General features: G+C 43.7%; 2 protein-coding genes and 1 non-coding gene across 8 annotated transcripts; 1 reads left to right on the plus strand and 2 right to left on the minus strand.

Annotated features, from left to right (window-relative positions):
- The first annotated feature begins 52,970 nt into the window (after window positions 1-52,970).
- TRNAT-UGU lies at window positions 52,971-53,043 on the plus strand. Its single transcript has one exon. It is a non-coding gene; the product is annotated as a tRNA-Thr (tRNA).
- Window positions 53,044-56,956: 3,913 nt separating this feature from the next.
- On the minus strand, window positions 56,957-79,487 carry HHIPL2 (HHIP like 2). The gene is made up of 9 exons (XM_030302649.1): window positions 79,097-79,487; window positions 75,480-76,132; window positions 74,291-74,434; window positions 71,412-71,743; window positions 70,495-70,621; window positions 64,638-64,783; window positions 60,629-60,710; window positions 58,733-58,815; window positions 56,957-57,567 (listed from the first exon to the last, which is right to left on the minus strand). The coding sequence occupies exons 1-9, from the start codon at window positions 79,397-79,399 to the stop codon at window positions 57,203-57,205; spliced, it is 2,235 nt and encodes a 744-aa protein (XP_030158509.1). The 5' UTR covers window positions 79,400-79,487; the 3' UTR covers window positions 56,957-57,202.
- Window positions 79,488-82,850: 3,363 nt separating this feature from the next.
- On the minus strand, window positions 82,851-121,430 carry TAF1A (TATA-box binding protein associated factor, RNA polymerase I subunit A). Of its 6 annotated transcripts, none has more exons than XM_030302644.1 (11): window positions 121,351-121,430; window positions 119,843-119,975; window positions 115,015-115,184; window positions 110,305-110,418; window positions 104,212-104,410; window positions 100,698-100,828; window positions 99,222-99,380; window positions 95,811-95,877; window positions 94,873-94,996; window positions 93,419-93,573; window positions 82,851-82,978 (listed from the first exon to the last, which is right to left on the minus strand). In XM_030302644.1, the coding sequence occupies exons 2-11, from the start codon at window positions 119,961-119,963 to the stop codon at window positions 82,941-82,943; spliced, it is 1,278 nt and encodes a 425-aa protein (XP_030158504.1). In that variant the 5' UTR covers window positions 119,964-119,975; window positions 121,351-121,430; the 3' UTR covers window positions 82,851-82,940. The 6 variants fall into 6 exon arrangements, with proteins under 6 accessions (XP_030158504.1, XP_030158502.1, XP_030158506.1 ...); XM_030302642.1 differs by lacking the exon at window positions 82,851-82,978 and adding an exon at window positions 89,788-90,051; XM_030302646.1 differs by lacking the exons at window positions 82,851-82,978; window positions 121,351-121,430 and adding exons at window positions 89,788-90,051; window positions 117,802-117,842 and having other exon boundaries at window positions 119,843-119,905.
- Between the last annotated feature and the right edge of the window lie 12,777 nt (window positions 121,431-134,207).

The raw sequence follows: 134,207 nt of genomic DNA on the forward strand, positions 1-134,207 counted from the left end.
CCCAGCCTTACTTGCTTGTCTTACTTCCAAGCCAGAGGGACCCTAGTGACAGCTCATGTTGTTTCTACCATCATAAAGCCCAAGCCACCAGTGCTGCCACCACAGGCTAAGAGGCACCCACGGGTATGAACTGACCATGGAAGGCTGGATGACAACCCAAAATTGTGAGGGAGTTGGTGTCCATGGAGATTTTGACTAACGACAGAGAGATGAGAGGCAAAAGCCAGCAAATAAATTGTTCCCTCTTCTTTCTCTATGACATGCAGAGAACTGTTCCTTGCATTCTCTCTGGAGATGGTCCACATGACCGAACAACCACCTGGCTTCCCGCAAAGCTGTAATCAGCGTGGCCATGCATCATCTTGCATTTGTTCTCCCTTCTCGACTCGCTTCTTTTGCCTCCTTGTTGTCTTCTTAGGACTGTACCCCCAGTAAAGTGTTACTATGTAAGATTTTGTTTGGGGCTCTTTTTTCATGGGAATTCAGATGAAATAACAAATGGCCTTCTTCCCGTGACCCCCAAATGGGACTTTTAACATCTCTTATTTATGGTACTTGTTTCGTTCTGCTTTGTGTTAAAGCTATTTTTGCTGAACCCATCCACACCAACTGCTATGTACTTTATATGAAGTAGGCACTCAAATACTTTAATTAAGTGGAACTGAATTTTTCTCACTGGATTCAACTCAATAAATAAAACATTCCAATGATCAAAATACAGTTGTCCCATTGTACCTCCAAAACTCTACTCCAAGTCCTACTTTTCCTGTAAATATTGACACAAAACAGCTTTGTGCTCCATTGTCCTCACTACAAATAGAAATATGAACATTTGCATCAAATCCATGAGAATGCAGAAAGGTAGAAAAAATAGGTGACTAACAATAATTAGATAATATTTCTTTTTTTAATTTTTTTAATGTTTATTTTTTTTTAGAGAGAGAGAAAGAGAGAGAGAGAGAGTGAGCGAGCATGCGTGGGGGAGGGGCAGAAAGAGATAGAAGGAGACATGGAATCCCAAAGCAGATTGTAGGCTCCTAGCTGGGAAGCCTGATGCGGGGCTCAAACTCACGAAGAGCAAGACCATGACCTGAGCAGAAGTCGGATGCTTAACCGACTGAGCCATCCAAGTGTCCCATATAATTAGATAATATTTCTAAATCCTTAATAGTAGAGTTACCACTCCCCTGCCGCCATCATGACAACTTACTCCTGCCGCCTATCTGGAAAGAAGACTTCTAGGACTTTTCAAATTCATCATGTTCCCATAAGTCACAGTGGCATTAACTAAATCTGCTTAGACTCATAATCTATTACTACAATGATAACACAGGAGAAAATAATATAAAACACAATGCATTATTGATGCACTCTGTAATGAATGCCCATTCAGTAATTGCATTCTTTCCTATTAAAAATATGGGAAGGTATATGTTGTACGAATTAAAATGTTTGTTAAAAACTATAAAAATAAATGTGAGGATTTTCTGATTCAAATGCATTGTGGGGATGCATGTAATGCAGTGTTGGGAATATTACCCAAGGATACTTACAAGCATCATTACCCTAATATAAGTAGTGATTCCCTAGCTGTTTTTATCTACTTTCCATAACCCCCTTCCCATGCCTCCATCAAACCCGGCTTGTGGCCCACCCTCAGCAGAGGATCCCTTTCTAACAGCCAGAGGCTGAGAACATGACAAAGTGAGTAATGACAAGATCAGGGTCTCAAAGGATAAACACAGGGAAGGTTTCTTAAGTGATGCCCATCGGGGGTATAGCTCAGTGGTAGAGCATTTGACTGCAAAGTGCTGCCCATGGCCATGCAGGAAGGAGTGTGGATAGAACCATGGCAAGAGGACAGCTGATGGGCAACAGCCCAACTCCCTTGAACTCACACTTTGGGGCCTCACAGCCCCACCAGAGGAGGAGGCGATCTCCATGCAGAAAGGATTCAGTATTCACAATGGCCACAAATCAATCCTAAACAGTTCACCCCCCCCCCCGAAACATAAGTGCTCCGAGGATTCAGATCTCCCATCCAGACATTATCTCCACCCAGGTGGCCATCTTGTGGCTTCTTTTGCCCTCTGAGTATGGTTCACTTTCATGTGTTTTCTGGAATAATTATTCTGCAAACAGGACAGCATGTGATACAAAGCCCTGGGACTCTGAGAATGGATGGAGGCAGGTATGAGGAGACAGGCTCTGAGAAGGGAAGTTTCGGTTATATGAGAAAATGAAGTACTTTTCTTATTAACAGAGAAACAGGACTTTTGCAAGTTTCCTTTGCAAGTTTTCCTTGCAAGTTTTTCAAACTGACACCTTCTACCATTTACCACTAGTAATGTTATCTCCCTAGGCTCAAAAAAGCAAGAGTAAAAGGTAATTCCCCATCCTCTGCGCGAATGTCTCTCGAAACAAGGCTGTGCAGGAGACACTGACAACCTGGACCCTGTGAATGGAGATGGACAGGACGAGGAGGAACCTGGAAGATCTGTTCTATCAAGAACAGTTCAAGGGTCTCAAGTACTGTTGTAGATTGAACTGTGTGGCCCACAAAAGATATGATGAAGTCCCAACCTCCCGTCCCTCACAATGGAAACTTATTTGGAAATAGGGCCGTTGTACTGGAGTAGGTTGGGTACTTAATCCAACTGGTGTCCAACTATGACTGGTGTCTTTACAGGACAAAGAAAGAGACACAGAGGGAAGATGCCCAGATAAAGACCCAGCGATGCAGCGAGAGCGCCATGTGCAAATGGAAGCAAAGACTAGTGATGCAGCTATAAGCCGGGGAACTCCAAGGCTTTCGTGCCATCCCAGAAGCGAGGACAGAAGCATGAAACAAACCCTCCATCGGATTCCTCAGATGGCACCAACGCTGCCGATGCCTGGATTTCAGACTTCCGGATTCCACAGCTACATAAGAACAGATCTGCGTGGTTTTAAGCCACCCAGTTTACAGTGCTTTGTTGCAGCAACTCTAGAAAACCAACAGAGGCGCTGATTACGGGAGTGTTGTCTCCCCACGTGAGAAGGGATGCTACATCCAACAGGGCACACATGGCTTCTGCGTGGGCCAGTAAGGAGAAACAGGACCCCCAGCTGCAAGAAACATAAAGGAAACGTGCAACAGAGCTGTCCTTCTAACTGAGGGTGAACCACCCAGAAGTCCATGAGAAGTTTCACTGTATTTTGACAGTTCTTACAGAATCTGGATGACTTCTTACAAGGAGGATGGCTGAGGGGGGTTCATGAGTAAGGAGATCTTTTCACCTCTAAGATGTTTTTCTAATACTGTGGGGTCTTCCCAGGTATGGTTTGCCACTGTCCCCCACCCTGATCCCCTGAGGAGAGTCCTGGGGACAGGTGAGCGATCTGAAAACTGGTACCTATACGGCCTTGAGGTGCTTGTGTATTACGGATATTTGCTAACGTGTGTGCCTTTCTTACTTGGCTCCACCATGCTGGCAGTGGAAAGGGTATGCATGCATTTCCCAAGCATACACCAGTTTATTTTGATGGGAAAATGTCGGAATATGCTGCGAGTGATGGGAGGTGGCAGCTGGTTCGCAGATAGACACTCAAGTTTCAAAAAGAACAAAGAAAAATGTCTGCATCAGGACACAGCAGAGCAAGGGCTCTAATTCCTACAGGACACTGGTTAGTCCACGGTTAGAGCACTTATTATGTCTTCCTCTAACAACTGCCTAAAACCAGTCGAGACAATTCTTGGCACTTTTTTGGCTGTTCTTCCCAACTTTGAAAGAAAATGTTGTTTGCATTCCTTCAAAGTCTAAGCGGTGAGGAAGAGTAATGTGTCTCACAATTAATGAGTTACACTGAAACGCTGAGAAGAACTCTTATGTGAGCTCCAAGTCCAATAGACCGGGGAGGTCTTGTAAATGAAATTGCTATTCAGCAGACATATGCCCTTGGCAGAGTCCCTATCTGAGGAAAGTCAGTGGGAAAAAAAGAAAACAAGGAAAACCAATTACTGCAGTTTGTACACCAAGAAGAGCTACATTCGGTCCACGAGGAGACAATTCCTGGGTATAAATGAAAAAATGACACTTAAGTGGTTGCACCACCGTTTTTACAGATGACTTTTCACAAGAATCAAAGGGCAGAGGATGCGAAGAAGCAAGAGGCAAAGGGAATACGGTGACAGGCAGATAATTCCAGATAATTCTCTGGCTTGGGTTACTCTGCCCCATAACAGCTGTAGTAACACGGACTCTCCCGTTGACGGGAGAGAGACCTTGCTAATGATTAATTAAACCAGGTGACTGTAGTCTGTTTCCACCCCACGTGGGTACACCACAACTCAGTTATGACAACAGCCACTTAGACTTATCACCAGGCTGTACAGGTTTAAGGGTTCAGCCTCCACAAGACTACCTACCCCTTCTTCAACTTCCAGCCTCAAGATCTAGGGGTCCTTAGTCCACCCGCATGTCTGACAAACTGGTTACAAAATGGGGGGTTCCCACGATCCCCTTAGGTGCAACAATTCAGAATCAGTCAGAACTTGGGAAAGTGCTAACTTACAATTACAGGCTATCGTGAAGGATCCACACAGGGCAGGGTCTGGGAGGGAGTGCCAAGTTTCCATGTGGAAGCAGGCACACCACCCTCCCAGCACATCCATGTTCACCAACCGGGAAGCTCTCCTGAGCTTCAGCGTGCAGAGTTTCCATTGACATTTCATTACACAGGCATGGCTGATTAAATCATTACACAGGCATGACTGATTAAATCGTTGACCAAATGACTGAACTCAATCCCTAGCTCCTTCCTTTCCTCAAAGGGTGAGTTGACCCAAAGTTCCAACCTCCTAATCACATGTTTGGTTTTCTAGTGACCCCCATCTTGAAGCTACCTAGAGGCTCTCCATGATCCACCTTGTTGGAATAACAGAGACATTCCAAGGGTTTTTGAAGCTTTGTACTGGGAACCAGGGACAAATACCAGATACATTCTTTATTATACCACACTCCATTATTCCTCCATCTGATGTAAACATTTTGAAAACGTAGTCCACTTGACCTCCACATCTTCTCCATTACTAAGATACAAAACAGCTGCCATCTGTAGTAGGGAAGGGGAAAGGGCTAGGCAGAATCATTGAGCCTGGGCTCCGTTATCACCTCTTACTTAGGCTCAACCAAGGACAGATCTAGAAGTGAATCCCTGAAGTTTTTCTATTTATAGACGTATGGTGCTGGCAGAACCCACAGGGAAGCAGTTATTCCTCTTTATTAATAACTGTAAAACTAATAACAGCTGACATTTACTGAATATTCATTATGTGCTAGGCATCATCCTTAGCACCTCATATGTATTTAATCATTCAACCCTCTCAACAATCTTACGAGATGTTAACCCATCTCCTCTTGATGGACATATTTAGATTGCTTCCAATGTTTTTCTTAACCAAACAACATTACAATGAAAAACCAAGGGCAATCTCCAATGTTTGAGGAGCATGAACCAAAACTCCACTCATTTTTTTTTAATTTATTTGAATTCAAGTTAGTTCACATACAGTGTAGTATTGGTTTCAGGAGTAGAACCCAGTGATTCGTCACTTACGTATAACACCCAGTGCTCATCCCAACAAGTGCCCAACCATAAGAGACTCTTAAATACAGAGAACAAACTGAAAGTTGTTGAAGGGGAGGTGGGTGGGGGGAAGGGTTAAATGGGTGGTGGGCATTAGGAGGGCACTTGTTAGGATGTCCACTCATTTATTATATCCTCATTTTATAAATGAAGAAAACCAAAACACAGACAAATGAGGAGAATGGTTAAATTTTCAAAAATATAGGAAGACATAAAATTACAAGTTAACATCTCCCTCTCCCTCCAGGCTTCAGGCTGTACATTAGAATTAATGACTATTAAGATTTTCATGTGAATCCTTCCTTATTTTAAGAATAACATTTCAGAGTATTTTATTCATCATTAAGGATATTAAGATAGATGATGATGAATGATGATAGATATTTTCTTTATAAAAACTGGGTGTTATATGATGATTTTTTCTTTATAAAAACTGGGTGCTATATGAATCACTGGGTCCTACTCCTGAAACCAAGACTAATGGCATGTTAACTAACTTGAATTTAAATAAATAATTTTTAAATGGAATCATAGTAAAATATATATCCCCTTTTTATTTAACTCTATTAATTGGAAATCTCTCCATGTCAACAATACAAATTTACTTTATTCTTTGTAATGACATATAATAATTTATTTAACCCACCCCCTCTCGACATTTAGAATGCTTTCAATTTTGTCTTAATAAAGCTACATTACAATGACAGACAAGGGTAAACCCCAGGGTTTGACTATCACAAACCAGCATCCCATTTACTCCTAATGTCTCACCCAAGGATGTGGTAGAATCACAGACACCTTCACAATATTGACCATGAGATAGGGTTAGAGGCCCTAGCAGTATTTTAAGGATGCTATGCAAGAAGCATCTTGGATCTGTGTTTCTGCCCGGAGCAAGGACGCAGACTCCAATCAGGTAGCTGTCCCTACCACAAAAAAAAAAAAAAAAGAAAAAAAAAAAAGTAGGAGATAAACCTTTGTAATACTACAGGACAGCAGAGAACACATGCAAATAGTGTTTGCAACATGCAAGCAGTTGACCAAAACACAGAATGCTTAAATTGGAGTAAAACCCAAAACCTAACGTGGACTTTATAGGAAGGGAGGAGCATCCCTTAGAGCAAAGGGTAGGTGTTCCAATGTCAGAATCCATTGCAACTCTGCCTTTTAGCAGTAATCTGGTCTGAACATTAGCTTCATTGTCTGATGTCTAAAAGGCAGGAAGGAATAATAATTTGCAACACACACAAGAATAATCCACATGACAATATTTCATCAAATACTATGAAATACCATCTAGTCATATTTTCTTTTTTTTTAATTTTTTTTAACGTTTATTCATTTTTGAGACAGAGAGAGACAGAGCATGAATGGGGGAAGGTCAGAGAGAGGGGGAGACACAGAATCTGAAACAGGCTCCAGGCTCCGAGCTGTCAGCACAGAGCCGGACGCGGGGCTCGAACTCACGGACCGCGAGATCGTGACCTGAGCCGGGGTGGGACGCCCAACCGACTGAGCCACCCAGGCGCCCCTATATTTTCCAAAAGCCCCTCACACGTGCTCACGTAGCCAGAGATATTTGGACCGTCTTGTCTACGCGACACTTCATTCAAGCACCTCACACCTGCAGCCTGGCTCATCCTCTAATGGAGGGTGAGGTGAGGCAACATCATCCCCACTTTACAGATGGGAAAAGCAGCGCAAAGTAGAGAAGTATGTGAAGGACATGCGGAGATAATGATAGTTGAAGACACTTGACACAGAAAACCACAATACTGCCAGCTGCCAGCTCAGGGCTCTTCCTAGCTATTTACAAGCTTGTTTCTAAGGTACCGTGGGCGTCAGCACGCAGTGGAATGCCCCGTTCTACCACCTCCGGTCTGGACTAAAAGATGTAGCAAAATGTACCGCCGTTATCATCATCATGCACCCGTTCTTTGTGTTATCTATTTCCCCTGTCTCCTGGGGCAGCTTAAAACACCGTTTTCATGCCACTATCATTCACTATGGACACAGGGTCTATGGATTGTGGAGCCACAGCGGAGCAGGCTGACGGACGGTGGTCCTACGTTCTTGCCCCTCCTGGCCAGGGTAGCTCATGGCTCTCTGGGAACCACACCCAAAGCAGCAGGAACCACGCTCCGCGTCAGAACGGATGAAGCCCCGTCACCATAATGCAGGGCATGACCGAAGGATGCTGCTGTGTGTTAACAGGCTGGATCCCCTCTCCGGAAAGGCTGAAGACCGGGGTCAGGAGGTGAAAAGATCAATAATGCTGGATGGTTCCCAGGCACTTAGGATGGTGATTAATCAGCCTTAGAAAGCACTTTAGCGGGACCCTTGCAGTGTTACTCTATGCGCTTTCGACGCAGAATGGCAGAGCAGCAAAAACACAGACTCAGACTTCCGAGAGCGGCTTTCTAGACCAAGTCCCGCAACCTTGCAGCTGTTGAGACACCAGGCAAGTCTCTTCACTTCTCCGGGCCATAGTTTACTTGTCCGCAAAACGGGGATAAAAGATGTCTGACCCGCCTCTAAGGCTGGTGAGACAATGAAGCAAGATCACTCACGTGACAGTGTTTTGTGAACTTGGAGGTAGGATGCCGAGGTGGTTTCGGTGACACATCGATGTGACGATCGGTTGCTCCTTCCCAGACAGCACATTCCTCATTACCACGTTCGTTTTCAGTGAACAGGTTAACCATGAGGAGAACTTTGTGAAACACATTTACTCCTCACAGGACTTTCTTCTCTATAGACGAGACTGTGGTTGGTCACCGGCCCACAGTACACTCTCACGGTGGGAAGAAACTGATTTCCGGAATTCCCCATGTTTACAACACCCAGTCAAGAAGCAACGAGAAGTCTGACGCCATGTCCACTTAGCTAAAGGTCAACATCCGTGAACAACTAGTAAGTTCAGGCGTCTATCTGTGTACCTCTTTCCCAAGCTAAATTTTCAATTAAAAAGACTTGTCATCAGAACCGCCAGCTTTGAAACGAGGTTTGTAAAAGCCTGACTCCCTGGCTTGATACGCAATATTCTGCAAATTTAAATGCAATCTGCAGAACTGAAAGTATACTTTTATTTCCTGAAGTCTATAAAGAAGATGAATACCCTTGTTCTAGGAACTAGTTATAGGCACTATGAATTTTCTGATCATTCTTCCCTCAACAGAGATAGTAAACCCAAGGCATTAATGCAACTCTGTCTCTCCTCTGTCAGAGTAGAGCTTTGGAGGACAGGTGCCAGTTGGTCCCAGTTGGCCAGTTCCCGGGCCCAGGGTGGAGCCCGGAGAAAGCAGGAGAGATCAGTGGTGAGGTGAGTGAGTAAATGCAGAGGCTTCAACCTGCCGGAGAGCCAGTTCCAGGCTGAAAATGGATGTCAAGCCGGGCTGCCAATCCTGAAACTTCCGACAGCAATGGAATAAACGCAACAGGCCAAAAAGTGAGGTCAATCATGAGGATAAATCCCAGTGTCGATACCTGTGAGCGCATCTTGAAAACTGCCAGCATACGGGATGCCTGGGTGGTTCGGTCCGTTAAGTGTCAGACTTCAGCTCAGGTCATGATCTCATGGTTCATGAGTTAGGGGCCCTGCATGGGGCTCTGTGCTGACAGCTCAGAGCCTGGAGCCTGCTTCCAATTCTGTGTCTCCTCCTCTCTCTGCCCCTCCCCTGCTCGTGCTCTGTCTCTCTCTGTCTCCCAATAATAAAATAAATGTTTAAAAAATATTTTTTTAAAAAGAAAAAAACTTCCAGCATTTATTTGCCAATATGAGCCAGGTTGGCTTAAGTTAATTAAGATCATGTAATACTTCATAAAGCCCATATACAAAAGAACCACAGCTAATGTCATCCTCAATGGGGAAAAACTGACAGCCTTTTCCTTATGTTCCTTATGTTCCTTATGGTCAGGAACAAGACAAGGATGTCCACTCTCACCGTTGTTATTTAACATGGTGCTAGAAGTCTCAGCCTCAGCGATCAGACAACAAAAAGAAATAAAAGGCATCCATGTCAGCAAGGAAGAAATCAAACTTTCGCTATTTGTAGACGACATGATACTCTATGCAGAAAACCCAAAAGACCCCACCATAAAATTGTTAAAACTAATACATGAATTCAGCAAAGTCGCAGGATATAAAATCAGTGTACAGAAATCAGTTGCATTTCTATACACCGATAATGAAGCAGCAGCAGAAGAAATCAAGGAATCGATCCCATTTGCAATTTCACCAAAAACAATTAGATACCTAGGAATAAACCTAACTAAAGAAGCAAAAGATATATACTCTGAAAACTATAGAACACTTATAAGAGAAATCAAACAGGCTGCAAAGAAGTGAAAAAGCACTCCATGCTTATGGGTTGGAAGAACAAACATTGTTAAAACATCTATACTACCCAAAGCAATCTACACATTTAATGCAATCTCCATCAAAATACCACCAGCATTTTTCACAGAGCTAGAACAAACAATCCTACAACTTGTGTGGAACCACAAAAGACCCCAAAGAGCCAAAGCAATCCTGAAAAAGAAAACCAAAGCTGGAGGCATCTCGGTTCCACAATTCAAGCTATATTATAAAGCTGTAGTCATCAGGACAGTATTGTACTTGCACAAAAAGACACATAGATCAATAGAACAGAATAGAAAACCCAGAAATGGAACCACAACTATATGGTCAACTAATCTTCGACAAAGCAGGAAAGAATATCCAGTGGGAAAAAGACAATCTCTTCAACAAATGGTGTTGGGAAAACTGGACAGCAACATGCAGAAGAATGAAACTGGACCACTTTCTTACACCATATGCAAAAACAAATTCAAAATGGACGAAAGAACTAAATGTGAGACAGTAAACCATCAAAATCCTAGAGGAGAACACAGGCAGCAACCTCTTTGAGCTCAGCTGAAGCAACTTCTTACTAGACATGTCGCCAAAGGGAAGGGAAACAAAAGCAAAAATGGACTATTAACTTCATCAAGATAAAAGCTTCTTCATAGAAAAGGAAACAATCAACAAAACCAAAAAGCAGCCTACAGAATGGGAGAAGATATGTGCAAATGATATATTTGATAAACGGTTGGTATCCAAAATCTGTAAAGAAGTTAGCAAACTCAACATCTGAAAAAACAAATAATCCAGTTAAGAAATGGGCAGAAAAGACAGATACCATATGTTTTCACTCTTTTTTTTTTTTTAACGTTTATTTATTTTTGAGACAGAGAGAGACAGAATACGAATGGGGGAGGGACAGAGAGAGAGGGAGACACAGAATCGGAAGCAGGCTCCAGGCTCTGAGCTGTCAGCCCAGAGCCCGACGCGGGGCTCGAACTCACAGACCGCGCGAGATCATGGCCTGAGCTGAAGTCGGACGCTTAACCGACCGAGCCACCCAGGCGCCCCCATATGTTTTCACTCTTATGTGGATCCCGAGAAACTTAACAGAAGTCCATGGGGGAGGAGAAGGAAAAAAAAAAAAGAGGTTAGAGAGGGAGAGAGCCAAAACATAAAAGACTCTTAAAAACTGAAAACAAACTGAGGGTTGATGGGAGGGTGGGAGGGAGGGGTGGGTGGGTGATGGGTATTGAGGAGGGCACATTTTGGGATGAGCACTGGGTGTTGTATGGAAACCAATTTGACAATAAATTTCATTAAAAAAAAAACTGAGGGTTGATGGGGGCTGGGAGGGAGGGGAGGGCGGGTGATGGGTATGGAGGAGGGCACATTTTGGGGTGAGCACTGGGTGTTGTATGGAAACCAATTTGACAATAAATTTCATATTAAAAAAAAAAAGAAAAAGAAATGGGCAGAAGACATGAATAAACACTTTTACAAAGAAGACATCCAGATGGCTAACAGACACATGAAAAGATGCTCAGCATCACTTACCATCAGGGAAATACAAATCAAAACCATAATGAGATACCACCTCACACCTGTCAGAATGACTAAAATTAACAACTCAGAAACAACAGATGTTGGCGAGGATGCAGAGAAATGGGAACTCTCTTGCACTGTTGACAGGAATGCAAACTGGTGCAGCCACTCTGGAGAACAGTATGGAGGTTTCTCAAAAGGTTACAAAATAGAGCTGCCCTATGATTGCACTGATTGCACTAACAGGTATTTATCCAAAGGCTACAAAAACACAGGTTCAAAGGTGCACATGCCCCCCAATGTTTATAGCAGCATTATCAACAATAGCCAAGCTACGGAGAGAGCCCAAATGTCCATCAAATGACGAATGGAGAAAGAAGATGTGTTCCATAAATACAATGGATTATTATTCAGTCATCAAAAAGAATGAAATCTTGCCATTTGCAACATGTGGATGAAACTAGAGTGTATTATAGTAATGAAATAAGTCAATCGAAGAAAGACAACTACCACATGATTTCACTCATATGTGGAATTTAAGAAACAAAATAGATGAACATAATGGGGTGGGGGAGAGGGAAACAAACCATGAGAGACCCTTAAAGATAGAGAAAAAACTGAGGGTTGATGGAGGGAGATGAGGGGGGGGATGGGCCAGATAGGTAATGGGTACTAAGGAGGGCAGTGCTTTGATGAGCACAGGGTGTTCCATGTAAGTGATGAATCACTGAATTCTACTCTTGAAACCAATATTGCACTATACGTTAACTAACAAGAATTTAAATAAAAATTTGAAGAAAAAAGAAAGACAATGTAATGCTTTCCTAGTTGCATAGCTCCAGAAATATGCTCATCTAAATATTTTTAAATGCCCCGAGTACCTGGGTGGCTCAATCAGTTGAGCCTTCAACTTCGGTTCAGGTCATGATCTCAGGGTTTGTGAGTTCGGGCCCCAGTTCAGGCTCTGTGCTGACAACTCAGAGCCTGGAGCCTGCTTGAGTTTCTGTGTCTCCCTCTTTCTCTGCCCCTCCCCTGCTCGAACTCTGTCTCTCCCTCTCTCTCAAAAATAAATAAACATTAAAAAAAATTAATGAAATAAAAAATAAGTAAACATTTTTTAAAATATTTTTAAATGCTTTGTTTAAGATGTGCAGCTCTATTCTTTAATATAGCATCAAAATGTATGATTTGGAACTAGCAATTATCTAATCGACCTCCCTGCCTGCAGCCCGGCTTCCTTCATTCATTCCAAGCAGATGAAGGTCCATCCTCGGTATTCCCAGGAAGGCAAACCCACAGCTTTCCCAGGTAACTTTCTTCAAAATTTAACTGTGTTTACGGAAAGAAACTCCCCCTCTGCGTTTGTGCTCCTCTCTTCTAAAATCACCAAGCCAACGTTCACTTTACCTCCTATAGTCTGCCTCAGTCCCTGCTGTATTTTCCTAATGCCCCTTTCTCATGTAGCTCTTCTAATACACCAACTTCACTTTCTTATTTCCAGGGACATCAAAAAAGAGATTATACACTTAGAAAATGCATTTGCCAGAAGCTATGTAAATGGTCAAGTCTAAACTTGACTTAATTTATTTATCAGGCAGGAAGACAGCAGCTTCCTGGCACCTTGCTCAGGACAGGTGCACAGTTAAAACAGAAAGGGGCACTGTCCTCAGTCCAGCTGGACCCAAGCCATGGCATCAACCAGGAAGGTGAACAATGGAGCCCTTCAAGACCTGTGACACACGGATCTCACAAAGAAGCTCGGCACTGAACCTACCTTTCCACCAGGTCATCCTTCTTATGCCAACCACTCAGATGATGCACCTTCTAGGTGTCCTGCTCAAAGAAGGAGCTGGGGACGTGGCCAAGAGAGAAACTATCTTCCCTTTGACAAATGGATCACAGCAGCATTTGTACACAGCCGCAAGGTTTGGGTTATTTCTCTAAGTCAGCTTAAGAAAATCCCTCTGGCGCTAGAATGCTTCTAGACTGTGTATTTAGAGGAAGGAAGCTGCTGCCAGCCTCCCAGTTGCCTTCCCGTCTCCCTGACCTCCCCCCCCCCCCCCCACACACACACACGAAGGTCTCTGACAAATGCGTACTGGCCTCTGGAGGAAGTTTGATCCTGTCTGCAGAACTGCAAAGGTGCCATTTGCATCTTTGAATTATTTTATCAAGGCAAGAATTGGTTGAGTGTAGCATACACACATAAAATATCCCTTGCAAGCACCTTCTCTATGGTACAGACTGTGCAGATTCATTTACTGAACAGACCACTAATAGAAGTAGTAATATCAGAAGCAGGAGCAATAGGACTTCCAGCTGATAGCTACCACTTATGAGCTGCCTCCTATGTATTGCATACTTTCTGAGCACTCCAGAAATGTGTGGAATTTCCCAATTCTCACATCCACCCTTTGACTTCAGTTTTTGCTGCTGCTTCTACTGATGCTGAAATGGAGGCGCAGAGAGGCTTGGGTACGTGCTCAAGGGTGCGCTGCTCACCAGCAGTGTGACGGAGTCGGGATGCAGAACGAGCTCCATTTCGGTCCAAAGCCTGGGCTCTTCACACTGTGCCCCATCCGACCCCTCCTCACAGCGAGAGCAGGGTGGAAAAGAGAACACAGGTTCCAAGTCCAACGTGTCAGGTAGCTAAATCTCCTTAGATACGATTGATGACCCAAGGTACTTGGTTGAAATAGAGTTGGTTTCTTTTCTGAATTTCTTTTTTCCTTGCAGACGTTTTGGCTCTCTTCTCTAAGCACTTTCACCTTTTGTTGATCTATATTTAGCATGTGAACATTCGCACAGAGTAGTAATGCCCTCTCATTTGCATGTTACGAAGGTACAAGTCAAAAGGCTCTTGGGTATATTATGTCTTCCATTGTTTGTTCTCTGCTTTGCCACCTCCATGTCTTTCTTTTCCCCTTTTTTCCCAATGCAGCCGTGCAGCATAAATCATGCACTTGTTCCGTAATTGAAAATTAATCTGCAGACAGAGGGTTAAGTCTTAGTGAATGTCAGGAGGACAGGTCCTCAGGAACACTTCATCTCCTTCCTTTCCCATACGTTATGAATGTGATGGTGTGAATTGTAGCCCCCAGAAGTCTGAGTTAAGAAAAAAAAATTTTTTAATTAAAAATCACAAAATAAGGGCTACTGTAAGTGGAGAAGATTACCACGCTATAGACTATGTTATTTAATGATAGACTCTGCATCTCCAGATTATCTTTCATTTTATGAAGCTAAACACTTTAAAAAATACTGATCTATTTGGGAGGGAGCCAAGATGGCGGAACAGCATGGAAGTTTTTTGTGGGTCGCGCATCCATGAAATTCAGCCAGGCCAACACTAAACCATCCTGCACACCTAGAAAACTGATCTGAGGATTAACACAACAACCTGCACAACTTGAACCACAGAATTCAGCAGGTACGCAGTGCAGAGAGGTGAACTTGGGGAAAGAGAAGCCAGAGGGCAGGGAGCTGCTTTTGCGTGTGGAGAGAGGATGGAAACCAGGGGTAGAATACAGGAAAAGCACCCCTCCCCAAAAGCAGCTGGAGAGAAAGTGGAAAATTGGAAACGGCCGCAGGGACTGAACTAACTAAGAAAGGAGAAAGGAGTGGGTTTAAACTCCATTAAGACTGTAAACAAGGGGAGCAAAGAGTCAGCAACTCCGCAGCTCGATACCTGGAGGTGCTCTGATGGGAAGGGCGAATCCCCAGGAGCAGAGTGGAGTCTGGGGGTCTTCAGGCCACAAGGGGAGAGGCGGTTCCCCCGCTGGGAGGACATTTGGTAGAGCCTGTGAGGCTACCTGAGCCCAGCAGACCCCAGAGAACAGCCACATTCGCTGGTGCTGGAACAAGGTCATTAAGGGTGAAGCCTGGTGCCAGATGTGTGTTGTGATTTTCCATAATCCCTGAAATGCTGCTGCTACACTGTCTCGTGAACTTTTTCTGGGGCAGGCTGGCACCTGGCTGCAATCTCTAGGCTTCGGCCGCAGCCCGGTCCCGGGAACTTTTCTGGGTGCGGCCGGCATTCGGCCATTGCTCAGTGAGACCCTCCGCAGAGGGGCGGAATGGGTCAAAGCCGCAGTCCCTCAGAAGTAAGGAGCCGGGGAAAACAGCCGCATCTGAGACAAAACTCAGGAGGGAGGTACTACCTGGGGCTTGGTCACAGACAGGGTAAAAGCTGTCCACAGAGTGGACAAAAGCTGAAAACAGGATGGGTGCGTGATTGCTGATTGGAGAGGAAAGATTTCCCATACTAAAGACTGGGCAGCTAAGTGACGCCATTTTCACTGCTCCTACGCACATGCATACGCACCTATGAGAGCCAGAACAATCCACCCGGCTGAGCTAAGCAGCGCCATCTAGTGGAGAACGGAGTCATTACACTAAGCCCCACCCAACTGAGCCAACCTCTCGCTCTTCAAGAACACAATTCTCACCACCTGCTTAGGTTATGGACTATAAAGCACTTCATAGTTTGACTTCTAGGGGAAAATGAAGTAATTTCAGTCATATTTCAGTCTGTTAGCAGGTCCATCTATTCAATTTTCTTTCTTTTTTATTTTTTCTTTTTCATTTCTTTTCTTTTTCTTGAATACAGAAAGAGAAAAAATTCATTTTTATTTTCAATTTTATTAAAAATATTTTTCTTTAATTGTTTTTTACTATATTTTTTAGTTTTGTGTAATTTTTTTCAAATTCTATTTTACTTCCCTCATTTCATTTTAGTCTACTTCAGTGTATTCACTTGTTCAAATTTTCAACTGATTTCCTTTTTTTTTTCTTTTTTTCCCTCCCTTTTTTCTCTCATCTATCAAACCACTTTCAACACCCAGAACAAAACACACCTAGGACCTAGCATCATTTATTCGATTTTGTGTGTGCGTGTTTTTTTAATTTTTTAATTTTAATATTTTTTTAATTTTAATTTGTTCTACCTCATTAATTCCTTTTCTCCCTTCAAAATGATGAAACGAAGGAATTCATCCCAAAAAAAGAGCAGGAAGAAACAACAGCCAGGGACTTAACCAACACAGATACAAGCAAGATGTCTGAAACAGAATTTAGAATCACGATAATAAGAATACTACCTGGAGTCGAAAATAGATTAGAATCCCATTATGCAGAGATAAAAGAAGTAAAAACTAGTCGAGATGAAATAAAAAATGCTATAACTGAGCTGCAATCACAGATGGATGCCGCGACAGCAAGGATGGATGAGGCAGAACAGAGAATCAGTGATATAGAGGACAAACTTATGGAGAATAATGAAGCAGAAAAAAAGAGGAAGATTAAGGCAAAAGAGCATGATTTAAGAATTAGAGAAATCAGTGACTCATTAAAAAGGATCAACATCAGAATCATAGGGATCCCAGAAGAGGAAGAGAGAGAAATAGGGGTAAAAGGGTTATGTGAGCAAATCATAGCGGAAAAGTTTCCTAACCTGGGGAAAGGCACAGACATCAAAATCCAGGAAGCACAGAGGACCCCCATTAGATTCAACAAAAACCGACCATCAACAAGGCCACAAGTATTTTGTGAACAAATTCACAAAATACTCAGGCAAGGAGAGAATCTTGAAAGCAGCAAGGGAAAAAAAGTCCTTAACCTACAAGGGAAGACAGATCAAGTTTGCAGCAGACTTATCCACAGAAACTTGGCAGGCCAGAAAGGAGTGGCAGGATATATTCAATGTGCTGAATCAGAAAAATATGCAGCCAAGAGTTCTTTATCCAGCAGGGCTGTCATTCAAAATAGAAGGAGAGATAAAAAGTTTCCCAAACAAAAATTAAAGGAGTTTGTGACCACTAAACCAGCCCTGCAAGAAATTTTAAGGGGGACTCTCTGAGGGGAGAAAAGGTGAAAAAATAAATAAATAAATAAATAAATAAATAAATAAATAAATAAATACCAAAAGCAACAAAGGCTAGAAAGGACCAGAGAACACCACCAGAAACTCCAACTCTACAAGCAACATAATGGCAATAAATTCAAATCTTTCAGTACTCACTCTAAATGTCAATGGACTCAATGCTTCAATCAAAAGACATAGGGTAACAGAACGGATAAGAAAACAAGATCCATCCATATGCTGTTTACAAGAGACCCAATTTAGACCTAAAGACACCTTCAGATTGAAAATAAGGGGATGGAGAACCATCTATCGTACTAATGGTTCAACAAAATAAAGCTGGAGTAGCCATACTTATATCAGACAATCTAGACTTTAAAATAAAGACTGTATCAAGAGATGCAGAAGGGCATTATATCGTAATCAAGGGTCTATCCACCAAGAAGACCTAACAATTGTAAACATTTATGCGCCAAATGTGGAAGTACCCAAATATATAAATCAATTAATCACAAACATAAAGAAACTCATCAATAGTAATACCATAATAGTAGGAGACTTCAACACCCCACTCACAGCAATGGACAGATCATCTCATCAAAAAATCAACAAGGAAACAATGGCTTTGAATGACACACTGGACCAGATGGACTTAACAGATATATATTCAGAACATTTCATCCTAAAGCAGAATATACATTCTTCTCCAGTGCACATGGAACGTTCTCCAGAATACACCACATACTGGGACACAAATCAGCCCTCAGCAAGTACAAAAAGATCGAGATCATACTGTGCATATTTTCAGACCACAATGCTATGAAACCCAAAATCAACCCCAAGAAAAAATGTGGAAAGGTAACAAATACTTGGAGACTTAAGAACATCCTACTAAAGAATGAATGGGCTAACCAAGAAGTTAAAGAGGAAATTAAAAAGTATATGGAAGCCAATGAAAATGATAACACCACAACCCAAAACCTCTGGGACACAGCAAAGGTGGTCATAAGAGGAAAGTATAGGGGCGCCTGGGTGGCGCAGTCGGTTAAGCGTCCGACTTCAGCCAGGTCACGATCTCGCGGTCCGTGAGTTCGAGCCCCGCGTCGGGCTCTGGGCTGATGGCTCAGAGCCTGGAGCCTGTTTCCGATTCTGTGTCTCCCTCTCTCTCTGCCCCTCCCCCGTTCATGCTCTGTCTCTCTCTGTCCCAAAAATAAATAAACGTTGAAAAAAAAATTTAAAAAAAGAGGAAAGTATATAGCAATCCAGCCCTTCCTAAAGAATGAAGAAAGATCTCAGGTATACAACCTAACCTTACACCTTAAAGAGCTGGGAAAAGAACAGCAAATAAAGCCCAAAACCAGCAGAAGATAGGAAATAATAAAGATTAGAGCAGAAATTAATGCTATCAAAAAAAAAAATACACAGTAGAACAGATCAATGAAACTAGAAGCTGGTTCTTGAAAGAATTAACAAAATTGATAAACCACTAGCCAGTTTGATCAAAAAGAAAAAGGAAAGAACCCAAATAAAGAAAATCAAGAATTAAAGAGGAGAGATCACAATCAACACAGCAGAAATAAAATAATAAGAGAATATTATGAGCAATTATATGCCAATAAAATGGGCAATCTGGAAAAAAATGGACAAATTCCTAGAAACATATACACTACCAAAACTGAAACAGGAAGAAATAAAAAATTTGAACAGACCTATAACCAGTAAGGAAATCAATTAGTAATCAAAAATCTCCCAAAAACAAGAGTCCAGTGCCAGATGGCTTTCCAGGGGAATTCTACCAAACATTTAAGGAAAAGTTAACACCTATTCTCTTGAAGCTGTTCCAAAAAATAGAAATGGAAGGAAAACTTCCAAACTCATTCTGTGAAGCCAGCATTACCTTGATTCCAAAACCAGACAGAGACCCCACTAAAAAGGAAAACTATAGACCATTTCTCTGATGAACATGGATGCAAAAATCCTCAACAAGATATTAGCCAGCCAGATCCAACAATACATTAAAAAAAAATTTTCACCACGACCAAGTAGAATTTATAACTGGGATGCAGGGCTGGTTAAATATCCGCAAAACAATTAATGTGATTCATCACATCAATAAAAGAAAGGACAAGAACCATATGATCCTCTCAATAGATGCAGAGGAATCATTTGACAAAATACAATATCCTTTCTTGATAAAAACCCTCAAGAAAGTAGGGATAGAAGGATCATACCTCGAGATCATAAAAGCCATATATGAACAATCCAACGTGAATATCATCCTCAATGGGGAAAAACTAAGAGCTTTCCCCCTAAGGTCAGGAACAAGACAGGGATGTCCACTCTCACCACTGTTATTCAACATAGTATTGGAAGTCTTAGCCTCTGCAATCAGACAACACAAAGAAATAAAAGGCATCCAAATCAGCTAGGAGGAGGTCAAACTTTCACTCTTCTCAGATGACATGATACTCTATATAAAAACCCTAAAGATTCCACCAAAAAACTGCTAGAAATGATTCCATGAATTCAGCAAAGTTGCAGGATATAAAATCAATGCACAGAAATCAGTCGCATTCCTATACACCAACAGTGAAGCAACAGAAAGAGAAATCAAAGAATCAATCCCATTTACAATTGCACCAAAAACCATAAAATACCTAGGAATATATCTAACCAAAGAGGTGAAAAATATATACGTTGAAAACTATAGAAAGCTTATGAAAGAAATTGAAGAAGACACAAAACAATGGAAAAAGATTTCATGCTCCTGGATAGGAAGAACAAATATTGTTAAAATGTCAATACTACCCAAAGCAATCTACATATTCAATACAATCCCTATCAAAATAACACCAGCATTCTTCACAGAGCTAGAAAAAATAATCCTAAAATGTGTATGGAACCAGAAAAGACCCCAAATAGCCAAAGCAATCTTGAAAATGAAAACCAAAGCAGGAGGCATCACAATCCTGGACTTCAAGCTATACTACAAAGCTGTAATCATCAAGACAGCATGATACTGGCACAAGAACAGACACTCAGATCACCGGAACAAAATAAAGAACCCAGAAATGGACCCACAAACGTATGGCCAACTAATCTTTGACAAAGCAGGAAAGAATATCCAATGGAATAAAGACAGTCTCTTCAACAAGTGGCACCGGGAAAACTGGACAGTGCCATGCAGAATAATGAACCTGGACCACTTTCTTATACCATAAACAAAAATAAACTCAAAATGGATGAAAGACCTCAATGTAAGACAGGAAGCCATCAAAATCCTCGAGGAGAAAGCAGGCAAAAATCTCTTTGATATTGGCCGCAGCAACTTCTTACTCAATATGTCTCTGGAGGCAAGGGAAACAAAAGCAAAAATGAACTACTAGGACCTCATTAAAATAAAGTGCTTCTGCACAGTGAAGGAAACAATCAGCAAAACTGAAAGGCAACCAACAGATAGGAGAAGATATTTGCAAATGACATGTCAGATAAAGGGTTAGTATCCAAAATCTATAAAGAACTTACCAAACTCAACACCCAAAAAATAAATAAATAATCCAGTGAAGAAATGGGCAAAAGACATGAATAGACACTTCTCCAAAGAAGACATCCAGATGGCCAACTGACACATGAAAAAATGCTCCACATCACTCATCACCAGGGAAATACAAATCAAAACCACAATGAGATACCATCTCACACCTGTCAGAATGGCTAACATTAACAATTCAGGCAACAACAGATGTTGGCAAGGATGTGGAGAAAGAGGATCTCTTTTGCATTGATGGTGGGAATGCAAAGTGGTGCGGCCACTCTTGAAAACAGTATGGAGGCTCCTCAAAAAACTAAAAATAGAACTACCCTACGACCCAGCAATTGCACTACTAGGTATTTATCCAAGGGATACAAGTGTGCTGTTTTGAAGGGACACATGCACCCCAATGTTTATAGCAGCACTATCAACAATAGCCAAAGTATGGAAAGAGCCCAAATGTCCATCGATGGATGATGGATAAAGAAGATGTGGTATATATATAATATATATATAATATATATATACTGTGTGTGTGTGTATATATATATATATATATATATATATATAATCTATACACACATACACACACAACATATATACCATTGCTGAGTATTACTCAGCAATCAAAAAAGAATGAAATCTTGCCATTTGCAACTACATGGATGGAAGTGGAGGGTATTATGCTAAGTGAAATTAGAGAAAGACAAATATCATATGACTTCACTCATGTGAGGACTTTAAGAGACAAAACAGATGAACATAAGGGAAGGGAAACAAAAATAATATAAAAACAGGGAGGGGAAAAAACATAAGAGACTCATAAATATGGAGAACAAACTGAGGGTTACGGGAATGGTTGTGGGAGGGGGGATGGGCTAAATGGGTAAGGGGCACTGAGGAATCTACTCCTGAAATCACTGTTGCACTATATGCTAACTAATTTGGATGTAAATTTTTAAAAAAATAAAATTAAAAAAATATATCGATCTATTTAACATTCTACTTCCCTCTACCTGGAACAGCCCTACCCTTTTTCCTGCCTTAATTCTCCCTCCCTTAGCTAACCTCATTCATTTCAGGGGGCTAGTGTAACTATCACTTCCCCCAGAAGTCCATCAGCTCTCCAGGTCTGGGTTGGGAGACCCTCTTATGAGTCCCCAAAGCACTGTATACTTCCCACATCATAGCTCTTTGAGGCCCCATTCATGGTCCTTCCCATTCCTACTTCCACCTAAATCCTAGGAGATAAGCACATCCATGCAGATAAACCACCCATCTGATAATCCCAACAATGTGATCTTGAAGTTCATGGATCTCCCTAACTCTACTCAGTTACTGCCCTGCATTTGGATAACCCATCCTCACAACGCTCTCGGTTTTGTCATCACCCAAAAATCTTAAACTCCAATATTCTACTCTCTGGCCATATTTGCCTACCTTTTCAGTTTTTGCACTTCCTTATTCCATCCATTTTGCTTGATTTCTGGCCTCACAGAATGTTCCAGTTTCTTGGCTTCCCCATTTTTTTTCAACAAGCAATGCTTTTTCTTCCCTGCCAATCCCACACCCTCAGACAGGTTATCTGAACTCTTCTGTCTGCTAACCTTGATTACCTTACATCTCTCGGTCTCTTCCCATGTTGCTCAGGAAAATCCCAACCTTGAATCAATGCTCCAGTCTCCCTTCTCCATCCCTATACCCACCCATCAGCTGCACACTGCTGACAAAAACCAGGATGTCCTCAGAGTTGTCTCCACTACATATTCATGGCTTCAAAATTTATTTGAGCCTCTAGCACCATGCATCAAACCTTTGACTTGTTCTTGGTCAGCACCCTTTTACATTCTCCACAGTAATTATTCCAAGTGTTTACCATTCTGTTTGTATCCCTTAAGTTTCTTCCTTTCCGTGGATGATCTTCCCTCATATTTCATCAATGAAACTGAGATTATAAAATGGAATCTCCCTCATCTTTGTGCATGCCTATGTATTAATTTATTTACATCCATATCAGTTTGGATACCTTCCCTCCAACCTCAGAAGATGTGGTATCATTCCTCTCATTAATTGTCAACCTTTCACCTGGGACCTTTCTCCTACCTCCCCGAGCACTGTCTCCTCCATAAGTTACTCCCATGCTCTCTTTCTTCCATGGAGAGCATGAAAGAAACACAGGCATCATCCCAGCCTTCCAATAATGTAAAATCTGCTAGGAGAAACAAGATTAAGGGACACTGGGCCAAATAATAAAGCAGATGGGTAAAATCCTGAACCTAATATAGGTTCTCATGAATCTACCCAATCATAAAATGCCAATACTGGGAGAGATCACAAGGTCATCTGGTACACCTGTCCAAGGCAGGCATCCAACTAAATGGACCAAGAAAGACAGTTGTCTCACTCTCCATTAAAAACCTCCAGGGACTGAAACTCCAACAAGTTTCCACCCCAAATTGGCAGTTATACTGTCTTTAAGAGCATTCAGAAGGGATATATTTTGATGGTGAGCCAACCCTTTCAATTTTCTCCTATTTTATAAAATGCCTCATTCAAAAAGACCACAAGGCAATCAACTAAAATTACTTTCTGGAAATGAATAATGTGAAACTCTGGGAAAGTACAGTCAGCCTCAGAACTATCAGAGTTACAATAGATCAATTTCTTTTTGGAGGATTTAATGGCCTTTGGAAGATAACATAAAAGAGTGGGGTGACCTTTGCCTGGTAGCTGAGGGTAATCTGAGCATTTCTGGACACACACACGCGTACACACACACACACATACACACACACACACACACACACACACACACACACACACACACACTTATTGCCCCAAACAGAATCTCTGATGTCCCTCCGTCCCTCAGCTTTTTCATTTCTCCCTAGGAAACTCAGTCTGAAGCCTTGAAATTTGCCTGGCCTGCTCGGTGGAAGTCATCCAAACCTATCCAGTGACTGACAGAAGCTTTGCAACAAGGGCATAACCCTGGACAGTCAGCCAAACCTAATGCAGGAATCACTAGGCTGATGCTTTCCATTGGCTATGGAGCAACTCCCTTTTCCTGTAACCTACAGCATCACAAATATCCACAGACAGACCCTGGAGCTGCAGAGTAAAGACCACTGCTCAGAGGCAGCCAGAATCCCCCAAAGAAGATTCCTTCCAATGAATGTGAGACCTTCTGTAATAGTCATTAGCAGAATAGAGCCATGTTCTACTGTTCCTACTTATAAATGTTTTCCTATAATATAGCCAAACTTTATGTCCAAGATATATATCTTCCAGATTTTCCACTCCAAGATATACATCCCCCAGATATTTCTTCTTGGAAGAATTTAGTCACTGAAATATATGAAGGCTTCAAGCTATTAGAAAACAGTGCAGTAGTTTATTATAAAGAACAAGGAACCAAATTAAGGACAGGACTGAGAACCTAGACCTGTCTCTACCACTAATGGTATGATGATGAGCAAGCCCAAGTCATCTGTAACCATGACCACAAAATAGAGAAAAATTAGAGAACTAGGGACACAGCCTAGTTCTATATTATACACACACACACACACACACACACACACATACATACATATGTGTGTGTTATATGGCATTATTAATGTTGCATATTTATAAAATAGACTTTATTTTTAATAAAAAATCTTAATGACAGTGTATTCATTTCAAGTCATCAGCTCCTCCCATCAATTTGAGAAACATCATGGCATGGAAGAAAACGGTACTATGTGGGGAGTCATTTCACCTCATTTCAGAGAGAAATCCAAGGCCCAGAAAAGCTAAGTGACTTATCCAAGATCTCATAGCTTTTAAATGGCTGGGTCCAGGGGCGCCTGGGTGGCGCAGTCGGTTAAGCGTCCGACTTCAGCCAGGTCACGATCTCGCGCTCCGCGAGTTCGAGCCCCGCGTCAGGCTCTGGGCTGATGGCTCAGAGCCTGGAGCCTGCTTCCGATTCTGTGTTTCCCTCTCTCTCTGCCCCTCCCCTGTTCATGCTCTGTCTCTCTCTGTCCCAAAAATAAATAAACATTGAAAAAAAAAAAATTTAAATGGCTGGGTCCAAATTCCAGCTCAGGTCTTCTGATTCAAATAAGGTTCATTCTCTATAAAAGTAAAATGCTACAGGCTCTTCATAGCTTATCAGTCGACTTTCTAGCTATTGTCCCTCTTAGAATATTCTTCCAAATTACAATATCACATGCATCTCATCAGCAAACTCTACCTCAAACTGAAAGCTTCCCTGAAGACTTCCGAGCTCTACCTTCCCTATTGCGCCCACTGTCTCCAGCCTCAGTGCTGAATTTATGTAATTCTGTAAAATCATTTGCATATATGATAGCTATTCAAGGAGAATAAGACAGGGGGACTTGCTGGTATAACAGGCGTAGTTTGGTGATTTTGCTGGTAGCTCAGCAGACTATTAGAAATGTGTACTTTGCATTAGCGTAGTCTGTTTTAGCGTAGTCTTCAAGAAAAATGGCCACATTTCTAGACCATAATGGTTAGATAAAGAGCTCTCCATGGAAAGATCTTCAAACAAAATACTTTTTGTACAGATATAAGTCACCAACTTACTAAAGCTTACATGAAGTTCTTTGGAATGTAAGGACCTATTAAAAGAATGAGTTAAGGATGCCTGGGTGGCTCAGTCAGTTAAGGGTCCAACTTCAGCTCAGGTCAGGACCTCATAGGTCATGGGTTCAAGCCCCACGTCAGGCTCTGTGCTGACAGCTCAGAACCTGGACCCTGCTTCAGATTCTGTGTCTCCCTCTCTCTCTGCCCCTCTCCCATTCATGCTCTGTGTCTCTCTCTGTCTCTCTCAAAAATAAACTCTGAAAAAAAAATTTTAATGGGTTAGAGCAGTGTTGTCCAGTACAAACATAATGCAAGTAATTTTAAATCTTCTGGTAGCCACAATTTTTAAAAGTAAAAGGAAATAGGCATATCTGACTGGCTCAGTCGGTAGAGCCTGAGACTCTTGATTTTGGGGTCGTGAATTCAAGCCCCATGTTGGAGGTAGAGTTTACTTCAAAAAAAGTAAAAGGAAATAGGTGAAATTGATTTTAGTAATATATGTTATTTAACTCAATATAGCCAAAATATTGTCATTTCTTTTTTTTTAATGTTTGTGTATTTATTTGTTTTTGAAAGAGAGAGAGAGAGAACATGCAGTATGTGAGCAGGGAAGGGGCAGAGACAGAGGGAGGCAGAGGGTCCCAAGCAGGGATTCAACACGCGGCTCAAACTCACAAATCATGAGATCATGACTAAGCCGAAATCAAGAGTCGGCTGCTTAACCAACTGAGCCATGCAAGTGCTCCAAAAATATTGTCATTTGAACATATAATCGACATAAAAACTATTAACAAGGTGGTTTACATTCTTTTTATATTCATACTAAGCCCTAGAAATCTAGACTAGCCATTTTAAAGTGATCAATAGCCACACATTGCCAATGGCCACTATATTGAACAGAGCAAGGTTAAAGACATCTACTCATTCAGGCGGATACTCACGGTGCGTGTTTATGGGGGAAACGTATGGTAGAGGATATTAAACAATAAGAGCTCATGTTTAGGGGAAAAAAGAACCTATACATATCAGTATGTTTGTATTGGCTCGGAGGAGTACAAAGAAAGATGTTAAAGAGTGGCACAACAGACTTTTAACACTGGTGATTTCATAAGAATAGGATTTAAGGAGGCTGTGTCATAGATCAGATGTTACTAGCTATTTCATACACACCTTTGTATTGTTTCACATACTACAATGATCCTATGTTAATTTTGCAATTTTTCTTTAACCTACTAAATAAATGGGCAAATGCTGGGGGGAGTATTTAAGAAGAGGAGAATTTAAGAAGAGGAGAATTTTAGTTGATAGAGCAACCAGGTAGGACACAAGCTTTCAAGAAAAAGGAAAATTGAAGAAAATTTATATTTTACTCAACCCACATAATGACAAAACAAATCTGTTTGGAGATTATGTAGAAAAATAGTAAGTTGTCATTTTAACCTTAAAATCAAAGAATATTAAGGAAGCAGTCGTCACTGCCTCCCCCTGCCCCATCAAAGGAACTCTTTTACCTCACCTTGAAAGGTAGACACTTGGTGTCTTACCAGATACAGCCGATGCTAAAAGGTCACTCCTTATCCAGGAATCCCATTCCATCCCAACTGCCTATCCTCCTGACCAAGGTTCCACTCCACATTCAAATGAAAGTTCCACAACTGAAAGAGTCAATAACAGGGCAGAAGTACTAAGACACAGCCCTAGTCAGCCCAAGTCTTCTGGATACACTGAGGGATGGGAGGCGCACCATAGGGTAGGGTATCAATATAGTTCTGAAGGTAGATGAGGATCACCAAGCCCAAGCCCATCCCAACAGAGAAGGGCCAGGAACAGGTGAGAGAAAGGAGTTCAAGGACATCCCGGGCTAGATCCCCAAGATCACCCTCACCACCACTCCTTGATAATTCTGCTGCCTTTCTTTATAATTCATCAAATTATGGCATAATCTTTGTACAGTGGAAAGTGACATGGAAAACTGTGTCAACAATCCTGAAAATGCTGACAAAAAAATCTACCCTACACACACAAAGGATCACTCAGATGATTCACAGAAACTAACTGGAAACAAGAGCTGTCTAAACAACTGGTTCTTGACGCCACTTGTTTAGGAAACAAGATAGCATCTTAAGAAAAAGACAGCATGTGAACCTTAAACTGCTCTAGAAAAATAAAATCTTAATTTTTACAAAAAGATAGCAGGACAGTGCTTTTTTCACCCTGCTTGAATTCTTTTCCATATGTCCTCCTGTAATCAACCAAAGAGACTTCCACTAACAAATCAATTCATCCAGGGGCCATATCAAATGATGAGCTAAGGTCTTTCACTTCGGCTGACTCCCCTACTAACTCCCACCCTGGTGAACTTGAGACTCAATTTCAGAGTTCAGAAGGAAATAAATCAGTAGACACTGGTGGTTTAAAAAAAAAAATGTCAGCTGTATGGAACCAAGGTCTAAGGAACAGAAGCAAGGAGAGAGAAATCCAACAGAGGACATATGGGTGAAGAATGACAGGTGGAAATGGGTAGAGAGACAGGTAACAGATCTGTAGTTTGTTGTTTGCAATTAGTCATAGTTCTGTGGCTATAAGTCTCTCCTCCAGAAAAAACAGAGAGAAATTGTACAGATAAAAACATTATTAGATATATAGTAGATTGTTAGAACAACCACTACGTGGCAAAGAGCAGTGTCATTGTCACTGGGGGTCTCATGACCCACGTCTTCCAGCATCCCCTTCTGGTAGTGTCATAGAGACAATTTGAATCTTCCATGATGTCAAAACCTGATGATAATGTGATTTATTCCAAATAATTCCTGATTCCCTGAGCAGCCCACTATGAATACATTCATCTGTCCAAGGTCTTGAACATTTCTGTAATCTCAGTCTCATTTTGGAGAATAAAAGTTCCCATAAAATAGACTCTCTAAAGGCTTTGCTTGTATTTATCCTTCAACTGCCTATCTCAGGCTTTGAGGGTTTCGTCTAAATTCTGTTATTGTGAGACTTGTTATCAAGTCCATGTTTGTGCTTTCTTTGTTCCCTTTACAATCTTCTTAACTTCTAAGGTACCAGCCTCAATCTGTATGTTGAGGACAAGCAGAAAACCAGCCAGACTCAACTGTTCTTTCGCCTTAAAGGTCGTCACAGTGGATGATCTTCTGTCAGAAAAGAGTTCAAGAGCCTTAACCTCAATTAAGTTTCCATTTCATGTCAAGGCATGATGTCCATTTGGAACTTCCAAGAAAGAATCAAAATACAAGAGTGGTTACAAGAAACATAGCATCTATTCAACAAATTGCCCGGTAGACTAAGAGCATAAATCACCTGTCTCTGGCTCTTTATCTTCTTACCTCTGTAGGGAAGGAAAAACAATTTTTTTCTCTACCCTTTTATGTTCTTTTGGCTGGTCTATTAATTAAATTGGCATAAGACAGATTAACTGGAGAAAAACAAACTTAATTACACATGTACAGGAGCCCCATAAAAAATATGAGACCTCAGGACAAGGCAGTCAGTTCAGGGTGAAATGCCATCCTGTGCTAAGGAACAGGATAGGGGCCCGGGTCTTCAAAGGGGACAAGAGTAGGGGCGCCTGGGTGGCGCAGTCGGTTAAGCGTCCGACTTCAGCCAGGTCACCATCTCACGGTCCGTGAGTTCGAGCCCCGAGTTGGGCTCTGGGCTGATGGCTCAGAGCCTGGAGCCTGTTTCCGACTCTGTGACTCCCTCTCTCTCTGCCCCTCCCCCGTTCATGCTCTGTCTCTCTCTGTCCCAAAAATAAATAAATGTTGAAAAAAAAAAAAAAAGGGGACAAGAGTAATTCACAGGACAATAAGAAGATCAGATGCTTAGCAATGAGCTGTTTGCCCTGCCATACAGAGAGGTCTTTCAGATACAAATGTCATCTTCGGTAATAGTTCTCTTTCTGGGCCAGGTCTTCTATACAATTTTTTTTAGGTAGTTAAGGGAAAGTTAAAAGTTTCTCTTGCGTCTGCTGGATCTTGATCGCCTTCAGCTCAAAACAATCTGCATGCCAAAGTGGCACATTCTGGGGTCGTGTTTTGCCCCCCCCACTTCCTACCCATCCTCTGGTTTCGATAAGGTGTCACCTCCCCCAGAAAGCCTTCATCCCTGCTCCCAGGTTTAGTTTGTATGCTGTCCTGGACTCCCCTAGCACCTTCTCACTTGCTTTTTCATCCCACATTATATTATAATTACCTTTCGTTTACCTGTAGCATGCCCCCCAACCCTTGGCAGTCTTGTTCTCAGACGTATGCCTGGTACCTAGCACGGCCCCCCCGACAGACGGGGCAATAAATACATGAAGAATGCATGGATAGGCCACTTCAGCATACATGACAAACTTCTTACCTGCTGCAATGAAACTAGAAAACGTTCATCTTCAGTGGTTCAAGATCAGGGGCATCCTCGGCGGTTCTCTAGGTCACACAGGGTGGCCACACCTCCCATGAAACCTGCATTACGACTTCCACTCCTCTTGTAGCACTTTAACACATCCCAGAAATTGATCCAACTTTATAATTCATCAACACAAATGAATAAATACTCGGTTGCAGATTTCATGGGGAGGAAGGGAAGAAGGTCTGTATTCTCACAGCACAGCAAAACTTTCTTCAAAATCCCCTGGATAGGGGCACCTGGCTGGCTCAGTCAGAAGAGCGTGTGACTCTTGACTTTGGGGTCGTGAGTTCAAGCCCCACATTGGGTGTAGAGATCACTCAAATAAATTTTTTAAAACTTCAAAAAACTAAAATAAAATCCCCTGGATACGTTTTTTATTCTTTCCCATGAAATCCTCCTAGCACAGCCACTCTGGCTTCTTCTCTCCTCGCAGGCCACCTCTGCAGCCTTGGCAGACCCCTGGACAAGACCCTTTCCTCACCCGGCCCTTCTTCAGCGTCCCTTCATCTCCATTTTTAGGTGGAAAAGATTCACTATAATTTGCATCCGCCCCATCACCACCCAGCCCAACACATAAGCACTTCACCTTGGCATCCACCCTCATTAGAAAGCTGAACTACACATAAAACTAAGCATGTTTTCCCTGAATCCTACTTCTGGACTGCAAGTTTATATGGGGTAGAGCGCATACCCACTTAAGTGGCCCAGGCCAAGTCCATACCCAAACTACCTTCTCAGCCTCAACTCCTGAGAGATTGACTAAAAGGCCTTTCATTTTATTCTGAGGGTTCTGTGACAATCAGCTGTCCACTCAGAAATGGGAAGGGACAGGGATTTGAGCAGAAACTGTTTTTATTTTTTTATTATTTTTTTAATGCTTATTTTATTTTTGCGAGAGATAGCGCAAGCAGGGGAGGGGCAGAGAAAGAGGGGGACAGAGGATCTGAAGTGGTCTCCAGGCTGACAGCAGACAGCCCAACACGGGACTCAAATTCACAAACCGTGAGATCATACCCTGAGCTGAAGTTGGACATTCAACTGACTAAGCCACCCAGGTGCCCCAGAAACTGTTTTTAAATCCGTTCGAAGCATCTTGAAATACCTCCTACCAGATGGACATAAAATACTACAAATAATAACTGTTTCAGTAAAGTTCAACCAGAGAAGCAGAACCCATAGAAGCTACATGCATTAAAAGATTTATTACAAGGAATTACCTATGCAATTGTGGGGGCTGGATGAGCCTGCCTGAAGTCCCAAAGGCAGGTAGGGAGTCAGAAAGAAAAGATCTCCTGTGGGCTGAAACTCACAGGCACAGGCTGAAGCTGCCATCCAGGCGATGAGTTCCTGCTTTCCCCTGGGGAAGTCTCAGCCCTGCTTTTAAGGCCTTCTATATGATTCAGTCAGGCCCACCCAAGTGATCCAGCATAATCTTCGTTACTTAAAGTCATTGGATTAGGGGCATTAACTATATCTGCAAAATACCTTCGCAGAAAGACCTAGGGGCACCTGAGTGACTCAGTCGGTTAGCTGTAGACTCTTGATCTCAGCTCAGGTCAGGATCTCACAGTTTGTGAGTTCGAGCCCCGTGTCCAGTTCTGCACTGGCAGCAAATAGCCTGCTTGGGATTCCCTCTCCCTCTGCCCTTCCCCCACTTGTGCAAGTGTGCGTTCTCTCTCTCTCTCTTTCTCAACAATAAATAAAGAGAGAGAGAGAGAGAGAGAGAGAGAGAGACCTCGATCAATTTTCATTTGTTTGTTAAGTAATGTCTACACCCAACCTGGGACTCAAACTCACAACTCCAAGATCAAGAGTCGCCAGGCACCCCTAGAAAGATCTAGATCAGCATTTATATAACTGGGGATTAGAACCTAGGCAAGTCAATACATCAAAGAAGCCACCACACCCTAACAAAAATGAGAAGAAGGAGCACTCTGGGAGTATTCCATGTAAACACTCCACAAACGTAACTTCCTTGCCTAGGCACAACCATGTGATATTACTGTCTCCGTTTTATGCAAACCGTTCAAGTGATTATTTGTTAAAATGACATTGTAAGGCAGTGTCTTGTACTTCGATTCGTTTTACAGTTATTAGCCAAGTGCTTTATATTAGTACAGAGAGGAACACAAATGACAGAGAGGAAATCCCTCCTCCAGCATCTAGTGGGGTGGACCCAAGGAAGGGCTCTCAGCAGGTGCCTCAGTATCCCTCCACTGTCAGTGCACCTCCTTCTAAAAGTGCTCTTACAGGGAGTTCAGCGGCAGAGAATTAGTGCAGAGACTTCCACCACCATTTCTCAGGAGCTGCAAGATTGACATTTGGGGCCTGAGAACCCTTTGTTGGAGGGTTGTCCTGTGTAGGGTAGGATGTTTAGCACTATCCTTGGCCTGTACCCACTAGATGCCAGTAGTGCCCCCCCACCCCTCCAGTTGTGACAACCAAAAATGTCTCCAAATGTTGCCAAATGTCTCTGGAGATGGGGGGGGGGGGGGGGGGGAGCGGGTGGTGAGTGCAGCAAAATCCAGTTGAGAATCACTGGTGTGGACCAAAAGTTCACACAGATGACTCCTGTCAAGAAAGGGGTCAATTCGAAATAGAGGGCAGTAGTCTCTCTCCAGGAGAGCAGTCACCCTTTGGGAATCTAATGCTCTCTTTCTTACCCTCAGTCACCCCTCCCCTTTGCCTAGATAATATCCACTTATCCCTCAGATTCCCTGAGCCCCTCAAGTGTGGGAAGCCCCTCCACGTGTCCTCTCTCTGAGGCATTCACTGCTTGGTTTCCTGACCTGTGCCCCCACTAGACGTATTCTTCCCCAGTACATGCTGTGTCTTACTCAGGACTTCAGATCTTCTATGCCTATAACAGTGCCTAAGACTCATGCTCAACTCATGCTCTCTTTTTACCTAATGCCAACTTCTATATTTTATTGTTTACCCCGTGCCAGGCACAGGGTAATTCTTTCTTAATTGTTAAGAAAAAGTGAAAGGGGTCATTGTAAATGAGAAATGAATGAGTGAATATTGACTGGGAAATGTAACATGAGCTACACATTATCCATCATAGTCACAACCATACTAAATTATCTCAATACTGAGAACATTCCTAAATACACTGTAAGGCCTAACAATTCTCAAAGAATGTGTACCATCCTGTGATACTGTGATTGATAATAAATATATAGTTTGGTGTTTGTCTATGGCTCCTTGCTCACAGTTCCCAAAACACTTGGAATTTCCTGAGCAGGAGCAGTGGGACCATATTTTTGTTATAATATTCGGCCTTTTGTCCTCAGGTCTCGAAATCCCTTCAGAGCCGTAAAAGTAAATGGGTATCTTGTTATTCACAACAAATCCCTTTCCACCATGACCGTGGTGACTTTTGGAACTAAGGATGGGGGTGGTTGCCAGGGGAGCCGATCTGAGAAGGTTAGGACTTTTATTCTCCCCTGATTTCTGGGGAGGGGCAGGGGGTGGGAGGTGGACTCAATCACCAATGGCCAACAATTTGGTTGTGGAGTGAAGCCTCCATAAAACCCCCCAAGAAAGGACAAGGTTCAAAGAGCTTCCAGATTGGTGAACCAGAACGCTTCCATGTGCCGCTGTGCTGGGCCCCAGACTCCACAAGGACAGAGACCATCCATCCTGTGTATCTCTTCACCTGGCTGTTCATTCGTATCCTTATGTCCTTGTTAATAAACTGATAATCTAGTGAGTACACAGGTCTCCTGAGTCCCATGAGCCACTTTAGCAAAATCATCGAACCCAAGAGGGGATCAGATGCATAGGTGACAACCTGGACCTATTGTCATTGTCCCCGGAACTGGACCTATGACATACATTTTACATTAAAACTTCAGTGAACATGATGTAATGATATAAGGGGCCATTTCATGTATTTCCATCGTGAAGGGTCATTATTAGGAATATCAATTACATTTCATTGATGGGGGAAGAGTCACTCAATATCCAGTCCTTGTTGATAGAATACCAGGTAAACAGCCTCTTCTGAGGCAAACACATGGCTTCAATACAAACTTACTCACTTTTGACCCCTTGAACCGAGGGTTCAAGCAACAGGGTCACTGAATTTTCCCTCCCCCAAGAGTCAGTTCCTAAGGGCCCAAAGAGACATTTTTATTTGGTACTTAGCCTGGGTTTTACACAAGGGACTAAAATGTTTTATTTGAGCCAGATCCATCAAAACTAATGAGGCCTCTGCACTTTATGGTTCTTCTTCTCCATCATAGGCTATTATCGGCGACCTATGAGTTCTCCCCTTCCGAGAGCTGCCCGGGGGCTCGGCCACATAACTCGGGCATAACCGCCTCCCGGTCCTGCAAGCAGGCCCTGCATTTCTGTGCAGATGGCCACGCTGAGAATCAATTCATCAGATGGCTCCAAAGAGCTCAATACAATTAAGGATATGCAAACTGGAAAAACCCCAAGCCCAGACAATTTACCCGGCGCTCTCTGTTCTGGCCTTCCAAAAGTAATTGGCTCAGCCCTGTTCCTCCAGTGGTAGGAGGAGTGACCTACAAGGAGAGGCACAGGCATGTTCCTGTTCAGTACTCAGTGGCCATTTTGAAACTGCAGAAGGAGAGCAGATGGAGAAGTAACCTCAAATGAATATTCATAAAAAGAAAATCAATTATCCACCTTATGTGCCACCTGCCCCATCAACCCAACTTAGCACACAGCTGTGAGAGGCAGGGGGGCACAGACGCAAATCACAGGCTTCACCTCGAAGGCATTCACAGAGTCCAAGGGTCCAATGCCAAACCTGGAATTTTGGCACACCTGACCTGAAAAGATGGAATATTTCGTGTTTGTGACCTTTACGATAGGAACCAAAGCCACAGAAAGACGGCAAAGCGTTCCAAGTCAGACTAGCTCAGGCTCAAATCCCAGCCTCGACCCTTCTGAACTCCTGCCCCTTTGCTCTGATTGTACTGGACGGATTCCCCAGACTCAGCCTCTGTCCTCACCTGCACACCAGGAACAGACACCAGCCTGGGTCCAGGGAGGGGAGACAGGGCGGAGGGACTGAGAGAGGTAACAAATGGGAAGCATCCGGCCACGGCAAGAAGGAACAGCTCTTAGTTCCGGCCGCCCCAAGGGCACCATGACTTAGGGGAGAGCCTGGATTTACAAGCATCAAAACCGTTAAGATCGACTGTCTAGTGAGAGATGAAGACATGCGATTCCTAGAAGTTCATGACTCCACCATAGGACTTTTTAGGGACCTAAGGCATATCGAAGGATTTGATACTAATATAAAATGTTTCTTGACTGTCTTCAGTTGTTATTTTAAGTAATAAAGCTTCCTGACATAGAGCCTTCGTTCCTGCATCCAGAGCCATTACAAGGACAAGGCCACCAGGGTTTACCCAGCATTTAAAAATGTAAAAGACCTCAAGATTATGAACTGTGCTTTCAAAAGCATTTTACAAAATAGCAGAAGTGAATGGAACCAGAGAGCCAAAGTCAAGGGCAGGCACCCCCAGTTGCCCAAGGGCCCCTTCCGGGGCTCAGGGTCTACAGCCCCCCCATTCACACCCTTGCCTCCTCCCCCCTCTCCCAGTGAGGCACAAAGAATGGTCTCTATCCCCCCCAAGTGGGTGTTCCCTGGCAATACCCTATTCCTAACCCTGTCATGAAGCCACCGCAAAGCAGACTTGGGCTTCCTACAATGAAAACTCCAGCTTTCAATATAATTCCCTTAATGTGGAAAGTGGGGGCTGGGGAGAGTGGCAGTTAAAAGTCGGTGGCGGTGTGGGGGGGGGGGGGTCCTATGAAGACAATTTCTATTCTTGAGTGCTTATGATTTGCCTCCAGGCCGTATTTTTTTTTTCTTTTGCTCTTCTTTTGTTTTCCCAGTTTGTTGAGCTGAGTGTGTGTTTGCAAACGCAGGCGGTGGAAGGAAGAGAAAGGATTTGTATGATTGATCACCACACCAGATAAACGCCCCAACCTGGTAACTCAATGGTGCCAAGAGAGAACTGAATTACTCTGATTCAGGGCTACAGAGCAACCTTCCTTTGCCAAACCATAATGGGGAGCAAGTCGTTGGAGGCACCTGGGCCCCTTCCTGCCTCTCAAACAGCTGGCTACCCTTCCTTCCCTCCAGGTGGGAACAGGTCACCCACAACCCAGAGCCCCCTGTCACCTGGAATTCTGCTGTGACCCCAGCATGTCTCACCTCCCTCACAGGAAGTGAGACAAAAGCCTGAATCAATGTGGCATGCGGGCTTCGCCCTCTCCCAGCCGGTCCACGACGGTCACACCCCCACCGGGGACTGTGACCGCCCCTCAGCTCCCCCCAGACAGAGGCGGACAGCTCACCGCCTCTCCCATCCAGAAGTGGGGAAGCTTTGCCCTGCCTCCATCAGCAACTCTGCCCTGGAACTCACGGAACCCCATGCTTGAGGCTGGGAACAGAATGCCGTGCTCCCCTCCCACCAAAGTCATGCGGGCGTATTCTGGCATGCAGGGTGGGGGCCACCTGGAAGGAAGGAGAGGGAAAGAGGAGGAAAAGAAAAGGGCTGGTTCCTAAAATGCTGCTGTTGCTCATCAAGCCCCAGGAAGCGTCTTCTTTCCGTCCTCCTCCACAGCCTGACGTCTGAGGTTTTGAGATGGCCCCGCAAGGAAAACCCTAACTCCCTCCCTGCACTTGGCTCTCTAAAGCCCTCTCTCTCTCACTTCATCTTGCTGCCCTGAGGCCACACAGCATGGTCTTTGGGCCTCACCCGTGACCTACACGTTCCCCCTCACCCCTGCTCCTCTCTCCGGGCCCCTTGGTACTCAGGACCCTTCCTTTCTCCTGGCTGTTGCTCATAGGTCCGTATGCTTGGTGGGTCTGCTCAGCCGGTCTCTCAACCTGCCTCGCTCCCCAGTCCTGTCCACCAGAAACACTTGCCTGGCCCAGCTAGTTCTGCAGAGGCCTCGGTGAACACTCTATCCAGAGCACGAGAAGGAACCCAAGAGGCCACTGAGCCGGCATGGGTTACCATCACCCCCTGCTCCTCTTCCTTGACATTTCCCCGCCATTATGACTCCCCAGAAACCCCAACGAAGGTCACTGGGGGTGACTGAGACCAATAGGAAAAAGCAGGCCAACTCCTCGTGCGTCCCTTTCCGGGGCTGCATGGGCCCGGGGGCAGCCGGCAGGGCATCTCAGTGACTGGCGGGCTCAGCCCAGTGTTTACCAGCAGAGCCTGGCCCAGCCGGAGCGTCCACGAGAAACTGGACAATTCTATAAGGAGAAGACGGATGTGCCTCCTGTGCATAGTATGGAGGTCAGTGAGCCGCTGCGACCAGCCTTAAATCTATGAGGTGCAACATCTTGGCAGACGTGGAGATCTCCTTTATTTTCTTTTCGATAGCAACTCTGGACACGCTGCAGCCTGGGTCGCCATATATATTCAGGCCCTGACAGCCCTGTGGGATGCCTTTCCCCACACAACGGGGGCATTCTCCGTTGCAGGCTCGCACCTGAAGCTGGGACAGAGCCGCCATTCAGGCCCCAGCAGGAAGGCCGTCCAACCACGGCTGCGCAAAGGGCCCACCCGACGGCCCCAAAGGTTCAGGAAGAAGTAAGGATCCTGCCATCACCTCCACGCCGCCCACTGGGGATGGTGCACAATCGTCAGGTGCTTAGAGGTTAAGGGTCAGCTTCACACGCCAGCACCGGCTTTGTGAAAGCCTGGACTGGGAGAGAGACCTCATCATCTCTTCCCCGACGGGCACTCCTGGAGAAGAGATAGGGGATGAAACGCTAAACCCCGGGCCCCACGCACAAAACTAAGCCAGTGGTTCTCTCCATACCGTGGAGATTGTCCACACCGCGACTCATCAGAGCATCTACTACACGGAAGGTATTTGAACACGCTCCTCCCCACCCCTGTACCCTTGAACTGTGCTCTTTCTTTCTCCTCTTTCCCTGCCCTCCCCACCTGCACCCAGGAGCTAGTGCTTTCCACCCAGGGGACGTTCTTCCCCAACCCTCGCCAGCTGTGGAAACCTCCTTATTCTTTTGCACGCGCCGTAGCCTCGGCCTGGGGTGCCCTCCCCTCCCTCCCTGCCCTTTGGTCCCAGAACAAATTCCCACCTGCAAGCTGAGCTGTGGGGCCTTCTCAGCCCCCCAGTCCCGGGCTTGCTGACCACTCCCCGGCCCCCACCTTGTAAGTCCCTCTCCTCAAAGTGCTCTTTTGTGCCATCACGTGTTTACTTGCGCCCTCCCCGGGGGTATTTTACGTGTGTGCATCTTTGTCCTTGTGCCCCGGCCAGCACCGATAAGCATCGCAACTGAATCGAACACACTGACCAAGAAGACCACGGTGACGCTGCTTCTCAGAGCAGGGGGGGAAGTCAGGAAGGAGGCTCCTCACCCCTGACTGCGTTCGGCACCTCTCTCACTTGAGCTAACCCTCTGGGACAGGCCACATAAAGGAAACCTTTTTAAACCGTGCTGCAAGGCCAGGCTTGCTGGCAAAGACCCTAGGTGACAGCAGGGTGTCCACAACATGCCAGGAGGGAGGCAAAAGGGCAGGGGCCCCCGCACGGCCCGAGCCTGACTGAGCAGCAGTGACCTCCTCGGTTCTCTGGCCACCAGCCTGAGGAGGGTGACCCCGTTGCCGGCTCCACAAGCCCTAGACCAGCCCCTGCCCCCACACCCCCTTAAGCAAAGGCACCTCCCACGTGGGGCATCGGAGGGTGGTGACCACAGACCAGTGGGGCAGGATGCTTCCTCCGACATTTTTACCCTACTGGCTTCTGTGGGCAAATTGTTCTTTAACAGAACTTGGGGGCACGTTCCACAGCCCACGGAGTTTCAGCAGATGCGAAAGGGGGCAACTTGCTGAAAGAATTACTTAAGGGGCGCCTCGGCGGCCCAGTCGGTTGAGGGTCCGACTCCGGCTCGGGTCACGATCTCACAGTTGGTGGGCTCGAGCCCCGCATCAGGCTCACTGCTGTCAGCGAGAAGCCCACTTCGGATCCTCTGCCCCTCCCCACTATGCTCTCCCCAAAATAAGTAAATATTTTTTAAAACTATTAAAAAAAAAAAAAACAGAATTACTTGAAGTGGGAAGGCCATTATAAAGGCAATGGGCCTCCCTGTCCTCCAGGCCCGAGGGGAGCTGCCTTTTGTGCACAATAACCCCTATGTTTGTGGCCCCTGGCCACTCTCAGACCTTTCTCTCCGCGGAGATGGACTCCTCCAAGGTGGGAGATCTTGACCGTCTCCATGGGGAATAAAAACAAGCCAAAGGGGCGCCTGGGCGGCCCAGTCGGTTAAGCGTCCGACTCTTGATTTCGGCTCGGGTCATGATCTCACGATGGGTCGTGAGATCAAGCCCCCCATCAGGCTCCGAGCTGAGTCTAGAGTCTGCTTGGGATTCTCTGTCTCTGCCCCTCCCTGACTCATGAGCTTGTGTGCGCACACTCGCTCACTCGCTCTGTCTGTCTGTGCCTCCCTCTGTCTCTCTCTTAAAATAAAGAAATAAACATTAAAAAAAACTTAAAAGGAAAAACATGCCAAACCTGGACCGGACTGAACCCCCAACTAAGTCCTTCACTGTTTCTACCGCTTCCTGCCTCCTTGGTTAAAAAGGAGAGAGACGTTATGAAAAGTGACAAGGTGAAAAAAGAAGGCCATCCGGAGGGACAGGGCCCAAATTCCAAAACTTGGCTTCACCACCCGCTAGCTGTGTGACCTGCAGCAAGCACCTTGGCCTTGCTGAACCTCGGTGTCTTCGTCTGTAAAGTGGAAATGAAAATGTGCAGCTCAGAAGGCTCATGCGTGACTAAATAGGTAATGTCTATAAAGCGTCTCACAGGTTCCCTGCGATGGAGGAAGCTCAGGGAATGCTACTCCCTTCATTTTAATCCAGGTTCCCAAAGTGTAGGTGTTACACGTGTAAAATGGGTTCCATACTCAAGTTTGTGCAGTGGTTGGTTAAACGAATTCAAACCTTTTTCCTCCCTGCAGGACTTCTCAGAGCCTTTAAACTGCCAACATGAGCTGTGAATTGCCAAGAGGCACTGTAGTCTTCAGGCTTCAGGCTGTCACCCCAAAACCCTCTTCATGGAACATCACTCGAGGGCAGTGCTCTTTGGCCTGTTAGTTTGGAAATGATGCTTTAAATTAAAGAAAATATAGGGGCGCCTGGGTGGCTCAGTCTGTTAAGCGTCCGACTCTTGGTTTTGGCTTGGGTCATGATCTCACAGTTTCGGGAGTTCGAGCCCCCCATCGGGCTCCAAGCTGACAGTGTTAACAGTGTGGAGTCTGCTTGGGAGTCTCTGTCTCCCTCTCTGCCCCTCCCCCACTTGCGCTCTTTCTCAAAATAAATAAATAAGCTTAAAAAATTTTTTGGGGGCGCCTGGGTGGCGCAGTCAGTTGAGCGTCCGACTTCAGCCAGGTCACCATCTCGCGGTCCGTGAGTTCGAGCCCCGCGTCAGGCTCTGGGCTGATGGCTCGGAGCCTGGAGCCTGCTTCCGATTCTGTGTCTCCCTCTCTCTCTGCCCCTCCCCCGTTCATGCTCTGTCTCTCTCTGTCCCAAAAATAAATAAACGTGGAAAAAAAAAATTTTTTTTTTTAATTTTTTTGAATTAAAAAAAAAAGAAAACACAGCAACTAAATGTCACGCCACACAGATGACCCCTCTTCTGGAGTCTGTGAATGGCCACCATCTCCCTTCAGGGAAGCCATCACCAGAGAAGAGAATCCAAACTCAGCTTTCTTCCTCCAAACTGCTGCATTAAATGACTGTTTACCCCAACCCTCGCTTTTTCCTAGACATGACCCGCTGCCTCAGCCTTCACTGCTCACACGGGTGCTGATGTTCCCCAGCACTCACTTCTCAGGAAGGAACTGGGGCCGAAAGTTAAAGGAGAGGGGTGAATGGGTAGGCATTTTGGGGGATTTTTGTCTGATTTTATGCCTTATATACCAATTGACTCTTTTTTTTTTTTTCCAGTTTACTCTGAATAGGGATTTTTGAGCCAATTTGTAGCTGCAGAGAAATTTTTAGCTGTCTTACCAACTTTGCACACCCTTGTAAAGGAAACGGGCTAAGGACTCCCATGCCCAGTTGGCAGAGTTAGAAACAGCCAGCCAGAGCAGTTAAGCCGGAGAGCAAACCACCATGGGAAAAGGGGACGGCCCCCCCCAAGTCCGTGGGTGAGTCCCAAAACCGTATTCTGCGATCACCATCACTTGCACACATCAGCTATGCATCCTGGCATGTTGTGAAACAAGGCAGCACTACTCAAAAGCGGATTTCATTTTGCAGAGAAAGGGAATTAATATTCACACTCCGTCTTTCCAAACTATCTATCTGGTAGGAAGAGCCACTCTAGACACTCGGGTCCAATAAAGCTCTGCCTGGAGACCTAGGTGATAGCTTTACACTTTAGTTTGTGGATTAGATTCAAGGACAGTTTATCCCGTCGTGCAGATGAGAATGTCAGACAGCTCACCTTCACCACTGTCCCCTGAATCCACTGGCACACTTAATCCCGCCAAGTCAAATGCAAAGTTACAATCGTATCAGCGGGGGAGAGGTAGATGAAGCGGAGAAAAGAAGAACTTGCGAAGTAAGGATTCACGTTGCGGAGTTTCAATCTCAAAACCCTCATCTCCCCACACTCCGCCCCCGACCCCAGCTGCGTTGTTCCTCACTTAGTAACGTCCCCATGAGTGGGGCAGTGTCTGGCTCCAGGGAGGCACATGCCTATTTCTGTAGAATAAAGAGCCGTCTGTTGAGCATTTAGGCTGCGAAACTCCGCGTGGGGATCCTATCCTCACGCCAGCTCAGTGGAATAGACAGTCTTCCCATTTAACAGATGATGACATCAAGACTCAGGAGGGTTAGGCGCACCTGGGCGGCTCAATCGGTTGAGCAGCCGACTTCAGCTCAGGTCAGGATCTCGCGGCCTGTGCGTTCAAGCCCCGCGTCGGGCTCTGTGCTGACAGCTCACAGCCTGGGGCCTCCTTCAGATTCTGTGTCTCCCTCTTTCTCTCTCTCTACCCCTCCCCTGCTCATGCTGTTTCTCTTTCTCAAAAAATGAATAAACATTTTTAAAAAATTTTAAGACTCGGGAAGGTTAAAACATACCCAAAGATGCTCTCACAACATCTAAATGACAGGCAAGGCTAGCAACGAAGAAGGGAATGGACCCCCAACCTCCTGCCGTTAAAGTGCAGGGCGATTGCATCAGTCACTGTTCAGTTGCCATTTCGGACTCTTTGAATCGCCGGGGAAAACGGGAAACGTACCACTGCTCCTACTGTAACCTTGCAACAATGATAACTCTCACTTATCACGTGCCTCCTACCGGCCAGGCATTTTTCTACACGGCTTATATACGTTACATAGCTCATCCTCACACCCCAGTTGACAAGGGATGAGTCTTGTCGCCCATTTTACTGGGGAGGAAACTAAGGTATATAGAGGTCAAATGCCTTTTCTTAAGAGCCGTAATTCAAACCCAGACAAGACAGGCTGGCTGCAGGACCCACACAAACTCTAAGCCGTCAGTTTTTACCACCGGCTGTGCTTTCACAGCAGCGGAATTCTTCCCCGGCAGACTGATTGCTCCTTCAGCGTCGAAACCAAATTCTAGTCACCTTGTATATATGCGTGTGTATAAACACACGCACACACACACACACGCACCTTAAGCACAATACATGGCACATAATAAGTACTTAAGGAACCTTGAATGTCTTAACATTAATTAACCCCACTCATTTTTCTCTGATTTTGTCCCCATCTTACAGGTGAGAAACCATGTGTTATGTTGGTCCCATTTTAGAGGCCGGAGGTTACCTCACCTCTGCAAATAGCCTTCCGAACTCATCAAAAAGTAAAAAGCAAGTTCGCTTGGAACCAAGTGCCGGAAGCTGTATCTGAGAATAAGGTCTTCCTGACCGAACATTTCAAACCCTCAGGAGGAGGCTTAGGGAAAAAATGGGGGAAACCAAGTCGAGACCATCTCACCAACGATTGCCAACGAACTGCCTGCCGAAAGCCAAAGTCCAAGGAGCTTCTCTCCTGCAAGGTTTTGACGAGAACCTGTTTCAAGCCCGAAGCCATTTGACGAGAACCTGTTTCAAGCCCGAAGCCACTAGAACCACCTGGAAAACATTAAAAATACACTGATTCTATTGGTCCAGGGTGGGCTCTGGGCATCAGTAGCTTTCAAATGGTCCCAGGTGGTTCTAACACGTAGCCAGAGCTGAGCCCCGATACGCTGCACTCAGAGAAGGAAGGATCTGTTAGCAGAGAGACTGAAAGAACGCTCCTAAACCACATCCCAGAGGACTGAGCCTCACCTGGGAGCGGGGTGTTATGTTCTTACCAAGTCTCTCGGGGCACCTTTGCAAACAGAAGATGTGTTGGTGGGTGGCCGGCATCTGGGCACTGAGAAGGCAGAGAGGTAAGTCCACGGCAGGGAGAAGGCAGCGGCAGGTGAAGACGTCCACCTGCCAAAAATCGGCGGCTCACCAGCTAGGAGGTCAACCAGGCAGTCGCTGGCCGCCCCACAGGAAGGGCTTCTGCTCCTGGCCCCACTCCCGCGTGCCTGGTAGCAGCGTTCCCACGGCAGGAACGCCAGGGCACATTCACCAGACAGAGACAACGTCTGCAGTTATTCATCGCTGGCTCCCCAGTGCCCACCGCGCACATGGGAGGCTCTCGATGAGCATTTGTCAAATGAGTCAAGAAACTGGAAAGACTTACAGGCGAGGATGGTCAGTGAATCCTCAGAATGTCAAGAGGAGGGGAAGAACTCAGACACGGCGGACACGGATACTCCAAAAGCGCCTGTGACGATTCATTCCAAGCAACAAGCATTTCGTCAGAGCAACGAAGAGCTAACGTCACTGTGCATTTTATTCATGGTGACCACTATCGTGTAAAATGGTTTTATGCACCATCCAACCTAAGCTTCAGAGTAACCTAAAAAGGCAGAAACTAGGGGCGCCTGGGTGGCTGTGTCGGTGAAGCGTCCGACTTCAGCTCAGGTCGTGATCTCGCGGTTCACGGGTCCAAGCCCCACGTCAGGCTCTGTGCGGACAGCTCGGAGCCTGGAGCCTGCTTCAGATTCTGCGTCTCCCTCTCTCTCTGCCCCTCCCCTGCTCACGCTCTCTCTCCCAAAAATAAACAAATAAATAAATAAACAAACCAACATTTTAAAAAATGTTTTAAGGCAGACAAACTAGTACATATTAATTCGAGTTTTGCGGATGAGGAAATTGTAGTTTATAAAGCAACTCGGCCAAGGTCAAATAGTGGGTAGGTGGTGGGGCTGCCTGATACAGGGTCTGTGCCCTCCCCACTCCACTGCCCCCTGGGTTTGCTGGATAAGGGACTCACAGCCGCAGGGAGAGTTGGGAGAAAGAGAGCACACACATCCACAGACCAGATCCTCTGCCCGCCCAGGTACGGGGATTTGAAGGCAACAAGATGACCCTGTGGTGATTTGATGGAGCGACTTGTAAGTCCTACGAGCCCTCCCAGATTCGGGAGACCAAGATGAGGTCACTGAGCTCATCTAGTTGATTCTCCCTCTCTACGGAACCCCAAGAACCATTCCAGGGATCAGGGAACCAAGCTCTAAGCAATACTCTGGGGAGAAGCGTCCCCCACCTTGCTCAGGTCGGCCACCTCTCCACAGGAAGGGTCGACGCCCCTTGACGACACTTGATACTGGTCCTCGGAGCACACCCTGTGAACATGCTCCACTTGTAACCTGTCCCATCCAGCCCCACCCAAATCTTACATGCGTTTCAAGAACTAACTCCTTCCCCACTTTGTCCAGGAGCTTCCACGGACCACTCATGTGTCTCTCCCACAAGCGACACTTCATCTCTTCTTACTGTGCATTTGTGATGCTCGATAATACTCATTAACCTCCGTCCATGTTTGTCTTCCTCCCACACTGTGTTGTAATTCCCCGAGGGCAGGAACCACGGCCCACATGTCCTTGCCTTTCTCAAGGTTACCTAGGACAGCACTCCTTGCAGAAAAGATGCTTAAATAAATATGTGTTGATTAAGGCATAAACTTCACTAGGACAATTCACTGGAAAGCGCTCAGATCTGAGCTCTAAACCCAAGTACATTCTCAAGCTGCCTAATGAGAGACAAGGTCATCCTTGAAGACATCTCCACATCAGGGCTAATTACAGGTATGTTTCAGGTACTTACTAGGTAAATGCATCTAAGGCATCTAATAAGTACCTGAAACGTAGTGTGCCCTTAGTAAATGCAAGTTCTCTAGCCCAAACCATCCTATCTGAAACTGATGACACCAAATGGCCTGGTAGGGAACAGGCTGAGTTGGCAAAAATACTTTACATCCCAAAGCTCAGAGATCCTGCTCCAGGAGGCTCAACTCTTGGGCAAAGTATGAAAAGACAAGGCGATCTCTGACTCTACAGGGTCCTGAAATGAGGTGTGGGAGACAGTGAGATGCTAACAAATCAGAAACGAGAATTATTTCAAGAACCACTTCCGACCCAAAGGTTTGACCTCAGAAGGGTGCTGGAGACTGTCTAGCACTTTGTCACTGCAGGAAGGTGAGTGTCTAACCCTGAAGCATCACTGGCCCAGACAGCCCTGGTTTAATATCCCAGGGTTAGGGGTCTGGCCTACTCTAAACCAAATGGGAGAAGACAGGGGCTCACTTGGTGGGGTCTGGACCAACAGGTTCACATCCCCCTTACGTGTTGGCAAATTTCTTAACTGGCCATGAGGAAGGCCACCCAGTAGGACGCCCAATGAGCCCATGGCTATTCATAACATGGTGAATGTGTGCAACTCAGGATAAAAACAAAGCTCTGCATCTATGTGAAGGAGTGTATGTGCGTGTATGTGTGTCCTTGGGAGGATGGTTAATGACTGAGCGAGAACTCATTGCATATTCTTTCCAGAGCAGCCTTGAGACACTTTATAATCTGAGGGAAAAGGCAGAAACTCTGCTTCTCCTATGGGGCAGGTGAATCTTCTCCCCACCTGCTTTCTCAGACAGACCTGAGTTGGCCTCCAGACTCTCCTGCCCACCTGTCAGACGACCGTCCGCAGTGGCCGGCCTTTGTTTCCTCAGCTGTACCCTGCGTGTGGTAATACGTGCCTGGCAGGTGTTTGCGCACATGAAACCAAGTGGCGGCAAATGCCCGCTGCTCCAACCATGGGCACCCCTGAGCCACCCCACCCTGGGGTGGCAAGTCTAGGCAGCCACAAGCAAAAGTGAAAAAGAGCAAAAAGTGCTGAAAACGGCATTTGCCCATGTCCCTTTGAGGTCCCTCCTCTGGGTGCAACACTCCCGCCGTCACACAGGGCTGTCTGACCCCTTCATTTGCAAGTGCTCTCAGATTCCAACTGTCGTGAGCTCACTGGGAGCAGTTTTTGCAAGCTCCCTGTCCCTTTTATCCCTACTTTACAGATGACAGCACCAAGGCTGAAACGCAATGACATTTCCAAGGTCAAAGAGCTAGTCGATGGCAGACCTGGAATTCAACACCATTGGGCCCAAAGCCCCCCTTTCACCCCTGTTTTGCTCTGCCCCTTTCTACAGCGTATCTCGCTCCCCCTGCCACTCCGTGGGCATGGCTCCCGGAACGCGGAGACCACTGGGTGGCTCAGTTGGTTAAGTATCTGACTTCAGTTCAAGTCACGATCTCACGGTTCATGAGTTCAAGCCCCGTGTCAGGCTCTGTGCTGACAGATTTTGTGTCTCCCTCTCTCTCTACCCCTCCACTACTTGCACTCTGCCTCTCTCTCAAAAACAAATAAACATTAAAAAAATTTTAAAGAAAGAAAGAAAAAATAGATGCTTGTGAACTTGCATAGGATCCAGTGAGTTCAAATCCAACCCCATCAAGTGAGTGAGAGAGCCCCACGGAGACTGCTCTGGGCCCCCTGAGCAGCTCGATGGCCCCATCACCATGGCAACACCCAGATGGCACCTCCACCTTTTCCCTCCCATCCATTGCCTCCTGTGATCTTCTAACACCCGTAAGGAAAGGGAGCCCTGTCCCAACAGGTGAACACTGAGGCCGGGAACAGTGGCACCTAAGCGTGGGGCCAGGCCTCTCCTCATTGGGAAAGAGCCAACCACACAATGAAAAGGGTGTCCACATGACAACTGCACATTTACATGACAGTCATTAGAGAGGAACATCGGTGCCAGATCCCAGACCTATGGCTGAGCCCAGCTGGTTCTCATTCTCTTCTGAGGCCAGGCCTGCTGCGTGGCTTCATTTAATTGTGTATTTTTATCATTCGGTGTCTGTAGCCGGATGCCTGTGGGCAGTTAATGCCCTTCTCCATCAGTTCGAGCAAGAAAATGTACCTGCCATGGCAGTATTGGCTTCACTGGGCTGCTGACTTATTTTAAGTACTAAATCTTTCCTGTTACTATATTTTTCACTGTGGGGTGTGCGCGCTCCAGCACTGACATTAATAACGGGCGTCCGGGGCCCAGCTCTCCTCTGCTGTGAGAACGGAGCGCCACCTAGCGCCCACTCGCTCCACTGCAGCCAAAATCAACAACCGCGATAACCTTGACAGAGCTCTGGGCTCTTACCGAGAATTTTCACACGCATTCTCCTCGCCTCACGTATCAGGGCTCGCCTAGCAGGATGATACTTATCTTATTTTTTAAGATAAATAAGTTAAGACACAAGGCTCCAGCGAGAAAGCTGAGTCAGTTTTCCACTTGCCAGCCCGCTGTCAGACTTTCCAACGTTGGCGGCTGTCATTTATAAATGATGAGCTATGAGAGAGGAGACCTAATGAAACTCCCAGGTGCCCAGAGCACAACCGTGGAGAAAGACAGCCCTCCCGCGGGACCTGATGCAATCGTCTTGGCGTTATTTAAGCCTTTCATGCCAGCGTCTCTAAGCTTTAGGTGCAAGATTATCCTCACGGCACCTCTCAGGGGCATAATGCCAGGGGTCCTAGCACCTGCAGGCTGCCACAGGAACTCGTATGCAAAGAGGTAGAAACCCCATCCTCCGTGGGGACTGAAAGTAGAGATGCAGCTGTTTACTCTCCCCGGAACTCGCCACTCCCCTGTCTCATCAGTGCAAGAGCCAAGAATTATCATCCCAATATCACCCAACAGCTCTGGCCTTCAAACTCCCAATTATTTTCGGTTACCCAGGGCAGGGGTTTTTTGTCCTTGGTACCACTAGGTTGAATAACTCTTTGGGGGCAGGGGAGGGGTGGACCTGTCGTGCACACTGTAAACGTCTAGCAGCATCTCTGACCGATACCCACTAGATGCCAACAGCATCCCTCTCCCCACCCATCGTGACAATCCAAACATCTCTAGACATTGCCAAATGTTCCCTAGGGGTGCAAAATCACCCTGCTTGAGAACCACCGTTGTAGAAGGCAAGTCCACCAGAATATAAACATCATACTACTAACAACTCCTATTTCTGCTACCACTTAAAAGGAACAAATGACATTATTCTATTTAACCTTCACACTCAAGAAAACAATCTGTGTTGACTCTCTAAGGAAATATTTACCTTACAGATAAAGAAACTGAAGCTCAGAGAGGTTAAGTGACACGGCCAAGGTCACACAGCTGGTAGTGGAAGAGTTACCACTTAAAACCAGGCTTTTGTGACTCTGGAACCCGAGCTCGTCACCAGACCCTGGCACCATAGATCCCAGAGATTTCCAGAATAGTCTTCGTTCTTGACAGTCCTTCCAGAGTATACTGACACTATTCAAGTAATAAAGTCTAGATTTATGTTTAAAGGCATAAAAATGGTAGCCATTCCCCATAAGAACACCAATTCTAAGTGTCAGAGCTGAGGAGATTTTGCTGTAGGGTAATGGCGAGAGCCCTGGGTCCGAGTTCAGACCTTGGGGCCAATAATTGACTCCGGGGTCTTTATTTGGGGTCAATTATCTGAGCTCTCAAAGTCTCTGTGTATTCACCTACAAGATAAAAAGGATTGGTTAGATCAGGTTCTCAGATGTGGCTGCAGAATTTCTGGGGCTTGGGCAATGCCATTTTTTAAAGCCCCCAGATAACTAATGTGCAGCCAAAATGGAGACCCACGAGTCTGGAAGAACGGTAAGAAGACTCTCGAGTTGTGTATTTCTGCCCCGGACTGGATGGCTTCTTTTGTCTCTTCCCACCCGGATCAGAGGGACGCACAAGAGCTCTTTGGGGGAAGTTTTTTGGTCCCACAAGACTGTCCCAAAAGGCTTGAACAACCTCCTAAGATGCCTTCAGTGTCATCCAGTCTCTGAATGAGCCATTTCCAGTATCATTGTACCCACCAAAAGTACGGACCCGCACCCCACTCTCCTCTGGCTGCTGGGGGTTAGAAACTCCTCCAAAACACCGAGGGGAACAGGGAAAATGACAGAAGACAGCTGCGGCAATGAAAGACTATCCTCTTCCTGGCCTCGTGGAGCCCTTGCCTTGTCTGGCTTTAATAAGGTTCATTCTAATCCGTGGTCTTTCAAGAGGTGAGAGAATCTCCTGTTTCTGGACATGACTCACCCACTCCTATGTCAGCTCCCAAAGGAGAGTGATAACGTCTCACTCAGCAGGTGCTCTGGCTACAGAAAAGGGGCTCTGGGCCCTATGAACCCCATGCTCTTTATCCCCTAGGTACGACTAGTAATAAAAGCAATTCATCCCGATTAAGTACCCCCCAGACGCCAGGTGAAGTATTTACATGCATGGTTTCACTCACTCTTCCCACGTGCCCACACGAGATGGTATCATTGTTCACATTATTTTCACCAACCTCTTCTCGTCCCGTTTTACATGCGAGGAAACCAAGCTGCCTGTATTCGCCGTTCATGCTCCCGGCCGTGGGCCCCGCGCTTCCACTAAAAAGCTGCGCAGCTCGGACTCGGGTGCTCGGGCGCCTGCGGGCCGGACCCTCCCCCGCGAGGGGGGCGGGGGGCGGCAAGGAAGGTGGGGCCGCAAACAAGGCTGAGAAGCAGCCTCCCGGAAGTGAGCGGACTCTCAGGAGTGGGGGCCGCGAGGGACACGGCAGAGAGTGTTCACATGGGGAGAAAGTGGTCAGTGGGGTCAGACCCCAAGGTCTTGTCTGCCTAGAGTGGGGCGGGCCCAAGACAGAGGGCAGGTTGGGCGAGGAACAGAGGGAACCAGGGCAGACAAACCCCTGCAGCGGAGGGGTTTTCTTTCCTTTCCTCTCACTTTATGGTCTCTGTGGGAGAGACTCCAGTGCGGTAACAGCTGCTGGCAATGAGGGGTGGGCCTGGGTGGCTCAGCCTCTGACTCTTGATCTTGGCTGGGGTCATGACCTCACAGGTTCAAAGGGTCGAGCCCTGCCTGCGGCTCCGCCCTGAGGGCAGTGGAGCCTGCTCAGGATTCTCTCTCTGCCCCTCCCCCTCAAAATAAATAAGTAAGCTTTTTTTTTTTTTTTTTTTAAGCTAAAGGGAAGGGTCCAGTGACCCGGATGTTCCAGGGATTAAAGGGCGGGGCGTGGCCGGGTGGCTCAGTCGTTGTTTCCGACTCAGGCTCAGGTCATGATCTCCAAGTTCGTGAGTTCAAGCCCCGTATGGGGCTCTGTGCTGACAGCTCGGAGCCTGGAGCCTGCTTCGGATTCTGTGTCTCCCTCTCTCTGCCCCTTCCCCGCTCATGCTGTCTTTCTCTGTCTCTCAAAAATGAATAAACGGTAAAAAAAAAAAAAATTTTTTTTTTTAAAAACGGTGCAGGGGGATGGCTGGTTGGAAGAGGGCAGAAAGCCGGAGGGATCACTGCCTCTGGAGCCAGGGGTACAGCTCCTCCGCCCCAGTCCGAAGGAAAGCGAGAAAGAAGATGGGGATGGGGACCGCGCAGGTCCTGGTGGGCAGTACCTGAAGGGGAGGCGAGGCCCAGTGCCTCACCGTCTGCCCCCATGACCACCCCAGGCAGCACGACCCTATCGCCCCTCGGTACAGGTGCAGCCTTGGAGGTGCAGTAACTTCGGTGCCGCCAGCAGGGGGCAGAGCTGGGCTGGGAACCTAGTCTCTCCGAGGCTGAAGCTGAAGCACCCACTGCAGTTCGGCGGAGGGCGGCCGGGACCAGGTGTCCCCAGGTGTCCCCGGATTCGAACTGAGGTCTTGCCAGACCCCAAAGCCCAAGATCTTTCCCCTGCCCGCCGCCCCCTCGAGTTTGATCTGGAAGGGCTGGGGGCAGCCCACCAAATGGGACTTTGAGCTACCAAATTCGTTCTGCAATCCAGGTATCAAGGTAACGGGAGGCTAGGGGTGCATTTCCTCGATCTTTTTCCTCGGTCTTCGTCCCCCCGCCCCCATCCTCCCACCCAGAACAACCTGAACACCACCAGGAACCCCCTGGCACTGCGAAGTGGGAGCCCCTGATCCAAGGCCGTCCCTGAACCGCTGGCGCACATTATCTCCAGACTCAGTCCCTCTCCCCCCACCTCTCTCTCTCAAAATAATAAGTAAACATTAAGGTTATTTTTAAAAAGAAAAGAAACGAAACACGGGGAGAAGCCGGCCATCTACCAGTGCCAAGGAGAGAGGCTGGGATTGATCCTCCCTCAGAACCTTCCAAAGGAAACAACCCTACCCACACCTTGCGTCGAACACACAGCCTCCAGAAGCCTGAGACAATACACTTCTGTTGCACCCGCGGGTGATACTTCGTTAGGCAGCCCTAGAAAACTAATAACACTCTCCAGACCACCTCTGAGACGGTGAATAAGCCAGCTCTGATGCTCTTGGGAAAATGACACGAGGCGCTGAAATCAGGCTCAGATGTTCCACGCGGAAGAAGCCTTACATGTAAAGAGAAACGGAGGTGCCAGCGAGGTTAGCCTGGGGGAGAGGAAAAGGTTGTTTACCAAAAAAAAAAAAAAAAAATGAAACTGAGGAGTTTGGCCTTTATCCTGAGTACAACAGAAAGCTCCTGGAGGGTCCTAGAGCGGAGGAAGAACAAAGGCCACGCATTAGGACAGTGAACCTCAGAGCAAAGGGCAGGGGAAGCAGAATAAGAAAAGCAGACGGGCCAAGGAGACACAAGGGTGTTCCCAAAATTCCAGCTGGGATGGAGAGGCAGTGGAAGTAGAGGGGAGTTGAGAGGCCGTCTCCCCCAAGCACTTGCATGATTTCTCCCGGCTTAGGACCTGAACATAGATGTCGTTCACTCAGCCATTTACTGAGCACCTACTACGTGCTACACACTGGTCTGGGCGTTGGCCGCAAGGAACTGACACGCTAATGGGGAGACAGTAAAGAATAATAGAGTACATTATCTAACAGGAAAGACAGTTAACACGTTAGGGGGTAAACGGGACAGGATAAGGAGGATAGCGCAGTTTCAACGAGCGGGTCAGGAAGGGTTTGTTGAGTAAGTGAATGTGAGCAGACCCTTGAAGGAGGTAAGGGAGCGAGGCAGGCAGCCCGCTGGGCCAAATGACCTTCATTCTCTCCTTCACGAAGGAATGGGTCATGCTGTGACCATAACTTCATTCCTTCGGTCAATAGTTCATTAAGCAAAAAAGAATGAGGTACAGTTTCAGGATCCCAATCATTAAAGAAACAACAGGAACAGAGCTTTATTTATTCACCCTACCCCCGAAGTCTAGAGGTATGTGAGTACTCAACAGATACTGTTCAATCAGTTGATTCATCCATAATCAATAGCTTAATTTATGAGAAGCAAAGACCCCCCCCATTTCCCTGTAAGTATTAAACTTGATACAATTTGTCATATAAACAATGAATTGGAGGCTTTTTTCACATGTAAAAGAACCACTCCTAATACGATCAGAACATGATTTCATTTTTACATTTTCCCTTCCAGCCCTTGTCTGTATGCTTCACTTACGGAGGTATGATTTCGTGTTTCGTAATCATAAGCCTAGGACGTTGAGGGTTTTTTTAATGTTTGTCATATTGTAGGCATTTTTCTCCAGCAATTCATAGTCTTTATGATTATCACTGATAGTGGATGCACGAAGTCAGTTGTCTTCAGAGTGCCAGCAAAAGCAACATTGCTTCCAATGTCCCTGGATTAAAGCAGGACAGGTAACGAGTTGGCTCCATAGCTCAGTGGTTAGAGCACTGGTCTTGTAAACCAGGGGTCGCGAGTTCGATCCTCGCTGGGGCCTCTTGTGGACTTATGCTTTTCTTTGTTTTTTTTTTTAAATCCTCCCCTTCACGGACTACAAACTCCAAAATGGAAGAGCGGTTTCTGAAAACGTTACTTCTGGAAGATTAAAAATGACTCTTCCTGAAATGCAAATGATGGGCGTCCTTAAGGTGCTTCAGAGGCGACCCGGAAGAGAAAATCCTGGCCCGACACGAAGAGCAGGAAAAAAAAAAAAAAAAAAAAAAAAAAAAAAAAGCCGTCCTCGGCGACCCCAGAGCAGGAGACACGAGGCTCCACGGACTCGTTTTCAACGCCCCGCAAGCCGAGAACCAGCTGCGCGTTAGGACAAGCTGGAGGGGGGAGGGGGCGTCCGCGGCGGGTTCAAGGGGACGCGGGCGGGGCGGGCCCGGGACGCGGGCGGGGGCGGGGGCGGGGGCGGAGCCGGCGCCGCGCCCGCGGTGACGCCGAGCGGCCGGCGGGCGGCGCTGCCGCGCCGGTTCCCGCTCGCCTCCCGGGAGGCCGGCGAGCGCGCGTCCCGCCGCCCTCCCCGCCCGGCCCGAGCGCGGCCAGCGTGGCCGGGGCGCAAGCGCGCGCGGCGGCCGCCACGTGGCAGCCGCGCCCCCGCGCCCGGCCCGGCTCCGCGCGCCTGTCCTCGCGGAGGGAGGGGGAGCGGCTCCCGGAACTAAACCGCCCGGGGCTGCTGGGGGAGGCCGCCTGGGCCGTCGCGGGAGTCTTTCCCGAGTACGCGGAATTTCCCCGCCCCGGCTTTCTGGTCCCACGTTTCCGGGCTGGGGCTGAGATCGGACTAGCTGCAAAGTAGCCGCTAGCCCCCGTGGACGCCGAGGGTCCGAAATGTGGTCGGCGTCGATCGGGTTGTTGAAAGAGTACAATTCACTCGGGTAGAGAAAATTTAGTACCAAAAGAGAACGTAAGTTCTCCCATCAGTTAATTTTTGATTGCTGGCGTGTTGAAAGAATACCGGATGAAATAAAATACGTAATTACATTAACCTTACTTATTTTTCTTAACGTGGCTACTAGAAAATCTGTAATTCGCCCCGGTTGCAGCTCCCGTGTGTTTCTGTTAGGTGGTGCAGGTTTAGAGAGCCAGAGTCCTGTGACCTAAAGTTCAAGTGAATTCTTAACCTGCGCTCACACCAGGTGAACCGGTGGGCAGAGTCTCCTTCATCTGTGGGTCTCCCAGAGCCAGCACTGTGTTGGGCGAAAAAGTGAAGAATGGCAGTGCTTGAGGTGGAATTAAGTATCTCCCCAACCTAATGTGAAACTCCACAAGAGCAAGGGAATTTTTTTTTTTCTTTTAAATTTTTGTTTGAGTATAGTTGGCACATGTTGTTCCGTTCAGGTGCACAAGTGATTCACCTTCTCTATGCTGTGCTCCGCCCAAGAGTAGCTACAGACAGTATGTCTGTCACCATACATACAACACTATTACAATATCATGGACAATGTTCCCTATGCTGTGCCTTTTATCCCCGTGATTTATCCATTCCGTAACTGAAAACACACCTCCGGATCCCCTTCACCCATTTTGCCCCATGCACCCTCCTCTCCTCCCCTCTGGCTCCCATCACTTTGTTCTCTGTATTGACGGATGTGATTCTGCTTTTTGTCTGTTTTTTAGACTCCACGTATGAATGAAATCATACGGAATTTGAAGAGAATGTATTTCTTCAGTTGAGTTAGCTTTGAAAATAACACAGCTGTTAGACTTTCCATCTCGGCTTGCAGGATTTTAGCTCTGGAAAAACACACTCGTGCTTTTGTTGGTTATCGGCCCTTCTGTGTTCCGGGTAGCTGCTGCCAGGGATGCTGCGGAGGTGAGATGCTCAGAGCGCCCTGAGTAAATAGGCCCCCACTGGTGCGAAAAAGAAACTTCCATAATGATCACTTCTAGAAGGGTCAGCTCTTCACTGACACTGAATGCCGTTCTGCACAGCCATTTCAGATCCCCAAATACTGTAATACCGAGACTGCTTACTTCGAGTTATTTGGTCATCAAGTAACAGAGTTAGTACGGAGAAAGATGCCTTTGAAGCATTCCAGTCCCTTCTCCCTCCAGCATGACCCGTCCTCATGCTTCCTTCCCCTTCCCCCTCCTCCAGCCGGTCTCTAGAAAGAGCAAGCATGTGCATGTGTGCCTTTTTCTGAACTTTCCTACACCTTGGCCTCCAAGGAAGCCCAAAACCATTTAGGCTATGACCTAGTGATTGTTCCCTCACGGGGCCAGCCTCTTTGTGACAGCTCGCAGGCATTGCCATCTTCCAGAAGATAAAGCCACTTTGCCAGAGAGGAATACGCTGCCTCTCCCCAGCTTCCTGGCATCTCAGGGATACCCATTCAGTTCCCTTCTCTAGACCCGCCAACCCTCCTATTCAAAACCCGTGTTCAGAAGGCCTGGACCCTGAAGGACACGGTCCTTTATTTTGACACAGTTCCCCCAGGGCTCAAAACACTTCCAGGTCAGACTCTATTTTTGCCACATGTCTTTGAAGAAAGATTGTATTTTTTTCCTGTAATGAGGAAAAAAATGAGGCGAGCAAGCTCAAATATTTGTCCCAGACGTAGGTCCAATCTCCCCGACTGACCCGGGATGTTCAGCCACCTTTCAACAGAACGACCCAGGGTAGAATTCCTCCCACGCTTATGTTGGTGTCTTCATCTAAGAAGATGTAAAAAGTATAAAACACCAGAGCTGGTGAGATCCTGAGGTTTATGTCTATCCTAGAGAGTGTTCATAAGAGTTCCAAAGGTAGGCAGAAGTAAAACAAAAGCCATGGGATAGGGCAAAGGAAGTGGCTAAAAAAAGATCTAAAAATGATCTTCAGAAAATGACCAGTGTTTTGTATCTTTCATAAAGGCAGAACAAGAGAAAAGGAATGAAAAAGAGGCCTGATGTATTTAGATTTGGTTAGGTTAGGTTAGCCTACAAATAAAGATTGCTAAAGGAAAAAAATGGAATCTGTTTCTTTGGATCTAAAACAAATCTATGCAGGTTATGGAAAGCATATCAAACACAGTGGTTACATGGCCTCTGAAAGCCCTCCATAACCCCGGCATTTCACGTTTTTGTTCTCTGTAAGCCAAATTGCCAACACTGTTCTGGATGATTTGCAGGATTTGAAGAACTTCTCAGAGACGGGGATCATTTCCTCCCTTAACTCTTTTACTCCTCAAATACCCGGGTAAGAGCTACCAGCCCTCGCTGAGTGCCCTACAGGGTGGCGGGTGCACAGGGTATTGACAGGGGTGTTGGCTCCTGTCCAGCTGAACAGTTCCCCGTCCCCTCCCTGCTGTGGTCTAGGGCAAGTAGCTTAAGCTCACGAAGAGTCACTTTCCTCCTCTTCAACAGAACATTACATGGCAACGCATAGGAAGAAAGGTTTTGAGGTTTCGGATAATGTATATAATCTTGGCACATAATAGGTACTCAAAATGTAGTCACGCTCATTCTGCTATTTGCCAGGGCAAATTAGTAGGTGCCAGAGTTCTAGAACATAACCTGTCCTTATTCGGTCTGTGAGCTGCAGCCTACGGCAAAGGACAGGGACAGGCTGGAGGGTCTTTCCTTAGAAATATGTCTTTTCAGGGGCACCTGGGTGGCTCAGTTGGTTAAGCGTCAACTTCAGCTCAGGTCACGATCTCACGGTTCGGGAGTTCAAGCCCCATGTCGGGCTCTGTGCTGACAGCTCAGAGCCTGGAGCCTGCTTCGGATTCTGTGTCTCCCTCTCTCTTGGCCCCTCCCCACCCCTGCTTTGTCTCTCAAAAATAAATAAACGTTACAAAAAGATTTTAGAAAAAGTATTATGTCTCTACAGCCCTCCTCTGGGACCTGGGGTGAGGTCACATTGATGGAGCACACCAGATTTCTTAATGCCAAACATCCAAGAGATCAAAGGATACATGTCTGTCCGAGCAAGTATTGATTTATTACTTTGGGTTGTAGGCATTTGTAAAACAAAAGACATCCAGTGGGAGTCCAAGGAGGCTTACCGACCAGTGCGCACAGTTAGCCAGGTGCACTGGCAATGTGGGATCGGGTCTCTCCATAAAAGCAGACAAGGAGCATCTGTTCAGATAGCAAGAGTGGAGAGGACAACCACACCGGCCCTAAGTCAGGCTCCCTCTGCCTGCCCACTTCTGACTCCAGCTCCCGTCCACCTAAAGCCCAAGTTCAGCAGCAGGGGCTCCCATGGGGCGAGGCGATTCTCCCCTGGCACGTCCCCCGGCCAGCCACCCTGACAGAAAAGGCCGACGGAAACTTCTGCCGGCTCGGCTCTGCCTGACCCTGCCACTGTGGCTTTTCCGCGTCATCTTCCTCTTGCCCTGGGAGCCTGGGGACCACACTCTGGCTCTCTTCTTTGTCCCAGGCCCTCGAAATGTCTTCCTGCTGCTTGTGGGAGAAGCTGGCTTCCTGGAGGGGCCCTTCAGAGATGAGGTCCTGACTGGCCGAGAGGCTGAGGTTGCATTGGACAATTTTCTAGCAGCTTTCTCCGACTGCTCCTTTAGCAAGTCCAAGACTGTCTCTGGGAAACGAACATTTATTTAGTGAGAAACAGAAGTCCTGGAAAGTGGCTCTAAGGGAAACACCACCCAGGGGGGCCAGCATGGCGGAGAAGTAGGGGGATCTGTACTTCCCGCATCTGTCAAACAAAGAAGGGCTGAAGCCAAAGGACTTTGAACCCCAGGAGTTTGGGAAGAAAAGAGACTGAGTCTACCAGGGAAACATCCTCCAGGAAACCTACGACTGCATGAGGGTTCTTCAATATACAGTCTTTAGATGGGCACCTAGCTGGTTCAGTGGTAGAGCATGTGACTCTTGATCTCAGGGCTGTAAATTCAAGCCCCATGTTGGGTATAGAGATTACTTAAAAGCAAAATCTTTAATATATATATAAATTCTTATATTTTTTTAACTCCCTTAACTGGCCTTGATCTAAATATATTACTTTTTTAATAGGGTCACTCCAGTGATTCATGGCTCTGGAATAGTTCCCTTAAGATAGTATGCCTCCTGGGGCACCTGGGTGGCTCAGTCAGTTAAGAGTCCAACTTTGGCTCAGGTCATGATCTCATGGTTCATGAGTTTGAGCCCCACATTGGGCTCTGCGCTGACAGCTCAGAGCCTGGAGCCTGCTTCCGATTCTGTGTCTTCTCTCTCTGCCCCTCCCCTGTTCTCTCTCTCTCTCTCAAAAATAAATAAAAACATCTTAAAAATTAAAAAAAAAGATAGTATCCCTCCTCTATAAGTCTTTCCAGAATCCCTACTCTACTCACTCTCAGGGTCCCCTCAGTCTCCTGGCCATTATACCAGAACCTCAATGCTATATTTATTTCTTTATTTGCCTACACTACATTTGCCTGAGCTCCTACAGGTCAGGTTCACTGCTGTAGCCCCAGGGATTAGCACGGTGACTGCCGCAAAGTCAATGGTAAGTGAACGATGCCCAGTGAATGACTGATGAGTGGATAGAGGACAACAGGTCTCCTCAGAAGCAGGTGCCCCCCGGTATGCATACTCCAGTATACAGAGATGTATAGACTGAGCCACGAGTTACACTCCTCATCCAGAGCAGAAGCCCTCAGTGGGGAACAGACCTCCCACCCTGGGAAGATTGGAGCGTGTTTGCAGAGGGCACTGTGCCTGCATCTCAATGCCAAGGCCTGGGCCTGAGACAAAGACAGACTCACTGGTGAGTGGCCTGAACCGGACCCGCTTACTCCTGGTTTTCACCGGCACTGCCTTGTACTTGCACTTGCCTGGCGGTGCTCGCCTAAAAACAGATAGAAAAAGTGGGGACACAAGATTCTGAAGATGGGACCAGGAAATCAAGGTCACCAGAAGGTATACATTTGCAAGAACTGGATTCAGCTCTCCTTTATCCATGAGGGTGGGGCAGATGTAGGAGAAAATACATGATGAGCTCAGATAGACAGGAGAAAAAACAAGGATATCACAGGACACCATGGGCTCTTGGGACAGAGGGTAGTGAGGGGGTCAGGGGCAAGGGCATGATGACAGATAGAACTGGGTTCAAAACCTGGGGACCATGAGCAAGTAAACCTTGATATGTATCAATTTCCACATCTATAAAATAAAAAAGTAATAGTATCTATCCTCGCAGGGAGATCAAATACGAGCTGTGTACTTGGCATACCATAAGTGATTGATGTCACTTTTTTTTATTTTTTTAACGTTTATTTATTTTTGAGAAACAACAGATCATGAGTGGGGGAGGGGCAGAGAGAGAGGGAGACAGAATCCAAAGCAGGCTCCAGGCTCCCAGTTGTCAGCACAGAGCCTGACATGGGGCTGGAACTCACTGACCTCAAGATCATGACCTGAGCTGAAGTTGGACACTCAACTGACTGAACCACCCAGGCAGCCCGATAAGTAACTTTTAAAATTATTTTTTTAATTTATTTTGAGAGAGAGAGAGAGAGCAAGTTGGGGAGGGGCAGAGAGACAGGGAAAGAGAGAATCCCAAGCAAGCTCCACACTGTCAACACAGAGCCTGATGCAGGGCTCAAACTCACAAACTCAGAGATCATGGCCAAAATCAAGAGTTGGTTGTTGGCTGCTTAACCGACTGAGCCACCCAGAAGCCCTAAAATTATTTTTTAAGGAGATTTAAAAAGAGAAAAAAAGGATACTTGGAACAGTGCCCAGCACATAACAAGTGCCCCACAGATGATGATCATGATGGTGGTGATGGTGAGGGCTCCTGTCCCAGGCCCCCTCCGGCTGGCTGTACCTCAGGCAACGTAACTTACCTGAATACCCTCACAGATGGGAAGCTGTGTTGTGGCTTTTTCCCGATCAGTTGGTTAGTCTCTGAGCCAGGTCGGCAAAAGAGCAGAAGTAAACGGTCTTCACCACCAAGTGAATAAATACCGCCAAAAGGGTCAGGTGGACACTAAAGGCACTAAACAACCGGTTTACGACACTTACCTAGGACCTTGAGACCTCCACCAAACCCAGGGGACAGGGCAACAGTACTCACTCAAGGGGTCACAAGTACACACCCAATTGTCAGATGATCCCAGACAGAAATTTCCAGAAGCATATAAAAAAAAAAAAACAAAAACAAAAACAAAAACAAAAACACCAGGAGCCATAGGTCTAGACCTGTCATCCCAGAAAGGCTTGAGATCTTCATTTCTAACCACAAAAAGACCATTTCTCAAATATTTCATAAATTCTACAGACACGTTGCCCTACACATTCGTTTGCCCGATCTGCTTTTTATCTACGGCACAGATTTGCTTCATTGATCATTTCTGGTAATTCCTGGGGAGTCAGGACTATTTTTATGATCTGCCATGAAGATAAGGGCTGGTAAGAATGCACCAAAGATGGGCGTTGGGGTGGCTCAGTCGGCTGAGCACCTGACTCTTGACTTTTGGCTCAGGTCACCATCTCGTGGTTCATGGATTCAAGCCCTGCATTGGGCTCTGCGCTGGTGGGGCCTGCTTGGGATTCTCATTCTCTCTCTCTCTCTCTCTCCCCCCCCCCAAAATAAATAAATAAAAATAAATAAAACTTTTAAAAAATGCACCTAAGAAGGAAATGAGACCAAATCTCACCTTGATGGGTCAACAAACTTGTAAATAGATCCGTGTGGTAGGTAGGCACTCGGGTAAGAGGTGGCCAGGAAATAGAGCTCCCCTGAGGACACAGAAACACACAATCAGGAACAGGACGTGAGGCAGGGCTGAGACACAGAGCTGGGTGCACAGGAAACCGTCCACAGGGGGTGGAAGCCCTGAAATGGAGTGAGCCCCAGGAAGGGAACCCCAGAATTCTGTCGCTGGGCCTTCACTGGATTGTGAGCTCCCCAAGGAGAAAGTCCTTCTCTGAGTCCTCAAAGACTAGCTGAGAGTGTATCCCAACAGGGGTACATTTCTGTTTACATTCACTGGACCAAAGGTTTCCCCTTATCTCTTGGCTGTCAGAAACTTCACCTGAACCAATTTCCATTTCCTTCCTCATCTATTTACTACTGACAAGGATTCTCTGTGGAACCCCGAAATAGCGATCTCCAGGCTAAGGACCATTTATTAATCACCTCACACTGCCCCTTCTTGAGTCCACGGGTGCCTCTCCCCACCAGCCCTGCCTCACTTTTCCATTACCACCTTCTTTCCTTGGCCTTTGGGTCCTGCATTTCCCCGGACCCTCCCACTCTTCAGTCTGTCCTCCTGGCCTTCTCCACACCCCCCAGAAATCACCCCTACCCATGGTCTCCTTCACCTCTTTGAGGAGGAGCCCTTGTCCCTCCCATTTCCTCCAGTGTGAACACTCTCCACTCACTGTGACTACCTCACTCTGCCTCTTCTCACGCTTACCTGTGAGGGACAGATAGGATAGGGTTGACGAGAACAACAACGTTGGCGTTGCAGCCACCTGACTGAGTTCTGAGAACACCATTTGCTAGACGTTGTCTTGGGAAAACTCTCAACCTGTGTAACCCTCACGTGACCTATTCATTTGTACAATGGGGCTAATGATCCCCCCACATGACTCTTAGGTATTAAATTAGAAAGCGATGACCAGCCATTACTCCTTACACCGTAATATTTGTGCCACTGCCCTGGATTGCCCTCTCAACTTCATGGAAGTAAATGTCTACTAAACTGCAAACTGGAAAAGCCTAGAACTTTAGAGAGCTCTGAGTTATTTCAACAACGTTCTTCCTTGAATTTGTGGAGGGTGGTGACCAATGTCTGTCTCGTGCCGGATGTGAGGCTTACGGTCTTCACAGAGCACCCCCTACCGCTGCCTAGTGGACTTTGGATTTTGTGTGCTCACGAACTGTTTTATCATCTTGCCCTACAGCCAATTTGCCTCCTCTGATTGGATATCCCGGGCACTTTCCATTAGACAAAGGAGGTGTCTACCAAGGGTCTGCCCCCTTGGGTGCCCTCATGCAGGAGCCCCTCGCAACCACACCTGCTCTGGCTGAAAACCCCACATTGCAGCATATTCTCTACACAATATGTAAATTGTATGTCCTAAACATGCCAGAAACTCCCCATCGTATTTTTAGGGGAAAACAGTGCTAGAAGCGAATTTCTGTAATTGTTTTTTGAGTTTATTTTGACAGAGACGGAGAGAGAGAGCGAGAGCACATGCAAGCAGGGGAGAAAAAGAGCAAAAATCCCAAGCAGGCTCCATGCTGTCATCGCAGAACCCAACTCCGGGCTCGATCCCACAGACCATGAGGTCATGACCTGAGCCAAAATCAAGAGTCAGACACTGAACCAACTGATCCATCCAGGTGCCCTCCAACTGATGATTTAAAAAATACATTTTAGGACAGAAAAGAACTATACACACACAAAAACTATAATATGCCACATAAAACAAAATGCATGTGATGTCAATTTATTGCAAGCATTAGTTCTTCGACCAGCCCTCTTGAGAATGCACTTCAGTGACCGACATTCAGAGATCCAGCCCAGGGGGACCCAGCGACGGGGGCGCCCCGTGCCCACCCCGCCCTCCATGGTGGCCAGCTGTCAGCTAGAACATCTGGAAAATACCGCCACAGTGGAGGCAGAGCTCTGGTTCAACCAACAACGACGTGTCTACAGCTGGTGACTGATAACAAAATAATGACATACTCAGATCTAAAAAGATGTCCTTCAGCAGGAAAGGCTATGGCATGAGCAGAAAATCTGAATCACTCTGTACAAAAACACAAGAGCAAGCAACTCTGGAAGAAAATAAACTTGCCTTGAAAACAGCCCTCCTGGCTTCAAGGCCGCCTTGGGCAAGTCTGGCTTGGGAACACCCTGGCAAGTCCACTCGAGAAAATTCAGCCAAGGACACTCAGTCTTGTTTGCCAGATGTACCGACTGGTATTCAAACACTGCCTGTTTTTCTCCTGCGAGAAGGTTACAGGCACAGCAAACCAAACCGCCAAAGCCACGGTTTCTGAGGCCTGAAAAGGAGCCAGCCGCAGGACACAGCAGCCCGGGATGCCAGGGCAGGCCCGCCCCCGGGGCTCTAGCCTCTGGGGAGAGGGAGCTCTGGCCTCGGAGGACTCCAACCTCGCTGGGGCACCAGCCTCCAGAGGCCCCGCCAGGCCTGTGGCTTTCCCGTCGCCCTCTTTGCACCAAGCACCATCCTGCCGGTCTGTGGTTTCTCTCCTCTTGCGTATGTTTGGACTTCCAATTTGGAACTCACTTTGCTCTATTAAGAATGCTTGAATCCTCTGATATATCCTCTGCCTCTCTAAAATATTCATCTCAGACTATTTCTCATACGCTAGGAAAAGGTCCAGGAGCTGACTAGATTTCTTAGCGTCTTGCTCAAAGGAAAGTCTTGCACGGGCACCGTAGGGCTCAGAGCGGGAAGAAACCCATTACTGAGGAAACCTGCAAAGCTCTGGTTTTCACTCACAGAGAATCCCAGGTCTGGAAGGGGCCCTGGGGGACCACTTTCTTCTCTTCCCTGACTCCGAGCATGGCTAGAGGCAGTGCCCAATACCAGAAAGGTCACAGGCCCTGTTCTCCTCACAAAGTCACATTTTAGCTTTCAAAATGTAACAAAGCATAGGTAAAGCTGAAATTCAAAATCCATTTTCTGATTACAAAATTTGGGGAAATTTAGTAGAGCCGAGTCTCTCTCCGTCTTTGTGTCTCATAGGTGCCTACGCGTCTGGCTTTGCTGATGCCCTTAACAAAGACCTTGTCTGTCTAGCGAATAGCCTCCCACCTAGCTATTTACCCTTTCCCCAGGTCTCTCAGGAAAGAAATTCTCCCTTGCACGCTCCCAGCAATTACCCCACAGGCTCCTGGCAGGGTCAGCAAAGAGCACAGCCGGCCAGGGCCCCATCACCACAGTCGCTCTCTCCCAGGCAGCAACAGCAGGACAAATATCAGTGTCCACGTGGTCTGCCCCACGGCTGGCCCTGTCCACCTTCCTGTGACTGCAGATTAGAATGAAATCAGGGAGGGGGACATGAATCTCCTTCATGATCAAAAGACGGGAGCATAAACCTTGATTTGCTCCTCCCGCAGTCGGTGTGGGCCCCAACCAAGAAGGGGTAGGTTCTGTTGCATATTCGGTCTGTTGCCTCACTGGACAAATAGGCTTAATAATTACATCGTGGTGGTGTTGCAATTACTAAGTAACATAAAAAATGTAAAGTGGTTAGGATGATATCCGGTACATTATAAAAGTTGACCCAGTGGTAGTAAAAATAGGGGCACCTGCGTGGCTCAGTCGGTTAAGCATCCAACTTCAGCTCAGGCCATGATCTCACGGTTCGTGAGTTCGAGCCCCGCATCAGGTTCTCTGCTGTCAGCACAGAGCCCGCTTCGGATCTCCTGTCCCCCCCACCCCACCCCCGCCCCCTCCCCGAGCATGCATGTGCGCACTCTCTCTCTCTCTCTTAAAATGAATAAACATCTAAAATAAAATAAAATAATTAAAAAAAATGGTAGTGAAAATAGAAGGGATGGTTGCTACTTAAATGAAAATAATAGTAACCGTAGTAATAATTATTATAATAAATGTTTAGCTCACAATGCCCATGATGATTTAAGTTCCAGTAAGCAGAAACAGAATAACCCTGTATATTTTTACCTGCTTCATCTTCAGCAAAAGAGATGATAAATTTGCTGTAGGTGCTGATCAGCCCTGGGAAGGCACAGGATTCAGTGCTGCCCAGGCAAATGTCCCGTTTCTTCCATTTCTTGGTTTTCCTATCTTCCTGCAAAGCCATAAGTCGACTAGATGAAAAATAAAACCTTTATTATAGGAATCCATATTTTCACCCTGCAGATATTTTTCCTCCTGGAAACAAAGAATCTCTGAGTACTAGCACTGAGTCACCCATAGGAGATCAACACCTAGCCTCTCCCAAGAATCAAAAAGCTATTTCGAGATACCTTGGTCACCTGCTTGTGCTAGATGGAGAAGCTCATCTTCTATTATAGGAGGAGTCTGGTGCTCAGTAAAGGCTGCATTACTACAAAAGACTAATGTAATTTCTATTAGTTTGCAACCTTTGGCTAGTTGCTCAACTAGCTAAGCCTCAGTTCCCTTATCTGTAAAATGGGGAATGGTAATAGAATTTACTACGGACAAAAGTTGCAAAGGTTAAGTAAGATAATATACATGAATATCTCCCCAGTGAGCTGGGCATACAGTAAGTGCTCAAAACTGGTAGCTATTTTCATTGTTATTATGTCTATGGAGTAGCAGGTAGATGCTTTAATATCCCTCTATCATCTATTTGACCTAAAAGCAGGGTTTTTTAAAAAAGGAATATGGGTATATCAGGGTTTCACATGAAACATTTTATGGAAACAAGACATGTTCAACCCCAGGTGATTCTGGTGCATATGCTTCGACTAAGAATCACTGAATATCAACCAAGTGATATGTAAGCAGACGGAGTTGTGGGGAAAACATAAAGAACAATTAAATCCCAGAGATCTAACAAGTGATGATAAAAGAACTAACCAATTACTAACTCTACCCAACCTCTGGAACCAAGAATTGCAGTATGACAATATTACCATCCTTCCTAATGAAGATGGGGGTAACAAGGACCAGATTTACCCTCTCATCTTAAACAGTCAAAAACCTAGACAAAATAAAATGACAATTTTTTAAGTTTATTTATTTATTTTGAGAGAGAGACCAGAGGAGGGGCAGAGAGAGGGGGAAAGAAAGAGAATCCCAAGCAGACTCCACACTGTCAGTGCAGAGCCCGACATGGGGCTCAAACCCACAAACTGTGAGACCAAGACCTGAGCCAAAATCAAGAATCGGACACTTAGCAAACTGAGCCACCCACGTGACCCCTAGAATGACAGTTTTTAAAAGACCCTGGAGGGGCACCTGACTGGCTCATTCAGTAGAACATGTGACTCTTGATCTCAGGGTCATGAGTTCAAGCCCCACTTTGGGCATGGAGCTTACTTTAAATAAATAACTAAATATAAAAGACATTGGAGATCAGACAACAAAGGGCTATGTTCCCTATGAGATGGGAAATAAACAAGGTAAACCCTAAAATTGTCCCAGTCTACTACCTTGAAAAAGTTTCCAGCTTGAGGAAGGAAAACACAGGCAAAGCCAGCAGACTCCTTGAGTTGAAAAGACAGGAAGTTGAAAAGAGTCCAGGAAGACCTATATAGGAAGAGTATGCGGGACAGATATCGGAGAAAAGAGGGAAGCACAGAGAATAGGCTCCCGAGATCTGCAAAGTGTCCCCCTCAAGTATTCATCAGTGTACTTAACAGCACATACATATGAGGAAACTACTTAAATCAGGGGGGAAAATTAGAAAGAAAAGCACCTGGCTCTTACTCAGGGTCAGACACAGTGTAAGTATAATTCACAGGGCACTGAAAAGAGTTTGTAGGAAAATCCTGCCTCAATATTAAGGAATAGATAGTTCCAGAATAAGCACCACATTGGTTCTACATAACAAATATTAACAGCAAGACTTGAAAGGATCAAACTATTTCCAAGTAACTAAACTGTGTCCCAGAACAAAGCTTAAGAATATTTATGGACATACAAAAAATATTCAGCACCCACAATGTTAAATTTACAATGTCTGGCATCCAATAAAAAACTACTAGGCGGGTAAAGAAGGAGGAAAATACAAACCATAATAAAGAGAAAAATCAATCAAAACTGACAAAGAATTGCCACAAATGTTAACATTAGCAGAGAAAAACATTAAAACAGTGGTTTTTACTATGATTCCATATATACTATGATTCCATATATTCAAAAAGTTGGTAGAGGCATGAGAGAGACACAAAACACCCAAATCAAGTTTCTAGAGGTAAAAAATTCCATCAGTGCAAACACTGGATGGAATGAATGGCAGATTAGACACTGCAGAAGAAAAGATTCATGAACTGAAGACATAGCAATAGGAACTATCCAAAATTAAACACAAAAAGGAATAAAATTTCAACATGTATAGATCGTCAGTGAGCTGTGGGAAAAGTTTAAGCAGCCTAATATACACATGATTCAAGATGAAAATGAGAAGAAAAAACAGGGTGGGGAAACAGAAAAAATATTTGAAATAATTATAACCAAAAATTTTCCAGATTTGATGTAAGCTATAAATCCACAAATCCAAGAAGTTCAACCAAATCGAAGCACAAGAAGAAGAAAACTACATGAACACATATCATAATGAAATTGCACAAAACCAGTGATAAAGAGAAAATCTTAAAAGCAGCCAGAGAAAACATGGCAGATTAAATATGGAGGAACAAATTTAAGGATGACAGCAGATTTCTCATTGGAATTAAGACAAAGCAGAAGATAATGAACAATATTTTTAAAGAATTCAAGAAGGGCTCCTGGATGGCTCAGGCATCCCACTCTTGAAGTCAGCTCAGGTCCTGATCTCATGTTCATGGGTTTGAGCCCCACATCTGCACTGAGAGTACAGAGCCTGCTTGGGATTCTCTCTCTCTTCCTCTCTCTCTGCCCCTCCCCTGCTGTCTCTCTCTCTCTCTCTCTCTCTCTCTCTCTCAAAATAAATAATCTTAAAAAAAAAAGAATTAAAGAAAAAATAGGTCAACAGAGTATTAAAATAATCCACATTTATTGTCTAGCAAAAATATCTTTCAAAAACAAAGGGGAAAAAAGACACCAAAAGCAGAAAGGATTCATCACCACTGGACTCATTTTTCAAAAGATGTTAAAGGAAGTTCTTCCAGCATTTAAAAAAAAAAAATACATCTAATGGAAATATACAGAAAGGAATGAAGAGTATTGGGAATGGTAACTATATTTGTTTCTTGCCACCACTGTCATACATTACCACTACTTGGCTTAAAATAATCCACATTTATTGTCTTACAGTTTTGTAAGCCAAAATCCTGAAGTGGGTTCCACGGGGGCAAAATCAAGGTGCTGGAGGCTCTAAAGGAGAATCCATTTCCTTGCCTTTTCCAGCTTCCAAAAGCTGTCCTCATGTCTTGACTCACTGTCTCATCATACCACTTCTGTTGTTAACACTGACTTCTATCTCTTCTATCTTCAAATTTCCGTCTACCTCCTTCTTCTAATGATATCTGTGATTACATTTAGGACCCACCTAGATACTCCAGAGTAATCTCCCAAATCATAGACAGTTTGTTTGTGACCACAATCAAACTATATTATAAATCAAACAGCAGAAAGATCTCAGGAAATCTTCAGATACTTGGAAATAAATAACACACTTCAAACTAACTTGTAAGAAAATAAGCGCCAAGGGGAAATTAGAAAATATATTTAACTGAATGAAAATGAAAACACAATCTATTGAAATTTATGGGATGCCATTAAAGCAGTACCTGAGGGGAAATTTGTAGCACTAAACATACGTGTTAGAAAAGATTACAGTGTCAAGTCAGTGACCTCAGTTTCCATCCCAAAGTGGTATAATGTTATTTGAGTGTGGACTTGGATTAGTTGTAAATGTATATTGCAAACTCTATCCAACCACTGAAAAAGAAAAAAAAAAGTATGAGTGATGTGCTATGACAGTGGAGAAACGGAATTATGTAGAATGCTCAGTTAAATCCACAAAAGGTAGAAAAAGAGTGAAAAGACAAAAAATAGGAACAAAGAACAAGGGCAACAAATAGAAAGCGGTAATAATTATGGTAGATACTAATCCAACTAAATCCATAACCACTTTGGTTTCTTTTTTTTTTAATGTTTATTTACTTTTTTTGAGAGAGAGAGAGGGACAGAGTGCAAGTAGAGGAGAGGCAGAGAGAAAGGGAGACACAGAATCTGAAGCAGGCTCCGGGCTCTGAGCTGTCAGCACAGAGCTCGACCTCAAGAACTGTGAGATCGTGACCTGAGCTGAAGTCAGACGCCTAACCGACTGCGCCACCCAGAAGCCCCACCACTTTGAATATTAATGGTCCAAATGCACCAATTAAAAGACAGAAGAAATAATAAACAAACAAACAAATAACAGAGATCGCCCGAGTGGATCAAAAACCAAGACCTGACTATACGTTGTCTATAAGAAAACATTAGGCCTAGACGGTTTCACTTGGAAGAAACATGTAAGGAAGAAATAATACCTCTCTTTCACAAACTCATCCAGACAACTGAAGAGGAGGAGACACTCTCCAAATCATTCTATTAAAGCCGGCGTTACCCTGATGCCAAAATCTGCCAAAGAAAAACTATAGCTCACTATCCCTTCATGAACACAGATGCAAAATTTTCAAACAACGGGCTAGCACGTCAAATCCAACAATATGCTGAAAGGATAATACATCATGACCAAGTCGTGTTTCTTCCAGAAATGCAAGGGTGCTTCAATGATTTAAAAAAATCCATCAATGCAATCCATTATGTTAATAGCTAAAAATGAGAAAACCACACGATTTTCTCACTAGATGCAAAGATGCATTTGGCAAAACACAACACCCATACCTAATGCAAACTCTCAGTGAACTAAGAACGGACGGGAAACTTCCCCATCTGATAGAGGACATGTATAAACACCTACAACGTCATACTCATTGGTGAAAATGGAATGCTTCCCCCACTTCTATCCAATGTTGTACTGAAGGTGTAAGACGAAGCAATAAGTCAATAATAAAAGGCTTTCGATTCAGGAAAAGAAAAGTATCTACATTCATAGGCAAAATGATCTTTCTACATAGAAAATCCAATAGAACCTACACACACACACACACACATTATATATATAACAAATAGATAATAAATATAAAATAAATATACAGTAAAAAACTGGAAAAGCCAAAAATAGGAGAATAGATGATTAATTTGTGGTATATTCATGCAATTGAATATCACAAAGCAATGAAGGGGAAAAACTACTGATACATGTGACAACAGTGATGAATTTCACCGATATTCTTGAATGACAGAAGCCATACATGTACAAAAAAGAATACATATATATGATTCCACGTGTATTAAGTTCCAGAAGCAAAATTAATGTGTGATGGGAGTGGTTATCTCTGACTGATGTGCTTCTGTGTGTGTGTGTGTGAGTGTCAAGGAGAAAGGGGTGGTACTGACAGGCAATAGACAAGAAGGAAATTTCTAGAATGATGGAAACGTTCGGCATCTTGACATAGCTACAAGCGCATAGATTGTAAAACTTTATCCAACTGTGCTCTTAGAGATTGCATCTTACCACATGTAACTTAAATCCCAATAAAAATGTTAAAATTTAAAGAAACGAAAGGAGGGGTGCCTGGGTGGCTCAGTCGGTTGCGCGTCCGACTTCAGCTCAGGTAATGATCTCACGGTCTGTGAGCTCAAGCCCCGCATCAGGCTCTGTGCTAACAGCTCAGAGCCTGGAGCCTGCCTCAGATTCTGTGTCTCCCTCTCTCTCTGCCCCTCCCCTGCTCATGCTCTGTCTCAAAAATAAGTAAAAATATTAAAAAAAAAAAAAAAGGAGATATTAATCCTTTCTTACCCACTCATGAAGTCCCCAAAGATGTAGAGGCCATTGAGATTTGGGGATTCACACCCACGGTAGACATATCCTCCGGTGACTGACTTCCCCACTGCATGGCCATAAGCATAGATGGGCAGAATGTCATCTGTCCAGGAACAAAGACAACGTCGTGGCTGACACTTGATAACTTCGAGGAATAAGTTGGGGCTTTCTAATAAGTTGCCTGACTGAGTGGAGAACACTTTATCTCTTGGTCTTTGGTAAGGCCAAGAGAATCACATTTATTTTTCTCAACAGACCAGCCAAGAGATTGGTGAGCTTCCCATGTGACTGGTCTCTGCATGCAGAGAGGAAGTCGAAAATTCCCCCACCTATGAGGCAGTGATCAGGTAATCGACACACCTAAGTTTATCCCCTAGGTTAACATGGCAGATACTCAGGTTTAAGGATTTGAAAAACTTGTCTGTAAAGGGTCTGTAAGACTCCTTTGTAACCTAGAGGGACAAAAAAAGATTAAACACTGGTGAAGCACACCTTGATTATTGATGTTTAGGGATTGTATATGGAATATAGCACCTGAATGTATCTGGAAGGTCATTTCAGTGGGCTATTCCAATTGGGAAATAAATTAAAAACATACAGCCACCAATTTGCCTCTGTGAGTGGTTCTCAAGATAGTATGCCTGAGAATCATGTGGGTAATTTATTTAAAATCTCGATTCCCAGGTCAATCCCGCTCCTTCAATCCACCCAAGATTCAAATGCGTTAGCTTAACAAACATCCAACATGCTCCTGGCCAACACTACATCCTGCAAGACAGAAACAAAGGCATCTGAATGACCCCCCCCGGTACAGCACATTCTCAGGTTCTATTCCCCCACCTCCACGTCCAGCCGCCCCAATTCATTCAAGAAATCACCCACAAGCTTCTCACCCAAAGAGGCATTGTGACAAAGTTTTCGGTCATAACATTCAAACCCTTCCTTTGCCCTCCAGCCATAGTTTCCGCCTTTCACAATGAGGTCAACTTCTTCAAACCTATTCTGTCCCACGTCCCCACAGAACATCCGGCCTCGGCCCCGGCGTGTGACGGGGTCCCCTCGGTCCACGGCACAGCGCCACATGTTTCGGACCCCGTAGGCATAGACAGCAGGGTGGGCCCCTGGCTCAGCAACAAACGGATTGTCGCGGGGGACTCGATACCGCCTGCCATCAGAGCCTGCCCCGTTCACGTCGATCCTTAACACTTTCCCCAGCAGGGAACTTCTGAAAGAAAGAGGGCCGGGAAATAGGCGCAGAGTAAGTACCCGGAAACCGGACTGCTGGATCATCCGCTGGTATTATTTGTAATGTGTTTGAAGAATCTCCATAGTTTTCCACAGTAGCTGCACTATTTTCCATTCCCAACAACAGTATGCAAAGTTTTCCACGTCTTCAGCAACACCTGCTGTCTTTTGGAAGGGCGGGGGTAATAGTCATCCGGTGGTTTTGATTTGCATTTCCCTGATGATTTGTGACATTGAGCATCTTTTCAAATACCAGTCGAACATTTGTTTACAAGAGGAGAAAGTTCTAGAGATCTGATGTACAACATTGTCCCTACAATTAACAATATTGTATTTACACTTAAAACAATTTTTAGGGGTGTCTGGGTGGCTCAGTTGGCTAGGCGTCTGACTTCAGCTTGGGTCATATTTCACGGTTCATGACTTTGAGCCTAACATCAGGCTCTCTGCTGTCAGTGTGGAACCCACTTCAGATCCCTGTTCCCTGCTCCCTCTGTCCCTCCCCTGCTCATTCTCTCTCTCTCTCTCTCTCTCAATAATAAACATTAAAAAAATAAAATAAAAATTTTCGTTACAGTTAAAATCTTTTACGAGGGTAGATTTTGTGTTAAGTATTCAAACTTTCAAACTAAATAAAATAATAAAATAGAAAATAAGGTAAAATAAAATGGCACAGGGCCAGAGATCACCCGGGGGTACCTACTGATAGTCGATGCCAAACAACTGCTAGGAGTCACATGGGGAGACATGATTTTATATACACACATGATATTATATGTGTATGTGCATGAACTGATTATATGTGTGTGTATACACACACACACACACACACACACACACATATATATATACAGTCATGTCTATATGATATATGTGTATATGCAAAATGTTAAGAGTTGACAGGTTTGGGCTCACAGAGAACCACTAGGCAAAAGTTTGATGTGATCCTGGCCCATGTAACCCAGAGCAAGCAAGCAGTAGTTTCCATTTTTAAAATGTTTTCGATGGAATGGTTTCTCTCAGGTTTGGCTTAACACTATGGATTTTTTTTTTAAGTTTATTTATTTAGAAATAGAGACAGTGCCAGTGGGGGAGGGGCAGAGAGAGAGGGAGGGAGAGAATCCCAAGCAGGCTCCACACTGCCAGCACCGAGCCCGATGTGGGGCTCGAACCCACGAAGTCGTGAGATCATGACAGTGGGGCCAAAATCAAGAGTCAGACGCCTGACTGAGCCACCCAGGTGCCCCTGAATTTTTTTTTTAAGATGAAACCTTCACGAATTTGCACTCATCCTTGCCCAGGCGCCATGCTAACCTTCTCTATAGTTCAATGTACGTGCTGCCGACATAGGCACTAATAGCATGAATTCCTAAAAGGGGCTGTTCTGTTCTTCCTCATATAGCACTGTGGTCATAGAAAGAGCTTTTAGAGTGGCTCTGAGGGCAACTGTGGTCTCTGGGACTCCGTTTCCACATTTGTAAAGCAGGGAAAAGAAACACTAGCTTGCAGTGTTGGTTATAATGTAAGGGTTAAGGGAGGTATCTTGCATGGAGCATGTAAGGCAATTCCCCACACGCGGTAAAGGCATTTGACAGATGTTAGCTCTTGATTCTTAGAACTTTAATATTTTATTAGTAGGGATAATGGGACTCAAGTACTCGCTGGTGCAAAGGATCACATGACTTTTATCTAGGGCAGCAGGACCCTCATTCGGCTCTCTTGCACCAGATTGTTGGAGTATAAATTCTGGTTCTGCCACTTACTTGCTGTGCGGCCTTGGACAAGCTACTTTACTCCTCTCTGCCTCTATTTTCTGGGCTGTGACATGACTATCATAATACCTGCACTTCATAGGAACCATCCATCCCGTAAGTATTTCTGAAGTGACCCCCACTCCAGGCACTCTTCTAGGTGATGGGGATACATCAATTAACAAAATAGATAAAAATTCCTGCCCTTGTGGGATGTTAGAATTACATTCTTTTTTTTTTTTTAATGTTTATTTATTTTTGAAAGAGAGAGAGGAACAGAGAGTGCAAGCAGGGGAGGGGCAGAGTGAGAGGGGGACAGAGGATCCAAAGTGGGCTCTGTGCTGAGAGCAGAGAACCCGATGTGGGGCTCAAGCCCCCAAAACGCGAGATCATGACCTGCGCCGAATTCGGATGCTCAACCAAGCCACCCAGGTGCCCTTGGAATTATGTTCTTAAATACACACAAGGTATTCAGAACAGTACCTGACACACAGTAAGTATTATGTGTGTCGAATATATATATGAAACATTCTGAACTCGTCTCTGCATAGCATTCTGAAAGTTACATTGTGCATCCATAATATTCCTTACCACAAAGCACGTGTGCCTGAAATTTAGAGGACAGGAAACCAATTCTTCCTCCCACTTGCCTCAACAGAGGGGGTTACATCTTGCAGTAGGTGATTTGGATGAGACCCTCTGTAGACTCCATCTCAGCAAAAACGTACCAAGGGCTCACCCTAAAGGGGGTGGGAGGACAGATCCAACCAGCTTACTTGTTCTGAGCATTTCCAAACTTGCCGAAGGGATCCCCGGCCTGCCCTCCATCCCCGGTGAAGATGTACAGGTAGCCGTCCACACCGAAAAGAAGTTGTCCACCATTATGATTTGAGGCTGGTTCTTCTATCTCCAAGATGACTCTGGAAGGAGAAGAAACCATGCATGAGGCTTTGATACAAACTGAAACTACATCCTCCTGAGAGACCGAGAAATGGCTCGTCCCATCCAGCCAAGACCTGCTTCAGAGTTTCCAATGATCACAAAGCTTGGAGCTCGGAGACACTGGAAGGAGACACTGACTCTGGAAGGAGAAGAAACCATGCATGAGGCTTTGATACAAACTGAAACTGCATCCTCTTGAGAGACCGAGAAATGACTGGTCCCATCCAGCCAAGACCTGCTTCATAGTTTCCAATGATCACAAAGCTTGGAGCTCTGAGACACCCCTTGTTTCCCAGTATGACTCCTTCATGGATCATTCTTCTTTCAGATCGTGATTTCATGAGCTGTGGACACAGCCAGGGTAACAATCACTCTTTTGGGGGGCTCGGCCTTCCTCTCTGCTCCACCAGAACTCTTAACCCCTTCCTTTGCACAGCCCAGCAGGGATTAATCAATCAGTTCTCCAAACTCTTTTCAATCCCCCAACCTGGCTATATGGGAAAAGAGAGAGAAGGCAGAAAGGAAAGAAGGACAAAAGGCAGAGTGGTAGAGTGGAAAGACCATGAGCTTGGAGTCAGAATTAAGTGCTTTATCTGATTGGGCATCGATAGATCTATGGCCTTGTGCCACAGCTTCCTGTGAGGGTAGTTTCCACGTTCAAGCTAAAGGGCCTGGAATCCAATGGCCACACAATAATCAGAGGCCACTATTACGTTTAATATATTGACTTGATCTATAATCATTTCTCAAGCCCTTGTGGCTGCTGGCCATTGCTTACAATTCTGTAAAAACAAGCAAGCATGGTTCTGATTAGGTAACTCTAAGGGATGGCCATACGCCACAAAGACCCTCGACTCAGAAGCCTAACTTGTCTGTCCTTGTTATTCAACAATGACTCCTTTGTCAACATTAGAAGCTAGTGGCTCTGAAACCAGAAACTTTTCCCTCTATAGCCTCAGAGGACAGACTGGCATTATTTTGGGACACAGCCCAAAGTTGCCCATTCTCATGGGCACATCTCACCTTTCTGATTTGGGGTCGGCTTTGTTGGGATCAGCCCGAGAAACCTTCATCTCACTGATCCGGATCTTTTCTACCTTCTTCTTGCCCAGACATGAATAATAGATGTAGAATCTGCGGTTGCGGCGGAATCTGGGATGGAAAGCCAATCCCAAGAAGCCTCTCTCATCCCCTACCCACGGAGTAGTCAGTACGATGTTCTTGAGGTCCAAAAACGGTTGTTCCAGGTGACTCCCGTCAGGCAGATAGACCCATACCACCCCCACCTGCTCGGCCACAAAGAAGCGACGGGTGCCGTCCCCCGCGTGGACCATGGAGACGGGGTTCCTCAACCCGTTGGCCACCTCGGTCAGGCAGAGCTGGAGGCAGCCCCGGCCATCCTCAGCCACCACCCCCAGGTTGCGGTTGAGATGGTCATTCCTCAAGACGTTAGGGAAGCAGTAGTCCTTGTCGGGAAGGTTGAGGAGGTGACAGAAGTGGGCACTATCCTTTTCCCGTGTCTCCCGGAGGCGGCGGTCATTGGTCAGTAGGGAGATGGCAGAGTGGCAGTTCGAGTGGAAGGCAGAGCAGTAGTCGGAGCAGAGGCCAGGAAGGTTCCGGAGGGGCGTCTGAGGGTTCTCCGCATCGTAGAGATGGGCTGCGTAGGGTGAGCACTCCTGGAAAGAAACAGAAGCCCAGCTGGTAGTCGGACTGGCCACAGTGGGGCTGGTCCCAATTTGTGAGCAAGCAGAAGGAAAACAGTCTAGGACAGAATCCGGATGCTGGAGTTTCTATTACCAGCTACTGGTAAAGCCCTTTCCTGGGGCCACATTTTCTAGCCAGTTAGTGCTTCTGGAAGGCAAAAAGAGGGGGAAATATTTCTCGCCCGCTGTACTGTCTTTAGCATTTTAACTTAGTTCTTGACCCTGAAAGTTTTAGTAAGTGGTGGTCTTTTTCTTTCTTTCTTTTTTAAAGAGTACCAAACTTCTTGGAGCCTGGGTGGCTCAGTGGGTTAAGCGGCCGACTTCGGCTCAGGTCATGATCTTGCAGTCCGTGAGTTCGAGCCCCGTGTTGGGCTCTGTGCTGACAGCTCAGAGCCTGGAGCCTGTTTCAGATTCTGTGTCTCCCTCTTTCTGACCCTCCCCTGTTCATGCTCTGTCTCTCCCTGTCTCAAAAATAAATAAAACATTAAAAAAAAAATTAAAAACAAATAAAGAGTACCAAATTTCTCCATCTTTCCCTTTAGTATAAATGCTGTATCTGCAAGGTTTTATGTCTTTATCCAAATCTGAAGCAATGTAGCTGAAGTTTCACATTTGTTAATCTGGGTGTTGGTTTTCTGTGCTTTCCTGTGTGGCTGAAATACTTTACAGCTAAAAATGAAATTACCAAAATGGACACACGATGTTATCACTCCCAGAAATTAGGCATCTAGCAATTTCTTCACTTATTTATTAAAAGTCTTGGGGCGCCTGGGTGGCTCAGTCGGTTGGGCGTCCGATTTGGGCTCAGGTCAGGATCTCACGGTTTGTGGGTTCGAGCCCCGCGTCAGGCTCTGTGCTGACAGCTCAGAGTCTGGGGCCTGATTCGGCTTGTCTCTCTCTCTCTCTGCCCCTCCCCCCTCAAAAATGAAAACATTTTTAAAAATTAAAAAAAAAATCTTTAAGTGCTGGGTCGCCTGGGTGGCTCAGTCAGTTGAGCATCCAACTCTTGATTTTAGCTCAGGTCATGATCCCAGGGTTGTGGGCTGGAGCCCCAAGTCGGTCTCTCAGCTCTCGGCCCAGAGCCTGCTTGGGATCCTCTGTCTTTCTCTCTCTCTGCTGCTCACAGACTCTCTCAAAAATAAATAAGCATTTAAAAAATTAATAAATCAGGATGAGAGAGCAGTGAACAGAGCGGGCTGTGAGCCGCTCACCAAGGGACAGTCATGCAGAAATTTCGAGTCTGCGCAGCTGCTTCTACTCAGTTAGCTCAGGATATGGTTTCTCTATTAAGGAAAATAAGGCCCAGGAAGAGGTCCCCTGGAAGTCTGACACTGCTCTGGGCACTGGGGACAGGGAACAAGAAGCACGGAGGCTTGTTCTAAAGGAACCTCCACCTGCCCCAGGGCAGGAAACCATTAAGGAAATGGCTTGTGCTGTTGTGACTCTGCCTCTGGCAAATATGATCAAAAGGGCAGGAGACTTGGAGCCTCAGCCTCTAGATTTGTGCCCCCAGCCCTGTGTCTGACCTTAAACAAGTTCTTTAAAACTCCGGACTCCTCCAGGTGCCTGGGTGGCTCAGTCTGTTAAGCTTCTGATTCTTGATCTCTGCTTAGGTCATGGTCTCATGGTTGGTGAGTTCCAGACTGCTTGGGATTCTCTCTCTCTCTCTCTCTCTCTCCCTCTCTCTTCCCCTACCCCACTCGTGCTCTCTCTTTCTCTCTCTCAAAATAAATAAACTTAAAAAAAAAAACAACACATTAAAAAACCCTCCTGTCTCCTTACCAGTACAATGGGGGTCAGAACAACTTCCCGCAGAAGCCTTTGCTGGGCATACACCGTGTGTGCGGAAAGAGGAGGGGCTGGGGAATTGTAATAAATAGACTCACGTAGGTTATTCTGATTCCTCTAACGCCTAAAACAGGAGAGCTGCTGAATTTGGCTTTCTGAGACTTCACCCAATAGGGAAAGTGGGAGGATGGGGAGGGGAGGGTGGAGACATCCTTACCAGGGGGTCTCTTGGAAATGAATAGTCTTAGTGCGGCTCCTAAGAGCCCGGCTTCTGCCCCAAACGGCTGGAGTTAAATTCTCCTGGAAACAGCGGAGGGGTGGTGCCTGAGGTCGGAGACTGCAGCCCTGGGCGATGCCACCCAGGCTGGCTGCTGTGTCCCCAGCACGGGAGTTGGGGCAGCCGGTGCGCCCGGGAATGGTAACAGAGGGAGAGCCTGTACCTGCGCCGACATCGCCCGGGAGGGTGTCAGATGTCAGGTCTGCAGGGGGGCTTCCTGCCCCTTTGCCCCCAGCGCATTATTACAGCCCCCACCCCCGCACCTTTCATCTGCTCTCCAGTGCGACTGTCCCCTGCACCCCGAGCACCTCTCTCCAGGGTCGGTGCGTGCTGCCTGCACCGGCAGGGGGGGATGCCCGCCAGGGACGTGCACTCTGGCCCCCGGAGAGCCCGGAGAAGGACTCTGTGAGTCCTTGCCTCCCGGTTCCACGATGCTGGGGAGGGCCCCCCACCACCCCACCTCGCCACCTCCATCATCACCCCGAGGCCCCCTGGCACAAAGGACCCAGATGAGGACCCCAGCAGGTGCCTCCACTCCCTCCACCTCCCCCCCTCCTCCCCGTAACCACCACCTGTGCGTGATGTGCCCCGCTCCCCGAGCAGCGCAGAGGGACCCAGACAACGCAGCCCTGAGAGCTCCATGAGGGACACCCACCTCCTCCTCCTGTGTGACAAACCATGAGGGCCAGCAGACCCCAGGGGAGACTCTTGGAGCCCACCCCAGCACCCCCTGGCCTCAGTGCACCCACGCAGAGGCAGATGTCAGGTGCCCACGGGGCCCTCCACCCAGGACCCACGCCACCAAGCCCAGCACCCCGCACTTCGCTAAGCCTCCCCCACTCACTGCGCTGAGGGGTTAGGCTCAGGCCCACCTGGCAGAGGATGTCCTTAATATAGCCACCACACAGCTCGTGGCCCTTGAGGTCAAGGTAATCCATGATGACCCTGTACCGGGCAGCAAGGCGGTGGTCCTTCTGCTGGTCACAGCAGCCGAAGGACTCATAGTCTGAGCAAAATTCGAGGTGCAGCAGGGGCTGGAAGGGGGGCCCGTAGTCTAGGCACTGGGGGTGTCCCTGCAGCAAGCCCACCTGGCCCAACAAGCATGTGAGGCAGAGGTGGAAAATGCCAGAAGAGGTGGGGAGGCTGGGGGCCCGGGCAAGAGATGTCCTCAGCATTCTGGGCTTGGGAAGTCTCAGGCTGCTGTGTTGGCTCAGGTTGGCTCCCTGCTGTGCACCAGCTCCCTCCCTCTCCCCACCCCCAGGCTGTTTTCTTCCTTCCCCCCCCCCCCCCCCCCCACCTCCCCCCACCAGGTTCCCTGAGGTGGTTTCTGAGCAGTGTCCCTTCCGCGGTCTGGGTGGCCAAGTGTCTCCGTGAAAACAGTGAGAGGTGTCCCTGCCCCTTCCACCCCAGACACGAAGCTGGCACCACGTTCTGCCCCCTACTGCTGAGTTATTGGGGTGCGTGGCTGCTTAGGGAGAGGCACAGTGATGTATGTCCTTGGCAGGCGTGCTGTGATTCATTAAAACTGCTGAGAATTCCTGCAGTGGGGGTCTGGGGGGAGGGCAGGAAATTCACAATTTGTTTACAGTTTCTTCACAAGCTGGAGACCAGCACATATTATGCGGTTCCAGACGTCAGACTATGAAAGGGCAAGATGCGAGAGAGGTCCTGTAGTGCTGAATGGCACCCACTGGACCTCGGGTGTGGATCTGGGAGGATAGGGGGGTCGGTAGGGGGAGGCAGGGGGAGCTTATGGTTCCTGTGACCCGGACAGCTCTATATTTGCTGTGGCTGGAAGAGAGGACATTCCATGAATCTTGGATCCACAGCAAGGAGTAAGAAGAAAGGAGACAGTGAAGGAAGCGGGGAGTGTGGCCTGGTACAAACAAGGAGTCGGCAAGGGCTGTTGGGACAGTGTCTGTCCTGTTGGGACAGTGTCCTCGGGAGGCACACAACACCTGGGGTCTTTATTTTTGCCAAGTCCATACCTGCTCTCAGGGCACACTTCCCCACTTAGTTTATGTTTCAACATTAGCATTGAAGAATGTGTTTTGTTGGAGCGCCTGGGTGGCTCAGTCGGTTAAGCGTCCGACTTCAGCCCGGGTCACGATCTCGCGGTCCGTGAGTTTGAGCCCCGCGTCAGGCTCTGGGCTGATGGCTCAGAGCCTGGAGCCTGCTTCCGATTCTGTGTCTCCCTCTCTCTCTGCCCCTCCCCCGTTCATGCTCTGTCTCTGTCTCAAAAATAAATAAAACGTTAAAAAAAAAATTAAAAAAAAAAAACATAATACAGCATCCATGATTCATTGATGACTGTACTGTTTCCATGGGGTTGTTTGCTGAGAGGTTAGATAATGTCACCCTTCTGGAAGCCTTGGGTGGGAGGAGTAAAAAACACATGGACCGATTTCAGCCAGTGGATTCACACACCATGCCTTCTCAGAAATGGGAGGTAACAGTCTGACCCCACGAGGAGTAGGAATGAGTGCATTCTCTCTTTCCACGTGGGACCTGAGAGTACTTCTGGATCTTTTATTGACATTTATGTCTCAGTTTTCCCTTTGCCACAAAAAAAAAAAAAAAAAAAAATACTGAGTTTAAAAGGAATGCCTCCTTCTTGGAAAATAATTTTTTTAAAAAAAATGTTTGAGAGAGAGAGAGAGAGAGAGAGAAAGAGATTATGAGTGGGGGAGGGCCGAGAGAGAGGAGACAGAGAATCCCAAGCAGGCTCTGTACTGTCAGCACAGAGCCCGACTCCGAGGTGGAACTCACGAACTGTGAGGTCATGACCTGAGTTGAAATCAAGAGTTGGACACTTAATCACTGAGCCACCCAGGCGCCCTGGAAAATAATGCTTAATGGCTGTGTTTACAGAATTATAGCACAGTATTAAAAACAAAAAACAAAAAACAGAAAACACAAAAACAAGGTGCTTGGGTGGCTCAGTCAGTTAAGCATCTGACTTCAGCTCAGGTCATGACCTCATAGTTCGTGAGTTCGAGCCCCGCATGACACTCTGTGCTGACAGCATAGAGCCTGCTTGGGATTCTCTCTCTCCCTCTCTCTGCCCCTCCCCTGTTCATGCTCTGTCTCTCTCTGTCTCAAAAATAAATAAACGTTAAAAAAAAAAACAAAAAAAAACAAGAAAACAAAAAACCTTGGACATAATAATTCCTATCTACCCAGGACATGTAAATCCAAATCAGATCTTACTGTTTTGGGCAAAGATGGATTTCAAAATTGACAGGGAGAGATTGGCTAGCAGGTCCCATCAGACACAGTGACAGCACAAATTTCTGATTATTAAAAGATGCAACATTTCAGATGGGACTACATAATATTTTAGACATAATAACATAATACAGGTGATTATATAACTATACAGTTACTAATTTTACCATAGATATTTATCATCACGCACAAAGCATGATACTGAAAGAGAAACATTTAACAGAAAATGGATGCACGAAATAAACTTTTTCAAGGAGTTTATGCTCTGAGAAGAAAGGCTAAAATAAGAGTCCAAATAATCCTAGGCAGATGATATTCAGACAATAAGGAAGGAACAAACGGCCCGTAGGAATCCCAAGGAAGGAGAGGGGGCATCAGACTGGAGTGGCTAAGAAAATCCTAATGAAGATGGAACAGAGTATTCAGATGAAGTCCAGGTGGAGAAGAAGAGAAAACCAAGTTTTGACTGTTAGGTGAGCTTAGGAGAAAAAAATCTAGAACTGCAAGCTGGGACCAGATTGTGTAGCAAAATCACTTTAGCTCCAACCTTGGAGGCAAACAGAACATTTTTAAAAATATTGTTATTCGGTCAGCTAGGGTTGCTGTAACAAAGTATCACAAACTGGGCGGCCTGAACCACAGAAATGTATTGTCTCACACTTCTGAATGCTGGAAGATGAGGTCAAGCTGTCAGCAGGGCTGGTTTTTCTCTGGGCTGTGAATAATTTGTTTACAGGCAATCTTGTATCCTTGGCTCGAGGACACATCACCCCAATTTCTGTCTTTGTGTTCACATGGCATTCTCTGGGTGCATGTCTGTGTCCAAATGTTCCCCTTTTTATGAGGAAACCAGTCATTTTGGATTAGACCCACCCCAACGACCTTATTTTAACTTGATTATCTCTGTAAAGACCCGATCTCCAAACAAGGTCACATTCTGAAGGATTGGGGATTAGGACTTGACCATATCCTTTTGGGGATACACGATTCACCAATAACAGCCACACACACACACACACACACACACACACACACACACACACTTTCATATAGCAAGTGACTTTCTTTTTTTTAAGTTTATTTTTTTAGTAATCTCTACACCCAATGTGAGGCTCAAACTCATGACCCTGAGATCAAGAGTTGCATTTAAAAAAGTCATATTGAGAGGTTCAGGTCTGGTGTTCATTCTAGCATCATATCATGCAACAGAAAAGAAAAAAAAAGAAAAGGAAATGCTCTAGGGGTACCTGGGTGGCTTGGTCGGTTAAGCGTCTGACTCTTGAATTTCGGCTCAGGTCATGATCTCTCTGTGAGTTTGAGCCCTGCATCAGGCTCTGCACTGATGGCACAGAGCCTGCTTGGGATTCTCTCTCTCCCTCTCTCTCTCTACCCCTCTCCCGCTTGTCCCCTCTCTCTCTTAAATAAACTTAAAAAAAAATAGATGTTCTAGCCAGTACCTTCTCATGTAACTTCGTTTTCTCTCGAAGTTTATCTGTCTTCACAGCCACAGCCTAACTGCCTTCTCACTGTATGAAAACGAACAGGTGTGTTGGAGATTAAGGAAAGTATTAATAACTCTTCATTTGTATTATGCATTACAGTTCACAAAGTATTGTCTCCCACTTCATCTCATCTGATCGTCACAAAAATTCTGAGGTAAGCAGGGGAGATACTCTATCACGAACGTATAGACAAGTGAATTAAGTCTCACGAGGTTCCATGAAATACTTAGGGTCCTGCTTTGGGTGAATGGAGAGGATGGCAATAAAATTTAGGTGTTCTGAATTACAGCCCAGATCTTGTTCATTCCTTTAGGATGATGTATCAAAACATGAAAAGTATAGCAATCACTTTAACTTGTTTTCTTCACTTAGAAAAATCTGTGTCAGACGCAGCCTGCCAATTAAGGAGTATATTGACTGAATGAAGATCCAGGCACGTCGATAAGAATGTGTGAATTCTTGGTATAGGCATAATAGGAGGTAATAAACAAACAACGGACAGTGGTGTCTCTCATCGTGGGGCTGACAAGGCGGAAACAAATTCAAGATCTGCCTCTAGGGGCGCCTGGGTGGCTCAGTGGGTTGAGCGTCCGACTTCAGCTCAGGTCATGATCTCACGGTCCGTGGGTTCGAGCCCCGCGTCGGGCTCTGTGCTGACAGCTCAGAGCCTGGAGCCTGCTTCAGATTCTGTGTCTCCCTCTTTCTCTGACCCTCCCCTGTTCGTGCTCTCTCTCTGTCTCAAAAATAAATAAATGTTAAAAAAAAAAAGATCTGCCTCTATTCACTGAGTTAAAGGCTACATCCATATCTCCATGGATCACATACAGACGGGTCTTTGTAGGACTGAATAGGAGTGGACTTTTATCTGGTGCCTGATTGTTTCTTTTGGAGCATGAATCTCGGATGGAGGAAGAGTTTCAAATACATTAATTTTTAAAAAACTAACTTATTCAGAGGATACTAGTCCTAGGATTTGCAAGCCACATCCATCAAGGGTCTGCTTATTTCCTTTTGAAATATTTAAAATATATTCCTTTTTGGGGCACCTGGGTGGCTCAGTTGGTTGAGCGTCTGACTTCGGCTCAGGTCACGATTTCGCGTTCGGTGGGTTTGAGCCCCGTGTCGGGCTCTGTGCTGACAGCTCGGAGCCTGGAGCCTGCTTCAGATTCTGTGTCTCCCTCGCTCTCTGCCCCTTCCCTGCTCATGCTCTGTCTCTCTCTGTCTCTCAAAAATGAATAAACATTAAAAGAAACAACATTTAAAATATATTCCTCTTTATATTTTTATGTATTCTTTTTACTTTAGAGAGGGTGTATGTGGGTGAGAGGGGTAGAGGAAGAGAGAGAATCTTAAGCAGTCTCCATGCTCAGCTCAGAACCTTGATACTATGACCTGAGCCGAAATCAAGAGTTGGACACTGAACCAACTGAGCCACCCAGGTGCCCCTAAAATATAAACATTCTAATGCAATCCAGCAGATAAAGCCTTTGTGCTATAAATATGGATAAATAACTAGACCCCAAAAGGCTACACTTACCCCTTCATTAAAGAATGGTTGGCCTGGTTTTGTGTTCATTTTTTTGGTTTAATTTCCTTTGTTGTTGTTGTTGTTCATAATAATAAATGTTACCACTTATTGAGAAAACCAGTGCACCAAGACTCATGCTAAGCACTTTCTGCCTTTCTCAGATCACCCTGTTTTACAGAATAAACCTGAGGCTCAGTTAGGTGAGGTGCTTGGTTGAATCCAGACTTTCTGACTCCATAAAGCTAGTTGATTTTTTGGTTTTGTTTCTTTTTGGTAATAGTGTCACTGATAAAATTCACATGCCATACAATTCACTTGTTCAAAGTGCACGATTAAATGCTTTTTAGTATATTCGCAGTGAATTCTGCAACCATGATCCCAAAGGAACCCTGTACCCACCCCTCCGGCTATCACTTCCGCCTCATCTTCTCATCCACCCCCCTCTCCTCACCCTAGGCAATCTCTAGTCTACTCTCTCCATTTCTGTAGACTTGCTTACTCTGGACATTTCGTATAAATGGAATCAGATATTGTAGGGTCCTTTCCATTTTTTACAGTAGCCCCAAGTGCACAAAATGGGATAAACCACAACCCGTGGCTCATCATGCAATGTCAATATTAGTCCACGGAGAGCCTGCCACTTAATTAAAAAACTAGACCATTAACAATAATTTACGTCCCTTAATGATGAGCTTTTCCCTCTGCCCTCCCATTCAGAGGTAACCACTCTGCATGGGAGTTTTGTTTATCATTCTCTTGTTTTTCGTTTTGTTTTTTTTTATATATGTAGCTTCATCACAAGCTATATATATTTATAAGCATTTTAGTTTAGTTGCACTTTAGAGTTTGAACTCTATGTAGTCATGAAGTCGTACACAGGGACACGTTTCTTTCACTATGTTACGGGGTCCCCTCTACATTGGTGTATAAATCTACAGTTTATTCATTTTTCCTTGTGCGACTATCACAATTTATCCGCTCTCATGCCACTAAGCATTTGTGGGTTTTTTCTAGTATTCCCAGTCTGTTGGTGCACACGTACCAGCATTTCTCGAGTAAACACTCAAGAATAGTATTGGTAAATGGTATCAAAAAACCCCAACCTATTTCTTGTATTTTATTCCCCATCATCTTAATTTTTGCTAATTGAGTGGGTCTGAACTGGAATTCCACTATGCTCTTGATTTGCATTTCTCGGACTTTGGTGTTTGTGGTCCAAGTTTACCTTCTGTGAAATACTTGTTCATGTGTTTTGTCCATTTTTTTCTATTGGGCCCTTTCTCCTGTTCTTATTGATCTGAATTTATTTTAATCCTGTCAGTTTATGTGTTGCAAATACTTTCTTTTTTTTTAAAGATTTTATTTATTATTTTTTCATTATTTTTAAATAATTTTTTATGTTTATTTATTTTGAGAGAGAGAGAGAGAGAGACAGCACGAGCAAGAGGGCAGAGAGAGAAGGAGAGAGAGAATCCCAAGCAGGCTCCATGCTGTCAGCCCAGAGCCCAGTGCATGGCTCAATCTTGAGAACACCCAAGCAACTGGGCCACACGGGTACCCTTTAACATTTTATTTTTCAGTAATCTCTGCACCCAATGTAGAACTCGAACTCACAACCCCGAGATCAAGAGTCACACGCTCTACCAACTGAGCCACCCAGATGCCCCACAAATCTCTTAACAGACTACATTTAATTTTCTTAAAGGTATCATTTGACAGGCAAAAGGTCCTAATTTTAGTTTAGTTATTTTGTCTGTCATCTAATCTAGATCAACTATATGAGGAACTGTTTCTCAGGCAGTGGACAACAGACAGCACAAGACTGGGATTACCGAAGAAGTGCAACTCATAAACTAAGTTCTACACAGTCTGACTTCTCCACCTTGGAACAACCTCTCCCGAACAGCGCACTGGGCCGGAGTCCCAAGCAAAGCACGGTAGTCCCGCTAAGCCAGTGAGCCGGAGATCAGAGCTGGGGTCAGCTGAGCAAGGAGGGAACTGTGCGGTGGACTGCGTATCCTCAAAAGTGTGTGAAGCCCTTGAGTCTGTGGTTGATGGCTACACTGTCCATAGACTGAAAGATGGGTGTATTTTAGCAGAAAGCATGAACTCAACTATTGCACAATTTCTGTATTTCAGAGGCTTTTAAGAGAAAACAAGACTTTAAATTATCTTTATTTAGTTCCCGTTATCTGCTGTCTAAAATCGTCATGATGGGTGTTCACTTAAGATTTGTTAAGTATTGGGGCGCCTGGGTGGCTGTCAGTTGAGCGTCCGACTTCAGCTCAGGTCACGATCTCACGGTTTGTGAGTTCGAGCCCCGCGTCGGGCTCTGTGCTAACAGCTCGGAGTCTGGAACCTGCTTCAGATTCCGTGTTTCCTTCTCTTTCTGCCCCTCCCCTGCTTGTGCTCTGTCTCTCAAAAACCAAAAATAAATTAAAAAAAATAAAAATAAAAGATTTGCTAAGTATTCATTATTATCCTAGGCATTGGTTATATTTTTCATTCTTCATAGCAATCCACTGAGAGAAATCCTACTATCTCTCAACTACAGGTAAAGAAACTATGAAAGCTCAGTAATTTGTCCAAGAGGTCACAGAACTACCTAATGATAAACCCAGAAGTCAAACCTAAGTCTCCCGAGGCCCCTACCGTGGGCACAGGAGCCCCAAGATACTATTTCCTATGCAACGGGAACACTAGGTCAATAGCTTTCATGAATTTCCATTCAGTTCTACTCAATATTTATTTTTTTAACGTTTATTTATATTTATTTTCGAGGGTAGGGAGGGGTGGAAACAGAAAGAGAGACCATCCCAAGCAGGCTCCGCACTGCCAGCACAGAGCCCTATGCGGGGCTCAAACTCACAAACCGTGAGATCATGACCTGAGCTGGAATCAAGAATCGAACGCTCAACTGACCGAGCCATCCAGGTGCCCCTTCTATTCAATATTTAATGCGCTAGAAATTCTGTTGAGGGTTACCGATAAAAGATTATTAAGTTCAGATAATGTACTATTTAAGAAGGACAGGGACGCCTGGGTGGCTCAGTCGGTTAAACGTCCAACTTTGGCTCAGGTGATGATCTCACAGTTCATGAGTTCAAGCCCCATGTCGGGCTCTGTGCTGACAGCTCAGAGCCTGGAGCCTGCTTCGGATTTTGTGTCCACCACCTCACCTGGCCTCTCCCCTGTTCGCGCTCTGTCTCTCTCTCAAAAATTAACTAAATGTTAATAAAAAAAATGTACAAAGATAACATAACAATGTGATGATTTGAGAAGAGGCTGTGAGGGACCAGTGAGGACACAGAGGGGAGACCGACCTACCAAGCCCGGCAGAGGACAGGCTTTGCTGGAGCTGCTAGGCTCTGGGTTGCGAATCCCCTCTACTCTTTTCCTTGCTGCCTAGCTCAGGGCTCTGCAGGTCACAAACACTGACGGAACTGGGAGGCAGTACACGCAGTACAGATAGAGCGCGTGCTCTCTGGAACCACAGTGGTCAGGTTAGGGTCCTGGTGCCACCATCTATGAGCTGTGACTTTGTGCAAGTCACTTAACCTCTGAGACCCTCCTTCCTTCCTGGGTAAAACAGGAATAACTCATAAGATTGTGGGGACGGTAAGACATCATGTAAAGCCCAAAGTGCTTGATAAATTTTAGCCATTATTATTCATGAAACTGACTATAGTGGACCTAAAAATCACAGTAGATTCACACCGCTCTTACTGCATCGTGCAATATGATCATTGGGTATGAAAACCCTAGCAAGTTAAGCTGTGTGTGGAAACCAAGAACCAAGTCTACTCGTTTCTCTTGCATTCCCACCTCCATTTGCCAGAGATCATGAGAACCCGTAAATCCTACTTAACAGCTTTTGACTAAAGTTTCAGAGAGGAGATGCCCTGACAATCTCGGCCTGAGCTTTGAGACCTTGCCCATGTCATCTGGGCATTTCATTCCTGTAGGGCTGACCTTCCACAGAAGGGTGGGTGGCCAGCCCCCAGCAGTAAAGCTGGTCCTACACATGTGGTCACTTGAACTTGGTTTATGTTGGTCTGTGGGGCACCTACGTGTTTCACATGTATATTATAAGGATGAGTATTTATTGAGTCATCTTACTAAGTATAAAATATTGAACCAAGTTACTGACAAAGGATAATTTGTGCTATTTTCTTGCAGATGGTTTAAATTTTCTTTTTAACTTTTTTTTAATGTTTGTTTTTGTGAGAGAGAGAGAGAGAGAGAGAGAGAGAGAGAGAGAGAGAATGTGGACACACAAGTCGGGGAGGGACAGAGAGAGTGAGACACAGAATCTGATGCAGGCTCCAGGCTCCGGGCTGTCAGCACAGAGCCTGATGCGGTGCTTGAACTCATGAACCATGAGATCATGACCTGAGCTGAAGTCACACACTTAACTGACTGAGCTACCCAGGAGACCCTTGCAGATGGTTTAAAGCCAGTGGGGAAAATGTGAGGTTTGCCATCTAAATACTGGGCTTGTTCTAAAGTTAGTGAGCCTTCACGGAACTCAAATACAAGTTATCTGAACCGTAAATGTGTAAGAGCTGAGACAGTTTCGAAGAAGCACTCGCTCTACCAGTTACCACAATATATTACATAAAGCGCCAGCTCCTGTTCCAGGAACGCTGTTCTTGGCTTCTGAGCCAAGCTTTCCCATTGGGCTGTGTGACCCTGGGATACCATCTCACTGGCAGATTCTTCTCCACTGTCCAGCTGCCTACTGCCACATCCCCGTTTCCAAGAGAAAGGTAAGGGACACAGGAGTCCCAAAGCATGTCTCAGATTGCTGTGCTTGGCAAAACAACAACAGACTAGAGCCCTTTGAAGTCAGGCCAACCCTCTACCCGCTCTGACCCAAATTAGTCTTCTAGAGTCAAAGGTAGCTCTCTTGTCAGAAGGTCACTTACCCCCAAGCCCCCATGTCTTAATACCCCCAAAACAAAGAGAATTCCTTTCCTAAATCCTTCTCTGTTTCCAAAATTCCTCAAGAGAACTCGTGACCAATATATTCCTTATGATGGTAAACCTAATGTGGATCGTTTAGAAACTCCAAGAATAGAAATCCACTTAACAACACTGCAAGTTATGTTTTATTATACAACAGTCAGAAGGAAATTATCTGCAGACAGCAATAACTGCCGTAGACCTGTATTCTCTAATGAAACAAATATATTTCTTATTTGAAGGTTTATTTCTTAATAAATATTATATTTAATGGTACAAAAAAGAAAAATATGCTATTTACAAAGAACAAAAGCAGCAAGGCTGTTTCTTTTTTAGCTATAATTACAATAAAAGAAAATACAGAAATATAGAAAATATAGAAAAATATAAAAATATAAACTACATCATAGATACGCCAATTAAATACATTCAGTAACACCTACCGAGCTACTATTCTGTAGCTACTCATCTTAAATAACTAATATTCAGTATCAGAGTCCTGGATTTACAATACTGTGTTTTTTCACAGATTTCCTTATCCGCCTTATTTTTTTCCTTAAGACTTGATGATCTTGTTTGCAAATATACCGAAAGTATCTACAACCTACAACAAAAAAAACAAACGAAGCAAAATCAACAAAGAGTTTTAATACTTATCAAATTCTTCAAGTATATTTCCACATTTTGAAAATTTTGCTTCAACTCTGGCATACTAACGATTATGAAAATAAGATGGATTTGTATTATCTATACCAAGGTATCCTGAGCACATTCTAAGAGCTATCACCAGTGAAACGCACACTTTCTACATATGAAAACGTTTCTGATTGGTTGCTAATTAAAGCACATACTTTAGCTGGTTCCACCCTGCCTCCCAAGCCCCAGTTAAGGTGATATGCATATTATATATATATTCACATATTAAATGAGACTTCGCCAAAAGCAAATTACTACAAATTCTCTTTCAATGTCAGCTTGTAAAACAGCGGAAGAGGGGTGCCTGGGTGGCGCAGTCGGTTAAGCGTCCGACTTCAACCAGGTCACGATCTCGCGGTCCGGGAGTTCGAGCCCCGCGTCAGGCTCTGGGCTGATGGCTCAGAGCCTGGAGCCTGTTTCCGATTCTGTGTCTCCCTCTCTCTCTGCCCCTCCCCCGTTCATGCTCTGTCTCTCTCTGTCCCAAAAATAAATAAACGTTGAAAAAAAAAAAAATTAAAAAAATAAATAAATAAATAAAACAGCGGAAGAGGCATCTGTAACAATACAAAGGTTCTCTGTAAGAAAACCTCGATGTGAAGGATTAAAATAAACTCCTCACAGGTCAGAAGAGATGAGAACTTAGCCAGCCGTTCTAGCCATCCAGAGAGCAGCTGGATGGTGATGGGGCAGCTCTGACAAAGGTCTTTTCACAGTCTTACAATGCCGTCGGTTCACTGGTCAAGTATTTCAAACATGAATCAAATTTCTATTAAAAAAAACTAGACTGGGTGCGTCTGGATGAACATCTAAATCTTGATTTCAGCTCAGGTCATGATCCCAGGGTTGTGGGATCGAGCTCCACGCTGGGGTGGAGCCTGCTTGGGATTCATTCATTCATTCATTCATTCTTTCTCTTTCTTTTTCTTTCTTTCTTTCTTTCTTTCTTTCTTTCTTTCTTTCTTTCTTTCTTCTTTCTCTCTCTCTCTCTCTCTCTTGTTCTCTCTCCCTCTTTTTCTCTCTCTCTCCCTCTCTCCCTCAGCCCCTCTCCTCGACTCACACTTTCTCTTCAAAAAAATAAATAAAAATGTAAACTGGGTATTTTAAGAGATTTTTTTAGGGGCACCTGGGTGGCGCAGTTGGGTTAAGCGTCTGACTCTTGATCTTGGATCAGGTCATGACCTCACAGTTCATGAGTTCAAGACCCGTGTCAGGCTACGCATTGTCAGTGCAGAGCCTGCTTGGTATTCTCTCTCTCCTCTCTCTCTGCCCCTCCCCGACTCCCTTCCTCTCTCTCTCTCAAAATAAATAAACCTTAAAGAAGAGAATTTTTTTTATATTTGATGAGTGAGACCATAAATCACATAAGAACTAATTTCATTATAGTCTCACCATACATTCATCTTCTCTGGGAAACTGCTAGGATATATACTGTACCTACAGTAACCATTATTCCTGAAATAGTACGCCAGAATTACTAACGTTTTATTAGCTAGAAAGCAGTGCTGTGATGTTAATGTAATAATCTGTATTTCCAAACACATCTACCACTTTAGCAAAAACAAAATACTTTGTACACAGATTTCTGCTTCCATCTAGAATATAGAAAGATAGAAAGAACTCTGATCTCACCCTAGCACAGAGAAAAAGCCAAATAACCTACAAACTCCTTCCTCCACCAGAAGACATATAGTCACAAGGACAAAGGGCCTGGCTTGCCTTACCAGAGCATGGGAGGAAGGGCAGCTACCGGACCCTGCTCTCAGAATGAAGTAAAGGCAGATCGTGACCAGAATTTGAATCCTGTGATAGAATGGGGATAACCAGAGCACGGACAAAACCCAGCTCAACTCCTGAACAGACTGACTCAACCCCCACACTAACACCGGAAAAAAGAAATGTACCCATTTTCAGGCATGATTATGCCTGATAGTCACAGAGCACTTTTGAATTTATAAAGCACTTTGATGTGACGCTCACTTGATGCTTACAACAATCCCGTAGGCAGCATGGTCAGGTGTTAGGAAGCCTACTCAGAGAGAGGGTCCCAAAGGTTAACTGTTTGATCTAAGTGACAGGAAAAGGTGACAGACTAGAAAATCAGTCCAGACTCGGCTCAAACACAGACACCTTTAGATATCTGTACTAGATGCCTCTATGCTCCTAAGGAAGTAGAAATCTCAGTCTGAATCACATTTCTGTTCCTTGGCATCAGTGCGTTAAGAGAGAAATCTTACAATTGTTTTCCTATTTATTTGTCCTTTTCCTCTTAGGAACCAGCATTTCATTAACCCTTGTAATCATCTGAAACACTCACTGAGAATACTAATTCCAAAATAAAACCAACGATCTCACAACCGAGCTGAAGAATTTCCTTAGGATACTCTGAACTCTCTAGCAACAGACTGCTTACTCATGGACACGGGTGACACTCACTTTTTCTCTGACCTACAGTTTCCCTGCTCCATTGGCACCGAGCGCTGAGAGTTTTAACAGCCAGCATGTTCCACGAAGAAAAGATCAATTTCCCTTTCTTTAAGAGGATTTTTATTTTTTTTTTATTTTTTTATTTTTTTAATTTTTTTTTTCAACGTTTATTTATTTTTGGGACAGAGAGAGACAGAGCATGAACGGGGGAGGGGCAGAGAGAGAGGGAGACACAGAATTGGAAACAGGCTCCAGGCTCTGAGCCATCAGCCCAGAGCCCGACGCGGGGCTCGAACTCACGGACCGCGAGATCGTGACCTGGCTGAAGTCGGACGCTTAACCGACTGCGCCACCCAGGCGCCCCTAAGAGGATTTTTAAATAAGTTAATAGGAGGTATACTCTTTTTACGGAAGAAATGTTCCCTCCGAACCAGAACAGATAAGTAAGTATAATGCGGAGCTATTATCAAACAGTAAGGTCAGCAAAGAATCTTTTTCTATTTCTAATACTGTCAAGTGGACAATGTCAGTAAACTTTCTATGCGGTTGTTGTGGAAACAGTCTGCATCCTCTATCTTAATTGGCCCCTAAAGATACGCAAATTATAGCACAAAAAGCAAGCAACGCAATCAACAAGATGACATCAGTTTCCAGTCCACGGACAGTCCTTACAAGCAGATCACCTGGCCCCAACTCAAGGTTCATTTTTCCATTCACCAGTTATCCTCTCCAGCATCTAATGTCCTTGGGCACTGTACCAAGTAAGCTGTGACATGAATGAATGGTCACACTTTGTCATTTCAAAATCGTCCAAAAGCTACGTCTACGTAAGAAGAAAAAAAGCCCCATACCTTTTCCTAACAGTATTCCAGCTACCAAAGCCTTCTCACAAGCCAAAGCTTTATCCTCTTTCCAATCGCTTTTTGCCCAAAAGGAGCTGAAGTGAAAGCTAGGCCACCAGGTTTTCCTGGAGTTCCACTCTTCTTGGACCCAGGGAAGGTGGTTCCTGGAAAAGAAAAATGTCAAAAGAGAAGGTCAGTGATGGAGATGGACCTATAATGGCAGAATATGAACTTAAGAAGAGTCTGTGGAAGGGAGCCTGGGTGGCTCAGTCGGTTAAGTATCTGACTTCAGCTCAGATCATGATCTCATGGCTCGTGGGTTCCAGCCCCGCGTGGGACTCTGCACTGACAGCATGGCACCTTCTTGGGATTCTCTCTCTTTCTCTCTCTCTGCCCTGCCATGACTTGCACGTGCTCTCTCAAAAATAAATAAATAAACACTTTTAAAAAATGACAAGGGCCACTCCTTCTTTTCTCAAAATGGTATTATGATCAGAGGGATAGTTTTAGATATCCAGCTCACAATGGACTTAAACATCTGCTGTATGGATAACTGATGATGATCTTATGAGGCCCTAAAAAGCCCCACAAAAAATTATTGAAAACCAGCTGGGAGAAAAGCAGTTTCCATGTGATCTTACAAGATGATGACACACAGGGGGCACCTGGGTGGCTCAGTCGGTTAAGCGGCCGACTTCGGCCCAGGTCATGATCTCGCGGTCCGTGAGTTCGAGCCCCGCGTCGGGCTCTGTGCTGACAGCTCAGAGCCTGGAGCCTGTTTCCGATTCTGTGTCTCCCTCTCTCTGACCCTCCCCCGTTCATGCTTTGTCTCTCTCTGTCTCAAAAATAAATAAACGTTAAAAAAAAAAAATTAAAAAAAAAAGATGATGACACACAAATCACCAAGAGCTTTACAAACAGCCTGGCGGAGAGTGGGAATGACCCCTTTCTGTCATCATTTCCAACTTGAAAATACGCACATTCTTTAGTACTGCAGTGGTAAGGTACAGTACTTATTTGGACACAATAAAAGAAATATTTTTTTCTTGTAATGTTTATTTGTGAGACAGAGAGAGAGACAGAGCATGAGTGGGGGAGGGGCAGAGAGAGAGGGAGACACAGAATTCAAAGCAGGCTCCAGGCTCTGAGCTGTCAGCACAGAGCCCAATGTGGGACTCGAACCCATGAACCATGAGATCATGACGTGAGCCAAAGTTGGACGCTTAACCGACTGAGCCACCCAGGTGTCCCCATAAAAAAATCTTAATGGAATTTTTGTATGTTTTACCTGTGACCTTATTTCCTTGCTTCTGATGTACCCAGAAGAAACAACTGAAGACACAATTCAAGAAATCAAAAAACACAAGCAAAGAATGATATTTAAACATTGACAGACATCAGCTACAATACTGGGAAATTTTACTGATGCTGAGCCAGTAATAAATACTGCTTCTTTTACTTACCCCATTAAAGTCTGTCTCAGATATTTTGCCAAATATTTCCAAGCAGTTATATTTTTAGTGCATCCAGCAAAATCTAAGACTCCAAATAATACTTCCAGCCCAAGTTTATGGTGGTCTTTTTTTTCTGCAATGGTCACAACAATTAGAGTTTACACAAGATACTGAAGTGCACAAAGCTAAAAATATATATTCAGTTGATAAAATATTACTGAATTGTAAGCCTTCTAGTTTGGTTAACAGTTTAAAATAATTCATTCTGTTCATAGTCTCCTGTGATAAATCTGAAATATTCAATAATTCACTAATTTAGTCTTTGCTAATGAAGTCAGAGTGGTGAGTCTGATTTCTAAATGAGCTATACTTTACTGAGAACATTAAAGCACCTGCCCTATGTAGGCATTTTATATATGTTCTCTTCTAACAGGAGAGGGACTGACACAGTCCCAGTACCTATTGGACTTAAGCTGATTTCCTTCTATGAAGAAGTTATGTTCTGGGCTGCCTGGCTGGCTCAGCTGGTGGACTGCATGACTCTTGATCTCAGGGTTGTGAGGTCAAGCCCTGCGCTGGGCATGGAACCTACTTAAAAAAAAAATGTTCTTTTCTATACCGAGCTGAAATGCAACAGAGATTAAATGAGGTGAATTATATCGAAGCCATTTCTCTTGTGTTAAATATTGCCTCATATTCTACAGCAGGGGTCAGAAAACTTTTCCTAATAAAGGGACAGTAAATATTTAAGCTTTGTGAATGATAGGGTCTATGTCACAACTACACAGCTCTGCTGTTGTAGTGCAAAAGCAGCCACAGACAACACATAAATGCTCCAAAAGAACCTGATTTATAAAAACAGATTAGGGGTGGATTTGGCCCATGGGCCATAGTTTGCTAGTCTACAGCTTATCTGCACATGGAGCTACAAAATAAAAATTATTTACCTGATTTTCTCAGTAATCTATGGAATTCTAACATGAGTTTATGAGATGGTACAATCTGATACAAAATCTGGAAGAAAAGAATAATCTTGTAAATTTTACACGTGATAACAGCATTCCTCAAATTTCAGCTTAGTTTCAAATAAGGTCCTTATTGCCTAATATGCCCTCAGTAAATGAATCAAGGATTTAAAACATGTTTTGCTCTTGTCCAGTTTCAATTTGGGTATAGAAAGGTGTTCTATGTAAAGCTATTTTTAAAAATCCCTGTCAGGGCGCCTGGGTGGCTCAGGTGGTTAAACGTCCAACTTCGGCTCAGGTTATGATTTTGCAGTTCGTGAGTGTGAGCCCTGCATTGGGCTCTGCTGACAGCTCAGAGCCTGGAGGCTGTTTCAGATTCTGTGTCTCCCTCTCTGTCTGCCCCTTCCCCACTCACGCTCTGTCTCTCTCTCTCTCTCTCTCTCTCTCTCTCTCTCTTTCTCTCTCAAAAATAAATACACGTTAGAAATTTTTTTTAATAAAAATTTTTAAAAAATAATAAAAATGCATTTAAAATGGTCTATTCTATGTTATATATATTTTACCATTAAAAGAAATTTTTAAGCAATGTCCTATACAGTAACAACCCCAAACATGAAACAGGGATAAATTTAACAAAATATATACAATAAAAACTATAAAACATTTCATAGGGGAACAAAAGACCTAAATGAATGGAAAGACATATGATGTTCACAATTTGGCAACCTCCATACTGTGAAAATGTAAATTTTCTCAGAATTGATCTATAGATTGAAAATCCCAGCAAGACAATTTCTAGCACTAGACAAGCCGATTTAAAAATGTATATGGAGGGGCGCCTGGGCAGCTCATTTGGTTGAGCATCCGACTCTTGGTCTCGGCTCAGATCATGATCTCACAGTTTGTGGGACTGAGCCCTGTGTTGGGCTCTGCACTGAGGAGCCTGCTTAGGATTCTCTCTCTCTCTCTCTCTCTCTCTCTCTCTCTCCCTCCCTCCCTCCCTCCCTCTCTCTCTCTGCCCCTCCCCTGCTCATGGTATCCCTCTCTCTCTCTCAAAAAAAAAAAAAAAAAAAAAAAAAAAAAAAAAAAAAGCATTAAAAAAATAAAAATAAAAATGTATATGGAAAGGGGAGCCTAGGTGGCTTAGTCAGTTGAGTGTCCGAATCTTGGTTTCAGCTTGTCATGATCCCAGGGTTATGGGATCGAGCCCGTGTTAGGCTCTGTGCTGAGCGTGAAGCCTGCTTGGAATTCTCTCTATCTCTCTATCTCTCTCTCTTCCCCCCCGCCCTCCTTCTCTCTCCAACTCATGCTCTCTCTCTCTAAAGAAACAAAAATAAAATACTTAAAAAAATTAGCTGAAAATCTATCATAGACCTAAACACAAATTTGTACTACTTCTAGAAAAAAGAAAAAAAAACATAGAAGAGAATCTTCATTATCTTGGGCTTGGGAAAGATTTCTTGGACAAAAAGTAGTAACTGTAAAAGAAAAAATGCATAAATTGTACTTCAAAATTAGAGATTTCTGCTCTTCAAAAGACATTATTAAGAAAAAAAAGGCAAGCCACAGATTGGAAGAAAATATTCTCAGTCCATGTTGTGAATCCTATGTCATATGCCTTAGGTAAGAACAGATTATATAAAACTAACAAATCCATGAGAAGACAAATTACTCTCTAAAAAAAGAGACAAAACGTTTGAATAGACACTTCACAAAAGATGATACAGGAGTAGCCAACAGGCATATGAAAAGATACTCAACATCATCAGTCATTAGGAAAATGCAACTTAAAACCACATGAGACACCACTGCATATCCACTAAAATGGCTATTAATTCAAACGATTGACAATACCAAGTGTTAGTGAGGAAGTGAGAAACTGAACCTTCACATACTGACGGCGTGAATGTCAATGGTATGGTCACTTCATAAACCGGTGGGGCAAAAGGCAACAAAAGCAAAAAAAAAAACAAGTGGGACTACACCAAACTAAAAAGCTTCTGCACAGCAAAGGAAACCATCAACAGAATGAAAAGGCAACCCAGTGAAAGGAGAAAATATTTGCAAATCACCTATCTGGTAAGGGTTTAATATCTAAAATATAAAGAGCTAATACAACTCGAAAGCAAAAAACAAAGAAAAAGGTACAAACTTCCAGTTATACAATAAACCTAAGTCCTGGGGATATAATATAGAACATGGTGACTATAGTTAATACAGTATTGTGTATTTGAAGTTTCTGAGAGAATAAATCTTAAAAGTTCCCATCACAAGAAAAGTAAGTTGTAACTGCGTGCTGATAGATGTAATTGTGTGGTGATAGACAGATAGATAGAATTACTGTGGTGATCATTTTACGATACATACAAATACTGAATCGCTACACTGTATATCTAAAAATAACATACCATTATACACCAGTTACATCTCAATCGAAAAAAAAAAAAAAACAGTTGGGCAGTTTCTTATGAGGTTGTTTCAAATTTTCCAGCAATTCCACTCATACAGTTACCCAAGAAAAATGACAATATATATGCACACAAAGCCCTGTACATGAGTGCTCACCTCAGCATTCATAGCAGGCAAAAAGTGAAAATACACCATCAAGAAGTGTATGTGTAGAAATGGAACACTACACAGCAGTAATAAGGAACAAATTACGGACACCCACAAGAACACGGATGACTCTCAAAAACATGCGGGGCAAGACAAGCCACACAATAAAGAGCACATGTTGCAGGTTTCACGTGTATGAAATTCTAGAAGAGCTAAAATTAATGTGTAGTGACAGAAAGCAGATCATTATTTGCCTGGGGCCAGAAAAATGTGGGTAGATAGGCTACAAAAGGGAAATCAAAGATGGTCTGAGAGGATGGAAATGTCCAGCGTCTGGATCATCATGGTGGCTACGTGGATGTATGTCTCTGTCAAAACGCCTTCAAGTGTACACTTAAAATAAGTGTCTTATTGTGTGTGAAAGGTTCCATAAAGCTGATTTTCAAAAATTATCAAAGCAGAACTTTCCAAGAAGGGTGGCAAAGGGTTTCTGCCCTCAGTCTCACTTGGGCAGGGCGCCGGGGGGAACGGCCGTGGCAGGATCCCCTCAGGGGATCCCGCACCTCAGGGCGGGATCCCCTCTGTCCACCTCAGGGCACCATCACACAAACAGAGTGACTTGCTAGGAGTGCCAGAATCTGCAAGTTGGAAGGCACGACCTAAGGATGTTTTGAAGTTTCTTTTTTTTAGTAATCTCTTTACCCAACATGGGACTTGAACTCACCACCCTGAGATCAAGAGTCACATGCTCTTCCAACTGAGCCAGCCATACGCCCCTAAGGATGTCTTAAAGTAGATCTCCGACCCTGTTCAGTCATTGAAATAAACATTTTATACCTTCAGCACACTTATCAGTTTCTCTCTTGGTGCCTTCTCCCTCTTTAGAAAGTTGTATAAGTAGACGTGAGCATTTGGATTTGACGGGAACTTTTCATCATAGGCATAATTGGTGAGTACCTCTCGGGCTCCATCTTGATCCCCATAGAACTCCAGCATCTATATAAAATAAGTCATAATGTCTTCGCTAAATTCTGTAAGACAGCTGAGTGAAAGATAATGCACAACTTGACTTTGTTGATGGGTACAAAAATTCACTAAAACGACAAACAGCACTTCCTGTACAGGGAACGACAGTAATGGCAGTTTTTGCTGTCACCAGCATACGTTACAACCTCTGTGGAACACACATCACTTACAACAAAGGCCCACATCGGTTCCCATTTCTTCCTGATCACATTTTTGTTACTGAAAAATGCAGCCACTTCAACCTAGGAACTGTTCCTGAAAGAAATGAAGGCCTCAAAGCAGGGCCCACCGACAAGTGAGAAAGACCCCACGAAGCAGCTAACCTCAGTGCCGACATGACTTCAGCCACAGAAGGAGCACATGGGAACTAGGATTCCTTCCCTTTCGTTCCCACCCACACAGGGGAATTCTCAGATTCACTGGCATGTGGTTTCAGAGAGTATCTTTTGACAGCATAATTATCACGTTAGCGTTTATGTAACTTTCAAAAATTCTGAAGATTTATTCCCAGTGCCAAGGCCCCCCCCCCCCCGCCGCCCCGTCCTTTCACAGCAACTCTAAGATGACACAGCACCCTGACGAACTTCCTAAAAGCCATTATTCTTCATCCCACATTATGACCTAGTTTCAGACTTTTGTCCCCTGGTCTTCTCTAGCCCATGAAATATAAAATATCTTTCTGCTTGGGAACACCTGGGTGGCTCGCTTGGTTAAGTGTCTGACTCTTGATCTCAACTCAGGTCATGATCTCAGGGTGGTGAGTGCAAGCCCTACGTTGGCTCCGCACTGAGCATAAAGCCTACTTAAAAAAGGAACAACCAACTTTTTGCTTTCCTTCTAAATTCAATAAGAATACTAACGAATTAACATTTACAAATTATATTGCTATTAATTTTATAAATATTCGACCATGACCCATTACTCAGTGGTGAGAGGAACAAAAACAGTAACATTTACAGGATATTAGTAAAACAAAACTGACTCAGACCAAAAAGACATATCATATTCCCTCTTTTAAATTTTTTTTAAAAATTTTTGTTTGTTTATTTATTTATTTATTTATTTATTTATTTAAAGACTTTATTTTTTTAAGTAGTCTCTATGGGGTTTAAACCCACAACCCTGAGATGAAGAGTTGCATGCTTCACTGACTGAGCCAGCCAGGTGCCCCTCTCTGTCTTTTTAAAAAAAAACAAAACAATTTTCTCCATTTAGTTGCCTTCTGACCAATAAAAATAAGGCTTATAACAAATGAAACGAATAAAACTTTATGAGAAGCCTACTTGCCTCTACATAACTCTTCACAAAAGGGTCCCAAACTCCAGGAGTTTGAATCAAGGCACCAAGGTTTACCGATGTCTTCCAACTGTGGTTGAGCATAGTCTGGGACGCTGTGTTGTAAGCATAATCATCTTCATCTGTTCAGATATAAAAGATTTTTGAAAGTTATTCAGTATCGAGGACACTCCTGATAGTAACAGCAATCAATGAACTATCCACAGGAAAAGTTCAGGCCCTGATGGCTCCGCCAGTAAATCCTAAAAAACATTTAAAGAATAATACTACATCTTCACAAACTCTCCCCACCCACCCCCAACACCCTCCCTCCCTGCCAACACACACAAAAGGAACAAAAGAAGTGTGGTCAGGAAGGCATACCTGGGGAGCTTTGAGAATGAACCTAGGTGGTAGCTACCTGGATATTTGTTTTAAATCATTCATTTTATCACACATTTGTGTACACACTTTTTCTGCATGTTATATTTCACAGTCTTAAAGGTTTAAAAGGAAAGTTAGTCTAGGGGCACCTGGGTGGCTCAATCAGTCAAGCGACCGACTTCAGCTCAGGTCACGATCTCACCATTTGTGGGTTTCAGCCCCGCTTCGGGCTCTGTGCCTCGGGCTCTGTGCCGCCGCCCCGACAGCTCAGAGCCTGGAGCCTGCTTCAGATTCTGTGTCTCCCTCTCTCTCTGCCCCTCCCCCACTCGTGCACGCTCCCGCTCTCTCTCTCTCCCCCCTCTCAAAATAAATATTTTTTAAAAAAACTTAAAAGAAAAGTTAGTCTTCCAAAAGTGACAGCTAACCGAAACAAAATACTTTTTATTTTTGGCCAAAATAACGGCCCCTCCCCTTCCCCAAAATGCATAGGTATTCTCCTCCCAGAGGATCAACTAAATATATATCAATACGGACCTGGATATGAAGTGATAAAGGGAAAATAGGTTAAGAAACTACAAAGAATTTTAAAAGGAAAAAAAAAAAGCACACCCCTGAGTCAGTAGAAGTGGAGTGTGAATTTACCGTGGAAGGGGGTCTCCAGTCACCAGTGCGTCAAACCCAACCAGGAGAGGCCAAGAGCAACAGAGAAAAATCCCAAACCAATACTGAGCATTCGTTCAGGTGTTATGTTCTCATGAGTTTAGTTACACAGAACCAGTCCTAACCTTTCTTTATTAAACAAACATCCAAAGTTAAAGATGATCTAAAGAGCTCCACACATTATGTCATCTTTATGTCTTCTTGGTAGCGAACAAGCCGTCAGCTGCAGAAAGGTCCTAAATCATCTACCCGTGGAAGAGACCGTGCAAATGCCATGTTCCTACTGCTTCTATCATCAATGTTTGTTTGAATTCCACCTAACCAGAAAGGTTAGAAAAAGGCAAATACTGACTTTAAAACTCATCTAATCAATTAATATCAATAAGCCTTTTTTAGTTCTTTAGGTTTTATTTATTTTGAGACAGAGGGAGAGAGAGCGTGAGCAGGGCAGAAAGGCAAAGGGAGGGAGACAGAATCTACAGCAGGCTCCACGCTCAGCACAGAGTCCACGCAGGGCTCAATCCCACAACCTGGGATCATGACCTGAGCTGAAATCAAAAGTCGGACACTCAACCGACTAAGCCACCAGGTGTCCCTCAATAAGCCTTCCAAAAAAAAAAAAAAAAGAAAATTATACCAGGCATTATGTCAAGGTTAACCAAAGAAATAAGGGATATGTAACCTCAGAAGACTGATTAGTCTAGAAGAAAGAAGAGATACAACATAAAACAGACATGAAAAAACTTAGGACAATTAAAAAGCAAGAGGTAAAGAGTCAAATGATATAGGTCAGACATGGAGCTATGAGGTTTATGGTATGAGAATGAGGGGGTCTAACGAGTCATGGAAGGGCAGATGGCCTTCTAGACGGAGAGGAAGCATGAAGACTGGACAAGATTATCACAATGAAGACAGCTTTTCACGAGTGTCTTGGGAGAGATCATACTCAGAAAGAGGGAATGGAATTTTGAGATTAGTGAACCTGCATATCCAAGAGACCAAGGGAATACTACGTACATATAAGTATCATAAGGAATCACTGCTTATACATATTAGCCAATATATACGGGGACTGAGATTTGGATGGAGGATGAGAAAATAAAAAGGGTTAATCCTAGAGAAGCTATGGAGGAAAACTACAGAAGAGAAGGAAGATGCAGAGAATTAAACACAAATCTGGGGATAGGAGAGGTAACATCACCACTGGAAGCAAGAGAAAGGGAACTCTGAGAAGTAGGGACATGCAGCCAATTCCTGGTGTGGTCAATCAAGAAAATCATGACCTTTGTACAGAAACAAAACAACTTTACCTTGCCCTATTCTCTAAGCATATTAGAGAAGAATATGAAGAATATGAATATGAAGAATAACATCGTAAAACAGGGGCACCTGGCTGGCCCAGTCAGAAGGTTGTACAACTCTTGATCTCAGGCTGTAGGTTCAGGCCCCACACTGAATTTAGAGATTACTTAAAAATAAATTTCTTTTTTAAAAAAACGAACATTATAAAACAAACTAAACTCCATTCTAAACACACAGGAAAATGGGGCGCCTGGCTGGCTCAGTCAGTAGAGCACGCAGCTCTTGATCTTGGGGTTGTGGGTTCAAGCCCCATGCTGGGTATAGAAACTGCTTACATAAATAAACTTTAAAAAAATAAATAAGTAAAAATAAATTTAAAAAACAAATAAATACACAGGAAGAAATGTTTATTATATGCAATAATGTCTACTAAAAAAAATTTGTAACCTTTCTTGAAAATACTTAAAAAAACAATAAACTGGGGCACTCGGGTGGCTCAATCAGTTGAGTGTCCAACTTCGGCTTAGGTCTGATCTCGTGGTTCGTGAGTTCAAGCCCTGCATCAAGGTCTGTGCTGACAGCTTGCTCAGAGCCTGGACCCTACTTCAGATTCTGTGTCTCCTTCTCTCTCTGCCCCTCCCCAGCTCACGCTCTGTCTCTCAAAAATAAATAAATGTAAAAAAAAAAAAAAAAAAATTAAAAAAATAAATCTAACATGGTCATGGACTTAATTTATGCATCATCTAATTTATGTCTGAAAAGTATGATATATCAGAAATATTACAAAGGATGATCAAGAATTTTACATCAATATGTCTGTTCTCTGCAGTATCTGGAAAGAGCCAGGCTTCAAAGTAGGGGAATGAGGTTATTCCTTAATATCCTGTTTGTCTAGGGGCACCCAGATGGCTCAGTCGGGTAAGCATCTGACTCTTGATCTTGGCTCAGGTCATGATTTCATGGTTCGTGAGTTCAACTGCCACATCGGGCTCTGCACTGGTGCCGCAGAACCTGCTTGGGATTCTGTCTCTGCTTCTCTCTGCCCCTCCCCCACTTGTGTGCTCGCTCACGTGCACTGTCTCTCTTTCAAAATAAATAAACTTAAAGGAAAAAAAAAAGATCCTGTCTGTCCCTCTGATTCGGTCTCACAGCCATAAAAAGTACACTCATCTTCGCTCACCAAGATTAGACAATTCCATCTTCTTTTTAGACCAAGTATAATACTGCAAAAGCCCTTTATAGGCCTGAATAAGGTTGATTAACACTTCCTGGGACGATGACTTTTCACCGTATCTCCATGTCTCTGCACGACTGAGATTTCTGTTTGCATCCTCAAGCATTCCATGATGCAGAAGGTATAATGCATGTTGTAAGGAGATCTGCAACAATAAAAAGAAAAAGCCCACTGGCAAACAGGTCATTAGATATCCGTTCATCCAAAACTTCAGTAAATATATATGCTGGGGCTAAATCCTTGGTAGTACATAGGTGATGTAACAATATTGTTTCTGTCATCAAAAATGTCAATTTAGCAAAGAGGAAAGATACATGAAACAATTAACATTATGCAAATGGGAGCTAAATTAGGTAAACTCACAAAAAGAAGGCAGTGTCATTTAGTGAAACAGATAGCTTTCAAGACAGATAGTCCTGGCTCAGATGCTACTTAAAACTATGTAAACCTGAGTATGTTACTTGGCCTGAGTCTTACCTGTTATATGGAACAATTATTATTAACCCTTCAGAAGGATGCTATAAAGATTAAATGAGATAATACCTACATCCCACCTACTGCCTAGTTTGGTCCACAGCAGGTGATCAATACATTATTTTATAGATGTCATAGAAGCTCAGAGAAAACATCTTAAAAAGGACTACTGAAGAATGTCATTGGTTCAAATGGAAAAGTGAATGCGTACCATAGAAGCAAGAAGAACAACTACACAAAGAATGAGCATCACAAGTAGGGAGGATATTAAAGAGGGGAACAACGGGAAGTACAGTTAGTCATGTGAGTAGAGTCAGAGTTCAAGGCCTTCGTCACAAACTACTTCAGTAATTTCTCAACTGGTCTCTCTGATCTTGTCCCTCTAAAATCTGCCTTCCATGGGGCTGCCAAAGAAACCCCATCTTGTTACTCATTTGTGTGAAACCTTCAATGGCTCCCACTGCCTACAGAGGAAAAACTAAGCTCCCTGGGGATGGCACAGAGGACCCAGCCGACTTCTCCTGGCTTCTACCCAAGTGACTTTTAGAGTAACTGAAGCACTGGATGCAGGGCTATCAAATTCTCATCAATCCCTGCCTTGCCCGCCCAGCTTTTCCTCTGATCTGCCCAGTGAACACCCACTTGTTTTCTCAGCCTCAGCTGAAGCATCGCTTCTTTCCGTGACTCCCCTGTGCACTTAATCCCAGCCCTCTCTGATTCCAGAGCTGACCATTCCCTCCTTCGTCTTCTCACTGTATCTTGCGTTTCTACTCTGGTACCCATAACTGATTCCACATACATGCCCGTCTCCCTCTACTGCAAGGACTATGTCTAGCACATTATCTGGAAAATAGCAGAAAGTGTTTTACAGGAAATGTTTTACTGCCTATCTTAATTATCACCTCGGACTCTGGAGTATGAAATACGGTTCCTTTCAGGTTTCTTTACTTCAACTGAATAGATTCTATGGGCTTAAAAGAACCCAACCAATAATTTAGTTAAAATTCGACCCTCCCTCCCCAATCAAATGGCTAACCAGTGTTTTCCTGAAAGAAGAGAGGGGAGCACACACCAAGACAGGCCATTTCTTTTTCCAACCGTTCAGCTGGAAAGTTCTTCCTCAAGCAGAACCATAAGCTGCTTCTGTTTAAATTCCACCCGTAGCATACCTGGGCTACCAGAGAATAAGATCGCAAGAGAGCACCTGGCACGTAAGGAGAAACTCTGGAAATTTTTTCTAATTAAGAAAAGAATCCTAAACTGGGAGAAATCTTTCTTCAAAATAAGAAAGCAGTGAGAATGTAAAATGGTGCAAAGTTAAACGTAGACTTGTATCTTTGTATATTTTATATTTGCTTACATACAGATTTACATACATTTTATACGTATAAAACGTGACCCAGCAATTCTACTCCTAGGTATATACCGAAAGGAATTCAAAACAGGAACTCAAAGAGATACCTGTACACCAATGTTCACCACCAACAACGGATGAATGTGTGAACAAAATGTGATAGGTACATACGATAGAATGCTAATGAGCCATAAAAAGCCATAAAAAGTTCTAATGCTTGCCACAACATAAATAAGTCTTGAAAACACGATGTTAAGTGAAATAAGCTAGACCCAAAAGAACCAATACTGTTTGACTCCACTTATGTAAAATACCTAGAATAGATCAGGGTGTCTGGTGGCTCAGTCAGTTAAGCATTCGGTTCTCACTTTCAGCTCAGGTCACAATCAAGTGGGATCAAGTCCCCCGTAGGGCTCTGCCACTGACAGTACAGAGCCTGCTCAGGACTCTCTCTGTCCCTCCCCCAGTGGTGCACGGGCGTGCACTCTCTCAAAATAAATAAATAAACATTGAAAAAAATCCAGAATGTGTAAATCCATAGAACAGCAAACATATTAGAGGTTACCAGGGGCTGGGAAGAGAGAATGGGCAGTAATTCCTTAGTGGGGATAGAGTTCATGTTTGGGATGATGAAAAATGTAAACCACTGGCGATGGCTGTGCAACCCTGTGAATGTCATTAATGCTATTGAATTGTACACTTAAAATGGTTAAAATAACATATTTTACGGTCTATATATTTTACCACCATAAAAAAATTGGAAAATAGAAAAAGTAAAAACAAAACAAAAAAAGAACCACAGAGTAAATATTTTAGGTTTTGCAAGCCATATGGTCTGTCACAACTACTCAATGCTGTCATTTGTCACACTAAAAGCAGCTGTGGCAATGAAATGAATGGGTATGGCTGTGTTTCAAGAACTTTAGAGATACTGAAAAAAATTAAAAAGCAAAGCATTTTAAAACTTTATTGAAAAAGTACTCTTTTAGTTAAATGTATACCACAGACAGGGAAGTGTCTACCATTTTGGAAACATCACAATGTTTCTGAATGAGACTCAATGTTTTTGGATGAGGCTTTAATAAAAAAAATCTAGAAAGGGAGCTCTGCCTACACATTAGGACCATTAAAACATTTTTATGAATGGATCAGAGAGTTAATATGCTAAAATGTCCATACTACCCACAGCCATCTGTATTTTTTTCCCTGCACATTCTATAATTTATTTATTTTTTATAATTTACATCCAAGTTACCACATGGTGCAACAATGATTTCAGGAGTAGATTCCTTAAGCCCCTTACCCATTTAGCCCATCCCCCCTCCCACAACCCATCCAGCAACCCTCTGTTTGTTCTCTACATTTAAGAGTCAGAGCCATCTATAAATTCAATGTAATCCTATCAAAATTCCAGGGTCATTTTTCACAAAAGTAGAAAAAACAATCCTAAAATCTGTATGGAGTCACAAAAGACCCCAAATAGCCAAAGCAATCCTGAGAATGAACAATGCTGGGGCATCACACTTCCTGACTCAACTACATTATAAAGCTACAGTCATTAAAGCACGCGGTGCCTGCATAAAACAGGCACATAGACCAATGAACAGAATCAATAGCCCAGAAATAAAGCCACACATATATAATCAACCAGTTTTTGACAAGGAAGCCAAGAATACTCAATAAATAGAGAAAAGACAGTCTCTTCAATAAATGCTACTGGCAAAATTAGATACTCTCAAAATAATGAAATTCATCCTCTATTTTCTACTACTTACCAAAACTAACTCAAAATGAATTAAAGACTTAACTACTCAGACACGAAACGATAAAACTCCAAGAAGAAAACGTAAGAAAAAAAGGTCCTTGACACTGGTCTTGGCAATGATTTTTGTCACCAAAAGCACAAGCAACAAAAGCAAAAATGAACAAGTAGGACTATATTCACCTAAACTGCTTCTGGACAGCAAGAGCAACCATCAACAAAATGAAAATGCTATGGAATGGGAGAAAACATCTACAAGTCACATATCTGACCGGGTTAATATCCAAAATAAATGAGGAACTCAGACAGTTCCATAGCAAAAACCCCAGCGGTGCCTGGCTTGCGTCTCTTGATCTCGGGGTCGAGTTTGAGCCCCACGTTGGGTATAGAGATAACTTAAATAAATAGAACTTAAAAAATAAAAGAACATCTTTTTTAAAAAATCCAATAAAAAGAATTTGTAGAGTGGGAATGCAAACTGGTGCAGCCACTCTGGAAAACAGTATGGAGGTTCCTCAAAAAATTAAAAATAGAACTACCCTAAGACCCAGCAATTACACTACTAGGTATTTATCCAAGGGATACAGGTGTGCTGTTTTGAAGGGACACATGCACCCCAACGCTTATAGCAGCACTATCAACAATAGCCAAAGTATGGAAGAGCCCAAATGTCCATCGATGGATGAATGGATAAAAAAGATGTGGTATATACCTAAATGGAGTATTACTTGACAATCAAAAAGAATGAAATCTTGCCATCTGCAACTACGTGGATGGAAGTGGAGGGTATTATGCTAAGTAAAATTAGTCAGAGAAACACAAAAATCATATGACTTCACTCATATGTGGACTTTAAGAGACAAAACAGATGAATGTAAGGGAAGGGGACAAAAATAATATAAAAACAGGGAGCAGGACAAAACAGAAGAGACTCATAAATATGGAGAACAAACTGAGGGTTACAGAAGGGGTTGTGGGAGGGGGATGGGCTAAATGGGCAAGGGGCACTAAGGCAGCTACTCCTGAAATCATTGTTGCACTATATGCTAATTTGGATATAAATTTAAAAACAAAAAAGAATGAGCAGAGAACTTGAACGGACATTTCTCCAAAGACATATTATTGGCCAACAAGCACATAAAAAGGTATTTGACATCACTAGCCATTAGGGAAATGCAAATCGAAACCAGAATGAGATATCATCTCACATCTATCAGAATGGCTATTATCAAAACAGGAGATACCAAATGCTGGCTAAGATGTGGAGAAAATGGAACCCTCACACACAGTTGGTGAGAATATAAATTAATACAGCCACTACAGAAAACAGTGTGCAGGCTTCTCAGAACACTAAAAGTAGAACTACATATCATTCAGCAATCCCACTTCTGGGTACATATCCAAAGGAAATGAAATCACTATCTTAAAGAGATATCTATACTTCCATATTCATTGCAACATTATTCACAATACCCAAGACATGAAAACAACCTAAGTGCCCATCTAATAGATGAACACATAAAGAAAATGTCGTATGTATCTACACACACATATACACGATGGAATATTACTTGATAACAAGAAAGGAAATCCTGTCATTTTGGGTAATGTGGATGGACCCTGAGGTCATTATGCTAAGTGAAGTCAGTCAGAGAAAGACAAATATTGTATGATCTCACCATCTACATGTGGAATCTAAAAACACTGCACTCACAGAAACAGAGAGTGGAATGGTGGTCGAGGGGGTGAAGGAAATGAAAGATGTAGGTCAAAGGGTAGAAACTTGGCGTTGTAAGATGAGTAAGTTCCAGGGATCTAATGTAGAGTATGGTAACTATAATTAATAACACTGGATTGTATACTTGAAAGTTGCTATGGGAGTAGAACTTTAATGTTCTCACCACAGCAACAACAAGGTGGCAGTGTGAGGGGAAGGATGCGTTAACTAACCTTACGCTGTAAACATTTCCCAATATACACGTGTACCGAATTATCACACCGTATGCCTTAGACTCACCCAATGTTATAGGGCGATTATACCTTAATAAAGCTGGGGGGGGGGGGAACCACTTTCACATATTCAAATTCCCAATTTGTTTTAGCCGCTTCCTTTTTCTAAGAGCATGAATTCCTAGAGAACCCAAATGAATTAAGCAAAGAGGTTAGAATTTGGTCCAACGTCAAAATAAGGCATAAGTGCCATCTCTTAAGGACTGGTCCTGGCAGCCGGAGATAAACAAAGACAAGGTATTTTGCCTCAGAGAACAAGGCAGGCAGCAGGAAATGGAGGAATAAATGGTTTTCACAATACTACTTCCTTTCAGGCTCTTGTATTTATCCTCTTGCCCTTTTTCCATGCCTTTTACATCATTACCTACCTCATCACTGAGAAGATTTTTTTAAGAATGAGCACTGTCAATGTCAATTCACAAAGCCTGCATTCTCTCACCTTTAAGTAATTCATGACACCCATGTTTTTCATCCTGTCAGCAAAGGTATTGAAAGTCTCCATGTTGCTTTTGGGATGATAAAATAGAATTTCACTTCCGAGCTTCCAAATAATCTGTCAAAACAGAAATTACTAATAAAAATGTAAAATCCTTCCCTTAACCAATTTCTGCCTAAGGACCCTATCTTTTTTTCTGCTTACAACCTATAATTCATTTTCCTAGATACCACTACTATCAACATTTTACTATACTTCATTTCACCCAGTAAAACTAATTATATCTCATGCGATAAAGTTTTTCCATCCATTAAATAAAAAGACCAGATGGCTGTAATAGTGCCATTTTAAAGTTAGTAGTCTAAAGAAGGTATGCAGCTCAGATCCATATTGAAAACAGAATTTCTAATTGGCATAGGGGCAAGAACGTTAAAGTCAGAAAACTTAGTTTCTGTTAACCCTGGCCTTTTCACAATTCTTGGTCTCATGTGCAATACGAGGGCAATGAACTAGATGTTTCCTGAGATTTATAAAGCTCTACAACTACTGACTACATTTAATCTATATTTAGAACTCCAACTTAAAATTTTTCATCAGCTACAGTCAAATTTTAATGAAGTATTATTTTCTCCCCAGAGCACCAAAACTTTGGTAACAGAACCTGGAGCGCTTCTTGGAGTAAATCTCTATTTCTCTTACCCAATTAAAATATTTCATTACTGATTAAAAAAAAATTTTTTTTAATATTTGTTTTTGAGAGAGAAAGAAAGAGAGAGAGAGAGAGAGAGAGAGAGAGAGAGAGAGAGAAAGTGTATGGAGGAAGTAGGGGCAGAGAGAGACAGAGACACAGAATCCAAAGCAGGCTCCAGGCTCTGAGCTGTCAGCACAGAGCCCGATGCGAGGCTTGAACTCACCAACCATGAGATCATGACCTGAGCCGAAGCCAGATGGTTAACCAACTGAGGCACCCAGGCACCCCTATTTCATTACTGATCTTAAAATAAATTTAAGAGAATTTTAAATCAGTTCTGTGAATATACATATTGGTTGTTTGGTATAATCCTAATACTCACCTTTCCAACTCAGAAAGAGAAATCAAGATTTCCTTTGTAGAAAAACCAAATTGTAGTATTTTGGAGCTTATAGAAAATTTGTAGACTGTAACAGTTGTTCTTAGACCTAGTTGTGTATAAGAATTACCTGGGACACCTTTTAAAAATAAATATTCTAGGGATTCAGAGTCTGATCAGTATAGGGTAGAGCACAGGAATCTGTATTCTCAACAAAAGCCCTAGATAATTCAAAAAGAAGCAGGCAAGTGTCTGGAAACCACTGATTCAAATCCTTCATTTTATAATACAAATTCTTTTTTTTTTTAATTTTTTTTTTTCAACGTTTATTTATTTTTGGGACAGAGAGAGACAGAGCACGAACGGGGGAGGGGCAGAGAGAGAGGGAGACACAGAATCAGAAACAGGCTCCGAGCCATCAGCCCAGAGCCTGACGCGGGGCTCGAACTCACGGAGTGCGAGATCGTGACCTGGCTGAAGTCGGACGCTTAACCGACTGCGCCACCCAGGCGCCCCAATACAAATTTTTGACAAAAAGAACCTATAACTTGTCCAATGTTTTATAGATGAACATAGCTTTGTCCATAAACTAAATTTTCAACCAATAGGTTTTTTTCTCTCAGATTTTTTTGGGCTTTATTAAATATCTACCCGATGCGATGGTTACTATATTAGTAAGAGCTATTTGAGAGCTTCATGTGAAGTTATTTATGGATAAACTATATTTTACTGAACCAATTTAAAAGTATATGCCAGGCCCTGTTCTAGATCCCTTTGCTCAGGAAATTTACATTCTATTGTAGAGAGACAGACAATACCCCAGAAACAGAATTAAATCGGCAAGTATGGTGGGAGAAGAATGGAGCACATTAAGGGGGTCAGGAGTGACAGCTGGAAAGTGGAGGGGGTGGTATGGAGTTGCATTTTAAACAGTCCCGGTAGGACTCACTGAAAATGAGACTTGACAGCTACAGTGATATCTGAAGAAGGACCTTTTCAAGTAAAAGGAATAGGTACAGCAAAGGCAATCAGGCAAAAGTGCACATGGTCTGTTCAAGCAAGAACCAGGAGATTAGGGAGGCTGGAAGAAGAAAAAAAAACAGTATTTGAGTAATAGGAAATGAGATCAGAAAGGTCAAGGGGGAAAGGGAATGAGCAGATCATACAGAACTTGCAGGCAATCATTAGGACTTTGGCTTTTACTGAGTGAAACGGGAAGCCATTACAGAGTTTAGCAGAGAAGTGACATGATCGATCCTGTGTTTTAAAAGGATCATGCTGCAGGGGCGCCCGGGGGCCTCAGTCGGTTAAGCGGCTGACTTTAGCTCAGGTCATGATCTTGCAGTTCGTGGATTCGAGCCCCGCGTCGGGCTCTGTGCTGACAGCTCAGAGCCTGGAGCCTGCTTCAGGTTCTGTGTCCCTGTCACTCTCTGCCCCTCTCCCTCCCACTCACTCTCTCTCTCTCAAAAATAAACATTAAAAAAAAAAATTAAAAAGATCATGCTGCATCATTAGTCACTAGGGAAATACAAATCAAAACCACAACAGGCTACCACCTCACAACCACTAAGGCAGCTACAATCAGAAAGACAATAACAAAACCTGGCAAGGATGCAGAGAAATTGGAACCTCATAGATTACTGGTGGTGATGTAAAATGGTGCAGGCACTTTGGAAAACAGTCTGGTAGTTCCTCAAGAGGCCAAACACAGTTACTGTATGACCCAGCACTCTGTTCCTTGGTACATACCCAAGAGAGATTTCCACAAACATCCCTAACAAAAACGTGAATGTTCATAGCAGCATTACTCATAATAACTAAAAAGTGCAAATAACGCCCAGGTCTAACAACAGACGAAGGGACACACAGAACAGGATGGAATGTCACCTTCTAATACAAAGGAAAGAAGTACTAATAAAAACTGCAACAAGAATAAATGTGAAAACACATTCAGTGAAAGAAGTCATGCACAAAGACCTTATATTATAAAATCCACTTCTCTGAAATGTCCGGAAACGGAAAGTAGATTAGTGGTTGCCAGCGGCTGGAGAGTGGGGGAAGGAGGGACAGGGCAGAGAGTGACTGTGAGTGTATTCTTTTTTTTTTGGGGGGGGGGGGGGGAAAACGTTCAAAGTTTAGATTGTGGTAATGGCTGCATATCTCTGCAAATATATGGAAAAACATTGAATTGTACCATTTAAATGTGGGAACTGTATGGTGGTTTATTTATAAGACTATTTTTTAAAAAGGATAACCCTGGTCGCTCGCTATGCTGAAAAGAGACAAGGGGGTGCTGGAGGGCAAGCAGTCATCTACGGGAGATGACAGTGGTTTGGGTTGACATGCAGTCACACAGCTGGCGAGAAGTATTCAGACCGAATTCTGAAGGAGAGCCAATAGGATATGGGGTATGAAAGAAAGGGAACTTCAGAGTCGGGCCCCAACGATTAGATACTTAAAAAACCACATCTGAGATGAGGAAAATTAGGTTTGATGGTGAAGATCAGAAGGTCCACTTTAGGTACGCTGGTGTGATACGACTGTTAGACACCCGAGCGCTGATGCGGAACAGACAGCCGGACAGAGGAACGTGGGCTTGGAGAGATGTCAGGGCCGCAGATACACAACTGGGAATCGTCCGGCATACAGACCAGATTTAAGGCCATCTAAGAAGAGGACTAAGGACTGAGTTCTGGGGAACTCCCAAGTCAAAGGCCAGGGAGCAGACAAGCAATCATAGGAGGCTGAGGAAGGCCAGTGAGGCAAGAGAGAAAAGTAAGAAACAGTGTCCTGGAAGCCAGATGAAGAAAGCTTATCACAACACAGGAGACAGCGATCTACTGTCTTCAATACTGCTGACAGGTCAAGTTACTCGAGCGCTGAGAACTGGGCACCAGATTTAGCAACCTGGAGATCACTGCTGACCCTGACAAAGCAACTTGGTAGAAACGGTGATGCTGGTGGGCAGAGGGGCCTAACTGGAGAAGGTTTGGAGAGAACAAGTATGCACAACCTTTCAAGGAGTTTGGCTGAAAGCGGAAGTGGAAAAATGGCACACATCTGTGGAGAAAATAGGCGTCAAGAGATGATTTTAAGACGCAAGAAACAACACGTTGGTATGATGATAGGAAACATCCTATGGAGAGGGAAAAATAACAACACATGGAAAGGAGGGAGAATTACTAGAAGGAAGGAATAGTGGGGAATCCGAGAATTCAGAGTTCAAAATATTTTTAGTTTCCTTTAAAATCCTAATAAGTAGCCCTTCCTGGGTGGCTCAGTAGGTTAAGCGTCCGACTTCGGCTCGGGTCATGATCTCACGGTTCGTGAGTTTGACCCCCGAGTTGGGCTTTGCACTAACAGTACGGAGCCTGCTTGGGATTCTCTCTCTGCTCCTCCCCAACTCTCTCTCTCTCCTCTCAAAATAAATAAATAAACTTAAGAGATAAAATAAAATCCTAACAAGTAAAAAGATGTGCAAGAAAAAACGTCCCAGTATAAATTCTCCACCCAAAACCACTTTCAGTAGCTTTTAGAAAAATCAATTTGCGATCCTTGCAAAAGCTATTCTGGGTGGCGCTCGAGGGGCAGAAACTCTCTCGGGTAGCTGTAATCTCCTCCCACAGGCTCACACTTCACTTACCTCGGGTGCAGCCTGCCTCTTGTGGCTGTCGGAATCTTCCAGGATCTGGAAGTAACTGTGCATGTACCCTGCAGCTTGTGGCCACTGGTGCTTCAGCAAAGCTTCTTGGATACGATTCAAACAAGCACTGGTTGTCTGAGCAAAATCCTTCTCCTTTTTTCCTCCAGTTTCTACAGATTAAAAAGAAGTCTTTACCCACAGGGATCCCAATTCAAGTTTTAAAAAAGTCCTTTCTGATAAGCAGAAATTTTAACAAGCAGAACAGTAATTATTACTCAACCCAGACCGGCCCTAATATCAAAGCTAGCTTCCCTTGAAACAAACTCTCGCACGCTATTTTTACTAGTCTCAGCAAATGGAAAAGAAAAACCTGACTTGATGTTCATGGGCTACCGGGGTACCAGAGCTTCCAGATCAGATCCAATCATCCTTTCATTTTGCACCAATCTGGGCCCCAAAAGCAAGTCCCAAGTATTTAGAATGGGTAAAAATCATTAGGGTTATCCTAGACAAGCATGTCCTGTATTAACTACCAGTATTCTGAAAACTCTAAGAGGTGGGCTTTCATTATTCAAGGACCGAGTTCCAGTAACTCAATGACATTAAACACCAATGAGATTTAACAGCTGAAGACATTAGCGTTTATATCTCTAAAGGATCGAGAATCCTCACCTTAAGAACATCTGGGCTTAGTTACAACTGTGTTTTAATGTTTATCTTGGAGAGAGAGAGAGGGAGAGAGAGGGAGAGAGCGAGCGAGCTAGCACATGCACGTGTGAGTGGGGCAGAGGCAGACAGAGAGAGACACAGAATCCCAAGCAGGCTCCAGGCTCCAAGAAGCTGTCAGCATAGAACCCAATGCGACGCTCAAACCCACACACCGTGAGATCACAACCTGAGCTGAAGTCAGAGCTTAATCGACTGAGCCACCCAGGCACCCCACAACCCCATTTTAGGAGTAACAGGTGCCATACTGACACCTCCTCTTTCCTTCCCACACCACCACAGGACCCCGCTAGGTCAGTGGTCCTCCCGCGGGGTACCCTGACCCCTGGGAATACAGAGAGACTTACAGGTACTGGGCAAAGACAGTTTCAGAGCAATTGACTTGCAGATCTTCAACTTCCTCACATACTCACTCGTGCCTAAAATTAATCTCCTAGAGAACCATGCTACAGTCAAGGCTTCACAATCAAAATCAATATATATTACCTGAAGGTGAAAATGTAGGTGTAACTATTGGGACAGTGACTGACTCTAACAAACCCTTTGGCAAGTCAGGTGATTTCCAAGTCTTTGCTTATCAAAAGCGTGGAAGGACTTAAGAATTCTTTATAACAGATCACTACGCAATTTTGTCATGAGTAATTCAAGAATTCAAAGACCTGATACATTGCTACAATTACACTCTATCCAATGCCATCTACTTACTCATGTAACTAAGGTTCCTCAGAATTACGTCAATGAAAACAAAATAGAACTGAAGCTAAATCTTTTCTCATTCCAGAAATACATGCTACTCTTTCACGGATATATCAAATCATTGGAAAAAAGTGATAACCTTATTTATTTTATTGAAATAAAGAAGTCATGGGGCACCTGGGTGGCTCAGTCGGTTGAGCGACCGACTTCAGCTCAGGTCATGATCTCACGGTTTGTGAGTTCGAGCCCTGTGTCGGGCTCTGTGCTGACAGCTCAGGGCCTGGAGCCTGCTTCGGACTCTGTGTCTTCCTCTCTCTCTGCCCCTCCCCCACTCATGCTCTGTCTCTCTCTCTTTCTCTCTGTGAAAAATAAATAAACATTTAAAAAAAAAAAAGAAATAAAGAAGTCATAAAAATTTACTTTTAATTAAATTTTAACACAACTATTTAAGTTTTTTTTTTAATGTTTATTTAGTTTTGAGAGAGACAGAGACAGCACATGAGCAGGGGAGGAGCAGAGAAAAAGGAAGACACAGAATCTGAAGCAGGCTCCAGGCTCTGAGCTGTCAGCACAGAACCCAATGCGGGGCTCGAACCCACGAACTGTGAGATCATGACCTGAGCCGAAACAGGACGCTTAACCAACTGAGCCATCCAGGTGCCCCTAAATTTTAACACAACTTTTAATACTTATGTTGTTAGCATCAGTTTTGTAAAACCATAAATTATGATGTCTCACTCCAGACAAAATCTTAGTACCTAAAGTCCTATAGGATATTAACAAAAAATAACTAAATGTAGATACACAGTTTTATTGTAAAAACAAAAGTATGAAAGGAAAACAAACAGTAGAAAATCTTCATCAATTAAAATCTTTTTCAGGGTGCCAGGGTGGCTCAGTTGGGAGTGTCTGACTTTGGCTCAGGCCATGATCTCACAGTTCCTGAGTTCAAACCCCACGTCAGGCTTGCTGCTGTCAGTGCACAGCTCAGAGGGGATCCTCTGTCCCCCTCTCTCTGCCCCTCCCTAGCTTGTGCTTTCTCAAAAATAAACATTAAAAAAAATTTTTTTTTCATAAATATTTTTAAATGGATGGTGAAAGGCATCACATTCCTATGCTGCTTAGATGCCACTGGATATATTTGTAAAAGTAGTAAACTTAATTTCATTTAAAAATGCCAAAATATGTTGGAAATTAGATCTTTTGCAACTATTCAGCTTACAATAAACACACTTTTTAGATGACACTTTAAAACCATGCAAGGCAGTACATAATTGAAAAGAAAAAAAAAGGGTACTCAAACAAAACAGGTTTCAACACAATGGCTCTACACTAGGGTTTCTCAAACTTTTTAAAAATACTTACAAATCTCGTGGAGATCCTACTGCTTGCTATTCAGTGTGGTCCTGGAAACAAAAGCCTTAGCATCACCAGGGAACTTAACAGAATGCCCCACCCAGCTCTCTGAATAAGAAGCTGCATTTGGCAAGATCCAAGCAGCAGCTGGTCCGGGAAACTGACAAAACACCTCTTCACTAAAACCTCATTTATTTACCTAAAGGAGGACTGACCTCAGGCCAACCCCTCAACTTTTCACTACTCAGCCTGGAAGTCGGGACTTTAGACTACTGTCCTTAAATTCTTGGAAAATTCCCCTTCTGTCTTGCAATTCAGCCTAGTTACCTCAGGAATACCTCTCATTTCATTCTTTTACGAGCAAAAGATCATCCTATTTGTTGCTGATACACTTTCAAAAATAACTGCCTAGGAAAAGAAATTTTGACATGAAATGAGCTACAATAGAGAACCAGCACCATCAGCCTATCTCTACTGCCCTTGAAAGAATCTGGAAACTTGTCGGTCAACAAATATTTTTTGAGCACTATTTTGTGCCAAGTACTACTCTAGGTACTCGACACAGTTTTTTTGTTTGTTTTCTAAAAATTTATTTTTAAGTAATCTCTACACCCAGTGTGGGGCTCGAACCTACAACCCTGAGAGCAAGAGTTGCACACTTCACCAACAGCCAGCCAGGTGTCGTGTAACGTATAGTTTTAATTCAGATTGGCCTCTGCCTTCAAAGTTTTTATTCTAAAGGGCATACCCTTCAGAACGCCAATAGATATTTACTAGAATAAAAAAATTAATAATTGTTGGGCAATTTCGTTTTCCTAGTATGGTCATTTATCACTACAATGTCAATATTACCTGAAACTATTGTTCACTGCAGGCATAAAGTATTTTGGGTTTAACAGGCTATTCATAACTTCTAAAACATTTCTAAGCATGTAAATTCTGGTGTTAAACCTGTCTGCTTTCAGACTGACTCCAGTTCTCTATAGAACCCTGATGACAAAAACTTGCCCAAGTATATCTTAACCAGCAGGAACTTGAGATTACTAGTTCCCTATCGGGCGGGGAAGTAGCATTCACTCTTAAGTACCAACCATTCAAAGCTAGCTTAAACCATGTACGGTCATTAGCAAAATTAAAATGAGAAGAGAGGAAAGAAACTATTATTTTTTCCAACATTCACTATGTATGAGGCTCTACACTAAGCACTTTACATATAATACCTCATTAATAAAATTATATTTCGGTTATCAAAAGTATAAGCTTTGAGATCAGATAGACCTGGTTTAACTCCTGATACCAACATCTAGAGTTTAACTTCTTCAAGATTCATTTCCCTCAACTCTAAAACGCCCAGCAAATGGATTTACTGAGGATTAATTTACTGAGATAACTAAATGAGATAATATTAAAACTAAAAGATAAAGAAACGGGAGCAAATTCTAGGAGCCAAAGAATCTCAGTCAAGGGGAAAGATGGCTAGTCTACGAGAGATGTTTTGAGGGTACTAAGTGCCAGTTCTGATATATTCCCAGAAGTACACCATCCAACAGGTCAATAATATACACATAACTGCTTCTTTTGTATATTCTTACAGGGAATATACTCCACAGAAACATTTGCTTATATTTATAGAGAGAAAAGTTCTTTTTTTGGAACCTATTATAGATCAATTATATTAGGAATAATTTCAATGCAAAACAACAGAAATTTCTTAAAAACACTTCCTACATATGTACTCCTCACTGCCAGTGACCATATATTATTCATCTATGTATCCCAATATTTAGCCAATGCCAGGCTTAGAAGTGACTAATAAGCATTACTGGGGGGGAAAAAGGAATCTACCATAATACAGATTATCTGTTATGTTATTAGTTCAAAGGAGAAGTAGGAAAGGGATCTCTGTTTTAAATGATCATTTTGCTTACGGCCTCAAAACCCGAATAGAGGCACATCTTGCAACTGAACTTACTTATTAATTTTGTGTCCATACTGAATCTTACCATCTCCTTGCATTAAAGTTAAAATGGCTAGATGTTATTTTACTTACCCACAGTGTCTATATGCTTTTGGAGCCAAGGAAAATACATTCCTGTACCAGACAATACACATGATTCCTCCTGGTCATCCTCTGTCTTGGACCTTATCAATTCTTCACTGAAATCACTCATACCTGTTCCAAACTGAGAATATCAGTTACCATCTGTACATCTCATTTCCCGGCCTTCTTAGTTATATAAAAAAAACTGCTACCTTTTTATCTAATAGATAATATTTGATCAGCAAAATTCATTCTACCAGGTAGCTCCTGCGTTTTATTTATTAACTTATTTATTTTTTGAGCAGGCTCTACACCCAATGTGGGGCTTGAATTCACGACCCTGAGGTCAAGGCCTTAGCTGAAATCAAAGAGTTGGACACTCAACCAACTGAGCCACCCTCGCACCCCCCAGGTAGCTCCTATAAAGTAAGAAATAAATTTAATTATGTCAACAACAGCCCAAATAAATGATCCATTCAAAAAAATTTTTTTAATCTTTACTACTATATTACAAGAACATACAAAGATAGATAAGATACTGCTCCTAATTTCAAAAAAAAAAACCCACAAAAACAAAAAATACCCAACTCAAGTCTAGAGGAAGATATAGCAAAATGACACATAATAATAAAACGATGCAAGTACATAACAGTATTAGTAATTACCATATATTGATCCTTCTCTATATACCAAGCATATAAACTATCTCCCTTAATCCTTATAAAAATCCTGAGAGGACTATTATTTTATTTCATTTTCATGTTGGAAAAAAAACTGAGGGGGGTAATGAAATTATATAAACTGACCCAACATCATAAAAAGGTGAGGACAATATTCCAGAACTAGAGCATCAAACTACTTGGCACAGAGTCTTGGGTCTGCGTGGAGGACGGGGTCAGAAGACTGAACTGATGGAGGGAAACGAATCTAGAAAGACGGCCATATGCCAAGCGAAGAATGGACTTAATCCTCAAGATGCTCAGGGCTCCTGTCCCTCATTCCCCACATCCAATCGATTCTTTGGTCCAGCTGATACTAACGGCTGGAATTTCTCCAATTTTCCCTCTTGTCCGCAATCCTACACCACTACCCCAGTTCAGGACAGGACATCTTCAGACTGTGTCTTGATCACTGAATTAGCTTTCCAACTAGTTACCCCACCTCAAATCCTGCTACTCCAACATTACAGCCAGAGTACATCTTTTAAAATAAAATTCTGTGGTTTAGGCGCCTGGGACTGACATAACATCGAAATTTGCATCCGACGCACACGTACTTTAACGAGCCCTTACAGAAGCAGCTCTCCCAATTTCTCCAAATTCTAAAAAACTAAGTTGTTGCCATGCAGTTGCCACGGTACCCACAGCTTCTCCGCCCCTTTCGCCTTGTGCTCAGAAATAAAGGTTTCAGAACATCAGGAGAAAGTAGCAGCAGAACATGGGTTAGTCCTAGCACAGCCCTTCAGGTTCTACTTTGAATGCTTGCCATGATTGATGGACAAAAGAGGCGACACTTACCCGCCTGTAGCCGACTCTTCCCGCAGCACTAAACGCAGCCGGCTGCTACTAGTGAACTGCACGAGCGAACCCCCACCGGAAGCGGAGCTAGCGCCTGCTTCGTGTGAGCATGCGCAAACTCCGCCGCGCTCTCAGATGGCACGCAGACGCGGCTCCGCCCCTAACTCCTCCTTCTGTGGCGGAGGCGTCTCCCTCCGCCGCTCAACCCCGGAAGTGTCCGCGCGCAGCTGTCCTCCCACCGAGTTGGCTTTTCGTTTGTGTCTTGCTCTGTTCCAGTTGGAAAATGGGAGACTTTAAGTGCAACTGGAGAGTGGGACGAGGGGATGGTGGCTGGTTGAGGTGAGCAATAGAAAAAGCAGAATGCAACATTACCAGAGTAATTCACTGTACTATAATCTTTAAATTAATTGAATTTTTTCTTGGCCCAAGGGCGCACTGCGCAAACCTCAGAGGCGTGGTTAGTGGTCCTGGCCAAGATAAATGTGCATAACCTCTCAATTGATCCCTTGACATCTTTTTTTCTCTTCTTTTAAAGTTTTATCTTTGAATTTAAGTCATTGGGCACCCTCCCCCAAATTTGAGCAAAGAATATCTTTTTCCCTCTCGGCTGAGAGGACTCTGGGGACCCATCTGGGGGCCACTTTTCATGAGGAGCATTGACAAACTTACACGAAAGAGGGACAAAAAGTAAGATGATTAAATGTAAATGAGGGAAAGTTGAGGAGTTCTGGGTAAGATGACCCTGGAGAGGCAGAGACCCATGGGAACACAGTATGTATCTCCACAACTGGGAAGGTTGGTCTGTGAAAGAAGGTCAGACCATTTTTTCAAAGCTTCAGAGAACAGAACTAGGACTACGGAGGAAAAGTTACAAGGAGTTAGCTTTAAAATCATTACATCCATTTTGTTCATACTTAAGACTGCACAAATAATGGCATAGGAATCTGAGTTTTCTGTACCCTGAAAGCAAACCATCTGAGCAGAATCAATGTTGTAGAATTGATGAAAGGGTGTAGTAAGGGTTTCTATAGGAATTCCTTAAAATGGCAGAAATACTTGATTCTGAATTTTCCTCATAAGCACCGTGCAGTAGCTATGATTTTGCAAGAAAAGTTCCAGGGGCGCCTGGCTGCCTCAGCTGGTAGAGCATGCAACTCTTGATCTCGGGGTGGTGAGCTTAAGCCCCACATTGGGCATACAGATGACTTAAAAAGAAAGAAAAATTCCTACTGCTGCTTCTTGTGCTGTAACTTTGCAGTGCTCTGCCTCTGCAGCAAGGCTGACCTAAATGATGTGGTCCAGCAAAGCACACAAACAAAATAACACAGCCATAATCTTCTAGTCTCGAGGCTTGGTCCGGCTACAGTTCTTCCTTTGCCATGAAGTTGTTGACCTGAAAAGTAAAACGGCTTATTATTTTACCAGCAAAATGTGTTTATTCAGGACTAGCAGAGGAATTGGAATTTGGGACAAGGAAGCTATGGCAAAAGCCTTAGGCAAGTCCAAAGAACATAGGAAAGGACCACTCTTCTATAGAGGATAGGGGGGAGTTGGGGGGAGCTGTTATAAAAAACAAGTCCATTGCAGTAAACTGGGACTTTGAAGTATAGTGGCTTCTCATTGGCTGAGTTGTGACAGTTTGTCACTGGCTGGGCTGTTGCTGGGCAAAGGGAAAATCCTCCTTTCTCCTACTGGGATAGTGAAGTAGGTTTCTTCCTATTGGGAATGCAATGTGGTCTGGTCCTATTGGATCTGCAAAGAGTTGCAATGAGTGGTGGGGTCTGAGAGCTACCCTTTCTGGCCTCCTGGCTCCATCTTAAAAGAAATTTCCTTTATTGAGTTCTGCAAGGTGTAATTTCACCCAAATTCATGCTCTCACAAAGATGGAGAAGAAATTTCTTGTTTACCTTTATATTCTCATACAGTTTTAGGTAACTGTAGATAAAAGGAAGTTAAGAGTGAATCTTTATATACTCTACCTAACCCTTCCCTTTCCCATACTACAGTTCTGGTATAAAATGTGTTGGTGAAGGACGTAAAATAAAAGTGACTGTACTATATCTCATCCAATAACATAAACAAGATTAAAAAAAAGAAATAACATGGTAAAAATGCAAACATAAAATAAAACAAAGCACACAGAAGGTTTTCTAAACTCAATCTAGAAAGAAACATATTCTAAGGAACAGAAAGATGTCCTTACAGTTGCCTTACAGGGCTAAAGAGAATTTAATTTGATAATAACATTTTATTTTTTATTTTTTTATTTATTTATTGTCAAGTTGGCTAACATACAGTGTAGTCTTGGCTTCAGGAGTAGATTCCCGTCATTCATCACTTACATACAACACCCAGTGCTCATCCCAACAGGTGCCCTCCTTATTGCCCATCACCCATTTTTTTTTGTTTATTTATTTATTTTGAGAGAGAGAGAGAGAGAAAGAATGTGAGTGGGGGAGGGGCAGTGAGAGAAAGGGAGAGAGAGAATCCCAAGCAGACTCCACACTGTCAGTACACAGTCTGATGTGGGGCTCAAACTCACGAATTGTGAGATCGTGACCTGAGCTGAAATCAAGAGTCAGGTGACTGACTGAGCCACCCAGGCACCGCTGATAATAACATTTTTTTTAATTATATTTTAATTTACATCCAAGTTTTTCAGCATATAGTACAACAATGATTTCAGGAGTAGATTCCTTAATGCCCCTTACCCATTTAGCCCATCCCCCTCCCACAACCCCTCCAGCAACCCTGTTTTTTCTCCATATTTAAGAGTCTCTTATGTTTTGTCCCCCTCCCTGTTTTTATATTATTTTTGCTTCCCTCCCCTAATGTTCATCTGTTTTGTATCTTGAAGTCCTCATATGAGTGAAGTCATATGATTTTTGTCTTTCTCTGACTAATTTCACTTAGCATAATACCCTCTAGTTCCATCTATGTAGTTGCAAATGGCAAGATTTCATTCTTTTTGATTGCCGAGTAATACTCCATTGTGTGTGTGTGTGTGTGTGTGTGTGTGTGTACCACATCTTCTTTATCCATTCATCCATCAATGGACATTTGGGCTCTTTCCATACTTTGGCTATTGTTGATAGTGCTGCTATAAACATTGGGGTGCATGTGCCCTTCGAAACAGCATACCTATATCCCTTGGATAAATACCTACTAGTGCAGTTGCTGGGTCATAGGGTAGTTCTATTTTTAATTTTTTGAGGAGCCTCCGTACTGTTTTCCAGAGTGGTTGCACCAGTTTGCATTCCCAGTGAATAACATTTTTAAATGTTTACTTATTTTGAGAGATAGCATTCATGCACACATGAGCCAGGGGAGGGGCAGAGAGAGAGGTAGAGAAAGGATCCCAAACAGGGTCTGCATTGCCATCGCAGAGCCCGACTTGGGGCTCAAATCTACGAACCTTGAGACCATGACCCAAGCCAACATCAAGAGTCAGACGCCCAACCAAGTGAGTCACCCAGGCACCCCAAAGTCAGACTTTAGATAACCAAACAGTTGGAGACACATCATCATAGTCTATACTGTATCATAGCTGATAATATTAACAAGATAAAAAAGGAATGTGGCAAAAATGAAAGCAAAAAACAAAGACAGCTTACATAATGATATAGAGAAAACTATTCTCTAACTACAAACTCCTAAAATACGTGAACTAGGATCCCACCCCAGGCTCAGAATTGAGAAAAAAAAATTATATCCTCAAAGGCACAGCTTCATTTTTTGCCCATTTGATGCCCTGAGCCACTCATTAAGAAGTTCAGGCAATCTTGGAGCACGTTGGTGGCTCAGTCAGTTGAGCATCCAACTGTGGCTCAGGTCATGATCTTACAGTTCATGAGTTCAAGCCCCACCTTGGGCTTTGTGCTGATAGCACGGAATCTGCTTCAGATTCTCTGTCACCCTCTTTCTGCCCCTCCCCCACTCACGCTCTCTCTCAAAAATAAATAAACATTAAAAAAAATTTAAAAACAAAAATGTTCAGGCAATCTTGCTGGAAAGAAAGACCACAGGAAGAAAAAGTTTCTGAAAGATGAAACACCACACGGAGAGAAGCCACATGAAGCCACCAGTCTGCATCTTATCCAAACATATGAGGAAGGCCTTCCCAGACCTTGTGCCCAGATCTGCCAACAGCTGAGTTCAACTGCACAAGTGAGTCTAGTTAACAACACATGAAAGAGAGGTGAGTTGTTCTCACTGAACTCTGTGCAAATTCCTGACTCACAAAATGTGAGCAATAAAATGGTTGTTGTTTTAAGCCACTACATTCTGGAGTACTTTGTTATGCAGCAATAGATACCTAAAACACTGATATTGATCATTTGCATCTTCCATTTCTTTTTCTTCATCTGTCTAGTTAGAGATTACCAAATTATTTATGCTGTGATCAGAAAACAAACTTTGTCAGATATCAATATTATAAAAATTGCTGAGACTTATTTTGTCCCCCCCAAATGTGGTCTATCTTGGTAAATGTTCCATGGTCAGTGAAAAAGAATGTGTTGTACAGTTGTGGAGCACTGAATTCTATCAATGTCAATGGGGTTAAGGCAGTTGATAGTTTTGTTCAGATCTTCTATATCATTATTGACTTTTCATATAGTTTCACTATTTAATTACCAAGATAGGGGAGTTAAAATTTCTTACAATGGATTTGTGTATTTCTTTTGTCCTTTAGTATGGTCAGTTTTTCCTTTACATATTTTTATTTTTATTTTTTTATATGAAATTTATTGTCAAATTGGTTTCCATACAACACCCAGTGCTCATCCCAACAGGTGCCCTCCTCAATACCCATCACCCACCCTCTCCTTCCTCCCACCCCCCATCAACCCTCAGTTTATTCTCAGTTTTTAAGAGTCTCTTATGGTTTGGCTCCCTCCCTCTCTAACTTTTTTTTTTCCTTCTCCTCCCCCATGGTCTTCTGTTAAGTTTCTCAGGATCCACATAAGAGTGAAAACATATGGTATCTGTCTTTCTCTGTATGACTTATTTCACTTAGCATAACACTCTCCAGTTCCATCCATGTTGCAACAAAAGGCCATATTTCATTCTTTCTCATTGCCAAGTAATATTCCATTGTCCTTTACAAAGTTTTGTTATTTTGAGCACATTAACAGTGTTGGTTCTTGTGTCTTCCTGATGAAATAATCATTTTATCATTATGAAAAATCCTCTTTGTCTCTGATAACACCTCTTAAAGTAAAATTTCTCTTATATTAATATAGTCACTGAAGCTTTCTCAGCTTACTGTCTGTGTTCTATATCTTTCTATCTTTCTACTTTTAACCATGGTTTTTTAAATGTGCTTCCCTTGTAGACAATAATTAGTTGGATCTTCCTATTTTTAATTCAATCTGACAACCTCTACCTCTACCTATTAATTGGTGTGTTTATCCATTTATATTAATTATAATAATTTATTTTATTGAAATTAAGTCTGTCATTTTGATATTTGTTTCTAATTTGTTCCATTAGTTTTGTGTTCCTCTGTTCTTCACTTACTGCCAGTTTTTGGATTAATCAAATGTTTTAGTATTCCACTTGAATTCCTCTGTTGGCTTTCAACTGTATCTTTTTGCTTTATTGTTTTAGCAATGTTTTTAGGAATTATGGTATGCATTCTTAAGTTATCAATATTCCTAGAGTTAAAATTGTGATACTTCACATAAAATAAAAGAGCCTTTCACCACCACCTGCAAATCCTTTATGCTTCATTGTGTTGTATGTTACATCTACATTCATTATAGTTTTTGCTTTAAATGGTCATATGTCCTTTAAAAAATTAAGAAATGTGTATGGTGTCTTTTATATTTATCTATGTTTACTATTTTCAGTGCTTTCATTCCTTCTAATAATCTTCAAATAGCTGCCAGAAATTCTTTCCATTACCACCCACATATGCATGTTGCTTCTCCCAATAAGATGTACAGTCTAGAGGTGCCTGGGTGGCTCAGTTGGTTAACCATCTGACTTCAGCTCAGGTCATGATCTCATGGTTCATGAGTTCGAGCCTCGCATCAGGTTCTGTGCTGACATCTCAGAGCCTGGAGCCTGATTCAGATTCTGTGTCTTCCTCTCTCTCTGCCCTTGCCCTGCTCATGCTCTCTCTCAAAAATAAATAAACATAAAAAAAAAAAAAAGACGTAGAGTCTATTTCTCCTTCCCTTGAATCTGGGTGTGTCTTTGACTTGCTTTGATGAACAAAATATGCCAAAGACTGATGCCATGCCAGTTCTAGATATAAACCTTAAGAAGGTTTGCATCTTCTACTTTTATCTTCTAGAAATCCAGCCAGCATGTAAATAGGTTTGGTCTAGATTATTGAATAAAAAAAAAAAAAAAAAAAAAAAAAAAAACATTTGGAAAGAGAGAGGCCTATCCCAGCCGTTTCAGCTACCACATCTGAGTCACCAAACATGTGAATGAAGCTATTTTGGAAGCTTTAACCCTGGCTGACTTCCCAGCTGAATGCAGCCACATCGGTGAAGTAGGCCAATAACACCCAAATCTGAAGAACCACCCAGTTAAATCTAGCTAAGGCACAGAATAGGAAGAAATAATAAATGATAATCATTTTAAACCACTAAATTCATTACACAGTAAAGGAAACTAAAACATTATAGATCTCAATTTTCATCAGGTAAGTCATTGTCTTTAATCCTGAAGAAATTTTTTAACATTGTTTGTGGTATAGGTCTATTGGTGTTGAATTTTCTGTTTTCATTTACCTGAAAATGTCTATTGTGTCTTCTGTTTTAAAGGATACTTTTTCTGGATATGGAATTCTGAATTGGCAATTTTTGTCTTCCCGTTCTTTAAGCCCTTCCATTGTCTTTTTTTAAGTTTATTTATTTAGAGAGCAAGTGAGAAATCGTGGGGAAGGGGCAGAGAGAAAGAGAGAAAGAAAATCCCAAGCAGGCTCCATGATCAGCTCAGCACCTAATGTGGGGCTCAATCTCACAACGGAGAGATCATGACCTGAACTGATATCAAGAGTTGGATGCTTAATCAACTGAGTCACCCAGGCGCCCCTCTCTTTATTTATTTTAAAGTAAACTCTACCCCCAATGTGGGGTTCGAACTTATTACAACCCCAAGATCAAGAGTTGCATGCTCTACCAACTGAGCAGCCAAGTGCCCTGTCTTTTGATCTCTTGTTTCTGATGAGAACCAGCTATCATTTTTACCATTTTCACTCATGTGTAATATATCACTTTTCTCTGGCTGCCTTCAAGACTTTTTCTTCCCCGTTTGGTTTGACTATAATGTGTCTAAGTATGGGTTTTGTTTTGTTTTGTAAATATTCTACTTGTTATCCACTGAATTTCCTATATGTGTAAGGTTTTTTCTCCACTAAATTTGGGTTATTTTCAGCCATTATTGCCTCAAATATTTTTTTTCATGCAGTTTTCTCTCTGCTCTCTTTCTGGGATTCCAGTTGTATGCATGTAAGTTCTTTTGATGTTGATACATTACTGAATCTTTGTTCATTTTTTTCTTTCTGATTTTTAAAGCAGATATTTCTACTGATCTATTTTCAAATTAACTCTTTGTTGTTTTTTCAGTGTTCAGTCTGCTGATAAGCCCATTTAGTGAATTTTTCTATTTTAATTACTGTACTTCTCAGTTCTTGGAGTTTTTTTTTTTTTAATATATGAAATTTATTGTCAAATTGGTTTCCATACAACACCCAGTGCTCATCCCAAAAGGTGCCCTCCTCAATACCCATCACCCCCCCCCCCCCCCCCCACCCCCTGGAGTTTTTCTTAAAAAAAAAAAAAGTTTCACTTATATGCTGACATCCCTTATCTCCTCATTCATTACAATGATGTCTTCATTTAAGTCCTTGAAAATATTTATGAATGTTACTTAATTTTTTTCCTAATCCCCAAATCCAGGTCATCTCACAGAAATTTTTCATAGACTACGTTTTCTCTTATGGTTCACATTTTCCTAAATCTTTGTATGTTTGATAATAATTGTATGTTAGATAATACATTATAGGGAGTCTGGCTAATCCTGTCTTCCTTTAAAGAATATTACATCTATGTATCATGCAAATTAATCATTGATTGGTCCTTTTGGTTATGTTAGCTTTGGTCTTGTTATTTTCATCATGTGTTTATTTTGGTTTTATACTTGGCCCTAGCATGTCCTTCTTATTTTTTTTTTTTTTTTTTTTTTTTTTTTTTTTTTGCAGGGTTCTTTCTCTTAAGGCTTGATTCTGGATTCTCAATTATGTGCCTAAAGTATTAGAGAAGTTGCTGCTCTTGGGCTGGGCTGCAAATCCAATGTCTCAGCACTACATGACTTTTAGGATCGCTCTTCAGCCTTCCTCTTGCAACAGGCAAACTTGCCTGGCACATTTGTGTCCCTCCACCCCCACATATGTGCACACATGCACACACACATACACACCGACACTACAGCAGCTCAGGTATTCTAACCCACAAAATTCCAGCCACTTCAATAACTTTGACCCCTGATAATTTTCTCCTCATCTCAGGAAGGCCACTACTTTACTTGAACTTCACCTCCCTAATTATGGAGCTTACCTTGTGTGCTTTGTTCTCAAGTATGACAGTCACATGCTGCTTGTTTATCAGTGCATGAAGATTGTTCTAAGATTGTTAGAACAATCTAAGGTGAAGATTGTCTTACGTAGTTTGTCTAGTTTTATGCTTTTTTGTGGCAGAAAGACAAGTGCAGTACCTGTTACTCTATTACAGTTCAAAGTAGAAGTACTATATTCCTTTTATCCTTGTCCATCATAGTGATAGAGACATTCACTCACGTCAAACCGCTTAGAAACTTTCGAATATCTCACAGATTCAACAAATATTTCATTGTCCATGGAGTCCAAAATCAACTTAAAAAGTACATTTAAAAATAGGTCTCTGAAGGGGCGCCTGGGTGGCTCAGTCAGTTGAGTGTCCGGCTTTAGCTCAGGTCATGATCTCATGGTTCGTGAGTTCAAGCCCCACATCGGGCTCTGTGCTGACAGCTCAGAGCCTGGAGCCTGTTTCAGATTCTGTGTCTCCCTCTCTCTCTGCCCCTCCCCCACTCATTCTCATTCTCTCTCTCTTTCAAAAATAATAAACACTAAAAAAATTAAAATAGGTCTCTGAAAAATGAACTGGCCAAAATTTGCAAGGTAACCATACTGAACTAATCATAATTTTTACTCATAGCTTTATGAGTATAACATCTATAATCAGCAAAAATAATAAAACTTAATGGATAGACTTATAAAATGTTCTACTACAATCCAATAGACAGCCTTTTATGGTACTTTCATATGTTAGATGATAGCTGTGAAATTATTACACAATATTAATGAACAACTCAACTCATGGACTCACAGTTTTCAATAATGTTGAAAAACTGTATAAATATCTGTAGTCCCAAAATTTGATCCACCTCAAAATTCTCTAGAAAAGACATTTCTTTTTTTTTTTTAAACATTTATTTATTTTTGAGACAGACAGAGACAGAGCATGAACGGGGGAGGGTCAGAGAGAGGGAGACACAGAATCTGAAACAAGCTCCAGGCTCTGAGCTGTCAACACAGAGCCCGATGCGGGGCTCGAACTCACGGACCGCGAGATCATGACCTAAGCTGAAGTCGGGCACTTAACTGACTGAGCCACCCAGGCGCCCCTAGAAAAGACATTTCTTAAATCTGGGCACAATGAACTTCACCAGGATTCTCCACCTCTGACATGACACATGAAGCTTTCTAGTCCTAAATGCACACTTTTACAAGGAGGAGACATTGGTCCCAGAAAATCACAGTTCCTTGATCTTATTTCATAAACCCATCCTAGCCATAAGAAAGAAAAATTATTTGTGCATATTTTCTCTTGACTTTTAACTTATAATCTACAGCAGTGGTCAGCAACTTTTTCTGTAAAAAGATAATGAATATTTTAGACTTTTCAGTTGATACAGTTTCTGTCACCACTATTCCACTCTCCTGTTGCAGCACAAAAGCAGCCACAGATAAATGTAAATGAATGAGAATGTCTGTGTTCTGAATAAAACCTTATTCACAAAAGCAGGTGGCAGACTGGATTTGGCCTGTGGGCCACAGTTTGCCAACAGTTGTACCAGAGTACTAATTCATGTTTAGTCTCACCAAAGAGGTTTGGTTGGGATGTATACATATATACACACATAGAATTTTAATTTTTTAAGTTTATTATTTATTTTGAGAGTAAGAGACAGAGTGTGAGAAGGGAAGGGGCAGAGAGAGAAAATCCCAAGCAGGCTCCACACTGTCAGCACAGAGCCCAACATGGGGCTCAATTCCACCAAGCGTGAGATCATGACCTGAGCTGAAATCAAGAGTTAGGCGTGTAACCAACTGAGCCACCCAGGTGTCCCACACATATAATTTTAAAAACACATATCCACCCTAGTGATGATTGTTGCATCCAAACAGAGATCTACTAAAACATAATTACTGATATCATCATACGTCTCAGTCCTTATGATAGTCACTGACTGTATATTGCTTCACTTGAATCCTCTAACATACAGTTAGTAGATGTTAACGCTAAGAAGTAATTTTATGTTCCATTGTGGAGAAACCTGATTATATTAGGGTAAATGAGATCAGCCATCATGAAAATGATACGTATTTATCATAATTACTATCCTAATAATTCCACATACTGCATCTCTACCTATATTCCCTTACATTTTAATAAAGAAATGTGTTCTTTCATTAAGAAAAAAAACCCTCTACATTCATTCCAAATAATTTGAAATGTGACTATTAACAATACAATTTATTCAGATCTAAATTTAAGAGAAGACAGTGTGGAAGAGGGAACAAATGTGAGAAAGCGGAAGTAGAACAATATATGACCATTCTTGGAGGAAGAAAACTACAAATTCAGAAGTGTGAGATATCTAGTAAGGTGGTTTTAACTTTAATGACAAAAACAAACCAAAAAACCTGTAAAGCAAAATCATTGGAATGTACAGGGACTCTTTTTGTTTTTTTAGGTTGATATTATAATCTTTTTCTTTTAGCTGATAAGAGAAACCACAAAACACGGGATATAGAATATTTACAAATATGGGCGTATTTTTTAAAGATTTTATTTTTAAGTAATTTCTATACCCAACATGAGGCTCAAACTCACAACCTCAAGGTCAAGAGTTGTATGTTTCACCTACCGAGCCAGCTAGGTGCTCCAAACATGGGTGCTTTTTACCCATCAGATTTTAACAAAAGTCTCAAGCAGTGTATCCCAAGTAGGAGGGTGGTACCATTCTTACAAAGGGGAATTTGGGAATGCATGGGGGCAATTTTATTCCGTTGCCGTGATGAAGATGATACTAACATTTCATGGCCAGGGCCAGAGTTGTTGTATACCCTGCAACTGGTTGGACTGTCCCACCCAAAATGCCAATACACCTCTAATAATTAATAACATATTATAAATAATTAAATAATTATATTAAATTATTAAATAATTAATAAATAAATTATTAAATTATTAAATAATTATAACTTAATTATGGCCATAGCTCATGCTTTTTACTAAAGATTTCAGATTCCTCCGAAGAGGCAATGAAATTTTTAGATATTCCAACAAAAATCTCAACCTCTAATTGCAAACAAACAAAATTATTGGGGGGTTTGAAATAACTACCACTGTTCTTTCTCTTTCTGCAGAAATTCCAAAAGAGCTTAGCCAAAAATATTTTATATCGTGTAACAGATTTTTAAGGTTTGCTTTTCTTTAAGTGTGTGCAGATAATGTATAAATATATGGATCTGGTGTTAATTTTTAATCCCTGCTTTCTAGAGCTGTGCTCTTTTTAAATGTACCTACTCTGAATTGAGATGTGCCATAAGTATAAAATATACACCAGACTTCAAAGGTTTCATATGAAGTGAAAAATGTAAAATGTCTGGGGCACCTGGGTGGCTCAGTTGGTTAAACTTCCAACTCTTGATTTCTACCCAGGTCATGATCTCACCATCATGAGATCAAGCCCCATGTCAGGCTCCATGCTTAGCATGTGGAGCCTGCTTAAGATTCTCTCTCTCCCTCTCCCTTTGCCCCTCTGCTCCTTGCACACACATACACACACTCTCTCTCAAAATAAACAAATAAATAAATGTAAAATATCTCATTAATAATTTTTATATTGATTACACATTAAAACGATAATATTTTGGATATACTGGTTTAAATAAAATGTATTATTAAAGCATATTTCATCTGTTTTGCTTTGCCTTTCTAATGTGACTTGTACAAATTTTAAATTATATTTGTAGCTGGCATCATGTTGCTATTAGACAACATAGTCTAGAGAATTCACAAGAAACAAGGGAACTATCAGATTATGTTCAGATTTTCTATTTAATCATTCTGGTTTAATATCATCCTTTCCTCCTCTTATATATTCCATTCCATTTCATATTCCATGTAGATTTAAATGGAATGAGCTTTCATACCTGCAGGGAACTCCTACACTTTCTATATGCAATTGTTTGGTGTTCACACTTGAATAGTCTTCATAATGGTATTCGTGTTCCTGTTCCTAACTTTGTACTGCATGTATTCATTAAAATGCTGAAGATTCAGGAGATTTGCTTTGTCCTGAGGTGTTATCTGTAACAGGTCTGCTGTGACTGCATGTTACCCTGAAGAATAGATTTTCTCCCTCTCAGTTTTTAAAGTCTCCTCCAGGAGGCGCTTTTGAACTGCCAAGCACACCTTGTGGGGGATGTTACCTGCCCTCCTGATTTTTAATAAGGGAAGTTTCTAGGGAAGGTAGTATCAAAAAAGGTCTCCTTTGTGACAGTCACTGATTTA

The sequence above is a fragment of the Lynx canadensis genome, chromosome F1 (genome assembly GCF_007474595.2).
Source record: "Lynx canadensis isolate LIC74 chromosome F1, mLynCan4.pri.v2, whole genome shotgun sequence".
Classification (NCBI taxonomy): domain Eukaryota; kingdom Metazoa; phylum Chordata; class Mammalia; order Carnivora; family Felidae; genus Lynx; species Lynx canadensis.

What these genes read in the sequence shown, in the direction of transcription:
- HHIPL2 (XM_030302649.1), bottom strand. Translation starts at nt 79,399, where the DNA reads ATGCTGAGGACATCTCTTGCCCGGGCCCCCAGCCTCCCCACCTCTTCT. An exon ending in TTTGGGGACTTCATGAGTGG is followed by an intron (nt 64,784 to 70,494) that starts GTAAGAAAGGAT and finishes TTTTTCATCTAG; the next exon opens with TCGACTTATGGCTTTGCAGG. An exon ending in CCGGTTCAGGCCACTCACCA is followed by an intron (nt 57,568 to 58,732) that starts GTGAGTCTGTCT and finishes TTCGTTTCCCAG; the next exon opens with AGACAGTCTTGGACTTGCTA.
- TAF1A (XM_030302642.1), bottom strand. Translation starts at nt 119,963, where the DNA reads ATGAGTGATTTCAGTGAAGAATTGATAAGGTCCAAGACAGAGGATGAC. An exon ending in AAAGCATATAGACACTGTGG is followed by an intron (nt 115,185 to 119,842) that starts GTAAGTAAAATA and finishes TTTAATCTGTAG; the next exon opens with AAACTGGAGGAAAAAAGGAG. An exon ending in CTGAGACAGACTTTAATGGG is followed by an intron (nt 93,574 to 94,872) that starts GTAAGTAAAAGA and finishes TTTCTTTTCCAG; the next exon opens with GAACCACCTTCCCTGGGTCC.